This window comes from Hypomesus transpacificus, chromosome 4 (assembly GCF_021917145.1).
Source record: "Hypomesus transpacificus isolate Combined female chromosome 4, fHypTra1, whole genome shotgun sequence".
NCBI classification, from domain to species: domain Eukaryota; kingdom Metazoa; phylum Chordata; class Actinopteri; order Osmeriformes; family Osmeridae; genus Hypomesus; species Hypomesus transpacificus.
The window spans coordinates 767,048-884,183 of NC_061063.1; the positions used below are offsets into that span (position 1 = coordinate 767,048).

Sequence of the window (117,136 nt, forward strand, 5' to 3'; positions counted from 1 at the left end):
TACCACCACGTCTTGAGATGCGAGTTGCTGACCCAGCTCGCTGACGTCGAACTGCAAGCTAGCCAACATGTTTACGCAAATAAGGGTCGTCTAGAAATGAACTGTCGTCGGTAAAGCCAACTCTCTCAAATGTTAATATTTAGGGCGCAACTGGACCTCGCCCGCTATTAACTCAATACCACGCATTTGTTTATTACCAGAGAATGTCTAATATAGGCTCTGTTATTACCATCGACCTTGTTAGCAGTTGTAATGGATGTTCATGTTGTTGCGCAGCTTCTAAACATGCCTTTGCATACTAGTTCACGAGTTATCCTCCTGAACGTGTGTGTGAAATTCAAAGGCAACATGTTAACTTGTATAGGTAGGCGTAACTAAAGTAGGGCTATTGGGCTAATGTGACTTTACACTGCAGATCTTTTCCCTTGCATGAATGATTCAGACAAGATTGATCTTCTTTCCCAACTGATGCCCAAAATGCATATCCACTGTGCTGAACAGCGTGACGCACCGGTCTTCTGTTGGGAAGCCTGCTGTGGCTGCTGCTGATGTCCAGCAGATGGCAGGGTTTTGTCGTAGCCAGAGTCCGCTGTTCACATAGCTGTTGTTTGTTCTTCCGTGAGCATAACAGTCTTCAAATAGGCTACCACGAAAATACGAAATATTTCACCAACACATAATGTACATGTTAATGGCTGGTTGCTTCTCGGAAGATTAGCCTAACTGCGATTGTTTTCGATTGTTTTATCTTTCATTTCCAATTGGAGGGCCGTGTATCACGTGACAGCTACACCACGTTTTCGCGTTAGTTTTCAAAGACTACACGTTGATTAGAGCGATTTTCCTTTGCTGTTGATGTTTTTTTCTCCGTTTAGTTTCTGTACGGATTATGTAGCCTAGCTCATTAGTACAATCGTGAAGTCCTATATCAATATGACGTTCCTGAGAATGACTCCGGTCCCTCGAGGGGCGGTGCGGTATCGCTTCTCGGCCTTTTGGCTAAGATCAAGTGTAGTATCTGTTCTTATCAGTTTAATATCTGATACGTCCCCTACCCGGGGACCATATATTAAATTGATTTTTGGAACAGGGAGATGGAATAGGGGCTTGCTCCGTCCACTCCACGCATCGACCTGGTATTGCAGTACCTCCAGGAACGGTGCACTTCCCCTTCTGGGGAAAACAAAAGGTCTAATATAAAAGTTCATATACTGCAGTGGGTGTTAAAATCACGCTTAGTAGGCTAATACGTGTTTCTCGTAAGGTAGTCATGTCAAACCATCTCCGATTTGCTCACACTACAAACCCAGAGCCAAAGCGCCACTTCTGAAATGGGTTTTCCTTGAGTACGGAAGTCCAACCACTGTCTGGAAGGCTCTGTGGTTCTCTCATCTCCATTTGGGTTTATGTTCAGGCTTTGACTGGATATTTTGTGTGACTGGTTTGTTGGTACTGCGAGCTCTCTCCACCACAGCCAGGAAAACACGCACTGAGCTGGCTCCTCAAGTCAACCTGGCAGAAATACTAACGTTTCTGATGTCAGTTTAACCACAACGAATGAAACATGGATCTATAAACACTGACTGGAGTCAAGCTGTGATGTGTACCTCTGCAGTGATGCTGTTGTTTCAGCCTTTCATAAGCAGACAAAGTTCAGAATATGACACTCCCTTACGTTACTGGAAGGGGCCAACACAAATACAGTATTTACTGTACTGTTCAAAAGTCATAAGCCTCCAAGATTTTGTACGTTAATTTTGTCTTCACTTTGTCGGTAGCCAGTGAAGCCACCTCCCTGACATGAGTTTTTGCAGGTTGGGATGTTTGCGTTATTCATCCCCTTTACTTTCAGTTGAGCTGCAGGCTGCAGCCCCCCCCCCCCCCCCCCCCCCCCCACCTACCTGGCTAAAGTCTTGCAATTTAGTAATACCTAAACATGGGTCAGGCCCAACATCACCCCAGTGGTCTCTACGGATAAGAGAGCCCAAAAACAGAAGGGAAAAAAGAAGAAAGGATTATTTCGTTTCTTATCCCTGCTGACCTGTGTTGGAACCTGTACTAGATCAGTAACGCAGCACTCTGTTACTCATCCCTTCCTTGTATTTCCTCTCCTCTACAGCTCATTGGCGGCCAGGTGAGACAGTATCTGTCTCAGGAGTGTTCCAAGACAGACGTCAACGTCTCGTTTCTGGCTTACAAAAGGGTGAGAACTGCAACACTACGATAGGATAGATAGTACCTCCCACACTTGATCCCAGCAAGCTGATTCATCCCTTTAGGACTCTTAAATGTAAAAGGTGTGTGTGTGTGTGTGTGTGTGTGTCTCCTGTCCACCCAGCAAACTGATGTATCCATCACGGAAGCCAGCATGGTGGTGGGTCCAGATGGGATTCCGCGCACCACAGCCAGAACTTCCTGGGGGTCCAAAAACACCTCGATCCACTGGGACGAGTTCTTAGCTCCTTAGATTAGCTAATGGATAGTAAATAGTTCGATTTCACTCGCCTGTGACTAGTGTTGGGGAAAGTTACTCAAAAAAGTCATATAGTATTAGTTATTACTATGTATTAGTTATTATTAATTACTTATTATTGTTCAGTAAAAATAGTGTGATTAAGTTACATTATTACTTTCTGTACAAAGTAATATCATTACTTATTATAGTACTTTTACCATTATTTTTAGAAGCGAGTTGTGGAAATGGGTCACCATCTCTCTTATGGTTTAAAGTGGATTTTTCGCTAGCTTTCAGCTTTGTTTCTTTTCAGCTTTGTTTCTGTGGACACTGTCAAAAAGTTTGAAGTGCTGATTTTGGCACTTCAGTAGATAATATTTTGTTAGGACGCAGTTTTCATTTCACCTTACAGTTTTTTCCAGTATCTTCAATGAAAGCGAAATATGTGGATATTTCCACGCCAAAAACATAACACGTTCTGCGGCCATGATTGCTGTTGTGTTTGCCTGCAGCATGAATCAATGGCAGCCTTCCAAATAGACACATATTTGCAGCAAACACTTCATCAAAGCTAAGCACCAGTAAAGTTAAACAAGTATATCATTTATCGTATTTTTTGCCATAAAACACATCTTTATGTAATCAGTTTGACAGTTTGTTGTGTATCGAGGCGACCATCTGCAGGGGTCATAGTGAGACAAAGTTAGCTAGTTAACTAAATAGTTGGGTTGTTGTGTTAAACGCCAACACTTGCAGTTTGTGTCCATATCTTTCCTTTTCTTTAGCTTAAAGGCGATCCAAAGAAACATGGGAAGGTAAATGTGCAGACTTTTGCTGCGTCTCAAAGGTGTGAGTTCAAAAATAAACTAGAAACATAAAGACAAAAAACTCAGACATATTTCTGCCCTCCAAGTCACTGAGCATGTCACGTGACTGAAAACTATGAATTAGTTAATTTACTGCTGCTCAACAACGAAAACGGAGATTGCCAAAGTAACGGAAAGTCGCTAGATTTGTCGCTCGTGGCTAGATAAGATTTATTGTCGCTAGGGAAGGTAACACGCTACACCGCCTCTGTTGCTTTCTCTCACAAAAAGATTGACTTGCTTTTTACGGCACTCGTCACGCACAAAGAGATGGATGCAAAAAAGCTAAAATCTCAGTCTGAGCAGAAAACGTTTAATTATTAAATTTTTTGTTATCAAGAGAATTTAAGATTACTGTTCCTTGTTCAGATTATTCTTGCTCTGCCAACTGCGAAAGAGCCTTCAGTGCCCAAAATAGAATAAAAACAGATGTCCGCAGCAGTCTCACATCCTCACGCCTTTCAGACCTGATCTTCATTTCAACAGAAGGCCCAGAGCTTCATGATGAGCCATCATCAGCTGTGGAGATGTGGCTGAAGTCAAGTGGCAAGAGAAAGCCATTTGCTTATAAATGATAGATCAAATTCATATGCAACATAAAGAATAATTCAGAAAGATAATGTACTTTTTTTCAGTTGCATTGTTCATGCATTACATGTAAAAAGTTTGGCGAGTAAAGTAAAAAATGTACTAGCCAATGGCTACTCAAGCTTCATTGTGTCCGTAGAGGGTTGCTTTGTAATCTCACATATGGAGAGGGTACAATTTCAGAGGAAATTGAAAGGTGTGCTTGCATTGGTTGCAGATGGGTAATATACAGGCTGTGAATATCAACACCCTGTATTCTTCTACGCCATTCGACTGGTTAACTCCTGCGATTCCCACACAGCAGAAGTCTAGCAGGTAGCTAGCTCTACAATGTACAGGGGCTAAGTCTGAATCTAGGAGCAAAACAGAGCACAGCTGCCAGCTGTAGGTATATGCAAGTAGCAACGCTAGTGCTAAATAACTATTTAGCTGGTCGGCTCCATTAAGCAGTTACATAGGGGAGAGCGGGGGCGAAAGTAACACGGGACGAAAGTAACAAAGCGATTTTCTCTGAGCCCTGACTTCATTTGCATTCCAAGTTATGACAGCACCTTCAGCATTCAACCATTGATGGAACAGCCAAATTTCACGTGATGTCGTCATCGTTTGCCGCGGTTAGGTGCGGAAAGCACTTTTCGAGTGCGCAAAGTAAATGACTGAGGGGTCCTTTTTTGCTTATTACAAGTTGTGTTTCACGTTTCATGTGTCACAGATCAATCTACAGGTTATTTAATGCTGTAACACATTCTGAAGGTTGCCTTGTCAGAGTTTTTCCAGTATAAAAGTAAATCTGGTTTAAATGTCAGGAGTTCCTGTCGGGACGAAAGAACACTTGTTACTTTGGTCCCGCCGCTAATGCAGTATGTGATGAATTTCTGTTTGTGGAAAGCATTTATTAAAACATGTTTATGTCATATTATATCAACAGAATATGCTAAGAGTGAGGGTCAGAAAGACAGACAGAGGTCTGATTCATAAAAAAAATTATAATAAATATTTGATGCAACTGAAAAGTAAAATTTATACTGTTTTTGCAAAACTAATGGGCTACAGAAAACGTAAAATTACAGGTACACGGACCATTTTTTAGCTTTGTTAACTAGTTTTTGTAGTTAGTCAGTGTTATCATAATGCTGTGAGTCCAGGAAAACCCTAACCATCTCAATTCATTCTCCGTCCTTGCGTCCTTGTAAGACCATTCTCGCAAGGATGCTCGCAAGAACCTTCTTCAGAAGAATGTACTTGCGTCCTCAGTAGTGATGGGCTGCTCGGTACTAAGGTGTCGATACTGTCCCGACACATTCAACACTCACTGCATCGGAACAACGGCTGTTTATCAATCCGAAGAACGCTGAGAACGCAAGTACATTCTTTTGAAGAACCTTCTTGCAAGCGTCCTTAGAAGAATTGTCTTGCAAGGACGCAAGGACGGTGAATGAATTGAGATGGTTAGGGTTTTCCTGGACTCGCAGCATTATGATAACACTGACTAACTTCAAAGACTAGATAACAAAGCTAAAAAATGGTCCGTCTACCTGTAATTTTACGTTTTCTGTAGCCCTTGCTAACTTACAGTACCTAGGGTCTGCACTGCACTGAGATGCTAGCTAGGTTATCGACAAGTCGGAACAAATTTACAAATTAGCCGTTTCATCAATAAAATAAGAACATTTTCAGCGACTGAACTGCTTATTTCTCGTCACATTTTAATTCAGATGCTGATTTACACGTACCGTTTAGCTGAAATATGAAAAGTTAAAAATTACAGTTGGGAGGTTTGTCTGCCTCGCTTGACATCTTGCACTGACTTCTGGGAAATCAGAAGCGTTCTCTCTGGTCAAATCACCATCCGACGCATCCTCGATAAAAGGGGCGGATCAGGAACATTTCCGGGTATTTTTGGAGTTCTTGGTGACTTGTGTTCTTTGGATTGGAACCGTACTTGGGCAATAAAAGATTACGTCAAACGAGTTCGCAAGAACACAAGAACGGAAAAAAATGTGGATTTATAAACAGCCAGCATCTCTGTCCTGTCTGTGAATTCAAACACGCACGCACACACGCGCACCAGGTCTACGCAAGGAGCCAATGAGAAGAATCATGGAACATTTGTCTTAACCAATGACTGTAAAGAGTGGGGCTGCTTAAATAGCTAGCTAGCACAACATGCTAGCGGACAAACTTGTAGCACAATGGCGTGTAATGTTTTTGTCTCCTTGTGGGCCGGCCGCAAGCAATAAACTTTCTTTAACTTGTTCACCGACTGACTGTGTAATGCTTGATAGATTAATATTTCTGACACACCAATCCTAGATCCTGATCCTAGAATCGCCTCTGGTTGAGCATGAAGAAAATGTATCCCAAAACAGAATGTTTGTACATATATATACACACACAACATGTTATTGTGTATTTTTAACACTGTCATGCTTAAAATGAGTAGTTATTGTTAAGAAGTATATTAAAATAGAAGTATATTAAAATCTAAAACACTTCACCAGGGAGGGCGGTGCCCTAGTGCCCCCTATTGACCAGCCGCCACTATGTTCAATGGGAGTTGAAATAGACAGACTGAAATATTTGATACACACTGGAAGGCTTTTTCACAAACAAATTAGTTTTATTTATCAGGCATTTTGTGGAAGTTTTTCTCAAGCACATAGCAAAATAATGTTACAAAAGTTGCTTGGCCACATTTTGTAAAAAAAATGTACATTACATTTTTCATCTCTACCTGAGAGTGAAAAGGGTGGTTTACATATCGCTTTTCTATGAACAGTAATGTATCACAAATAAAAGCTCAAAATAAATACAAAAATATATACCTTCATATTCAGATATTGTTGCATGCATCTCTTATAAAGTAGACTATGGTAAGGTGCATTGTTTTGGGAAGGGTTAGACATTCCAATGCTTCCCTGCATGCAAGTAGCTGCTGTAGTTGCAACAGCAGTCATGACTAAATTAATACAAAGTAAGATGTAAAGAAACACCCAAATGATTCCCATTGGTTGTCTTACAATAACATAGAAGAATGTGGACTAATACTGTTTTCTGAGAGCTGTCCGATCACAGAAGGGTACTGGGCAACACATTGTCTATACAACCAATCAGGTTTAGTAGGAAAGGGTAACAGGTTATGTTGATGATGCTTTGGCCCGTCACCAGTCCAAGGGGATTATTACATCATTATTTCAGTTTCTCTCCGGGGTGTCTTGTATTGAATGAGCAACAGCAGAAATGTGCCAGAGCAAAACCCCAAATCCTCCTAAAACACAATTGTGGCTCAGGGAGAGTCCACACTGCAGGCAAAGCACAACAGGAAATCATAACCTTGGTACATGAGAATGTGTATTGGGGTGTAAAGGTGTAGCAAACTGAGGTCTCCAACATTATGATATTATGTTGTTTTTCATGACCTAGAGCCTATGTAGAGCTGTATGGTTACCAGACCAGCCTATTCATTAGGCCAGCTTTGACCTAGGTTGAATATACCATCATTTATGTAATATAATATATTGATCCTAACATATGACCTGAAACCAAGCCAAGACAGAGAAAAAACGATGACAGGCACTGACTTCACTGAGATATGAAATAGGGGCAGAGGAACTTTCCTAAGAGCAATTCTTTTTTTATTTTTTTTTATTTATGAATTTGGCTATGAAAGCATGGTTTTTTTACTGGCTACTACTTATTTCAGCGAGAAATGCTCAATGCATGCTGGTGCTCGACCCTTGTTACCTCATCTAGTGTTGGCCTCTGGTGCCTCTCTCTGGAGACTCCTGTGTAGCATAGAGCATGGTCCTGAGTTTGGCAGAACCCCCAGAGTTGGAACCTGAGCACGGGTGCAGTTCAACTACATGGTAGCATACTGAGAGGATGGGTAGAGCATTTGACTACTATCAAGAGGTCGTAGGTCCCTCTGCTGGATGAATACATAGTTGTTTTTAAATACAGAGCTGACGCTAGGGAGAAGAAGGGGAAGAATGGGGGATGAGGGAGAATAGGTTGAATAGGGGTGTGGAGGGAGGGAAGGGGGAGAAGAGAAGGGGAAGGTTGGGGCAGGGGGAAAGGAGGGCAGTGGAGGAGGGGGTCATCTGAGCAGGGTGGAGCACAGGCCCGCCTCCTCCACCCCCTTGTCCCCCCCCAGCATGTGGAGCTCCTCCAGGTCGAGAGGGTCGATCTGCAGGGGGTCATCCAAGCTGAATGGGTCGTCATCAAAGCCCAGGATGGGCAGGGTGTCTAGGTCGTTGTACACTGTAAAAAGATGGGGAGGGTAATGGAGAGAGATGGAAAATGTGGAAGATATATACCAGGGACGTGCACAGGCAATGGGTAAGGTTGCCCGGGCAACTGCCCATTTGCCCTCCTTGAGTCAAAATGCCCCTCCGAGGAAAATAAACAATAGTGAATTTAAACAGCTGCAGAAATTCATGTAGACCTAGATTTTAAAAATTGCCACCCGAAACATTTCATAAGGTGGCCTTATTCACTTCCAATCGATGGGCCGACTCAGTGCACGTCCCTGAGATACACAGTGCCCTAGGTGTTTACTGGACAGCAGGGCACACAATTAGCAGCATCCACTAGCCAAACACTGGTAACATATGCAAGAGGCTAGTACATTTTCTATACGCCACCCCAAATAACTATGATAATCTATAAAGTGGCTGGTGAAATGTGAACATTCGTTAGCCATTTGGCCGATGGACAAAAGAAAGTACATTTGGCACCATGCTGAATAGATGTATCCAGGTTTTATGTCATCATCTTTTCTTTTGGATAAATAAAGGGTCAAACTAGAAGTCTTGCTCGATGGGTCCTACCTGTCATGGGCATGTTCTGGAACTCTGTACTGCTGTGGTTCTGGAACTCTGTACTGCTGTGTTTCTGGAACTCTGTGCTGCTGTGGTTCTGGAACTCTGTGCTGCTGTGGTTCTGGTCCATCCCCGGCAGTTCTGACCAGGGAGGCTCCTTGCGTAGCTGGACCAACTGGAGGGAGAGATGGAGAAAGGAGAAAGAGTGTGAACTATAAAGAGGGAAGGGGAGACATATGTATAAGAGAGAGACTCAGAGAGGAAGGAGTTCCCACCTGCTGTGAGAGAGCTTCAGTCTGGCTGGGTGTCAGGTGGAGGCCCACGTAGCCTTTCTGGAGATGGTCCAGGGAGGAGGGACTCTGACAAAACAACAACACATCTGTTGACCACAGACAAGAACCTGGGACCAAACCAGACATGACACCTGAATCCCCGATCGTAAGCAGGCAGCATCTCACGATCCACACCAGACACACCCAGAAATAAGATCATTTTGTTAGGGTATGGGATCATGGTAAGAGTTGTGGTAGTGCAATATAAAGGGTCGTTCCGACCTCTAAATCTGATTGGTTGACAGCCGTGGTTCATTGACAATATACCATGGGTAAACCCTTTCATAGTTCAAGAGATATTACTGCACATCCACATGGATTATCAGTGCAACCACTGCACAACCCGTGGGTTACTTGGCAATGTACCACACCCTTTTGAAAGAAAGGGGTTCCTGATGGTGGTCTTACCTGGGAAGCAGCCTCCAGAGTCTGGGGTGGCCTCCTCTGCTGGCCCCAGCCCATCCCCGGGTTCTGTCTCCGGCTCAACTCTCCATTAGGAACCTTCTGCAGGTCGGTACCCTGGAATGGCAAGTATGGCCGCTGGTTACCCCACTGGTGCTGGTCACTGTGCTGCTGCTGGGGAAACTGGCCGCCATGTTGGATCTGCTGGGGCTGGAGACGCACACTCTGCGGCTGGGTTTGGTGGGGGTGAGGTTGTGGATGAGGCTGAGAGTGGGGCTGGGGATGGTGGGGGAGAGGCTGGGGGTGAGGGTGTGGGTGCTGGTTTGGGGTCGGATGGGGGTGCTGGAAATGTTGATATGAATGAGTGTGTGCTTGTTGATGTTGTTGTAGGTAAAGTCTTTGGTGATGTTGGCTGAGTTGCTGTTGACTTGACAGGTCCTGCCTGTCTGTCTGAATATGCGGGTACAGGTAAGGATACACCTGGGTCTGCCGTTGTTGATGTTCTTGGATATGTTGTTGGTTTTGTTGATGGTGGTGTTGTTGATCTTGTTGATGGTGTTGATAATAGTGTTTTTGTGACTGGATGTTTTGTTTCTGTGGGAGCTGATGTGGTTGTTGTGGACAGTGTCCTGGTCGGAGTTTGTCCTGGTGCTGTGCTTGTGGCTGGAGCTCCAGGCAAGTCTGCTGCAGCTGTGCCTCCGATACGGAGAGCTGCTGCTGGGGCAAGATGGGTCCCTGGGCTGGGGGGTGGGTGGGCTGGCTCCCCTGGTTCGTGTTCTGCTCCTTAGGTACATGGCCTCTGGTGTCCAGAAGAACTCCCTACCAAGAGAAATTGAGTTTTAAAGTTTTCCTAGATGGTATTGTGATGGTGGTACGACTGTGGTGGTATTATAGTATGTATCTCTAGGCGGTGATACCACTGTATTAACCTGCAAGGGTTTATCTTTAGCTTTATGTTGACTTATATCAAGGTGTGTTTAGATCATTGGGGAAATTATACCTCGGTGTTTTAAGATAAGTGTATATATATTTAGGTGTGTTACAATAAGTGTATTTATCTCTTGGTGTGTTGAGATAATAGTGTATCTCTTAGTTTGTTAGATATTAGTTTATTTATCTCTTGGTGTGTTGAGATAATAGTATTTTTATATCTCCATGTGTTGAAATAGTAGTTTTATCTCTGTTTGTGTTTAGTGAAAATAACTATGAATTATTAATGACATATTTCATAATAACCGTACCTGAGTTATGGAGGAGAGGGTCGGTGAGCCAACAGGAGAGAACTGCTTGGTCTGGTGCCACCGAGTCTCTCCACCAGGGGGCACCACCAATGGACTGAGAGGGGTCCGCCTCCTGGACACGGATTGGCCAGTAGGACGCGGGGAAGCGGACAGGGAGGAGGAGGAGCACGAACGAGACCCACCAATCCCACTGCTGTAGCTGCAGTGGCTGGCAGCCGATTGGATGGACTGTCCACTGAGGGAAGAGTTGCTGAGGAAGGACTGCAGGGATTGGTTGCTGGGCGAGGACTGGAGGGAGGGGTTGCTTAATGACAGGTGTAAGGAAGCAGAGTTTAGGGAGCATGGGAGGGAATGGCTGCTGAGAGATGATTGGATGTTGGGGTGACTGAGGGAGGAGGGGAGCAGAGGGTTGCTGATAGAACCCTGCAGAGACACACACAGACCTGGGGGAGGGAGGAGAGGATAGAAGAGAGAGAGAGGGAGGGAGGAGGAGAGGGACGGAGGGACGGAGATAAAAATAGTGATGAGAGAGGTAGAGACAGAGATAATCAAAGAGAGAGAGAGAGTGTAGGCAGTTGAGGGGAAAAGAGTGGAAGAGAAAAAGGGGGTGGAACAGAGAGAGTGTAAAAAAGAGAGTAAACACACATACCCTCTATAAATAATAACACATTTAATAAATCTATAACTTAATCAATTAAACAATTATTCAATCAACCAACGATTTGCTAAACCAATCAATGATGATCTCACCTGGCAGGTGGAACTGGTCATCCCGGGCCACCAGGTCTTTTAGGTCAGAGTTTGTCCCTGGTAGGTGTCCTGTGCTGCAGGCCATGCTGAGGGAGCCAGGGAGGCTGTCTGAGTCCAGGCTGGCGCCCCCTGGATGTGGGGAGGGCAGGTGCAGGCTGGAGAGGTCTGGCAGGGAGCCACTGGCACTGAGGGCAGCAGGAAGGTCCAGGAGAGAACCAAGCTGCTGGTCTGGGGAGGACAGGATTCTGGAGAGAGGAGGGGAGGAGAGGGCATGAAGGAGAGGGAAGAAAGTAACAGATAATCTTGCAGCAGAAAGGGAGCGAGAGGAGAGAAGGAGAGAAAGAGAGAGCGAGAGAGAGCTTCAGAGATGAACATTGTTTTCAGAGTAGCTGATCCTGGTAGAATAGATGACTTACTTGATACCAGGAAACTCACAGGCCTTGTTGTGTTCCACAGCCGACTAGGAAAACAGAACAGCTTTAAGACACTAATATACAAGGACGAGACAAGTAAACTGAAGAATACCCATATCAAACTGCAAATACTAACTTCAGTTGCAAGATTCAAACAATTAAATATATACACAGTACATATAATACAAAGGATGCCTTGCTTATTGTGGTGACCATCCCACAGTAAACATACCTTCCTGGAACTTTGTGACAGTTTCCCCTCTTCTAGAACATTCTCCTCTATGGGGGGCACTGGGTACGGAAACACTGCAAGGACAAGAGAGAGAGCGTCTTGACGTTCACACTTTACTAAAACTCCACTGGTTATTAAAGATAACTCCTGAGAGCTAAAGCCACTTAAAATTGCAAATTTTAAATTTTGAAACTACATTTAGATCCAACAGATCTATAACCTTGCTCCTGGAGAGGTTTACACTACAATCCCAGTTTATAACCCACAACTCAAACCCTAAATCTACCTAACCTTACTTACACATACAACCTAATTAATAGCATTGGGTGTGGTACAGTAAAAACCTAAAATCCTGTATCCGTGCCTTGTTTTACACCAACTTAATACAAAATGTAGATCTTAATGTTGTTTCAGATCTCAAGAGTGCTCGTCTTTGCCATCCATTTGACAGCTAGCATTTTATTTGTACAAAATGTTCAGTAGGGGTGATGTCTGACGAGACCGGGGGACATACTTCTGTGCCTGGTTCTCTGTGTGGGGCTCAACAGGTCTCCTGTGTGTGTGTTCCTCACGCTGGTGTGCAGAGCAGAGTCCGAGTTTGTCCTGTAGAGGAGAGGAGGTGGGGCGCAGGGGGACGACAGAAGGGAACGAGGAAGAGAGGAGGGAACAAGGCGATTGTGAGGAGAGGAGAAGAGGAGGAGAATGAGAGCAGGAGGGAAAGAGGGGAAAGACATTAGAGGACAGAGTACACAGTAAAGGTGATCCCTGTCCCACCTCAACACCCCAACCCAAACGCTACTTGCTTTGAACTGTCGCCTCTGACCTCACACTCTCTTGGGCTTGGAACATGTCTTGTTACATGTCTCACACATCCTTATGAAATAATCCTATAGGAGCTAAACATTCTTATCAACAATATAATATTATTATTCTTTGTTTTTCTACAGGCACACTCTTGCACTTTTGAGGTTCATGTTGTCTAATTGTAACTTGTTTAACTGCATGCGCTTTTGGTTCTTCCCATTGGCACTTATTTGGTTTTTCACAATGTATGCTTCATGTTTTGGCTACCCGCAATGTTTTTGGGGCTATCTCGTTGTTGTGATCAGTGACGTATGCAAGTTAAGCATGTTAAGCATGCATGTTAAAGCTCTCTCTTGGAAGTCGCTTTGGATAAAAGCGTCTGCTAAATGAATAAATCTATCTTTTTGTTTAATAACAGAAGATGTGTTTACCTGTTGAGTGCTGTCATGGAAGGCTGAATATGCTTGCTTGTGTCCATCTGGGTGCTTTCAGCCCAGCTCCTACAGGAAATATTAATAACTAGAGAGGGTGCAATTTCTGGGGACATTGTGAAGTGTGCTTGTGGCTGCCGCAGCTGGAGCAGCTTATTTAACTGTATCACCTCCAAAACATTTATTTAAATGAATATCAAATGTCTATAATCCTCAAATATTTGGATAAAGGCAAACGTTTTTATGGGGTGTACATACATTTTCATGTTACTAAAGGACAAACACATAATTGACATAACTGTATCTCAGTGGAGATTTAAGACTCTTTTCCCTAAATTTCATCTCAGCACTCCTTAAATAAGTTTTAGTGCTCTAACTTAAGAGTTTGCAAACCTGTCTGTTAGTGGCAGATGACAAACAATTACAGGTTCAAAGTGCTTTAAGCAGGTTTAATTTCCAGTGTTACCATGCACCTTTACGTTGGTAATCTGCCAGTAAAACCAGTAAGTAGCAAGTAGGTAGTTAATTTCATGGCGCAGATTAAGAACACAAGTCACATTCTCATTGGGGGCTGAGCCCCCCTAAAGGTCTGATCCTAGAATCACCCTAAGTCTAATTATTATTGATGAAGACTGCACAGATTGAAGATTATAGCCCATTCATATGTGGTTTCTTGTTTAAAATAGATTTTGCTGCCCACATAGCTAGCCATACCTGACAACAAAATACAGGGTGTTGATTATGTAGCTAATGTAGCTACATATGTAGTATTTTGCATTTGACTGTTTGTTCCGACTTCAGCTCGTCTTTTGCAGTTTTAGCTAGCTCCTAGAAGCTAACTAGCTGGCTGACTAAATCCGTGAAACCAAGAAAGCAAAAACTGTAGAAGGAGTTAAGGCTGGTATAATAATTAAATAATAAGAATATATATGAGATAACAATAGCAGACATCCCAACCTGCAAAAACTAATTTCAGGGAGATGGCTTCACCGGCTATTACCCCCCCCGCCCCCCCTTTCCTGGTAGCAAGCACACTAATAAAGTACTTATTTAGCAGACACACTTATCAAAAAGGACATACAGGGAGGATCTGAGCCTGTGAATTCTCTACCACAAGTACAGAGAAGCAGTGACAAATCACTGTCATGCTCTGTGTGTATTGGCTCTCTGGGCGTGTCAAATCACTTTGGATCCTTTTACAAGCAATGTCACAAAGGGTTTTTTAGAGGCCTACACTGGATGTGACGTACGCCTTTTCATTGATATAATAGAACAAAGCACCTTTCAGACATTTCTTCCTCCCCCCCTAGTTTCCTCCCCCCTTCTCCATCCTATGCCTTTCTTCTTCCCTCTCCTGCCTCCCTCCTGCCCCCTTCACACTCTTCCCTCACCCCTCTCCCCACTCTCCGCCTTCCTCCTCTCTAGTGCCTCCTTCCTCCTCCTCCTGTCTCAGACCGTCACCCAGCCTCGCAGTGGTCTCAGGATAATCGGACACACACACTTGCCCTTGCACCTATTGTTCCGACTGAATGTGTGATAACACCTTTTAAATGAAATATAAGGTTTATAATTCAGCATTATTATATATCATATCAAATACATCTTCAGCTTACCTTTTCCAGCAAGGCTCCGCAGGGGGAGACAGATGGACTGGCCTGTAGGGAGCACTGTCCATCTGGGCGAAGGGGAGTTAAGGCCAACCTGCAAACTGTCCTCTGGAGTTGTCATCCGTATTATTGGCATAAACCAATTCCTAGTAATCAGGTTTCTCAATGTTCTCACGCAACGTGCCCTACCTTCCCCAAGTCCCTAAGTGGATCAACCCTTAAGCTTTAGCTTAGCAGGCTAATTAGACAATGGAGCAGGGGGATTTGGGGTATATTTGTTTCTAGACAGGAAGCAGATTAGTAGTAAACACCATATGAAATCTCAATAGTTTAACCACTTTCTCTCTCTACAGAAGCAACCAGATACTCGAGCTACATTTACAGGCATGGTAAGGATACGTGTCGTCTGACAGATCGAACTGGAAAGCTCAGCTGTCCGTCACTCTGTCCTGGGTCTGCCATTGGACGGCGTCTCGTGGGGCATCCTGAGTCACGGCCACAGGAGGGCGGGCCCTGGAAGTGACAATATTACTATTATTATTATTATTGAAATCCAACACATAACATCCCTCACATTACATCAGCAGGGTTTCCCACAGCACTTTTCAGTTATGGCGGCCGCATAAGCAACACACGCCAGGATTAAATTGAAAATATCCCACCCCTCCAAAACACTAGCAACAGTGCGCTGCCTGACTACTGCCGGGATGTAGGCAGACAAACAAGTAGCCTGCCAAATCATTGCATTTGGTACAAATGTCATTGAATCAGTAGTGCCCATCCAGCGATAATGATTGTTGTGTTGATTACAGTCCCGCGATGCCCACAAATATTGTATTGATTTATGTTACTGCCAAATCTTTAGATGTATTGGTGGTTATTAAGTAGTGCTGTCAAACGATTAAAATATTTAATCGCGATTAATCGCATTAATGTCATAGTTAACTCGCGATTAATCACAATTAATTGCACATTTTTATCTATTCTAAATGTCCCTTGATTTATTTTTGTCCCATTCTTTTTTCAAATTTTAATGCGATTATCAACATGGAAAAGTGGTTCGGATTGCTTCTTGCAAATATTTTTTGTTATTGAAAACAACATTGCAATCGCCTGGCTTTGACGAGGGGGCGGAGAATTCGCATCATCTGTGTGCTTGGCCATCAAGTGGTATTTCAGACTGGACGTGCTGCGATGATAGCTCAGTTTACAACGACAAAACACACAGATCACTTTGGTCTTGTCAATGGAACCATTTGGCAACTTTTTAAAAGTAAACTTTCCATTCAGAACCTTATTGGCATCCATTTCGGTGTCTCGCGCTCGCCATCCACTCGAAACGTAACGTTAGCCTACTACCAGAGAATGTCTCATATCCGTAAACGGGCTCAGCTACTATGCTTTAGCCGGATCGCAAGCCAAACAAGTGTGTGGCGTGCCTGTTGTTTTGTTTCCGGTCTAGCTAGATCCGGTGTGGTGTTGTAGTTTTTCCAACTTCGGTAGTTGTTGCAACAGCATGTGAAAAAAAACTACAAAGTCTGCTAGGCCAAAAAGAGCGTTAATCGCGCGATAAAAAAATTGACGCCGTTAATTTGGGTTTGCGTTAACGCCGTTAATAACGCGTTAAACTGACAGCACTATTATTAAGGTGTGAAGTATTTCAGAAAATATGACAAAACGTGCTTTTCAACAACATTAACTACCCTGCCTTTAATACCATGCTGTACCAAAACAAAAGGGTGCTACCAAATAAGAAAGTTGGTGGCACCAGTGCTAGATCATTGAAACGTTAGTCTGGTATCCTGAGTAGTCTAATCTGGCAGCAGTAAACAGGCCTGTAGGCTTCACCCTGGCTCTCACCTGGAAGTCTGAGGGGTTCCTCCCGATCTGGTTGACGTTTGGCAGGGAGCCTCCGTAATACAGGCCCTGGCTTCGGGCCTGACGCGCCCTCTGCACCAAAACCTGCGATGAGAGTAGGAGGACGTGGGAGGATAAGTAGAAGGAGGAGAGAAGAGAAAAAAAGAAAGGTAAGAGAGAAGAAAAAGAAGGTGGAGGGGAGAAGAAGAGGGAGGTGAAGAACAAATACAGGAGAAGGAGTTAAGACAACAGTTTATATGTCTATGAGCCTAGTCAGGCCTAGTCTAAGTATGGGCCTGGTCTAGTTATGGTGCTGGTTATGGTTGGTCTGGGCCTAGTTATGCTAGTTATGGGTCTGGTCTGGGTGTGATGCAGGTCCTGGTCTAGGCATGGGACTGGGTTTGGCATGGGCCTGGTCTAGGTATGGGTCTGGAGTAGGATCTTTGTGTATTGGCAACACAGGACTTGGCCTGGGTACAGGAATTAGAATGCTACAATGAGCAAGTGAGTGGCCATGGCAAAGTGCCCAGAGAGAGGGAGAAAGAAAGAGAGTGAGAGAGAGAGAGAGAGAGAGAGAGAGAGAAAGAGAGAGAGAGAGGGAGTGACTAAAAGAAACAGAGAGGGAAGAGGACGGGACGGGACTAACCCTGCGTGTCCGATACAGCAAAGCGATTTGAGCTTAGATTTCCACTCATTTTCGATGAAGCTGGAGAAATCGCCTGCATGATGCATTGTGGGAAGGCGAGCAGAGTGAACAGAGCTGAAATATGTTCAACTTCATGTAAATGAGGAGTGTTTTTTGCGAGCGCGGCCAATTGGATTGTTTTCTTGTTTCTTGTAACGTAGCAACCTTTCATCATGGTAAACATTTCTAGCTTTCACAGTTTCAAGATGGAAGAGAAACTAATTGTCTGTGTGGCTGCACACCCACTCCTGTTCAATATGTCTCTGAACAAACAAAAAAAATATGATGCAGGGTCCCCAATGTTGTCAGTGCTCCTGGTGTTTATTTTGTACTTTTAAGTCATGTAATGTGACAATGTTATGTTCTGTGCTAACTAGCTAGTCTATGTGTACTTTACACACACTTGCTAGCCCTAAAAAGTTAGTGGCTGGCCATAATGTTGCAATATATTTGCAGAGATTTCAAGGAATATGCTAAAACGTTTCTTCATATGTCAACATGTATGTCTGACAAATATTTTGTTTGTTTATATGGGCTGTGGTTTTCTACCAAACTCCAGTTGAAATCCAGCTAATGCCCAGCACACACAGTACAAATCATCAATAAAATATGTTAGTCAAAACAATACTAGCTTGCCAGTGAATGTTACTGAAAAAACATCTGAAGTTCTAGCTGCTATCAGAAATACTAACTATTACAATTAATTAATACTAAAAATGTGCCTAGACCCTATCTGACCAAAGTCTGCATGCTTGGCCATGACACCGTTATACAACTACAGTGACCTTAGAGAACTACAACTCTGCATTCACACGCCCCTGAGCGTGGTGCATTGTAGGAAGGATCTCAGCATTAGGGAGAGAGAAGGGTTTAAGGAAGGAAAGAGGAAACTGAGGAAGAGAGAGAGAGGGAGACCCGTATGGTTCAGAAGCTAGTGTTATGACATGATCCTGCAAAGCCACAGTCAGCGGCCACCTCCTCTCGGCTATTTAAAGTGCTGCACAACCTTAGCTGGTTCCTCAGCATGACGGGCTGCATTCAACTAATTGAATTAGTGTTTCTCCTTGGGAACTGAAATCTAGTAAGATTCATATAACTGCAAGGATACAAACTCAATAACAGGTCAACATATATCTGGTCTACACAGACACACTCCATGAATATGTAAAGAAACCTGAAAACTCCAGTGCAGACTGGATTTGTCAGTATCGAGAGTTAGCATTAGCATAGTAGTGAAAGGTCTGACAGCAAACATGGTAGTGTGTGGAGTTCTTATATGTAAACTGGACCCTGGAACTTCCTTCCACTATCTACCAAAATCCCACTCTGCTGCTAAAATGGTTGGAATTTACTAGCTCACATACCTGAAGGGAGCATCAGCAATGCTCAGTGTCTTTAGTTCAGTTCAGATATTGTATGTTTCACCACCACTTTCAATAGCATAAAAGATGCTAACTACACTTAACCTTCCATTCTTGTGTGTCTGTTAGTCACAGATTTTGGTGCACAACAGGCTCCTCAGCTGAGTCTGGGTCTGACTGAGGCTCAACATATGGAAGCCCACAACCTCATAAAATAGACACCTTATTTTGTAATGATGAGATATTTTCTTGTAATTATGAGATATTTTCTTGTAATTATGAGATTAAATCTCATAATCTATAACAGGAAAAAACAATGGTGGACAATAATGGTACTATCACAATTAATCTGCTATTCCTTCTCAGTATGAGACACTGGGAAATATTGATGTAGGCTGCTTGATGTTACCAAAAGGTACACATTCTCCATGTACTTCTATGTAAATCTTCCGAGATCCATATGGAGGAACTAAAAATAAAATTGAATGGCCAGTGCTGTCAATACAGATGTGTTTAAAAGCACTCTTTGGGTCTTGGGTATATTTAATGACACAGCAGCATTTTGTACAGGAGAGTATAGCTCACAGTATAGTTACATGGAGAGGGAATAAGCATGACATGTCACAGCTCAATTTAGAGCTCTTTGCTCTCTGTGTGATACACTGTAGCATAATCCCAACAGTCTTCAAATATCACCAATCTCATAGCCTCACAAACCATTTAACCCTTCAACATCAGAATTAGACGAAAGAATAAAGTGTGCATATGAATACGATTTTATTGCATGGGATGTGGAAGTCAGGTGAAACTTTGTGCTGAGGTTTTCCCAGTTTATTACATTCATGAAGATTAATGATGCCCTGCTTTACAGAAGTAGTTTGAATTGGTTCTTCCTCAGATCACATTAACTAACTACTACACTAACAATAATCAATTTCATGATCATTTCCTCAACTTCAGCAAACGTGTAGCTTCTTTGACCTGTCTATTGCAGTATCCGCCAAATATGCCTCATAAAAATGTGTCATCAATTTAATGACCATATAAAAAGAAATCCCTGTTCATACCAGCTGTTGTGTTACATTTACATTTATGCATTTAGCAGACGCTTTTATCCAAAGCGACTTCCAAGAGAGAGCTTTACAAAAGAGCATAGGTCACTGATCATAACAACGAGGTAGTCCCAAACATTGCAAGCAGCCAAAACATGAAGCATACATTGTGGAAAACTAAACAAGTGCCATAAGGGAAGACCCATAAGAAAATACATTTTGCACCACTGTTACAAAATAAACAGTGGTATTGTTAAGTTTATTTTCATTGATTCTTATTTGATGAGACACATTTTGTTGCAGGATCAAAGTCATGTGAGGCTTTATTGACGACCACTGCAGATTCAGTTAAATATTTGTGCTTATTCCTAATATATTCAATATCGAATGTTGATTCAAATTTTTTTCCTATTAGGCATGAAACGCGCTTTCCTCTCCCATGTTTCTTGAACCATTTTGATGAGCGCTGCTTTCAACGGCCGACCCAGCGCAAGCGCCCCCACACACACCCCTCCCGAAAGCGTATTGACATTGGTGTTTAGTCAAGACAGCTATGCTATGGCTACCTTCCAATACCTCAGTCTCGAAATGTAGTATAAACAGTTAGCCGAATAACAGCCTTGAGGTGGCAAAGTATAGCACTAGTTCCACATTCAACAGGTGCTTTTGACAAGTACTAAACTTTGAAGAAAATAAGGCAAGCTGAGTTTGATAGGCAGAGTTGTATATTATTGAAGAAAACGACGACGAGAACGTACGTCAGCTCACCAGACAACTCAAAACGGTGCACGTCTTCATCGTATCGAATACCAAGGGTATGCAATCTAATAATTTAAAGTTGAACTGAACCCCGCGCCCTCCGTCACTTTCGAATGTTTTGACTGCTAGGTAGCCAACTTGTCTATCTCTCGCAGCCCCTAAAAGTAACGGAGGCCTGCCCTCTTGACTTACCCTAGTGGACGTGATGTCCATCATAACCTCTTGAAAAGCCGCGGTGTCCTCCGCTTGTCGCTGGGTGAGGAGCGCTATTTTCTCGCTAAACTTCCGCGGATTACAGGAACCATTCGATCCCGGCCCCTGTCCATGACCATAGCCCCCGTTTCCCGTACCTGACATGAACATTATCCTAACGAATGTTATAGCTCTGATAACTTCCCTAACTCTCCCTTGAGAACGAGCTAGCTGGCTAGCTGTTGGCAATTCGAGACGGGCCACCTTCTAAACGTCTTTACAGAAGCGCCCTGGGATATGTAGTTCTTCCGTAAAGAAATTCAAGTTGTAAACACCACAATCCGACTACAAAACCCATTCTCAACCATATTGATCGCTTTAAAAAATAAAAAATAAATTCTACAGCTAGTTGGATTGTTTGGCCACGCTTTTTTTTAATCATACTGAAAGGGATTTCTTTCGTGCTGTCTGAATAGACCGGCTTGAAAATAAAAGAGACAATTGTGTTTTTGACACCCATTTTACATCAATCAGAGTGGTTCATAGTGTTAAGTGGAGCTCGTTGTGACAGCTTTCTCTCTGTCCATTAAAAAATCACCCATCTGAATCAAGTAGTAGGGCACCTGCTGACCTACTAGTAGTTTAGAAATTTGGAATTACTCGATTTGTCTAATGATATGCTAAGCCGTGTGTGTTAATAATGAGCCACCCTGGACCAAGCAGAAGGGCAGTAGTTTACAATCGCCCCTTTCATATAGGGATCCCAGAGGCATATAAAAACCGGTTCTCATTCCCAATTCGTCAAATAACAACGCTTTGTCACGGTCGATCTATGATTTATTAAATATGATTTCCTTATTCCATCTCAATTTGCAGATCCAGGCTATTTTTTACCTTCCTATCCAATCTTACTCCCAGACATGGGTGTGTGAGAGAGAGAGAGAGAGAGAGAGAGAGAGAGAGAGAGAGAGAGAGAGAGAGAGAGAGAGAAAGAGAGAGAGAGAGAGAGAGAAAGAGAGATTATTTCATGGAGTCTAGCAATAGCAACTTGCATGAATGTGAATATAAGCGGACTACAAATATAGCGCATGTTTGTGGTGTAAACGCTCTGGTGGAGCTCTGGGAATTGTAATTCTGTCTGTTCAAATTCATTTTATACTTTATTTGTCCTAAAGTAGAACCAGATTTGCTAAAGCTAAAGAATTTATCCTCTTTGGAAGATGGCCGGCGCTGTGTTGTTGGGGTTTCCCCTGGGTGCTCATCCTGCTCTGGGACATATTTTCTGCATTCTGCTACTTGCTTTTACAAGGTCCTTCCTCTCCTGGTCACGCAGCCAACGTAACTTGAACTTGGGTAGGGTTGCAGCAGCTAGTAGAGCATCATTATCCTCAAGAACACGTGCAAATCTGGTTTTGATTGCCTGAAATACATGACACAAAAGACATAACAAGAGTATTAAAACAAGTCTTAAAAACAAGTGTATTATACACATATTTGGCATATAGCATAAATCTGACTACATAGCCGTCACTACTAAATTGACCTGCACTTACATTACATTTACATGTATGCATTTAACAGACGCTTTTATCCAAAGCGAATTCCAAGAGAGAGCTTTACAAAAGAGCATAGGTCACTGATCATAACAACGAGGTAGTCCCAAACATTGCAAGCAGCCAAAACATGAAGCATACATTGTGAAAAAACTAAACAAGTGCCAAAGGGAAGACCCATAAGAGCATGCAGTTATAGAGGTTACAAATTAAAACAACATGAACCACAAAAAGTGCAGGACTGTACCTGTAGAAGAACAATGAACAGTAAAATATTTCACAGCGAGTACAAGACTTAACTTCGTTACAACTAACCTACAAGAGCAACAAGTCACTCAATAAGAGTCACTGTGATCCTGGAGGAAACTAACATCAGGTCCAGCCAAGCATTCCTAAGTGCCGTTGTACTCCCAGAACAAGTGTGTCTTGAGCCTTTTCTTGAAGGTGGGGAGACAGTCAGTGTCCCTGATGGAGGTGGGGAGCTGGTTCCACCATTGGGGGGCCAGGCAGGAGAAGAGCTTGTGTTGGGACCGGGCGGTCTTGAGCGGTGGGACCACCAGGCAGTTGTCTGAAGAAGACCGTAGGTGGCGGATGGGGGTGTAAAGTTGCAGGAGAGACTTGATGTACTCGGGTGCAGTCCCGTTCACTGCTCAGAAGGTCAGTACCAGGGTCTTGAATCTGAATCTGCACTTATAAATACTTATAAATACTTCACCCTTATAAATACTTCACACAAATAAATGCACTTGAGCTATTGATTGGATACATATAAATGCAAAATAAAATAGCAGCTCTTACCTGAACAATTGCCTCTGGTAGGCCATCAAGGATTGCAAGGTGTTTTTTTAAATCCAGAGTCTTGTGCTGGGGGCACACCACAGGATAATCGGGCCGATTTCGGCCCTTCCGACAATCCTAGGTAACATGTCCCGATTATCTTGATGGTTCCGCAGATTATTATATCAGATGTTCCCTTGGTGTGAGGTGTGTTAAGAGTGACCACACACTGTAGGAGCAAAACGGCCAAATCCTCATGTTTGTGGTCTCTCACAGTTTGAAAATCTTATACGATTTTTAAAAATCGTATAGTGTGTCCCCAGCATTAGACATCAACGTCTCCAGAGTGGGCAAGAGTGTTCCGTAAAAACTATTGTCCTCGCCTTGCAGAATGTCAAGAGCCACAGTAAGTGGCTTCATCACAAGACAATACTCTTTAAGGACCTGATGTTCCCTTTCACTGATGCATTTCATCTGAAGTTGGGAGGATATTATCTGCCTTCCCTCGAAGATCTGCACACCTCGAGGTCCCTGAGGCGAGCGAGGAAGATTGTGGCTGACCCCTCCCACCCTGGACACTCCCTTTTTCGGATACTCCCCTCTGCCAGAAGGCTGCGGTCCATCAAGACCAAAACCTCTCGCCACAAGAACAGTTACTTCACATCCGCTGTTGGCCACTTTAACAAGGCCAAGGACTCACACTGACTTTAAATCACAAGCTGCAAAATGACACCCCGCACATTGCAATTTGCACTATTGTATCGTTCTCTTGCACTATCTGTATATTTTAGGTTAGATTGTAAATTATGGCTACTTATATTTTATTTTTTATTTTGTATTCCCCTTAGTATTAGCTAGACCCTCCTTAGTATTAGCTAGACTTTGCTCCTTTTGTATAGTTAGTCCACATATTTAAGTTTCAATATTCCTATATGTTTAATGTATGCACCTCCCTGCCAAAGTAAATTCCTTGTTTGCGCAAACACTCATGGCGAATAAAATCCCTTCTGATTCTTCTGATTCTGAACATGGTCACAGTGGGATGGAACCACAGTCACCGGCACCACGTCAGTTTCCTGAAAAGAAACAAAAGATAATACATCCATCATTGTTTTATTTCAGACATTTAAGTTCAGCACAGCTCATCCATTTTCAGATAAAGGCATTATTAATTACTTGTGACATTATAACAAGCTACATCTCATGAACATCTTGTTGGCCATTTTCGACTTTGTGGTCCATCCAGAAATCTTATATTTGAAGAGACAATTTGGTATGCACTTTATCTTGGCTACATATTTTTATTGCATTGACTTACTGTGTAATAAAATCAACATACCCAGTTTTAAATGTCTGGTATACCAGTGTATACAACCTTTCAGACAGTGGTTTATCCCAACAACGGTTGTAATCTTCTGCCACGGGTTGAGGAAAGTTTCGTCTTTCCTTGGATCGTGGCAAAGGCATTCTGTCCAGTTAAGAATAAACTGTAAATTGACTTGCATGGCTATTCAAATAAAAGATTAATAAAGATAGTAAAATAACAAATACATTAAAACAAAAGTCGCGAAAATGCTCACTCTATAATATAAATTATTGTGTCGTTTGTCATGGTGATGCGTTCTCATTAATCACAGCCACAGGTGTGAAAAGGCGGTGGTCTATTACTGTAAATAAACTATTATAAATTATATATAATTTCACACAGACGTTGATTGTTGTCAAATGTCTCTCAGGGAAAATAAGGACTTCAAGTTATGTTCTATGTTCTATATTATTAGCCTATGCATACGATTGTTTATCATCACCCATACACTTCATTAACTTCTCACATGAACAAATATTATGTATACTTCACTCCCAATTTAGAGAACTGTGCACTGGTAAATATGACGCGCCATCAGCTGACCAACAAGGAAGCCGTCACGTGATTTACCTTCAACTTCCCAGACAAAACAAATATGGCTTCGGTTACGACAGCATACACTTTTATGCATTGTGTGTTGTTTTTGCTTTTAACAGTTCGTTTTTCCTCGTGTTTTATGAACTGGGGTGATGGCTACCGACGGAAGGTGAGATTATAAACCAAGCTCCTTGAAAAAATTATAGAGAAAGGCACTTGATCAAGCTTTGCTGACTTAACTTCCTTGTGCTAGCCGTCTCAATAGCTGACGCCACCGGAATGTTATATAAATTCCTATACATCATTTGATTGTCCCCGTCCAGTTTGAGTCACTTACTAAAACAATTATATCGTATTTAATGACCTAACAGCTGCAGTGCTGGGGAAGTAACTTTAGGTGGTTTTTGTCCATGTATTGGATACAACCGGTTCATGTGAAGTTAGGATCAAGGGAGTTGTCTACACTACAGAATGAATCTATCAATAGTCTAGATAGTACTCTCTTATACAAGAACACAAGTAGATCTAAACATTGCATTTAAGAATAAATCTCTGAGATGCTACAGTAGGTGTTGTAGCCTACAGCTCACTGCTCGTGTGGCTCTCATATATGAACGGAGATGAGACAGACGTCTGGGCTAACGTGAAGGGTAGTCAACATGTATTCGACCATCAAACACTTAACAGTCAGATCTCTAGCCTGCTGTGCATAGACTGTAATGACACTAAAACAATGTTGCTCATTGCTTTACTTCAGCTTTCTGAGTGAAGCGTGCTCCCCCTGTTTATTTAACCATGAACAAGTATCAGTAAGCTACTAGCAGAGAAAGTCCATACATTGCATTTGTTTATTCTATCTATATAGATTTCTAGTGGATTCTCAACGTATTGGAGCACGCATTGGTGCTGGTGACTGTGCCTCTTAGGCCGCAAGGTGAACCACGAAAAGTATTTTAGTAAATGATTCCCGCTCCACCGTCTGGCATCTACACAATCTTTATCTCCTCTTGAATGATCACCTGTCGAACCGTGCCACCAAAAGCCTATTACGCTCTGAACAAACTAGTTGTGCTTAGAACATAGACGCATCGACAATCGACTGGAACAGGGTTCACCTTACGGCCCATCTCTATCACTGGATTCTCATAGGTGTCTCTGGAGTTGAACCCAGGTCTCGGTCCCTCGCTCACTCCGCCCCCTGGTGTTGGCCTGGTGCACGCGCGGGCCGAGGGTGTCAACGACACGCTGCACTACCTCTTCTGCAGCCAGGGAGCGCCGGCCTTGCTTCTGGTGCACACCAACTCTTCGTCCTCCACTCTGGAGGTGGACTGGCGTGCCTTCCTGGCTCGCAATACCTCCGGCAGCCTGAGGGTGGAGCCACAGAACAGCATCCTCTACAGTAACGCTGTCGTCTTTACCAGGGTGAGGTGTTATTACGACTGTTGAGTGTGTCAAAGAGTTTTGAACCACTCTCTTCACTAACCCGTCCACTCACTTCTAACCCCTCACTTCTAACCCCTCCGCTCACTTCTAACCCGTCCCCTCACTTCTAACTTCTAACTCCTCACTTCTAACTCCTCACTTCTCCAACCCCTCCCCTCACTTCCAACTCCTCACTTCTCTAACCCCTCCCCTCACTTCTAACCCCTCCCCTCACTTCTCTAACCCCTCCCCTCACTTCTAACCCCTCCCCTCACTTCTCTAACCCCTCCCCTCACTTCTAACCCCTCCCCTCACTTCTCTAACCCCTCCCCTCACTTCTAACCCCTCCCCTGTGTGCCACCCAGCTATGGGAGTACGACGATGTGAACGACACAGCGGACCCCTCCAAAGTGCCCCCCTCCAGCTTCCTGGCCCCCTACGAGCTGCAGACGTTCACCTGGGCTGACCTCAACGCCACGCTGGACCCTGTTTCCCACACTGCACTGCTGTGCGGAGGCGACGGCGGGGACAGCTTCTCCAATGGCTCCCTCTGTCTGAAGGTGAATGTAACCGCAGCCTTCATTGTCCCGTGGCACAGTGTTGCACGAGTCTTCGTCGTTGTTAAGGTCACCGCCATAATATCCTATGTGCAATGGAATATGCAGAATATGAGTCTGAGAACTCTCCATTGGGCTGTGACTATGGGGCGTGTTTCAACCGAACTCTAAAACAAATGCCTCTTCGCTCAATTGGATAGACCTACAACCAATCAGAGCAACGTAATATGTTGTTTGTTGAAAACGAATTCAACCTAAGCGCTCTTTCGTGACGTTGTTGATTACGTTACTGTTGATCCTCTGTCCATCATCATATAAAGCCCGCCCTGGCAATTTCATTGGTCCGACCAGCTCCTGGTCTTATATAGTTTGTCCCCAATACGAGCCCCTCCAGACCCAACTTCCCGACCAATTTTTTGTGTGGGCGGGGCTAAGTTGGGCTGGCAGCCAACTGCGCTATGAGCTTCAAGAAGCCACTTTGGATTATTAGCATAGAATACTGAGGAAAGTGGAAATCGTAGTCTTTAAAGCCTGTAGCACTGTTATTAACACTTTACGTGAAGGTAACATTAACTACCACGTAACCACAAAGCAACACCCATAGTAACAACATAGCAGGGCGAAGCAGATGTCAACAACGATCTTGTTATGATAACTCAACCTTTAAGAGCCCCTTTACAACCCTTTAGCCCCATACTCTGCCTTCTTACACTTTTGTAATAACCTATACCTCTTAGACTTATTAGTACTATATAATATTCTACCCAATTCAATTACATAATTCCTATGAACCTCTAATGTTTTTAATATAGATATACATATAGTTACTTCAGTTACATGGTAGTTAATGTAACCTCATTGTCACATACTAGATAAAGTGTCGCCAGACTGTTTTGGCTCATGAAGCCTCTCTTCTTCCTGTTAGTTCTCAGCCTTCGAGGCGGCGGGGCGTGAGCAGGGTTGGCCCAGCCTCCTACACAACGCAAACTCCTCCCAGATCAGTGTGCGGCTCGACGGGGTCAAGCCACGATCCAATGGGTCCAGGTTTTCCCTGGAGCTGCAGTCGGTGGGCGGAGCCTATCCCATGAGCAGAGTGGACGTGCTTCGCTCCATCGATGACGAGTACACCCCGTCTATATTCAAGGTGACTGTCTGTCTGTCTATCTGTGCCTGTCTGACCCTCTACTGTCTGTCTGCCTGCCTGCCTGTCTGTCCGTCTGTCCCACCATTGTCCTAATTCCTCAGCCTGCTGGTTGTTGACGTTTCTCCCTCCTCCAAGGTGTCTCAGTGGGTGTCGTCTCCCCCCAACTCCTCGTCCTCTGGGCTAGGCTACGCCCAGTGGAAGCCCGTAGCCTATCGGAAAGCTAAGCCCGTATTTGAGGACGCCACCCCTTGCCACCACTCCCTCCCAGATCCCCTGGCCCGGCTCCCACCCTCTGGCCTGGTCCTGGCCTTCTACACGGAGGGCTCCCACTCCCCCACCACCGGCCTCAACATCTCCTTCAGTATTACTGGAGACCCCTACTATAACACCACCAACTACCTCAGCTGGTAGGGACTCCTGCCGTACACACACACACCAGGTCCCCTTGTAACTGTATAAAAGGTATTTTTCTTCATAAAGCGACTTTGTTTCTCTTATCTACCCCTCTCACTCCTGGCTCCCTCCCTTCTCCTCCCGTTCCCCCTCTTCCTCCTTTTCTCTATCCTCACTCTGATGAACTCTCCTGCTCTCTGTATACACCCCTTTGTGTCCCCCCTCTTCGTCTTCTCCATCTTTCTCTCTCCTTCTATCTCCTTCTCTCTCTCCCTTCCATCTCTTTCTTCCCCCTCTCCATCTCCTTCCCTTTCTCTCCCATTTCTCTCTCCCCCCCTCTCCATCTCCCTCCCCTCTCCATCTCCCTCCTCTCCATCTCCCTCCCTCCTCTCCAGGACCGTTCTGGTGGGTCTGGGTTCTGCTCCCATGGATTCCTTCTCTACTTTGGTTCTGACCATCATGGCGGTGGGCTTGGGTAGTCCTCTGCTGATTATCCTGCTGGGCGGAGTCTGGGTCTGCGTACGCGGGAAAGCCACACCCACGCCTGCGGCCTATGAACCAATCAACTGAGGCCAAACGGCAGAATGGATTTACATTGCCCCGCCTTCGACCGTTGGCAGACCACTGAGAAGAGGCTCTCTGGTTTCAGGCAGATGTCGCTAAGACTGAACCTTTTTTTCTAAATTGCACTGATGGACATGCAGAATCAACGACTTAGGTGGAGCATTAGACGGATGCACTTCCCAGAATCCCTCAGTTGAATCATCAGATTTGTTTGTTTACACTGTTTGTCTCTACACAAGAAAGACTTTGACCAACGCCGAACATTCCAGTTAGTGATGTTTTATTAGGGTATTTATCGAACGTACTTTTTGCCAGAGACAGCATTTTTTAAAAGCAAGCAGGGCTGTGTCACTGGTCTCTCATTGCAGATGATAAGACTCGCAAGGATAGAGAACAGGTGAATGATCTGAAATATAGTAGAGACCTCAGAGAAACAGAGGAGAGGGAAGGTAGGGAGAGGAGGGGAGGTGGGGTAGGGGGAAGAGGGGGATGGGGAGGGGTAGGGGGAAGAGGGGGAGGGGGAGAGGGAGGGGAGGGGGGGAGGTAGGGGAGGGGGGGAGGGGAGCGGGAAAGGAGAAGAGGAGAAGGGAACCTCAGGGAAAACCGAGGAGAGGCAACTTCTTATCGTTCCGATGCTACTCATGGGTACATTGTCACAAGTGTAAACACAGCAAGTGTAACAAGAACGGCGATAGAGATGATCAAATCATTGAGAATTCTCCTGACTGCATTACAATATCCTGCTGGCTCAGGCCAACTCAAGGTGACGTAATGACTTTCGTTCTACAGCAGATCTGACGGCTGCTGTTTTCTGCTTAGTGTTTATCCCACAGGGGTGGAAGACAGGAGTATGAATGACAGGAAGGGTCAAGGAGACCTAGAGGAGGATGGTCAAACTGTAATGCTTTTGCACTCTGGTTTAAGTTTGGAAATTAATTCATAGGGACTTTCTCTTTGCTATGCAGGGCTGTTTTAAGGGGATTTGTTAAGTATTTGATCACTGTGGCGATTGAAGATCGTCTTGTTATTAATAATGAAATGGAACAAATGATTAAAGAACGTTTTCTGTTGTAGGGTGCTATGGTGAATTCTTTCATCTCACATCTACTCATGCACAAGCACACACACACACACAAGCACACACACACACTGCCTGATCTTTTCAGCTCTACCGAGACCTCAATGACGAGTATCTTAAAGGATCAGAGCATCATCCCTCTTTCTGTACACCATCCAGCCCCCCCCCCCAGCACACACACACATGTACATTCACACATAGACACACGTACATGCGTCCACACACATACAAACACACACATGCCTGTTATGTATTAAGAACATCTGTCTAGTGCAGATAGTTTGTTTACACACACATTATCGCTCGCTTAAATCAACTCGAAATGCCCTCTAATGACATGAGTGTTACAAAGGTAGATAGTGTGGGCTCACTGGGCATGAGTAACTCAAAGGGCCTAGGTTCGATTCCCAGGTGAACGATGGGATTTAGTTTGTTAATTGATTGCAGAACAGGATAGCATTAATAGAACAGAGGCAGTAGAAAACGCACACACCCACATCAACACAGCATCCAGTCAGTGCACTGAGGGAGTGGGCTGAGCAGTGTGGTGGAAAGCTCCTCAGTGTTGGGATGAAAACAAACCAGCATTTGCATCTTCATTCCACAGACGACATCATGAAGCAATATAGAATTCGTAAAGTTATCTATTAAATAATAATTCTGATAAATAAAACACTGATAAATTATATATGGATATAACATACTTTACACACCTGTAATAGTGTTTTTATATTATTTCATGTTTTTATACCGAACATGAAGAATAACCAGATTGAACCTGCATACTTAAATATTAATGGGTTCATTCATTACAAATGATTTGATGCTTTGCCCGAGGTTAAAGATAAAGAAGTGTATATTGTGATCATAACAATGTTTATTAGCTCTGCATGAGCTTGGCAACTAATCAAAACCTCAGGAATGTTTCATCAGTATGTAACCTACATGCATCTTGACTTTGTGAGGGCACAACTTCAAAAGAAGCAGAGGAAACAGCCTGCTGCCTCTGATCGTGACTGTCTGGTGACCTGATGAAATCACCCTGTGAGCAGGAAGAGAAACAGGGAGTACCAGCTGGCGTCTGTTATCTAGTGATGTCGCTCGATACCTGCACATCCACAGAATCTACAAACGCAGAATGTAATCACTGCTGGATTTAAGACTGTCAGTAGATACCCTTGGTAGATGATGACATTATTCCTCTGGAAGGTCTGTGAACCAGCTGAGACTGTACGGATCTCCCTCCTTGCCTGAGCTTGTGCGAAACTCAATCCCACCTCAAAACACTTGATGACTTGTTTCTTGTAAGTATTCAGAACCGACTCTAGGGAACTAGGGAAGCAGATGGACTTCATCATTTATAAGTTTTGATTTAATTACAGTTAATAAATGAAATGATAAACGTGCACACGTATCCAAAAAATCAATACATGTTTCTTGCATATCCTCTCCCCTTTTCTCCCTGTCCCTCTAATACTGTCATCGTCTGTCAAGCATAGCAGAAATGGTGTGTAAAATGATGTCCAGAAAGTTAAACTGTGTTTTTCTACAGTAGCTCTCTCTCCACTCAAGGATCCAGATGTTCAGCCAATCAGACAGATCCTGGTTCCAGGACGCCTCTCTGTGATTAAACTTCACTGTGATCAGAAGCTGGTTGGCCCCTATTGGTTCTGATCACTCCAGCTCTGTATGGAGGAAGGTGGAAGGTTTGGAAGGTGTGTGTGTGTCTTCACCCACAGGGGGCGCCATAACCATTTAACTGCCTCGTTCTGTCTCTGTCTCCGTAGTCTGGAGGAAGAAAGGAGATGAAGATGGCCTCGACAGCTCACCTCACAGGACCGCCGTGATGGGAGTCAGATGGCTGAGCGGTTAAGGAATCGGGCTAGTAATCAGAAGGTCGCTGGTTCGATTCCCGCATGTGCAAAAGCACGTCGCGTCCTTGGGCAAGGCACCCTACTTGCCTCGGGGTAATGTCCCTGTACTTACTGTAAGTCGCTCTGGATAAGAGCGTCTGCTAAATGACTAAAATGTAAATGATGGCACAAACGTTTTGGGAGAAGATGACAGTCGGGGCTGTGATGTTTTGTCTGGGATGAGTACAGCTCTGTGATAGAGCACTTACAACAGATCATGAAGGCCCCAGGTTCAAACCCCCTTTTGTATGTTTCTTTGGGTAAACGCTTCTGCTAAAGTCAAATGTTTTTTTTAAATGACAATAGAGTGGTTGTGCTCCTGGCAGGAGCAGAGCTGAATGAAGAGGAGATGAGTGAACCCTGGTGCTCTGATGCCTTGGATACCAGCGGCAGTCTTATCTCTTCTCTGCACGCCTACGCACCGTAGTCAACAGTTTCCTGAGGACAGAAGGTTAGCCTCCTGACTCCTGATCATTTCCATCACAAAAACATATTTCAAGGGACAGAAACATGAAAACACGGTTTGTCTTCTGTTTTAAATTTATGCATCAAACTTTATTAACAAACTAGCATGACTTGGCTATTTCTGAGGTGGTTCACATTGTGACATCGTTGGAAAGCCCCATGATGTCTTCTTAATTGGACAAAAGAATGAATAACAGAGGGCGGGTAGGATTGCAAAAGTACAAGCGCTAAACTATCGTGGACATAATTGAACGGGTGGGTCAGAGGAGGTCAAAATGAACATATCCTTATGTCTGTAGCTAGGCTAAACACTGCAATAAACCTACACTCCAGTGACCTAGATAACGCCTTTAAGGACACAACAAGACTTATACATTAGCGCCGTGTGAGTCCGTTTTTCTAACACCCGGTTTCATCTCTGCATTCGGGCGGTGAAATGTTGAATATTTCATCAGTTCCATGAAATACACGATATGGAGACATCTGGTTGTACCTAAGACAACTCTTGTGACAGAGCAAATACACATGCTGCAGCCTCCAGCTGTGGAACACACGCACGCCTGCATGCATGTACACACACATGCGCATACAAAGACACGCCTCCACGCACACACGTGCACATATATACATTATATGCACACACACACACACATACACTTTCACCCCACTGTTGCCCCTTCCCATCCTAGTGAAGCAGCCAATCAGAGTGCAAGGGCATGTCCAAGCCTTATATGGAGTCCCAGGTTGAGATGGCCTCTGATCACTCAGACTAAAGAGCAACATTTGCCTTCTGTTGTGCGACACAGTGAATTTCTGTCTCATCTCTCGCTCTCTGTTGCCCATTTTATCTGTGTACATCTCTCTCTCACATACACATACACACATGCACACATACTGTTCCTCCATCTTCACCTTCTCTAGCATCTCTCTCTCCCTCCTTCTCTCCCCTCTCTCTGTATCCCTCCCCCTTCTCTCCCATCTCCCATCCCTCTCTCTCTTTTTTCCCATTCCCTCCCATCTCTCTGTTTCTTTCTCCCTGCCTTCCCCCTTCTCCCCCATCTTTCTCTCTATTTATCTGTCTCTCCCTTCCTCTCCTCCCCCATCTCTCATTCCCATTCTTCCTCCATCCCTTCCGCTCTTTCCAAACTCCAAATTGCCCCAAATTATCGCCTGTTAAAAGATTCTACATGTCACAAAGGGACCAAGCCAAACAGCTGTGCCCCCCCCCCCACCACCCCAACCCCCACCTTAATTAAATCCCCTAGAGGCCCCCCACCCTTCTATTAAAACCCCCTATCCCCTCACCCCCCAGACTCCCCCCAGAGTCCTCTCCCCCCCGGGATCTTCCATAGACTTATCCCTTCCCCTCCCCCCTCCCTCACCCAATCATGGCCCCAGACCCCACCTGGTCTCTGTAACCTTCCAATAGGACCCTTCCGAATGCATCACGCACCAATCAATCACAGATTAGGGCCCCTGTCATTGGCCAGCACAAGTTAGATTACCGCCCCAGATGAAACTGCCTGTCCTGGCCATCATCCTGGCCTCTAATTTGACATTTTATTCCATCAGCAGACTCTTTTATCCGAAACGGTATAAAAATAGTGCATGAAGAAGTCACAGCATAAAAATGGAGGATCAGAACTGCATATTTGGTATTTTGGGGTTTGGAGCCGAGGCACAGTCCCTGCATGTTCCTCCCATGGCACGTTCAAGAAGGAAAAGCCCTCAGACACTTCAGCTCCTATGATGGAACATTATAATGACCGTCCACGCCACGCCAAGCTCATGCATACTGCATGAGGAGACGGAGGGGTGTGCGGAGTCTAGGAGGTGGGAGCCCTCCATATGGTGATGAAGAGTCAGCAGATGTAACTCCTCTGCCAGCCTGTTTCCCCTCTCATCATTAGACCTGTGTTGAAGACGAGCACAGATGACTGAAAACCCTGAATCTACAGGGCTGTGTTCATCCATATGTATTTATCGTGGAGCACTGGGAACACACACAGATTCAGGGTGAGCACCGGGGGCTAGTCGATGGTATTTTTAAGATGTCAGCCCTGTTTTTAATCCAGTTGCGATGAGTTGGGTTTGGGGGGGGGGGGGTAGCTAGTGTGGCATTATGGGTAGTGATCTGTCTCTTTAACTGTGGGTGTTTAGCTTACGCCCCAGAGCACCTACCCAGAACACACCTGGGCCCTCCAGAGTAGTGGTACGGGAACAGGTCTACTGCTCCTCAGTGATCTCCACAATAACACGTGACCGTGTATTCGTTTAGCGTGAACGAATTGCGTGTTCTTTTGGCACAAATGAAAGTACAAGAAGGGGGTTTTGAACCTGAGAACTCTTGATCTACAGTCAAAAGCTCCTGCCACTGAGCTATACCAATAGCTCAACCTATACCTCGAATAATAACAGAATAACCCTGTACAGTTGGAGGACGGGGCAGGGATGTTGTGTAGAGGCGGCTCACAGTGAGGAGGCTGGGAAGACGCGTGGTGATGAAGGTGTCATGGTAGCTAGGTGTACATGTGTTTGAATCCCACCTTCAGTCTATTCTATTCTTTATGTTCTATTCGATTCCATTCTACTTCCCTTTACTGATCCTGTGGGGAATTCAAGTGTTCTTGTAACAAAGGGAAAGCCGCAATTGTACAGATACGAAGCAGCAATACAATGAAGAATATAACAAAATACATGTTTTATACACACAGATAAATCTTGCCCTGCTCTGCCTTCCTGTCCTGATCTGCCCTGCTCTGCCCTGCCCTGCCCTGCCCTGCCCTGCCCTGCCCTGCCCTGCCCTGCCCTGCCCTCTCCTCCTGTTCTGCCCTGCCCTGTCTTGCTGTTGCTGCGAGGCAGGTGGAGGAGCACCCAGCCCTGGCTCCCCCTCCCCCCCCCTCCCCCGGGGGCCAGACCCCACCAGATAGCATGCTGTCCTATCACCACAGTCCCACACTGCTGCTCATCAAATATGCAGGCCCCCAGTGTCCCTAAAAGCCTTTGGTTGTCATGTTATTTTTATAAGCGAGCATGTGCGCTGTGCGTTCATCTGAGATAGAACGATACATTAGCTGCTGAGATGCGAAGCTCTTCCACTGTGGCAGTGAACGGCTTCTCTCTCTGTGTGTGTGTGGGTGCGTGTGGTCATTTGCGTGTGTCGGAGTGTGTGTGTGCGTGAGGTCATGTGCGTGTGTCGGAGTGTATGTGTGCCATTGTGTGCGTGTGTATGAATGTGTGTGAGTGTGAGCGTGCGGTCGTGTGCGTGTGTGTATGAGCTCAAGGTTTGTCATCATGTAGGGGTAATAAACCAGGATGTATTTTTAGTTGCTGTTGCTATACCTTCTCCTTCTACTCCCCCTCTTCCTCATTCTCCCTCACTTCCTCTTCGTTGCCACAGAGATGATCAAACTCCGTGTCCACCAACACTCTCTCCTTGTTCCTCTCTCCTCCTCCCCTCCCCTGCTCCCTTCTCTTCCGAGGAAAGAGTAGCAACTCGTGTTCTCTCCTCCTGCGGCAGATTCACATCGCTGGCTGCTGTTGTCGTTCTGGGACGTGGTGTGGTTCCCCATATCCCGGCGGATCACGTCATCGGTGTCTTGACGGCACCACTCTACCGGAACGACCAGACAAGCCTGAACACGACCGTACGAGATGGTGGGAGAGCGCACCGTACTCCAGCTGTCAGCTTCCATCCGTCTGGGCCGGGTACAGCTCAGCTGTAGAGCACTTGACTGCATCTCAAGACGTTCTCAGTTCAAACTCTCTACATTGCTTTGGATGAAAGGGTTTACTAAAAGATAAAGGATTACGTTCTGTTGCGTTGCATCTGAGGGGATGTGGTGCAGAAGTACAGAGCATACCGTCCAAGTATAGCACAGGGCTCTCAAGTCCCATGCTTTGGCGTGAGACTCCAGCATTTCAACCATTTAGTGCACTCTCACGTACACCTTGTACTTCTCAAGCTGAGAAGTAAGGGGTAACTTGTCCCGCTATAATGAATGAATGGACAAGGAGCAGGCGTGCAGGAAGTTTTCTGCTGAGTTCATAGCTGTCTCAAGTTATACCCACGCCCCCACCCCCCACCCCCGTGGTCTCCCGGAATCTTTGTACCCAAACGATGACAGGTATGGTAATCTCACGCCAAATGTTTGATAAAACGTAAGAGGCCTGCTAGCAGTATACAGTAGTCCAACTATATTTGGAGTACAGTCAGTGTACAGTTCAAGTATACCAGCAGTACAGAGTGTATAGTCCAAGTATACTATCAGTACAGAGTAAATAGTTCAAGTTTACTATCAGCACATAGTAAATAGTCCAAGTATAGCAGTACAGAGTATATAGTTACAGCTCCAGAGCCAGTTTCTACCAGGCTGGTGACTCACAATAGAACAGCCCCTCCCCCCCACCAACCTCTCATCTCTCCTCCTCCCCCTCCACACTCTCAGTCTCTCTTCCCTCTGTCCCTACTCATCCTTTCCTCCTCCCCCCTCTCATCCTCTCCTCATCCCCCTCTCATCCACTCTGCCTTCCCTCTCATCCTCCCCCTCTTCCCTTCCCCCAGTCCTCCTCCCCCTCTACCCTTTCATCCTCTCCTCCAACCTCTCTACCCCCTCATCTCCCCCCTCATTCATTCCTCTCCAGTTCTCCCCCTCCTCCTCCCCCGCTCTACCAGAGAAACAACCAGTTGATGGGAATCGTTCCTCACGCTTGTGTGTGTATTCCCTGCACCTCTTTCATCTCCTGACCTCCTCTGTGAGGCGGGGCCCATCAGGCGTCTCTGCCTCCATGCTAATCAGATACTTCCGGAAGGTTTCAGCCCGAGTCTGTCACCGTTTAAAACGCGGCGCTCTGCCTTGCTTCCTTGTTCTCCTTCATCCATAATTAAATCTGAACACTGGATTCCATCCTAACGGGTGATGCGATCAAAAATGTAAAAACCCCTCCCCCGAGGAAACCCAAAATGCCACGTTAACAAGGAAAGACAAAGGATGCCAGCTTTCTTTTTCAGTGTAAAGGATTTATTTCACAGTTATGCATACATTAGTCATTTTCCACCATTGTTGTTCGTCGACCCAGTAGTGCTGGCTAGCTGGGAACAGTGTCTCTGTCACGCCGGTCTTTGGCTCCGGTCTCGAGGAGGTCTCAGTGCCTGGAGGTCTGGTCTGCCCTCCACACAGACATGTCCAGCGTCTCAGGTTAGCAGTGCTCTCTAAAGGCATACCGTGGCAGAATATTGCTTCTGAGGATAAACACTCATCCAGTCAAGCTTACAGGTATCCCACAGCGGGAATTTGATTTGTGTGTCTACGTGTGTGTGGGTGTGTGCGTGTGTGTATACAGTGTGTGCGTATATGGGGGTGTGTGTGTATGTGTGTATATGTGTTCATGTTTGTGCGTGTGTATGGATGTGTGTCTGTATGTGTGTATGGGTGTGTGTGAGGTGATCTCAGTGCTTCTGACTGCTCTGTCCTACATGAGACGCTCACCGCATGTTAATTTCGACTCACTGACCTATGAATCACTGTTTGGTCGCTGGCCAATGGAAGCTGGAAACTCGGTCATGTGACAAACCCAGGACATGATACTGAGTGTGAACATTGATTTCTGTTCTATTTCGGTAGGGAGGAGCGATGGGCATGGAAACAAAACGCAGAGAATGTGAACATGGAACATCAGCTATGGATATAAGTAGTGCAGTCAGGGAAGGTCTGATACCCATTTGCCTTCCCTGATTGGTTAACTAAACCAGGAAGTTTGTAAACAACATGTTCTCATTGGGCGTTGCTTCAAGTAAAGGGCTCTGGGGTTCATCTGCCAGATTCAACGAAGGTTTGAAGAAGGTGATTCGCGAAGACAGATAGCCCTCTCTGATCTTGCAGGTGGTTGTTTCGTTGCTACTCAGCCAGACAAGACATGGACATCTTCCAGGTGTGAACAGCGTGAGAGTCCTCAACTGCACTCTTCCCTCTGGGACTTCTCCTCCTCTCTCTTCCGTCACACACTTCCTTCATGTCTAAACAAGCCCCATTGCTGTTCTCTCTCTAAAAATATCTCCCATGTTTGGTGTGTTTCCAGCAACAAGGCATTTTCACATGAGAGCCGACCTACATATCAGACGGATAGAACAATGTTAATACATGTGTGGCATCATCGTCCCCAGGCAGAGTGTGTGCGTGTGTGTCATAGGAGCACCTCAGCTTCGGACTGAATCACGCACACACACGCAACACATCCCAATTCTTCCAAGATCCTACATCCATACACCCACACACACACACGCACGCGCGCACACACACACAAGCTCCATCCTGTACTGAGGACAGCCTGTTCCCACAGCCCCTCCCCCACCCCGAGTGGGCTTCTGAGAGGCAGCAACAAAGAACAGGACCAGCCTGAGCTCCACGCAGCGTGTTTCAGCCAGCCGGGCTCCAACTTCCCTTGGCCCTCTCCCTCTCCTCCCTCCAGCTCCCTTCTCACGTCTCCCCTTCTCCCCTCACACCTCTCCTCCTCCTTCTCCCCTCCTTCCCCTGGTCATCGTCTCCTCTCGTCCTCTTCTTCGCTCCCCCTCCCCCTCTCCTCCTCCTCCTCCTCCCCCTCACTCCTCGGATCCTCTCGTCCCACACGGTCGTCGGCTCATCCTCTCCTCCCCCTCGCCCCTCTCATCCTCTCCTCTACGCTCTCATCCTCTGATCCTCCCTCTCATCCTCTCATCACACTTTATGCCCATCCGGCATAACAGACTGTCCGTGTTCAGACTGTCTGGGCAGGGACTGTTCGAAGGGGGCCAGATCACTCAAGACCTTTTGTGTTTGAACATTTATAGCAAATAACGCCAGACAAAATATTGTAGAAGTGACATATATATATATAAAGAGAATGTGCAGAAGCCCCATCATGCCTCTCTAGTGCGTTTTCACAACAGGAAGAACTAGCAATATTTCGCCCGATCGCAGTCTTTGTTTTGGCGACGCAAAAATCACGGAGTGTCCTCCTCCTCCTCGTCCCGTGACGGCGGGGGGGGGCGTGTCCTTGGCGTCCGCCTCTCCGGAGGTCCGCCTCCGTCGCCGTCGAAGCGTCTGCGTCTGCAGCTCCTTCACCTCCTCCAGCACCTCCTGCGCCTCCTTCCAGGAGCTCACCGCCTCCTCCAGGAGCCGCTCCGCCTCCGCCCGCCGACGCTCCACCTCGTACGTCTCGCCCCCGGGGGGAGGGGCCTTGCAGGCCAGCGAATCGACACGCTTTGCATGAGGCGAGTCACAGCCCTTCAGAGAGGGAGAGTCCTGAGCTCTCGGGGAGTCTTTACCGGCCGCCCCCAGGGGCTCCTTGCCCTTTGGAAGCGAGTTGGAGTCGTTGCTGCGCGGCGAGTCAGAGCCCATGAGGCAGGGCGAGTCAGTTCCTTTCAGACCGGGGGAGTCTTCGCTCCTGCGGGCCGAGGAGTCTGAGACTTCACCCGCCTGAGGAGAGTCAGGAGCCTTCTGGACGGAGTCTGCCTCTCCGGGAAGAGACGAGTCAAAGCTGCCAAGTCTGGGTGAGTCAGAGCCTGTCAGGCGTGGCGAGTCGCTACCTTTCAGAACGGGCGATTCGCCGCCCTTGGAGTGGGGCGAGTCAGTGGCTTTAGAGCGCGACCTCTTCCCCTTGACCCGCGGCGAGTCTTTCCCCCGGAGCCTGGGCGAGTCTTTACCCCTCAGCCGGGGGGAGTCGCTGCTCCGGCTGCGGGGGGAGGACCCCGAGGAGCGGGAGCGCGGTGAGTCGGAGCCGCGGAGGTGGTGGAGCCGGGGCGAGTCAATACCCTTCAGGTAGGCTGAGTCGCCGCCGCCCCGGGCGCGCTGAAGCTCCTGCAGCCTCATCTCCTCCAGAAGCTCCTGGGCGCGCTGCATCTTCTGGGCGATGAGGCTCTGGAGCTGGCCCACGGGGGGGCCCTCGGCCTGGGCCGCCGGGCCCGCCTGGACCCCCTCCTCCCTGGGATGGGGCCGCAGGTCGGACCTGGAGCGGACCGGCCTGGAGGAGAGAACCTCGTCCATGGAGGCGCAGCGGCTCCTGCCCTGGATGCTCATTCTCTTCCCAGGCTGGGGGGTGCGGGACTGGGCCTGGGGCTGTGGGCGAGCTTGGGGATGAGCCTGGGCCTGGTTCTGGGGATGGCCATCCAGGTGGTTGGTGCCGTGCCTTCCCCAGGAGAGCTCACTCCCGCGAGGCAGGCTGCCTGTCTTGATACGAGGTTCCCTGGAGGTCACGCGCAGCTTGGAGACGTCCGTTCCCGCTCTCTGACGCCCCTTGGTCCGATGCCAGTCCTGGTCGACCCGGTAGCCCCGCCCCCAGAACCCTGCTTCGATGTCTTCCTGGTAGAAGCCGTCTTCCTCGTGGACCAGGTCAAGGGTCAGCATGCCGTCAGAGGAAGTGGAGGCCTGGGGAGGAAGCGGACAGGCTACAGTTACAGAGGCAGTCCGTTTTTTTAACCGTTTGTGTGGGATTCATGTGGGCTGCAGTACCCACCACGGCCAGCAGGTGTCCCCTGGTGGGCAGACGACGCCCGTGAGGGATCTTGGCCCGGTCTCGGGTCGGATGGACCAGGACACTCTCCTCCTGGATGATTACCTAGGAGACAGGCATGGAGACTGTCAATAGTCACCTGGGAGACACCAAATATGGGTGAATGACAACCTGGGAGACAGATTGATAAAGGAGGACAGACGATTGGACAATGGATGGATATGTGGATGACTGGATGGATGACTAGATGGATGGCTGGCTGGATAGATCCCACACATATAAACACCACTGTGTTTCTCTGGCAGAGAGAGTGCCTTTCTCCCCCCCATCTCTGCCCCCTGGAGATCTGCCCCTGATCATGCAGTAGGTCCTGGGGGGAGGAAGGCGTCACCTTGCAACGGAGGTGAGCTTGGTAAACAGGTGGGCGTCGCTGGCAGGGGCGGGGTAACAAGTGGGACTGTTGTTTTCCCAGTGGATGGTGGTTCACCCAGGAAACATTTTGATCTACTATAGACACCTCCAGGGCATGCAGTTCCCTCCAAGCACAGTGCTGTGTGTACACACACGCAAACACACATATGCTCACACACGCATACACACGCACGCACGCATGCACACACACACACACACACACTAAAACGCACACAAAAGGCTGCTTTCATCTCTGTCTGCCAGTTTTAAGAGAAAGTGCTCAGGGACAGTGTTGAGTCTGGGGGGGGGGGGGGGGGGGGCACGGTTCCTCAAAGTAAATGAGATGAAGGGAATGGAAGAAGAAAGAGCAAGGAGAGCTGTGGAGCTTGGAGAGAGAAAGAGAGAGAGAGAGAGAGAGAGAGAGAGAGAGAGAGAGAGAGAGAGAGAGAGAGAGAGAGAGAGAGAGAGAGAGAGAGAGAGGGGGGGGGGGGGGAGAGAGATAGAGAGGGAGGGAGAAAGAGAGGGGAAAAGAGAGATAGAGAAGGAGGGAGAGATACAGATGGATAATGAAAGAGATCCCAAAGAGAAAGATAGCTTGAAAGAGAATAAGACAGAGACATGGAGAGAGAGAGACAAAGAGAGAGACAGAGAGAGAGACAGAGAGACCTACCTCATCCAGGATGCGGTTCTTGGCTTTGACGATGGCAAGGTTGAGGGCGTTGACCCAAGACTCCTTCTCCTCAGGACTCACAGCCAGAAACATCAGGTTAGGAGCCTGAGGAGGAGAGGAGAGAGAGCGGGTTAGAGTGGGAGACGAGGAGAGGAGACGGAGGAAGGATGAGTCAGAAAAGCGAGGAGAAGAGGAGAGGAGGGAGGGGCCGTGTGAGAGGAGAGGAGAAGGAGAGCGCAAGCGCGTAAGAGGTGGAGAGGAGGAGGGAGAAAGAGGTGTGGAGAGGGGAGGTGTGAGGGGTAGAGAGATGTGGCGGGAGGAAAGTGGAGGAAAGGAAGGGAGAGGAAGGGTGTTAGAGGTGGAGAGGAGGAGAGAAGGAGGAGTGTAGAGAGGGGAGGTGTGAGAGGCAGAGAGATGTGGTGGGAGGAAAGTGGAGGAAAGGAGGGGAGAGGGAGGGTGTTAAAGGTGAAGAGGAGGTGGTGGAGGAGGAGGAGGAGGAGGAGGAGGAGGAGAGAGGAAAGGAAAGAGAGGGATGAGGATGTCGAAGAGGGAGAGGAGTAAAGAACTTGATCAGGCCTAAATCACACAGAAGACCTGGATAAAAACCTTGACAAGGCACTGGGCTTAAGTTGGTTCTTATCCTGAGCAGAGGGGCTAAATCTCTAAGCTTCTAGAAAAGACGTCTCAGGCATCATTAAGGCTGGTTTTGAGAGCTCGAATTCAGACCCAATCCAATTAACCTCAGCTCCTCCACTGGTCTGTATGAGACACACCTCCTCTCATCTCACACACCCAATGATAAGAGACCATCCACACTCTGACAAGCAGGAAGTGCAGCAGGTGGTGAGGCTGATGGGAGCTGAAGAGGGTCAAACCCAGCGGGGGGCCGGGGGCTGGGGGTCGGGGGTCGGGGGCCGGGGGCCGGGGAGGAGGAGAATTTCGGTTGACAGAAGTTGTGCTGATGAGCTAATCAGATTCTCTGGATTACTCATACTAGGGAGGAATCCCACAATCGCTGTCTGGTTGTGGTGCGGGTGTGTGTGTGTATTCACACATTCATATACCATTTTAATGGTACAAAAACAAAAGCCTGTAAACACACCAACTAGAGAAGAAGAGAGAAGGAAACCATGGCAACGAGGAGCTGTGTGTTTGTGTGTGTGTGTATGTGTGGCACATAAGATAATGGCTGGCCTCCCATCCCTGAGCAGCAGGCCTCACCATGTCCCCAGGCTGTCCTGCCTCCCCTGCCCAGCCCGGCCTCCCCTCCCTGGGCAGCAGGTCTCACCGTGTTCCGAGGCTGACGGCAGCGTAGCAGGGTGAAGCGGCTGTGGTTCTTCTTGCTGCGGCTCTTGGCCTTCCTCAGCTCCTCTGAGCGCTCATAGTCCGCCAGGTCGATTACCTCCTGCACCTTACGCTCATCCTTCACCTGCACGCACACACACACACAGACACATACATACACCCATACACACACACACACACAGACATACGCATACACACACATACACACCCGCACATGCATACACACATTCGCTCACACACACACACATGCATACACACACATACACACACAAACACACACCCAGGAGTGAGATGGTGTGTGTAACCAGGTTATATAAAAGGCAGAGAACGTTCGTGATGAAGGCCGACATGGGGCAGCTGGAGCCGCGTCAATACAGTACAAGCAGGCAAATTACTCCTGTCAATTTGTAGTTAAACCTTCACCATCTGCCGTCACAGAGACACACTTGCTTGCGTACGACACACACACTCGCACACAAACACACTCTGGCACACACACACACACAGTCCATGATGCACTACAGCAGGAGGCTTGCAGTTTAACCCCAGGGACAAGACTAATTACCTCTAGTCACCCAGGGGCCTTCTTCCCTACACACACACACACACACACACACTCACTCAGATTCTCTCTCTCTCTCTTTCGCACACATCCACCCACTCTGTCTCTCACACACAGAATATGCTCAACCAACCAGATAGCAGCTCAAATAATACACACAGACAGATGTGCATGCATGTGTCTGTATAAGTGTGTCCGTGTTTGTGTCTATGTATGTGTGTTTGTGTGTGTGTCTGTTTGTGTGTCTATATCTGTGAGTGTGTGTGTGTGTCTGTGTGTGTTTGTGTGTGTCTATGTGTGTCTCAGTGTGTATGTTTGTGTGTGTCCGTGTGTGTTTGTGTGAGTCTATGTATGTCTCTGTGTGTATGTTTGTGTGTGTTTCTGTGTGTGTGTGTCTCTGTGTGTATGTTTGTGTGTGTGTGTGTGTGTGTGTGTGTGTGTGTGTGTGTGTGTGAGACCCTCCCCAGCCTCCTCTCAGCCCTCTCCAGAGACCCAGACCAGAGCGTCTCATTTAAAGGCAGATCAATTCTAATCAGCGACACCCGGGTCATACACATCGACCCCACCTCACCCTGACAGACAGCAGCTAACGTGTATGTGCAAGTGTGCGTGCGTGTGTCTGTGTGGTGTGTGAGGGTGTATGGGGTGTGTGTGTGTTGAAGGGCGAGGTCAGGGTTCAGGACTCCCACCGGGACACATTAGTGTCTGTACACACCACAGAGGGAGCTTGGGGTCATGGTTGATGTGAGCGGCTGGGTTTCGTGTCGCTGTTTTGTTTGGTGTGTGTCCGTGTTTGAGTTTGTGTGTATGTGCCAGTGTGTGTGTGTGTTTGTGTGTTTGTCTGTGTTTGTATGAGTGTGTGTGTGTGTGTCTGCTATCATACTTTCAGCCTCGGCACAGTAACAGAGTACTACTACGGCATCATAGGCTGCTTTGAGAGTGTGTGTGTGTGTGTGTATGTGTGGAGATATCTTTGATCACAGTAGGGTACTGTGCTGCTTCTCTCTCTGTAGTGTCAGGACAGCAGCTCTTTGATGCCAAACACACACACACACGTACACACACACACACACACGTACACACACACACACACACGTACACACAAGCACACACACAGACACACACACACACACAGGCACAGGCACACACACACACGTACTCACACACAAAACTCTAATATGGAGCAAAAGAAGCCCTGAGGATTCATTCTGAAGACAACCATCCCATCAATATTTCACTTCCTGACTGCTATATGGAAAAACGGTGTTAGGTCTGTGTGTGTGCGTGTGTGTATGTGATTTCAAGTCAAATCCCTCATCACTGAAAATAACCTAGCATCACATCCCTGAAATGCAAAGATACTTTAATTGATACATACGCGTATACACACTCTCAAACACACGCACACACACACACTCTCAAACAAACACACACACAAACGCTCTCAAACACACACACATATACACACAGTGATGAGGGAGAGCCCTGGAGCGCTAACCGATTGGTCCTACTCCAGAGTAGGGTGTGTGAGTGTGTTAGGGTGTGTGTGTGAGTGTGTTAGGGTGTGTGTGTGTGTGTGTGTGTGTTTGTGTGTGTGTGTGTGTGTGTGTGCGAATGTGCAGCAGTAACACCCTGTAATCAAGGCTACAGGCTTTGGTCTGCTATATAAACCAGGTTAGCATTAAAGTAACGGAAATGGATTAGGAGCTTCCTCACACAGGAAAATGTTGTGCTGTTTACAGCTATGTGTGTGTGTGTGTGTGTGACTACAGACCCTGCTGTTCCTCAATCAGAACAGCCTCTACATAATTATATCAGTACAGTATCTATACAGTGTATAGGCCAAACTAGAGTGCCGTGACCTCAGCAGTCATAAACACTGAGCTTAGTCAATCATAACCTCTGCCTCCTTTCCCCCGGCAACACAACCTTGCCCTCCAATCACAACAGCCCTCCGTTGAACCCATTACGCTGTCTGACATGAACCAATCATAAATCATTCTATATGTTTGTTCAACCAATTCCCAAGCTCTTGAGTTGGTGTCCAGGTTGAAGTTCACTTTGATCTCCTGAGGTCATCCGTTCTAAGAATAACTCCCCTCTCCACCTCTATGTCCACCACTCCATCCGTCCATCTATTCACTGCCATCACTCCATTCAGGCATCCATCTCTCACTCGGTCTCTCCTTCATCCTCTCTGCCTCCATCCCCCAACCCTTCTGCACCTCCATCTCTCTATATATAAACACAATGTTGAGATCTCATCCATAATTCACACAGATCACTGGTGTCTGAAGAGAGGAACCACTTACAGCCCCGGTCCGGCCCTCCCCGGCCAGCCCACCAATCAAAGGCCAGCAGGCCAGGGAACAGCAAGTGCTCTCATTAAAGTTGCATGAGATGAGCATTCTCTCGTCCAATCAGAGGTCAGTATGCGATGACAGCCGAGGTGTTCCTCCAGGGTGTTATCTCCAGGACAGGAACAGATACACACATGCAGGCACACCCTACACATCCCCCACCCTTCCCCAATACACACACACACACTTCTCTAGCAGAGGCGGACAGAAGCTCTCCAGTCATCTCTCACTCTGATGCCGAAAACTCTGCAGCTCTGTTGAAACACAACGTTCCGGACTACCCCCACACAGCCTCCTCCATGCACAGAGCTTCCTGCAACACAAACGCATCCCCCCCCCGCCCCCGACATACACACTACTACACACACCGTACCGCTCAGAGCTGTGAACTCCCAGGGCAGGACACTGGTGCCTCGGTGTTCTGACTGGAGGTTGAGAGGACTAGTAGTATTTGAGGACTGTGAGAGGGAGAGAGGGGCTGTGTGTGTGTGTGTGTGTGTGCGTGTAGATGCCACCAGCTGTCCAGGGTTGTGAACTCCCTCGTCTGTGCCACCAAACGACAGCGTCTGAGAAACAACAGCAGCAGGATTTCAAAGCGACGACCCTCGACAACGGACTCTGAATCCCACCCTGAAGAACGCCTCCAGAATGAAGTTGCACAGTGACTTAGGAACATCCAACGACCAGTTAAAAGGGCACCTGTCAATCGATTGTAAATCTGTGGTGAATCTCCTCAGAGAAGCTACTTCACAGGAGGACGGAGGGATCGTCCGTGGAGTCGATGTGCTCCCTTCTGTTCTGAGAGCAGCTCCTCCTCTCTTCATCCCACTCGGGGAAGAAGTCATCCTCTCCTTCTCTCTGCTCCCCCTCTCCTTCTCTGTTCCCCCTCTCCTTCTCTCTGCTCCCCCTCTCCTTCTCTCCGCTCCCCCTATCCTTCTCTCTGTTCCCCCTCTCCTTCTCTCTGCTCCCCCTCTCCTTCTCTCTGCTCCCTCTCCTTCTCTCTGCTCCCCCTCTCCTTCTCTCTGCTCCCTCTCCTTCTCTCTGCTCCCCCTCTCCTTCTCTCCACTCCCCCTCTCCTTCTCTCTGCTCCCCCTCTCCTTCTCTCTGCTCCCCCTCTCCTTCTCTCTGCTCCCCCTCTCCTTCTCTCCGCTCCCCCTCTCCTTCTCTCTGCTCCCCCTCTCCCCCTCTCCGCTCCCCCTCTCCCCCTCTCCTTCTCTCTGCTCCCACTCTCCTTCTCTCTGTTCCCCCTCTCCGCTCCCCCTCTCCTTCTCTCTGCTCCCCCTCTCCTTCTCTCTGTTCCCCCTCTCCTTCTCTCTGTTCCCCCTCTCCTTCTCTCCTTCTCTCTGCTCCCCCTCTCCCCCTCTCCTTCTCTCTGCTCCCCCTCTCCCCCTCTCCTTCTCTCTGCTCCCCCTCTCCCCCTCTCCTTCTCTCTGCTCCCCCTCTCCCCCTCTCCTTCTCTCTGCTCCCCCTCTCCCCCTCTCCTTCTCTCTCCTTCCCCTCTCCTTCTCTCCGCTCCCCCTGTTTTCCCTCCTCTCTCTGCCCCTCCGGCCCAATTCAGCTACTAGTCCACAAAGTTCACATCTGAATGATAACAAACCATGGGCACTAACACACCCACACCCACAGATGCACACACCCCCACACACACTAGACGCACACATGCACGCCTCTCACACAGACACACACACACAATTACACAAACAGGAATGCTGTGATGTCCTTCGTAACTAAGCAAGGTGACTGTGTCTTTACCTCTCACATGGACACACACACAGCAACACACGCGCACACTGACAACACGTACACAAACACACAATCATACAGATATGTCCACACACACGTGGATACACACCCTTTAACACATGTTCACACACAAATGAATACACGTGCACACACACACATTTTCTCGGGCTTTGTTTTGCGTGAGGGGATGGAGGGCAGCACAGCGAGAGACACAGCTGTGTCACCGACACTTGTTTTAATGCCTGACGCGTGCTGCCTGCTCAGCCTGCAGGCTGAGGGCAGAGGGAGGGAGAGGATCAGGGCCGCACAGTAGCACAAATCAAGGCTACATCATCCCGAATCTGGGCTGGCGTGCAGCTGGAGCCCACAGAAGATCATCGTGTTCCTCTGATTATCCATCTCTTCTGCATGTCTCTCTCTCTCCCTACTTCTCCTTCCTCTCTCTCTCTCTCTCTCTCTCTCTCTCTCTCTCTCTCTCCTTCCTTCTCTCTCCCCGGTGTCTCCCTGTACACTGAACTGCAATGCTAACAGGTGTCAGTGATCTCCTCTCCTACTCAGCTGCTCTCCTCCACTCTCCTCCGCTCACACCCTCCATCCCTCCCAATCCCTGACCTGAACATAAGCTATCATCCTCTTTTGTCTTTCATCACAGAGAGAGGGAGAGAGGGAGGGAGAGAGGGAGAGAGGGAGGGAGAGAGGGAGAGAGAAGGAGAGAGAGAGAGCGAAAGGGAGAGAGGGGGGGTGGGAGAAAGAGGGAGGGAGGGAGGGAGGGAGGGAGGGAGGGAGGGAGGGAGGGAGAAGGGGTGGGAGAGAGGGATGAAGGGAGACACACTGATCAAGGTGAACCTCCAGCCCAAATCTGTCCTCTTAGGGGCTTAACTCAGAGACCGTCATCATACAGCCTCCAGTCTCATTATGTGGGCATCTGTCTACTGGACTCAGGTTACGGCGGGAGCGTGTGTTTGTGTGTTGTGCATGCCTGTTCCTCCTCTACCTCCCTCTCTCCTCACAGCTACAGTAGCAGAGCATCAGCATCTTCCTATGGCCCGTTCAGCTCTCACATCTCGTCAGGGTCTTAGGACTCAGGCAGTCACGCGAGCCCTGCTCCTTGGGGAGGACACAGCTAAGGCCCACATGAAACATTCAGAGGTCGTGATGCTAACTCCGGCGATCACTGAGCTAGGCTGACGGGGACAAAAGGAATGTGTGTCCCTTTTGTGCAACCGTGCGAGAGTTTGTTTTGAACAAAGTTTACTTAAGGATTTCTCAGCGACTCACCTCCCATTCCCTCATTCAACGCTCAACACACGTTTGACAGTTTGGACCCATTAGTTGAAGTTGGAGCATGTGTTGTGATGAGGTCTGTGTGTGTGTGTGTGTGTGTGTGTGTGTGTGTGTGTGTGTGTGTGTGTGTGTGTGTGTGTGTGTGTGTGTGTGTGTGCGCGCGCGCGCGCGCGCGAGTATACCTCTTTTTCAGAGATGTACAGATGGTCTCCTCTCAGTATCACGAAACGGTTTTTCCAGATTTCCCTGAAAATTCCTTTGCCACAGAACTTGCGAATCCAACCGACTTTATCTGTCTGGGAGGACAGCTGGCTGACATCTTGGGGGCCCTGCATGATCAAAGTGGAGTTAAGCCGTTAAAACCTAGTTTGTCTTGCGTAACATGTTTGTGATAGTTCTGGGGGGAAAACAGCGCTTTTTTGAAAAGCTCTTGTCCCTTTGGCTCGCGACATATGGCCTTTTTCGCGTCTTTAAACAAAAAGGTGCGCCCTTCTGTGCGTAAAATTACAATCTTAGTTTCTGGGTGTGGCGAATACAATATTATTTCAATCGCATGCTTTTTTTCACAGTGTGTATTTTTCCACAAAGACAATAGATAATGTACAGTGCGAGAACGGAGGGGTAAGGTGTCATCCGCGTCATCATGGCACAAAAGGATACTGATGCTACAGATTTAATATGGCATGAGTATGGTGGTGCCCAAACACCATTGTCTAATCATTAAGTGCTATAGGCTGGGCTATAATGTACGCATCACCTCCGATTCACTGCCTACCGCTGGCCCCAGTCCGCAATAGCCGACTACACTGGTGCCAAACGCGTTCGCTCGAATCCGAGCATCAGGTTCGAATTGCCTTTCGAGATGTAGGCTGCTTTTAAAAATAAAAAACAAAACACACGATAAGCGACGTGCAAAAGTAACATTGATACCTTACCCGTTTGGCCAAAGTGCTCTTCTTCATTTTGCCTAAATCACTTTTGTAGATTATCGATTGTTGAGTTCCTACAGTTACAATTATATTTTCCGAAGGGGAGACAGTTTTTCTGTAGCATGAACAGAATTTGCGCGTTTTATGGAGTATCCGTCACCACCTATATGTATCGGTAAAATATTTATAAAATTCAGCTGACAGGCTCAATGTTTCCGCTGTCTGTTACGCCGTGGCATCCTCTCTCCTCCTCGCTTAAACTGAAAGCTCACGGTGGCGCGCGGAGAGGGTATTCCTGTTACGGTGCTCGAGAGCTCCATCTACACGGCAGAAGCGGTGTGACCTCGAGAAAGCGAAGCGCTCAGACGTCAGCTAAGCCAGGGTCATCTAGGTCACTAAACTGAGGACAATAACGCACAAATCTTTCTGAAGGCGAAACAATCCACATATCATTTACCATAATTATTTCCAACATGGCTGACTATATGACCATGACCTATGGGGTAGCCTAGTTATTCAGCAGTGAGTAGGCAAACGTTTTTAGCTTGATTAACCAGCAAAGAACAGTCCGCTGATGTCAGTTTAGTGTGCGGTTTTGCTGTGTTTGATTGTCTGTTTGTTTTGCGCTGTTGTCTGGTCTAGCGTTGTATTTTAGGGCTGGTAAGATCATGTTGTTGAGTATTTTGGGGGCAAGAGGAGATGAGTCACCATGTTTGATGTGAGCTCCAGAGAAAGACATAACTGTGGTCTAGGCCCTCATCACAGGATTAAACCTATGATCTCCACCTCTCCTCCCCTTTCCTCCATTCTCCTCTCTGCCGTTCTCCCCTCTCCTCTCCCTGCCCTTACCTCTCATTCTCTCCATACCTCTCTTCCTCTCCCTACCTCTCATTCTCTCCGTACCTCAACCTCCTCTCCTTACCTCTCCTCCTCTCTTCTCCACCCACCCACCCCTCCCCCACCATTACAGAAACCAACTCAACTCACAGCAGCCCGGTCCGCTCTGCTCTCATCACGCTCACCTTGGTCAGACAGTCACAAATTGGCCCAATTATCCTTCCTCTCCATGCCCTCTCCATCCAGGGTTCACCTGGAGGTCAGGGGCTTACAGCCCCCGGTCCCAAGGCCCCTCTCATGTTGCTCTGAATGAAACAGATCAAGCCCTCGCTGGCTCTTAGGCCAGGGACAAGGTAGGGCCAGGGCCAGGTCAGGCCCGAGGCAGGGCCTGACTGGAGAAGCGTCTGGCCCAGGACCAGAGAAACTTCAGGCGTTGTGTAAGAGCTAAGCATCAACCACGCATCCAAGCTTCCTCCTCCAGATTTCTCCAGACTGTGGCTTTGAGACAAGTTTCTGGCAACGCTGTCCTGTGTTTGTGTGTGTGTGACGGAGAGGGTAGGATTAAGTCTGCTGCTCTGAATGGACAGTGGGGGAGGGGAGGGAGGGGGGCCAGCATAGCTGTGGGCTTTCTGGCTGGCACCGCATGAAAGGGGGAAGAAGGTCCTGGCACGGTACCAACCATGCTAAACATCAGCTGCCACAGCTTTGATGTGTGTGCGTGTGTGTGTGGGAGGGGGGGTCATCTACAGGAGTCCATGTTGGGCCCTGACATTGTCAAACGCTGAGCCGTTCTGTGATACTGTTAATACTCCCAACGTATAGATCAACCATAATCTGCTGACCCAGAACGAAAGACGTAGAGAGGCAGGTGGAGGCAGAGGTAGACAGATAGAAATGGACAGATCGAGGTCAGATGGTAAAGGTGGAGAGGTCGAGTAAGAGGTGGGTAGAGATGGGGAGGAAGAGTGGGGGTAGAGAGACAGAGGTAGAGATGGACAAAGGGAGAGATAGAAAAGTAGAGGTGGAGAGATAGAAGGGGAGAGGAAGGAATTAGAGAGGTGGAGGTAGAGATGGACAGACGGGGGGAATGAGGCACCTTTCTGAAGGACGTTCAGAGAGCGATGGCTTAGCATAATAAAAGTGGCGAGATAGTAAGAGGATTAAGTTATCATTATTGATCTAAAAGAGAGGAGGGGGGGGAGGGGGGATGGATAGAGGGAAGGAGAGGGTACTGTGTATAATGGGTAATATAATTACAGCATGAATGAATGACAGAAATTAATTCAATAAACAAGACAAGGCAACACGGCACTTAACATTTGCGGATGCTCACTATTCCATTTAATATTCACAGTTGCAGGTGTTTTAAGTCAGTAGGTGTTGGAGAGACAATAACAAGGCAAGAACTGTACAGGAAAAAAAAGATACATTATCCACACCGACATCGCTAAACCTTTAGAGCTCTGCTTACCCAGGCTGGGAGGAAGTCAATCACATCGCATTTAAAACCGAATGGTCAACTCCCATAGTTAAAGTCGAGCACATGTATTTGAATGCTGTTCTGTTAGATTGATATAAATACACTTGAGAAGCTTCAACAGTGTTCTTTTCTATATGACATTTAAATGGAAGCTTCCTTAACTCAGTTAATTGACAGTGAGCTGACGTCAACCAGGCTTCTAAGGAACAGGACTTATCCTTCCGGTCCAGAGAAGAGATTCAAACCCTAACAAGACAAACACACACAGCACACACACAAACAGCACGCACACACACACACACACAGGCGGCACTGTCAACCTCTTAAACACACAATCTGAGTAACCTTGTTACCCTGGTCTCTTATGGGGGGGGGGGGGTCACATGTTGTTTACGAGGGCTGCAAGTCATGAGGACCTGATTCCAACATGTCTCTGGGGTGGGGTGGGGGGGGGGGGGGGGGGGGGTGCAGCAGATGGAGACTGAAACAGAGAACTGGAATGTGTTTATATGTGTATCGAGTGTGAGGGTGTCTATTGGTGTGTGTATACCTGTGTGAGTGTGTTTACAAATGTGTGGGTGTATACGTGTGTGTGAGTGTATGTTAGTGTGTGTGTGTTAAGGTTCAGCGTCTGCTGGGATGACGCCCCGCCCCCTGCACCCTCTCGCTGCCATGCCCAGCCCCCGCCGCTGATGTCACTTCCTCTAAAAAACTGTGGAAGAGAGAGAGGAGGGAGAAAACCGGATTTATGTTAGCGGTGCATGTATGTATGTGTGTGTTTGTGTGTGTATGTATGTAATTCAGAGTGTAGTTCCAAAAGTACAAAAGACAAAATGGGCATTGAACCTACAACCCTGAAGGGGGAGGGAGGGGCACCAAGGGTGGAGACCAGGTCTAGTGTTTGGACCGGGTCTAGGGGCTGGGACTGAAACTTGAACACTAACAAGTCACCTGAAGAACAAGTTCTCATGTCGATGTGTCGTACCCAGCAGACCCCACCGCCAGCCTCCGGAGCACACCGCCCTTATCTGGGTTCCAGGACCAGCAGGGCGGCCCTGACGCCCTGGTTATCCACCTCAAGATAACCCGGGTCACCTCCCCTCCTATCTCCCCGGACCCCTCCTGACCCCCGCCCTCCCCCTCGTGTTACGTCAGGACGAGGGGTGAGGTGACGCCGCCGCACCACTGTGAGGCTGCCTGGAGGTGCAGTTCTGTGGATTCTGACGCTAACGGGCCTGGCAGCTGAGATGCGATTACTCTGCACTGGGAAAATCGCAGGATCTGCGAGAACGATTGCGTACGGTAGTAATGTATAAATAGCAGACGCAGGTGGAGATGTTGATTTAGATGCTGAGGGTCGGTGAATAGAGAGGGCGAGAGACAGAGAGGGAGGGAGAGAGATGGTGCTGGGAGTAGGACTAGGCTGGGACTGGACTAGGTTTGGGCTGGGACAGGTTGGACCGGGACTAGGGGCTAGGGCTCACCATAGTGTGTGTGTTTTGTGTTGGGTTGGGAGCACTTCAACTGTCACAACAAGCTGCTGACTGGGGGGGTTTGATGGCTGAGCGGTTAGGGAGTCGGGCTATTAATCAGAAGGTTGTTGGTTCAATTCCCGGCCGTGCCAAATGACGTTGTGTCCTTGGGCAAGGCACTTCACCCTACTTGCCTCGGGGGGAATGTCCCTGTACTTAAGTCGTCACGGGTGAGGTCATGACTACTATGACATAACTCCTCGCCCTCCCCCCTCCCTCCCCAGTGCTGACCTCTTGGTGTTGTGTATGGTGGTGCCCCCCAGCACCACTCGGACCCCGGGCATGGTGCGGTTCAGGTTGTAGACGGTCAGAGCCTCCTCGTACGTGGCTCCCCCGATGACGAACACCAGGATGTCCTGGGGCCTGGGGGTGCAGGAGGACAGGGTCAGGTGTGTGTTTGTGTGTGCGGGTGTACAGTGCAGCCTGAAAGTATTTCCACATGCTGGTATGTTACAGCTGTATTCCCAAATGGATTCGATATGTTCGTTGTGTCACCTGTCCCGGAGGGCGCTGGGGCCCAGGTAGGGGAACTGACTGTCCTTCAGACGTCCTTTAATCAGCTGGTCCAGAGTGTCATGGAGGAGGGGCTGGTGCTGAGTGTACACGTTTTCTACTCCCTGGAGGGAGGGAGGGAGGGAGGGAGGGAGGGAGGGAGGGAGGGAGGGAGGGAGGGAGGGAGGGAGGGAGGGAGAAAAAACAAAGAGAGAGAGAGAGTGGTTTGGTCAGGACGTGGGAAGTCTCAGTGGACTCTTCGTGTTGCCATGGTGACATGAGGAAGTCATGTACCTTGAGCCCTTTGAAGAACTGTTTGGTGATGGCCACGGCGTCCGTGGGCGTGATGAGGTCACTTCCTCTGACCCGCTTCCCGCCATACTCCACCATGGACTGCACCATCTGACACACACACACACACACACACACAGGTCATCATTGGTCATTATATTATCCTATTCTCTACTGTGCCATGCTGTACTGTACTGTACTGTCTTGTGCTCTACTATAATGTATTATACTATCCTAAACTGTAGTATACTAACCCCTCCCGCCCGGCCTACCCTGCGGTGTCTCTCCGACACACCCTTCCTGTTGAGCTCGTCCAGTAGCCCCGGCAGCACGCTGCTGCTGTGCTTCTCGTAGCGCAGCGCGTACAGCATCACCAAGCGCACCGCATCCAGCTCGCTGACTCGGGGGTTCTGCAGCAGCCGACGGATATTCTGAGGACAGGAAGGAACACGGAGAACCCGACGGCCTGTTACCCGGACAGATCATGGGTTCTCAAAAGGGTTCTACGAGACGTGTCTCGGTGGTTCTGAAGTCGTTAGGTGTTAGAACGGGGAACGGATCGTTTGTGATAGGTGTGTTTTCCTGTACAGGCAGAAGCACTGGGGGGTTGACCTGTTGCATGCTGGGAGGGCTCTGGCAGGATTGGGGTCAGGGTTACGGGTTGGGCAGGGTCAGGGCTATAGTCTGGGTCGAGGTCAGGGGTCAGGGCTGACCTGCTGGGCGCTGGAGTGGTCGTTCTGGGTGGCCAGCTCCTGCTCCACCTCAGACACCTCCATCAGGTGTCTCTCACTGACCAGCCGGGACAGCTCGCCCACCACCGTCACATGCTTGGACACCGTGCCCGACATCTTCTTAAACTGGGGGTAGTTGTCCACAAACGCCTGCACGCGCACACACACACACACACATCGATGAACAGCTGCCTTCACGTCACGTGGGCCGTATTACAAGAACGCTCGAGACTTAAAAAGAGGAGATCTTCTTCAACTGGGGGAGTAGTTGTCCACAAAAGTCTATGCATGCACACACACACACTCATAAACGTCGACAAGAAAACGTGAAACTTTCAAAGAGGACAGAGAAAGCTGGTGAAAAAGAGCAGGGAACAGACAGAGGAACTGACACCAACATGTCAACATGCTTACACGGGGAAGTCGTGAGCACAAACAGGCGGTCGGGGAAACGTCTTGTACGGGTGGGGTACCTTCATGTCAGAGATGGACTCCAGCCTCTGCTGGTCTTTTGGCTTCTTCTTCTGGAAGTCCTCCATCAGGTTCTTAATGTTGGTGCCGATCTCCCCGAAGTTCAGGTACAGGTTCTGACGAGGGAACGGAGGGCGAGGGAGAGAAAGAGAGAGAGAGAGAGAGAGAGGGAGAGAGAGAGAGAGAGAGAGAGAGGGAAAAAGAGAGAGGGAGAGGGAGGAAAAACAGGATCAGTTTATTCAGGGGACAGGGGAGGGTGAGGTGAGGTGAGGTGAGCTCATTCCGTTCCAGATAAGCAGCTTAAGCCATTGTTCATAACACCACACATCTGGACGGGTCATTCCAGCTTCCCTACGCGCTGCACACAGCCTGGAATCACGACCACGACCGCCACCAAACTGATGTCTATCTATGCACGTTAAGGTTAGGGTTAGGCTAACCCTAACCCTACAATCATTCAATGAAGCTAGCATCACCCAGAAGCAGCTCTTCATAGTCATTTCCCTCTGGGTCCATACCCATGTCTTCAAACCCAGTGACCTGGTAGCCCTACGAACCAGCATCAAACTGGCTCCAACCCCGTGACCCACACAGGACTGCCTCCTGCATGCTGGAACTGCAAGCTGGAGGAAAACTCTCGCCCACTCCACCCCCTTCCAAAAACCAACCAGATTCAACACACTGTCAATAAAGTTGATTTGAGTATGGTAACCCAGGCGTTGGGACTCACGTTGGCGTAGAACTCGTCGTTCTCCGCGGAGAGCACCACCTCCTTCAGGTCCTTGCTGATGCCGGGGACGCGCGAGAGGTCGATGCGGTTGTTGTTGAGGCCCAGGAGTTCGTGGACCATGGCCTGGTACGTCCACTAGAGGGAGACACAAACACACCAGCGCGTTGTGGGATTCAACAGGGGGGTGACCACTGGTCTCTCTCACCTGGCTCCGCAGGGGGATGAAAACCCTGTCTTTCATGTGGTTCAACAGGGGGGTGATAACCTGTCTATCTCACCTGGTTCAACAGGGGGGTGATAACCTGTCTATCTCACCTGGTTCAGCAGGGGGGTGATAACCTGTCTCTCTCACCTGGTTCAGCAGGGGGGTGAAAACCTGTCTATCTCACCTGGTTCAGCAGAGGGGTGATAACGTGTCTGTCTCACCTGGTTCAGCAGGGGGGTGATAGCCTGTCTATCTCACCTGGTTCAGCAGGGGGGTGATAACCTGTCTATCTCACCTGGTTCAGCAGGGGGGGTGATAACCTGTCTATCTCACTTAGTTTAGCAGGGGGGTGATAACGTGTCTATCTCACCTGGTTCAGCAGGGGGGTGATAACCTGTCTATCTCACCTGGTTCAGCAGGGGGGTGATAACCTGTCTATCTCACTTAGTTTAGCAGGGGGGTGGTAACGTGTCTATCTCACCTGGTTCAGCAGGGGGGTGATAACATGTCTATCTCACCTGGTTCAGCAGGGGGGTGATAACCTGTCTATCTCACCTGGTTCAGGAGGGGGGTGATAACCTGTCTATCTCACCTGGTTCAGCAGGGGGGTGATAACCTGTCTATCTCACCTGGTTCAGCAGGGGGGTGATGGCGTCGTCGTTGCGGTCCAGGATGAGCAGGAGGGGAGGGACCTCCGTCTTCCGGAAGTCAAACAGCTCGTACTCCTTAGTGATGATTTGCTGGGGAGAGGAAGAGGAGAGGAGGAGAGGATGAGTAGGGAAGGTGATGAGAGGAAGAGGGCATGAGGAGATGAGCGGGGAGAGGAAGGGAGGACAGGAAGAGGGGATGAGTGTGAAGAAGTGTGTGTGTGTGATCTGTAGGCATATTAACAGCTGTGTTGTGTGTGTTCCCCTCACCTTGACGCTCTCCCCCAGCCTCTTGGCCATGTCTGAGGACAGCTGGTAGCGGATCATGGGACACTTCTTCAGGGCCAGCAGCACTGAGGTCAGACCCTGGGTGGTCCGGGCCAGGAGGGAGGGCTCCCAGCTGCGGCCCTGCACCACACACACACACACACACACAAGAAACAAAAATAAGATAATAATATCGGCAACATTCCATATAAAGTCTGGTTCTAACAAGCACCAGTGGTGGTCCTGGTATGTGCTCTCTTACCCTGGCCACGCCATTTAGGTTGAGGGAGAACAGGTGAGGGTTCACAGCTATGAAGTCCCCATAGAACTCCTGCGTTGACACACACACATGAGGGGGGGGGGGGGGGGGGGAGGAAATCACACGTCATCTCACAGACACTATTCACTTCAACTTCTGAACACATCTACTAACTCATGACAACATGATATCTCTCACATGAATGAACACCGTCCTCAGTTCCACTCAACACTTTATCCATCTATCACCCTCTCCCCTCACCCCTCGGTCAGTCAGCCTGTTATCTGTGGGTTAGATGTCAGAGTCTGCAGCCTCACCTGCACCTCCGCCACCACTTCCTGTTCGTCAGCCTCGGCCAGGGCCTTGATCTCACTCTTACTGATCACGTTGCTGAAGTCTGCAGGCGTGGAGGGAGGAGCAGCAGATAACCGAGAGACAGACCAAAGCAATGGATAAGTAGGAGCCAGGTCCACAATCTTGCCGTTGATATTAACTTTGCAGATATGATGAACTATAATGTGTCCTTACAGATGAAGTAGACGCTGTACTTGGGCCTGCGAAGCTCCTGGATCAGATTTTCTACATTCTCCTGTAGGAAAGAAGAGAAATGGCGCTCCAGCAATAAACATTTGTCAAAGAACCTTTGAAAGGGAGAAGGAGAGAAAGACAGATGGAGGTAAGAGAGAATTGATGGGAAGACAGAGTGAAATAAAGTACTGCACCTTCGTTGGCCGGAGGAAACAAATAGCCTTTAGGTGCTTCATGTTATCTCGGTTTTGAGAATCGATCCTTTCAAACAGGTAGACCTCCTTCTGTAGGATCTCTGATTGTGTGTACACCACACTGACGATACTGGTCTGAAACACATGTAAACATTATCGTAGGTCAAAGTAGAGCAGAATAGAATGCTTTTCTACAACGTCATCATTTACACAGAAAGGTAGACAGAAAGGTAGAGGGCTAGCTCGCTAACTACATCACGCTAAATTAGCTTCTCTCATTTGTAAGCTAGCTTTCTTGAACTTACCGTCTCTTTATCCATCAACAACACTTTCATCCCCGGCCCGCTGTTCTCTATCATCTTCGAGATGTACTGCTTCACTGCAAGAGTCACGTTCATCTTGGCGGCGATGTAATCAAACAGCTATCTAAAGCGAATATAACAACCAAAGACTCGATCAAAAACAACGTCTTAATGTCAGGGGTCTTGATGCCCCTTGGTGCGACAGTTCCAACGCGTTTAATTTGTTGTCATGTCTGAATGTCGCTGTTGTTGACAAAACGTAAAGTGAGAATCAGCTGAAAGCCACGCAATGAACTCATTTCCGGGTGCTCCTCCGATCGAATCAAAGCTGATCTCCAGTCAGTAGATATGATCACACAGCTTACAATGTACGTTGAGTTGCTGGACATTTGCTCGCATTTCCCTGATTCGGGATCAGCAAAGGACATCCGTCTGCACAACATCCCACAATGCATAGCCATCTATGGCACTAAGAAGACGCCATTTTGGTAAGGGCAAATTTCAGACAAAAGCACTCAACAACTTTATCACATTTATTACACATCCACATACATGGTTAAAATATATTAAAATCCAGAACAACACGTTGTAAGGTTATACATTACTACTTTAATCTCAAAGAATTCCAATGTACATGTACCTGTACTTGTTACAAATGGCAAATACATTTGAAACTTGAACTGGATCTTTGTTATAAATTATAACAACCTGTGTCATAGGAAGAACAACCATTAAGTATCAGAAACTCCTCTCAATTATTCACAACAATGACCATATAGGAAAAATAGTTCTCTAAGAAAATAAAGAGTATTGTATAAAATATGGCATTGTGAGATGGGCAGATGAGCTGAGGAGTGTCTGATTGATGTGTGTCTGATTGTGTGTGTGTGTGTGTGTCAGACATCCTCCAGAAAGCCCACCATCTTGGCACTGACGTCCCACAGCCTCAGAGCAGTGAGGTCATCCCTCCCTTCAGGAGCTGGCTCTTTCACCCTGCAGTCACTGAAACAGAGAGACACAAGTTTTCTCTCTCTCTCTCTCTCTCTCTCTCTCTCTCTCTCTCTCTCTCTCTCTCTCCCTCTCTCTCTCTCTCCCTCTCTCTCTCTCTCTCTCTCTCTCTCTCTCTCTCTCTCTCTCTCTCTCTCTCACACACACGCACACACATTCACAAATCACCTAAAGTAGCAGCCGGTCTTGTTCTCCAGGCCCTGGGTGACGGCACAGTAGATAGAGGTCTGGGCTCCCTGCCAGGGGGTCTTCATCAGCAGGAGGGCCGGGGCGGAGAGCAGGGCGCTCAGCAGGGGGAACCGGGTCTGGACGTAGCGGCCTAGCTCCGTACGGATGACCCCTGGGTGGAGGGCGAAGGACGTCACTCCCCTGCCTGAGGGATAGAGGGAGGGAGGTGAAGGGGAAATGAAGGGATGGAGGGATGAGGGGGAGTGAAGAAAGGTAGCCACTGTAATCATTTTGGCCAAAATATAAACATTGAAAACACACAGGACAAAGAAACATGAAGCTACAATCAGAGGCACACCGGCGGAGCATGGCTAGGAGGAAGAGGAGGACAAGGATGTGAAACGGTGACCCCTGACCTTGGTTTCTCCGTGCCAGCTCTCTTGAGAAGAGCAGGTTGGCTAGCTTGCTCTGTCTGTAGCTGACCAGAGAGTCGTACGGTGTCTTCTCAAAGTTGATGTCGTCCAAGTGAATTTTACCTGTCCGTGGTTAGGGGAGGCAAAAGACAACAAAAAGATTGTCACTCAGGTACGTCACTAACACTTTATTTTTCTTAATACCAATTTGGTTTCACAGGACTCTCTACACATAATTTAAGACTATTGCTTACAGCAGCAGTTCTGGATCTGTACGCAATTGACTGTACGTCATTGTTGAGGGTCACTCAGCCAACACTATCTAATTGGATTGACCAATGGCTGATGAAAGGTAGTTACCGCCTTGATGCGCAATGCTGGAAACGTTAACAACACGGCTGGGGGCGGAGCTTCTCAGCATATTCAGGAGCAGATTGGTCAGGAGGAAATGGCCCAGGTGATTGACAGCCAACTGGGTCTCACAGCCATCCTCCGTCAAGCTCTTGGGACACATCATCACACCTGAGGAGACAGGAAACAGGAACCCTGGACGTTCTCACTGCGGCTCCATGCCTCAGCATCTCACACCTGGGCATCTGTCTGCTACAAAGATTGGGCTACTCTTCAACCCATTTACCATGTTCATATTTTCCAAGGTCTAGGAGGTCTGAAACAACTTGAATATCCATAGGTAGATAGAGTATGTGTCTTCGGAAAGTGATTAGTTAAGACAGAGACACTCAAAACATAAACAGCTGTATAGTAGACCCGTCCTTACAGACCCAGTTTGTCTCTCTCCTACCAGCGTTATTAATGAGAATGTCCAGCCGCGTCTCCGAGGCGATGAACTCCCTGGCGAACCGCCGCACGGAGAGCAGGGAGGACAGGTCAAGATGGCGGACCACCACGTTGGTGTTTCCTGTCGACTGGCGGATCTCCACGGCCGCCATCTCTGCCCTGGTCATGTCCCGGCACGCCAAGATTACACGTGCACCTGAGGGTCACATGTCACAGCGCAGGTTAGCCCATAAGCAACGTGGACACAGCATAACAAAACACCCCGCGAGGTAAACATGACACCACGCAACGCAACGTAAAAACCAAATAAGCATAAACAAGGTCTCTGAAATACACGGTCGTTGTGAATCTTTGCATCCAACCCTTCTTTCTCACACCTTTAAATCCTCCTATTCCTCTTAAACCCAAACCCTCAAACAACCTCCACAAGTCTTCATCCCAGATCCCCCCACAGCCACCCTCATCTCTTCACACAGGTGTTCCTGTGACACCTTGCCGTACCTCTGTTTGCCATGTCTCTGGCCGTCTCCTTGCCGATGCCGGTGTTGGCGCCCGTGATGACCACGGTCCTGCCATGCAGCTTGACACGACTGCGACAGACTCCGCCAGCAATCCACCTGCGCAGCAGCACCATGCCTGGAGGGTAAACAACAACAACAACGTTTAGACAGAGTAACACTTCCTCTTCGGGGTGACCTCTGACCGGTCACTTCCTGTTACAGAGGATGGGTCAGACAGTCAGCAGCAGATTAGACAATGACACTGATCTAGCTCAAGCCTGATGCTTTGCTCTAAAGGTTCTCTGGGCAGGAATACTTCCTGACACTTATTTACCTCGTCTTTGTTTTTGTAAACAAGGTTTACATGGCAAATGCAAACATTTAAAAAAAGAGAATGGAGTGAGAGAGAGAGAGTGAGAGAGAAAGAGAAAGAGAGAGAGGGAGAGAGAGAGAGAGAGAGAGAGAGAGAGAGATAGAGAGAGGGAGAGGGAGGAAAAGAGAGAAGATTTAAAAGAAGAGGGAGACTGCGAGGCAGCAAATAGACAATGAAAGAGTACAGAGTTGAGCACTAGTAGGCCGTAGAGTAGAGTAGAGTATTAATAAAAAAAAGAGTAGGGCTCAGGTCAGGTCAGCGTGGGTTAAACCAAGGCTGTTGGTCTGACACGATCCATGTCTTCACAGACGGACTGCATCCATTTGGGTGGAAGTTCACAAACAACCATCTAACCTGATTATCTTCACTAATCTCAACAAAATGTGAGATTTTAAATCCTGGATTAAGATTGTTCAAGTCTGTCTTCGAGCCCCTAATACTCCCCCTGGGTCTAGTTGATCGATCCTGAGTGAAAAAGATATAAACATTTGTGCAGTTGATCCAGACTCTGACAATCCTCGAATCAAACATCACCACATGAGAGTACACAACACAGAGAACACGAAACACCTAGAGAAGCATGAAAACACCCTGAAAACACTTGATCCCAAGCAAGAGGATGAAGTACCTACATTTCTGGTTTTGAATCTACCTGAATAAATCTTTCCATAAAACTTTAAACGGACCAAGGCTTCTTCTTTATGCATTTTATTAGAACGACTTGGGGACATCTGCAAATTCCAAGATAAATTACAGTCAACTTATATAATCATGAACAAACTACAGGGTGTGTGTTTTCCCCTCCTGACTTTGGCTCCCTACTGGCTCTGTCTCCTCCACCGCTTCTCCATCTCACAGGGACAGCTCACCCTAACTTTGTGACCGTGTGCACCTGTAACTTTCCCCAGCTTCACTTTCTCTGACTCATTATCCACATACTGTGCCTACTGTCTCTGTTATACTGCACACACCCACATTATTTACAGTGATTTGCACATAAGGACCCACTTTATTTTTTACATGTGTTATCATTGAGCTTCCTTCAATAAATCTGTTTCTGTCAATTCAATACAGCAAAGCACTACAAAGTCCACATTCCCCTTCTTAGAGGACTCACTGATGGTGGTGACGGTTGTCACGGCGCCATACTTGACGAGGGGATTGGTCTTCAGCTCCTGCCACATCCTGTCTGTTGGGGGCAAGGTATGTCCTGGGGGGAGACACCTGACCACCAGACCAGACAACCTCAGATAATCAGGCTGTCTCCTCTGTGCCTACTCCCTCCAACTGTAGCTTTGCTATGTTAACATGGGGGGAATAGCAGCACCGAGCATAAGAATAGGACTAAGGATTTTAGCAAAGGGGAGGTTTAAAGTCTTAGGCAGATTAAACCCGCCTTGCGCTCGCCTGACCAATCAATGGTGCTTTATTAGGCTACAACATCCTGGTTACAACTGAGGGGTCTAGAGTAGAGTAGAGAGCAGTGCAATGAAGCATGAGATAGATAGAATGTTGCTTTTTACTTAGGGCTGCCAATGCTAAAGATTAGTGCCAAATTTCTCTTGTTCACTGGTAAAGATCAACTACAGATCAAGCACCAATTACAGTGATGCTTCTGATGAATCTGCTGTATTGATTGAATCATTTTCATATCCTGATATAACATTTTGGTGTGCGGTTATTGCTTGCTTGTATGGATACAGTCTGGTCTCGGCAAATGTATGGTCCACTTGAGTGAGCTCTCTGCTTGATACTTCCTTCCACGTCACGTGTCTGTTAAACTAAATTACCATTAATGGCGGTATAATACCGACTTTACGAACCTGCAGACTTGATGTTGCTTTAATGCCTTTCTCTTCTTGTTTATTTATCACACAGGCATAGACTTTAGGAACGTCCATGGAGACTGCTTGCCATATATTCTTATACGACACTGGGTATAACACATGTTAACACTCATGTGATGACTGGAGAGAACAAGTATAACTTCTTGAAACATACCATATAGCAGCAAAAAATGTTAAAGCATTCGGGAAGGGAGTGTTGTGTTTAACATGATGGAAAGAGATCAACAAGCAACACATTTTTTTTTGAGACATGCTAACATTAGCCATCTAACTAGCTACTTTCAGGGGACGCCCCGAACCCAACAGGAACTGCTGGGTTAGCTTGCACGCTAAAATTGTGGCAAAGCATGTTTTCTGTTCCGTGAGAATACACAATCTAAAATTAATAAATCATTTGGTAAAATGTTTTAAATAGGACATGTAGTTAGCTGGCTAGCATTCTAGCAACTTGCTGCAGCAGTTTTTCTCCCATTCATTGAATACGTTCACACTTAGGATTGTGGGCAAGGAGTTGATAGTGATTGGTTTGCTGGTGGCCAGCTAGCTAACTGCTTGTTCAACTTCAGACTAGCTAGCCTGGCGATCGTCTCTGTTTCATTCCAACTAAAACATTGCGAAGAGAACGACGTATTTTTTCAAGGTTTGTTTTCCAGTCGCCTTTCTATTTTGTATTGCTGATTAACCTTAGACTTCTTCATTCACATCTAGTTAGTTAGCTAGCTAGCTAGTTTTTGCATCGATTTATGTTAATTAGCAGAGGTGGTTCGGTGACATTGCGCGTCAGTGTTAGATCTCACTTTTTCCTAGCTCGTTGTATGCACTGGTAATAGTAGAAATGGCTTTGATCCCATTATTTGTGTCAGAAGTATCATCCATTGATCCAGAGCCATAGGCTAGCTATAAAGAAAACCAGTCATGTGATGTCTCAGATTAATGCACGAACTGTGTTAACATTAAGTGTTAAATAGTGCAACAACTTAGCTATTCAGCAGACGCTCTTATCCAAAAAAACAGACACATCACGGATAGAAAGTAGCCTACAGCAGGAAATCGGACGTGCATAGTTCTAACAGTATTTTCTTTATTAGTCAAGGAAATGTCTGTTATGTAGCGCAAAATCTAGGTACCAGGTTCCTAATGAGCTAGACTAGTAGCTAACTAGCACAGCCAAGCCTACTGTTATCCGGCTCATGTTTTTCACTTTCTACATTTGTATGTCCCTTTTTAAGGGTGAGCAGAGGCTGGAAACAGACCATAGCTCGAGCTTCTGTTAGTACTGTCCATCATTAGAAAAAGTGATTCGCTACTTTCAGTTTGTCTCATGCACGACTCTATCACTGGACATATATGTGGTCTATGACCGAGAATGCTTGGTGGAAAGTAACGTGAAATAAGTGTTTTCAAGGCGTTATTTAAGAAATATAAATTACTGCTAGCTTCGCCTGTCAGGATAAAGATGGTTACTCCGCCCAGAGTTAGAGATCGCAACCAACCAGAACTTGAGGATAGAGTGGAAGTGACGCTAGTATTTTCTTTCGCCCTGAGAGAGCGAGGCAAGCTGGAAAAGTGGAAAACGGTTGTGTTGCAGGCAACGTTAGCCAGCTAGCTTGTTGCCTCTCACAAATAACTGTTTTTCAAAACATTGCAAACAACCTTAACAAATGAATGCACATTCATTCGCATGTCTTTTATATCAATAACCTCAGCAAACACGTAAGCAAGGTAAGCGAGTTCTTGATTTGTTTCCGCTGACATTGTTAGCCTGAATTCTGCCAGTTGTGAAACTCACTAAGGTCCTAGCTAGCTGGGCTAGCAAGTTAGCATTGTTAGCTAGCGAGCTAAATGCTAATCGCATGGTGTGCTGCGAGAATGGAGGCGGGCTCCAGCTGCAGGAAGCATGCATGCACAAGCCACAGTTAACACCGTAAATTCTGACCAGGATATTGTGTTCTCTGGCAGCATTTTTAGCAGGAAAGGAGTTAGCCATGTAAGATTGAAAAATGATATTGACAGTTTTGCATTAACATTATATCCACCCGGAAAATGTATTACTTTATATAAACAAAGCTAACTCAGCCTACCACTGTATACACTCTCGCTCCTCCTACTCCTACACAGACGCAAACAAATGGATTCAAAACAAACGAAAAAAGTGATATTTAACAGTTATTACGAATACAAAATAATACTTTGGGGGTTTACAACACACTTAATAACGTATACATTCCCCCCTTGAAATAAATGACTGACAATATGATTTTCAGATTTTCAGAAGTCAGCGGTCTAACTTAGCCCCATTTGACTGTAGCAGCAGCAGTGATGATTGCAGTAACCCTGATGATGTCATCAAATTTACACTGTTCTCCACACTAACTTTATGTCTCCCATCCTCTGTGGCATTGACCAGTGGGCGCAGAGCAAGATGGCCGACTCTGAACTACACATGGAGTGTGAAGAGGGGGACCTGGCGCCATGGCAACATGCCACAGATGAGGAAGGCGAGGAGCTGGGGATGAAGATGGGAGGAAGTGAAAGGCCGGGTGAGGGAGGGATTGATTGGTTTTGTTGTTGTTTGTTGATGTCTGATTGTTGTTGTGTGTCAACTGTCAGGGAGCTGTGTTTTTGTATTCTTTAGGGTAGTTTGCAAATGTTATGTTTGCTACAGGGTTAAATGGATGCGCAGTCTCTGAATTCAACATCATGTCTTAACACACTGTAACCCCCCCCAGCCCCAGCCCCAAACCCGGAGGAGCAGACCATTATCCTGACCCTGGTCCCAGTCTCTCCATCAGCCCAGCCCCTGGTCCAGGCCTCGACCCACGGCTCACCAGGGTCCATGCTGACATCCAGACCCTCCCCGTTCCTGCCCCAGACCTCCTTGTCTCCCCTGGTCCTGACTCCCGTCTCCTCATCCACCCAGCTGACCCAGCTGACCAATGTCCCCCTGATCAACAGCCCTCCCTCTGGCCAGCCAATCATCCTCAGCACCCAGGTAACCCTTGGCCCCGCATGGCCTCCTGAATGGCCTGTTCTCGCTGCTGTTGCATGCAGGCATCGTCACACTCTAGGATTCACCTGCTTGTAAATGTGCGTGTCGTTACAGTCGCTCCAGGCAGCGTCCACGGGCCAGAACAACCAACTGGGATTGATCCTGAACGGCCAACCAATCACATTTCTTCCGGGTGGTAAGTTAGACACGACACTGCGATCCCATTGGCTCACACCTACTCTGTGGTGATTGAACACCGTAAAACATCCTTCCTCCATTCCTACGAGAAATGCATGTCCTGTTTCCAAGTACTGGCGACAGCTTGAGCCCGTTTGAAGATTGCTCCTCCGCCACCTCCTCTCTTCCAGGGCAGGGGGCAAAGCTGCTAGGCCAGCCCAGTGGCATGGTGAGGTCGTTGGGCAGCATCGGGGCCATGAAGGGGCTCAGCACGGTTCAGATCCCCATCACCCTCACGTACCAGAGCTCGTCGGGCTACCAGACCCTCAGCAGGGTGGCGTCGGGAGGCATCAGCCTGCCCTCCACCACCCCGGCCCTCCACAGCACCACCCCCATCATCACGGGTAACGCTTCTTTCTTACACCATCTAGAGCAGGGGTAGGCAACCCTGGCCTTTGGGGGGGCCACTGTCCTGCATGTTTTAGTTGTTTCCCTGCTCCAGCACACCTGTTTCAAATTAATGGGCTGTTATCAAGCTCTGTGGAAGCCTCAAGGACCAGGGTTGCCTACCCCTGATTTGGAGGGAGACCAGAGAGGGAGAGGGAAAGGGGGAAAGAAAGGCTCGAGTGAGATGATGAAAGAGGGAGGGCAGGGTTGCTAACTTTCATTTCCTTTCACCTTTCTGACAAAAATGGCAATTTCGGATCTAAAACAGGTCATTTGTGCAATTCGTATATAGATCCGATTACTTTTTGAAATGCGGTTTGTGGGGATCTGGGTTTGCGAGGACAGCAAAGGAACTGAAATGAGAACCTTCTGAGTTGTCAACAACACAACAAGCTTTCCAACCTTACCTGGCTCATACTAGTGCCCATTGATGGCGTTCTGCACTATCGCTTAGGGAAGCTGTTGTATTGTTTTGATTTGGCGAACGCTAGCCCTCACAATTTGGGGCTGTTTGTTTATATACTAATATGACCATTTTGCCGAAAGCTTACAACATAATTTGAGCTTGTTAGCCAAAGTACCAACTTAACGTTAACCATAACACTTGATGGTTCAATTTTTTGGGGGCTAAGATAGACTTGTCATAACTACGACGTAATCAAAAAATGTTGGGGGATTTGTTTTGGAACTTTAAACTAATTCATGAGACAACTCTGTTCATGTTGAGCTTAAATGGACCTACTTTTATCCCGTGTCATAGTGAAATGGAGGGCCCTTTACAGTTGCCTAACGTTGTCACATAAAAAGGAGGCAAATGCCAAGCTCACTAAAAACGACAGAAGCTGAATTGAATTGACTGTGGGTCAGTTGTTCTTTTAGTGGTAGTGATTGTGCAATACATTTCTAAATGTCATTTCTAAGCGCTGTCTTTTAATTGACCAAACAAAAGTTGCAACAGCTGTAAAGAGCAAAAAACGATTATGGTTCATTCATGTTCACTAGCTCACTAGCTACACACACATACACAGACAAACAGACACTAAGGTATGTCAATTGATTGTTTATGATAAGGTTCCATGTCAGAATGAGATCATTTGGGCAGAGCAAGGGACTGCTGGTGAAGGCAAGCACATTAATAATATGTGACTTACCAGTAATGTGTCTTGCTGGTAGTAAGCACACTAATTAACCTGGTTTCTTTAGATTTTTCTCCAAGGAGACTGTTATTCAAGCATTATTATTAAATATATAGGCCCTATCGTGATTATTATCAACATCGAAACAGCAAAAAGAAAAACAGCATATCATACATTATTTGGGGTCTTATCGCCCAGCCACAGCCTGAACTGATGTCCCCCTGGCTACTTTTGGTGCAGAAATGTTTACATCAATTCTAGGTTGAGTTTTGTGAGTTTTCTTACCGTAGTCCTGAATATGAAATAGTTAAAATCCACATTTTAAAGCTTCAAAAAAAAAAAATTCCCAGGCATTATTTACACTACATTTATGCATTTGCAGACGCTTTCATCCAAAGCGACTTCCAAGAGAGAGCTTTACAAAAGAGCATAGGTCACTGATCACTAGAAGCATGGAATTAATTAGCTGGTCTCTCAATGCAATTGACACCATCTGCTCGAAGAGAAGCTCGGGTTCGGGGGAACTAAACTGTCCTGACGGGACGTTTGCAGCTGGCTACACGATGGACGCGTGGAACAATTGGCGTGTCGTGTGTCTAGCGGCGCTTTCCGTGGAGGACGTTGAAGACATCATATTCCGAACCGTGATTACAGGCTTTCTGCTGTTTGGAATAGGCGCTGGCTTTGTTTATCGGGAAAATCAAGGAAACGGCTGCGGCCCTCAAAAGCCCCGTTAGGCTGCCTGACCTGATTGATGCGTTGGGCAGAGCTGTTGGAGCTCTGACTGTGAACTGACAACGCAGTATGGATTACAACGGGGATAAGTTTGCGGCTCTGCAAAGGAAGATGGAGGAGTTGGAGACCTTCCTGAAGGGTGGACGTGAAAATGGAGTCGCGGCTACTTGTCAAAACAACTGCCCCAATCTTATCTACTTTCGGCCCCGTAACCAGCACAGGCCTTGGCCAAGGCCGTTTCTGGAAAACAACTCCCCTGGAGAGTGCCGAGGCGAGACTATCTTGCTTCCCCTCCCCACCGACATCTGTGGTTTGGTCTCTGCCCGGGTCATGACCAAGGATGTCTCCTTGCCAACACAATCTGCATAGGGAGAATCAGACTGTGGGCTAGGTGGAGGGTGCCAACCCAGACCTACTCACACATTAACTTTCACCTACTACAGATACCACCACCCCCCCACCCCCATCCAACGCCTTCGCCTGCTTGTTTCCCCAGGGTGGCTGGCGGGTCTGTGTCCAGCGCCTACCATGGCTTCAGGTCCAGATGCTGCTTGTCTACCCCCCCCCCCCCCCCCCCCCCCCCCCCCTCCCCGTTGCAAGTCGTGTATTTTTGTACATGTTGTTGGGCTTATGTGCTGAGGTTTTTGCCTGTTCCCACACTGTACTAGCCTGGCTGCTAGCCCAACTTCTCCCCGCCCAACTACAGACAACTACAGAAAACGAGAATCGGGACGGACCAATGAAATTGCCAGGGCGGGCTTTATACGATGATGGACAGATGATCAACAGTAACGTAATCAACAACGTCACGAAAGAGCGCTTGGGTTGAATTTGTTTTCAACAAACAACATATTACGTTGCTCTGATTGGTTGTAGGTCTATCCAATTGAGCGAAGAGGCATTTGTTTTACGAGTTCAGTTGAAACACTCCCCGTAGTCACAGCCCAACGGAGAGTTTTCAGTCTCATATTCTGACTAGAATTATGAGTATGACAACGTCAGGCTAACACTGTACTCCTCTAGGAGCACTGTCTGGGGGTGGCCTTTTTCTCTCCTCCTCTCTCCTCATGTTATGCTGTAACTTTTCTAGTTGGTGCCGAAAATGGCTGCCTAGGTAGGCTCTCCTGCCAAAGTAAATTCCTTGTCTGTGCAAACTTTCATGGCGAATAAACACCAATTCTAATTCTGATCATAACAACGAGGTAGCCCCAAACATTGCAAGCAGCCAAAACATGAAGCATTCATTGTGAAAAACCAAATAAGTGCCAAAGGGAAGAACCATATAAGAGCATGCAGTTAAAAAAGTTACAATTAAACAACACGAAACCCAAAAAGTGCAAGAGTGTACCTGTAGAAGAACAATCAACAGTAACATATTTCACAGCGAGTACAAAAAAAGTTTTAATCCGTTATAACTAGCCAACAAGAGCAACAAGTCTCTCAATAAGAGTCATTGTGAACCTGGAGGAAACTATCATCAGGTCCAACCAGGCTATCATCCCTCCTTTTTTCCCTGGAGGGAGGTGGGGTGGGGGGGGGGGGGGGGTGAATAGAGAGCTGAAAAGAGGCTCTCATCTCCATTCAGTTCAAGTTCGTTTCGGGTTTGTTTGTTTCGTTGACACGCACGTCCCTCTCCCCCCTCTCTCCTGTGTGCGAGCAGAGGTCGTCTCAGTTGGCGCCTCAAATCCAGCCGCTGCCAAGACGTCCTCCATGCCAGCCTACGGCCCAGCACAGCCCCCACTGCAGGCCTCCTCCTCCAGGTCCCCCTCCTCCAGGTCCCCCCAGGCCAGCACCAGACCCATCACCTCCCCCCGGCCCCTGAAAGGTCTGTACCCCCAGCAGCAGACACCAGGACGTGCTGCACGTGTAGCCGGTGGAGGTCGCTTCAACTCACCTGCGCCCACGCCTGTAACACATGCATGCTTGGGAAAGTGGGGTTGGATATAGATGTGTGGGCGTGTGTGCCTGTGATTGTATGGGTGTTTTTTTTGTATGCGTCTGTGTTAGGGGTGCAAAGGAACACGTATTTGTATTGAACCACTTCGTATGATTTGACTTTTTGGCTGTATCGAAAACGCACCAAATCGTGACTCCACTGTATCTTACAAGGCCGCACCCTTCAGAACCGTCTCCCTTAGTGTGTGTTTGTGTATCTGTTATCTGTACCCATCCGTGTGTGTGTGTGTGCATGTTCATGCTGTGACCATGGTTACCCTCCCCCAGGACTCATGGGCCCTGCCAAGCCCAAGCTGTGTCAGCGCTGCGGCGTCCACTACAAGATTGTCAACGCTCTCAGGGGCTTCCTGTGTGTAAGTACTCACTGCATCGTCTAGCCCACCCCAGCATAGGAAACCATAGCAAATTATAATAGCATGCCACGGCATAGCGTAATTTTCATCAGAATGGGATTAAACTGTGTACCGGTTTCACCATAATCCATGTTAAAAGCCCCGACGGTTAGGATTACCGTTGCAGTTTTTGATGATCATGAAAGGCGTGTTTTGAAAAACTCTCGTTAAGTGCTAACCAGCATCAACCGAAATGAGCAGCGGTCTCGCTCGGCACGCAACCTGGGTTTGAGCCGCCGGTGGATCTTCTCTTCTTATAGCTTGCTGGCAACAGTGGCTCTTGTTTGCCATGTTAACTCTCGCTAGCCACCCCGACTAGGCTAGAGAGATAGAGAGATGGATCATGTATGAGAAATCAACACATACAAATGTGTGAACAAGGCTCAAAAGTTTTGAGGGGGGGTGTTACAAGAGTGCTGAGGGATTTCAGAGTGTGGATCGGTACTGTCCAGCACATGATCCCAATCCCGCCAGAATACCGACAACCATGATCATTTTCATTTCCTCTCTACCATCAAACTTATCCATGCGAAAGCAAACTGAGGGACTATTTGGCGGACTATTTATTCAACCCCCTCTGTGTTTGTCTCTCTCTCTCTGTCTCTCTGTCTCTCTCTCTCGCTCTCTCTCTTTCTCTCTCTCTCATCATCTCTGCCTCTATCATCATCTCTGCCTCTCTCATCATCTCTGCCTCTCTCATCATCTCTCTCTCTCTCTCTCTCTCTCTCTCTCATCATTTCTGTCTCTCTCATCCTCTCTCTCTCATCATCTCTCTCTCTCTCTCTCTCTCTCTCTCTCTCTCTCTCTCTCTCTCTCTCTCTCTCTCATCATCTCTGCCTCTCTCATCTCTCTCTCTCTCTCTCTCTCTCTCTCTCTCTCTCTCTCTCTCTCTCTCTCTCTCTCTCTCTCTCTCTCATCATCTCTGCCTCTCTCATCATCTCTCTCTCTCTCTCTCTCTCTCTCTCTCTCTCTCTCTCATCATCTCTGTCTCTCTCATCCTCTCTCTCTCATCATCTCTCTCTCTCTCTCCCTCCAGAGGTGCAGTGACGAGATTGCCCGGAGCCTCAAAAAACTCAACTCGCCCAAATCCTACAAGCCGACCAAGTGTAAAAAATCGGCCTCCAAGCGGGCCCGCTCCTCCTCCAGGGACTCGTCCTCCTCCTCCGACGCCTCCAGCGCCTCCAGACCAACGAAGAAGAAGAAGAAGAAGAAGAAGAAGGGCGTCCAGAGGGAGCCCGCCTCCAAACAGAGGCGGACTGCCGTCCAGACGGCCCTCTCGTCCCCGGGGGAGCCGCCCAAGAAGAGGGGCAGGGGGCGGCCGAGGAAGGGGGAGAGCCTGGGGTCCAGGGGGAGGGGGGAGGAGGGTGCCGTGCGGCCGGTGTACGGCCACGCCGGCACGCCCATCCTGGAGGCGGGGGCTCTGGGAAAGCTGATCATCCTGGTGGAGGACTTCTACTACGGCACGGACCGGACCTGTCGGCTCGCTGAGCAGCCGGAGAGGCAGCCCGGCTGGTTCAAGTGTATCCACTGTGACAAGAGCTTCCTTAACAATATCAAGTGGGTGTGGTCAGGGCCCGAGGGTTTGCTTCCTCGCGGGACAGTTCGATCTGATAAATGTCATTTTCATGCAGCCGCTAGCTGTTTGTAACGATTGTAAAATATTTGACAAACACAAAAATTCACTTTTTGGGGAAACTTTCGGAACAATTCCACAATATTAAGTGTTATTGTCTCGTTCCATTTCCCTCCTCTACCTCTATCTCTCCTCTCACTCTTCTCCCTTTTCACCTCTTGTCTCTCTTTTTTCTCCCTATCTTCCCTACCTCCCCTCTCTCCTCCTCCCTTCCTCTCTCTCCCAGGTTGATGGCCCACATGAGGAGACATGTAGAGCTGAGTCAGCAGCACGATGACGTCGCCGCCAACACTTCCTGTCAGCACTGCTTCCGTCACTTCCCCACCCCGTACCGGCTCCAGGGACACCTGGAGTCTGTCCACGGACATTACCAGAGCACCAGTGCGTAGGATGATACACGCGCGTGCACACACACATTAACTATGTCACCCCCAGTTGGAATGAGGAAAAATCCTTCATGCTAAAATTCCTCTCTGCTTCTCTGTTTCTCTGTTCCTCTGTTCTCTCTCTCTCCCTCTCCCTCTCTCCCTCTCTCTCTCTCTCTCCCTTTCCTTCTCTCTCTTCCGTGTGTGTGCGCAGGTAAGTGTAAGATCTGTGAGTGGGCGTTTGCCAGTGAGCCCGTCTTCCTTCAACACATGAAGAACTTCCACAGACCTGGAGAGATGCCCTACGTATGCCAGGTGAGCTCTGCTCCAATTCACCACGGTAACACATACCATGGCAACTAACACCATGGTAACACATACCACGGCAACTAACACCATGGTAAAACACACCGTGGCAAAACACCATGGCAACATATCTCTCTCTCTCTCTCTCCGTCCCTCTCCAGGTGTGTAGGTTCCGCTCGTCCTTCTACTCAGAGGTGATGGATCACTTCCAGGAGGCCCACAGCGACACGTCCCACCTGCAGTGTCCATACTGCCTCCGAGTGTTCCGCAGCGCAGCCAACTACCAGCACCACTACAGCAGGCACCAGGTAACACACCTCACCACTACAGCAGGCACCAGGTAACACACCTCACCACTACAGCAGGCACCAGGTAACACACCTCACCACTACAACAGGCACCAGGTAACACACCTCACCACTACAGCAGGCACCAGGTAACACACCTCACCACTACAACAGGCACCAGGTAACACACCTCACCACTACAGCAGGCACCAGGTAACACACCTCACCACTACAACAGGCACCAGGTAACACACCTCACCACTACAGCAGGCACCAGGTAACACACCTCACCACTATAGCAGGCACCAGGTAACACACCTCACCACTACAGCAGGCACCAGGTAACACACCTCACCACTACAACAGGCACCAGGTAACACACCTCACCACTACAGCAGGCACCAGGTAACACACCTCACCACTACAACAGGCACCAGGTAACACACCTCACCACTACAGCAGGCACCAGGTAACACACCTCACCACTACAGCAGGCACCAGGTAACACACCTCACCACTATAGCAGGCACCAGGTAACACACCTCACCACTACAACAGGCACCAGGTAACACACCTCACCACTACAGCAGGCACCAGGTAACACACCTCACCACTATAGCAGGCACCAGGTAACACACCTCACCACTATAGCAGGCACCAGGTAACACACCTCGCTTCTCTCTCCTCCTCTCTCCACCTCTCCTCTCCTCCCGTAGAAGAAGACGGTGTTCAGCTGCGATAGCTGCCGCCTCCACTTCCTGTTTGCTAAGGAGCGAGCGGAACACAAGGCCCAGGACCACAGGACCCACGTCAAACCCAGACAGCTGGAGGGCCTCAAGCCTGGCACCAAGGTGACGAGAGAGCGCTTGTGTGTGTGTGTGTGTGTGTGTGCGTTAGGCTGTGTGTCTTGTCTGATGTGCATCGTGTCTCTTTCCTTTCAAACCTATTGACCCTTGTCTTCTCTCCTTCGATCCTCTCTCCTTTATCACTTTCTACTCTCTTTCTTTTTTTGGTGTGCCCCTCATCCTCCTTTCTCCTCTCTGCATCGTTCCCCTGTCTCTTTCCTTGTCTCTCCTCTTTTTCTTTTCCTCTCTCCCTGTCACCCCCCCACCCCACCCCTCCCCCCTCCAGGTGACCATCAGGACTTATGCAGCTGCGGACGCCACGCACGAGGTCCATGGGTCCCTGGACCACCCCCCTGCCTCCCCCCAGGTGATCGAGGTGCCCCCTGGGCCGCAGACCTCCAAGTCCCCCCAGAGGAAGCCCCCAGAGAGCCAGGTGGAGCTCCTCGTGGGCTTCCAGAAGCGCAGGTAACCCCATCGCCCTCTTCAGAAAGAGGTTTTATTTTTTTAACATGGTTTTGGAGGTATTTAAACTCTTGACTCCTCCCTCCCTCCCCTCTCTTTCTCCCCTTCTCTCTCCCCTCCCCCCTCCTGCTGTCCTCCAGTCCCGTCTCTGAGAGGCAGAACTGTGTGGAGTGTGCCTTCTCCATCCCCGACTTTGCCAACCACTTCCCCACCTACGTGTGCTGCTCCCTCTGTCGCTTCCGCACATGCTGCTCCCGCTCCTACGCCAATCACATGATCAGGTAAGCCCCGCCCCCAGGACAAACCGCCCCCTTCCCCTGTTCACTTGAACTGTGTCGCTGCTGCGGGGAGAATATTGCTCAGATAGATCATAGATAAAAATACAAATAATAATGATATCATTCAAATCAAATGATTATCATGTAGAAGGATGATGATGATTATGATGATGAATCATAGTAAGTTGATGTTCCTGTCTTGTGAGATACTGATGCTGCTGTTTGTCTGCAGTAACCATGTGACCCGTAAGACCACCACCAAGTATGAGACCTTGTACACTTCCTACCCCAGGTAAACAGGCTCCTCCCACCCGACTCCCCTCTCCCAGCATAGGCTCTGTGTCTCCCCCCTGTCTCACCTGGACGTGTGTGTGTGTGTGTGGGCGTTTGTGTACGTGGGCATTCGCATGTGCGTCTCTGTGTGTAACTTTCTGTGTGTGTGTGTGGGCTGCCTTCCAGGGAGAGCAAGATGAGGTGCACGTCGTGTGGTTACTCCTCCACCATCGGAGACATGATGGCCAACCACCTGACTGACCACCCTGAACACCTGGTCTGCAGCTTCAACGGTACACACACACACACACACACACCTGGATATAACACCAGCCAACACACACACACACACCTGGATATAACACCAGCCAACACACACACACACCTGGATATAACACCAGCCAACACACACACACCTGGATATAACAGCAGACTATTCTTTAGAGAGAGGAAGAGAGAAGCAGAGAGAGACAACAAGAGAGAGACAGCAAGAGAGAGACGGCAAGAGAGAGACGGCAAGAGAGAGACAGCAAGAGAGAGACGGCAAGAGAGAGACAGCAAGAGAGAGACAGCTAAAGAGATGAAGAGATAAACAGCCAGACAGAAAGAGAGAGAGGGAGAGACAGAGAGATAGGGTGTGTGTAATGCTGATGTTTCCTGTGTTCCAGATGGACCTGATTTGATATACGACCCATACCCAGCCCCTTCAAGGTACAGAACACCTTCACTGTAGTGTACACAATAACACACTTTAAATATAAAAACACAATTGTAATATTCTATTTAAATAACTTCAACTTAACACGTTTGAACAAACTTCCTAAATCGGTTTAGTTAGGTATGAATTTGTTATTTCCTATCTTTTGAGGCTTTTCACAAACCATAACTCAAAACAATACAACAATAATAATATATCCTTATTTGTAAAGCATTTTTCAAAACACAGTTACAAAGTGCTTTACATGGCAACATTTTACATACATTCAGGATAATAACATACATACAAAATTAAAATACATTAGACCTGATAAAACAGTAACAAAAAATACAATTAATAAATACCACTTCATGGCCAAGCATACAGCTGATGCAAATTCTCCGCCCCCTCGTCAAAGCCAGGCGATTGCAATGTTGTTTTCTATTAAAAAACACATTTGCACCAAGCAATCCGATCCACTTTTCCATGTTGATAAGAGCATTATATGAGAACAAATAATGGGACAAAAAGAAATCAAGGGACATTTAGAATAGATAAAAATGTGAGATTAATTGCGATTAATCGCGAGTTAACTATGACATTAATGCAATTAATCGTGAGATAACTATGACATTAATGCGATTAAATATTTTAATCGTTTGACAGCACTAATATATATATATATATATATATATATATATGTGTAAGATAAGATGATATACCCTGTTAAAATAAGTGAAACTAAAGTGCTGTGCCGCCCCGTCGTAGCGTTCCCTCCTCCCCGGTGTCTGGCTCCTTCATCCCCCTCCACCTCTCCAGCAGCACTCAGGTCTCCATCAAGGCCCTGCTGCCCTCGTCCCGGCCGCCCACGCCCGCCCCCTCGCCCCCCGCCTTCACCATCAGGCTGCTGGGCTCAATGGCCTCCATCAGGGACGGCGTGAGGGAGGGGCACCCGGAGGGCCAGGAGCCGGGGAAGGAGCTCCCTCCGCAGGGGAAGAAGGCTCTTCTGGAGGCGGTGGCCAGGTACCGGTCCTCCGCCGCCTCCTCCGTGTCCTCCTCCTCCTCGGCGCCGCTCCACAAGCCCCTGACGGTGCGCCAGCTGAGCATCGTCCTGTACGCGCTCTGCAACGGCCTCCCCCAGGCCTCCCTGCGCTACGGGGCGCGGCCCTACGCAATCCGGGCCTGGGCCCAGCACCAGGACCGCCTGAGGCTGCTGAAGGAGTGGCGCTGGTGCTCGGACCGCATCGCCGAGTGGGTCCTGAGCCGGCGCGAGCAGCAGCTGCCCGTCAACGAGGACAACCTCCTGCAGACGGCCACCGACGCGCTGGAGGAGGCCCGCGACATCGCCGACTTCTACGAGTGGGCGGTGGAGTTCATGCTGCGCCACAACCTGGGCCTGCAGGCGTCGCTGGCGTCGGCCGTCAAGCCGCCGCTGCCGCGGAACGTGTTCGAGAGCACGCGCATCTTCACGCGCTTCGTGGCCAAGCAGGTGCGCGCCCAGGGCCACAAGCCGGGCGACATGGCCGCGCTGGACGAGCTGGCGCTGTTCGTGGACGGCGGGCTGCTGGCCGAGGGCAGCCCCGCCGCCCTGCAGATGTTCGGGGAGGGCGAGGCGTCCCTGGACGTGCTGCTGGCCGCCTGCGCCGACGGCACCCTGCTGAGCCCCGTGGTGTTCCTCCGGGGCGAGCTGCCCGCCGCCCACGAGACCGTCCCCGGGTCGGTGCTGGTGGAGGCGCGGGCCGAGGGCTTCAGCGACGCCCAGCGGCTGCAGCTGTGGCTGTCCAGGGTGTGGGGGCGGCAGGAGCGGACGAGCAAGGCGCTGCTGGTCATGGACACCCACCGGGGACACCTGGCCAACGACTTCCTGGCGGCCCTCAGCCGGACCGCCACCGTCCCCGCCGTCATCCCCATCGGCTGCTCCTCCCGCCTGCAGCCGCTGGAGGTGTGCGTGGGGCCCGTGCTCCGCGAGTTCCTGCAGGCGCGCTGGCGCCACCTGGTGGCCGGGGGCGGCGGCGCGGGCCTGGGGCTGGGGGGCCTGGCGGTGAAGGTGGCCGGCTGGCTGGGGGAGCTGGTCGCCTGCCTGGGGGAGAGGCCCCGGATCCTGGCGCGCTCGTTCAACATCGTGTGCACGCCGCCGCTGGAGGAGGTGGAGGACGAGGCGGCCGACATCAGCCGGGTCCTCACGGAGGTTCTCATTGGCTCCCTGGAGGAGGAGCAACTGGGCGAAGAGGAGAAGGAGGATGAAGAGGACGAGAAGGAGGAGGAGGGTGAGGAGGAGGACGAAGAAGATGAGGAGGAAGAGGAGAACAGCTCAGCCGGTGATCCAGTGCGAGTAAAAGTGGAGGACAGGGGGAGGGACGAGTCGGCGCAGGAGAAACGGGAAGAGACGGCCGGTGAGGAGGGGGGGAGAGAGGCGGCGGGGAGGGCCCAGGGTGAGAGCCCCTCCCTCCAGGGAGACCTGCAGGCCATCAGGCAGGTGTTTGAGAGAGACAGTGACCTGGAGTCCTTCCACGGCTTCGAGGAGAAGGAGGTCACTCCGTACATGAAGACGCGCTCCTCTGCTTCTCTCCAGAAGAACAAACCCTAGTGGGACCCCTGCGTCCAATACACACTAGTCTGTATGCTATACTGACCGTACAGTACCAATATACTGTAGTGGTACCAGACCACTGGTTAAATAAAGAAAAACCCATCAACACTACTTCAGATACTAAACCCAGTGCTTTGAGACCATGTGACTACAGACTTAAGTCCTCATTGGGGGCCCCCGCATCTCCATGACGACGACCCCAAACTCACCCAGCTCTCGTGAGAGCATGATGCTAGCAGTCTCCTTGACGACAGGCCACTTAACAATAACTTTATCATGTGTGTAATTCTTTTTTTTTGTATGATGAACAGCTGTGTGAATGTTGTTTCCTGCACTGTGTTGGAATCCTGTAGGAATGTTAAAATAAAGTATGTACATGTGACGTTACTATGGAAACCTTCCTTTCTCTGTAGCTGGTCAGCCAGACAGTGTCTCTCCCCTCCAGGAGACACGTTTCACTGGCCTTACTGAATGTTACTGAATGTTAATCCCACCTGGGCCAAGACAGACTCCAGATTATGTTTTCCATCATGCCTTTTGCTGAGCCTATAAATCTGCATGTTCACTACCAAACCATGCTTAGAGTACAATCTCCACTGCCGTCCCAAGTTGAAAAGTTTGGTTTGATTCATCAGTATACATTGTGAATCCAATCATAGTAATTCTGATTTTGTTGTATCCTTCCTTACTGCTTTGTATATACTGTCGTCTTTTGTATTCTGTTGGTGTAAATAAAGATTCTAGGCTGCTGTCCTGCCTGTGTTCTTAGTGGTAGCAGCTGTGGGGATATCACTGCATGAAGGGCTTCCATGGGCATACAATATGTATGCTTACAATAGGCCCTAGGCCACAAACATGAATGAATATAAAACAGGTTGTTGGTGTCATCGGGTGCATTAAGAGTGAATCAGCTCCAGCAGTGTAGAGGTACTTCAGTCTGTCACTCTCCCCAGCTTTTTCAGACCAGGATTGAACAAGTTAAATACACAAAATCAAAACCCACTGCATTTCCTTTTTTTGTAAGAATCGAGTCAAAAACGATACGATTTAACATTTATTTGTCATTTTACAAAAGAGGGAAAGTGGAGAAAAATAACTAAATGGGACATATAGCAGTGTTTTCAAAGCGGTAACGTTTCAGAATGTAATGGAACAGACTAAATATGTGTGGCTGCTGGTATAGTACTGAAGCACTGTCTTCACTCAAAACCACTGCAAGAGAAGAGAAGATAGCGTTGGGTTAGAATAGATCTGACAGTATTCAAAGACAAAAGTGCTATATTGGTCACACGCACTAAGTAGCATAGCGTCATCAGGACAGTACAATTCTTGTGACCGGCCACGCAACATTACACAGCATTGAACAGAAAAGCTACAGCGCTTCAGTATGAATTGGAAATTGAAAATCATTTGGATTGTTGCTTCTGTACAGTACGAGTCACAGCCTGTGGCAAAGCGTCCTACGTATGCCTTAACGAGGATGTCTTTGTAACCGTGCGGCTGTGTGAGTCACGACCTACCTGACCATGTTGGCGATGTCCCAGTTTGTCTCTGAGGAGAGAGGACCTTCGATTGTCACTCCGTCTTCTGTTACTATGGCGATCTCGTGCTGAAATAACGTTACAAACACAACCGTTAATAACCACACCTGCTCAGGAACCTAGTGTGTGTGGGGGGGGGGGGGGAGGGAGGGGGGGGGGGGATGGGGGTTAGGGAAGCCTTGGGAACCAGAACATCTGTTGAGTCACTGTCTCCCAGTGCAGCAGTTCAGGGCAGGAGGAGGAGGGTATAGGAGGAAGGCCTGGTGCCCGATAGGAGAGCTGTACCCTGTTGTAAGAGCGGGCGTCGCGGTAGTACAGCACTTTGAGGCAGCGCTCCACCAGGGCTCTGGCCTCCTGCTTCGTGATCTCCACCTTGTTCTCCACCACCTCCCTCATCAGGGGCTGCAGGGACACACACACACACATGACGTCACATGCACTGTTGTATGAAGCCTTTCCAAGGAAAACTTGTTTCGCTGTACTGTACTGTTATTGTTACACTGTAGCTGAGATATCACTGTGCCCTGTAGCCGAGATGTACTTCTGGCACCCTTTATCCACTTCTAATCCTTCATTTCCTGCCGTCCTTTCCTTAATGACCGTTGTGTCGCTTTGGATAAAGGGGGCTGCTAAGTGAATGTGATGGAAGTGTGAGTGACGTGTCGCTGCATCCGTCTCAGAGGGCAGCATCTCCTCCCTGTCCGCCGGCCTCCTCACCTGCGCTAGGTACGCCCCGAAGCCCGTCGCCACCGTGGGCGCCTCGTAGGCCACGCCCAGTTTGTCCACGTAACCCAGGAAGCTGGAGGAAAACGTTGTTTTGAGACGGCAAAACAGCAGACTCACGAAGCAAGCTATCTTAGAGTTTGCTAGCTAACTGATAAAATAGCTTTGAAAATGCACACAGACTCTATGGGCCAGGTCCCAGGCCTGTTATCGGTTTTTCTTCAGGTGAATTGCTTCACCTGGGCATAACCAGCACTAAAGCTGAGTAGGAAGGTAATAATAAGTGACTAGAGATCCAGGATAGCCCACCTCTCTCCGTTGTAGAAACCACCGATGACCACAGTGTTCCAGAGGGGGTTCATCTTGCTGCGCCGGTTGTACATGACCCTCGTCAGCCAGGAGTGGACAGCTTTGGGGCTGTAGCTGTGGCCATCTCCCAACAGCTCCTCATCAATCCTGGAACACAAACCACACACGACCGGGTCACTGGAGCTCCACAGGGCAGTGGGTGGACCACGCTGATGGGACTGTACCAGTTATGTGTAGCTGCTTTTACCATCTCCAGTCACTTTACTGAACCCATTCATGTTGAATGACTGCTCTTCACCTCTCGATTAATCTCAAACAGCTCTTTATCATCTCCCCTCCCTTTCCTGTGCTATCCACACCCCGCCACCCCCGATCGCCAAGACTTACACCATCTGCTCGATGATCTGCTTCATGTACTGGTAGTCGGCGTAGTCCCCTGAAGCGCCAAGGATGGTGTTGTCGTTCACCTTCATCAGACGGGAAATGTTACGGAACCGCGCCAGAGAACCGTAGGACCCCAGCATGTCGGCCGCGATGATGACGCCACCTGTGAATTTGACGCCCAGTACTGACGTACCCGTCACCATGGGGTTCCTGGAGTAAGATGGACCAAAGGGAGGAGTAGAGGCGTAAAGATGGATAATTTAGTTCATATTGTTAAATGACTGATCTTTTAGCACAGGGACAGCATAGTGATATAGCTGTACTTACATTTTTTAAATCCTTATAAAACATGTATTAAATGTGTATGACATAAACATCTTAACGAAACGACTGTATCCTGTATCCTTCAACGATTATAAACACGAAGGAAGGAATCTTAGTTGACAATTGGTTTGAGCTAACTAGCTGGCTAGCGAAGCTAGTGGGCCGGTAGCTAACTGTATATAGTTTGCAGACTAGTCATGTATTCAACGGATTTTATATTTTTACAAGCTTCGACCAACAGAAGTTGGTTTGAATGCTGAGCGACCAATTAAAGACCAACTACGATAAATAACTTCGCTATTCATCAAAGTAGCTAGCTAATAAGCTACTTTGGTGCTAGCGATCAGCCACCATGATGATACAGCAATGCAGTGCATTGAGGAAACTGAAAGTGCGGACCAATTTGTTAGGCAGAATCTGATTTAAAAAAACGTATAAAAGTCAATAAAAGAGTTTACATACAGTGTGTGTCTTATAGGACCGCATCCTGGGATCTGACTGTTGCCAGGAAATGAATAAAATTGTCCAGGTTTTGGTCCATTCTCCCAGAAATTTAGCTTTACACCGTTGGGGTCCATGTTTGCTGTTGCCGAATGAGGCGGAACTGACGACACAACATTTTGTGTATCTACGTTGCCAGGTTCACGTCTTGTTTCTCTGCTCTGTCATGACTTTGTGGTTGGAGACATAATGGTTAAATAGAACATAGTGTTGTGATAAAATACATAGGAAAATATTTTTGCAGTATATGAGGTGGAATTGTATCATTGCCTTGCAAAAGTCCTATACAACAAACCCTAAATATGAAGTGAAAACAAAAATCGGGGATTTTAAACACTGGCAACCTAAAAATATATATTCCAAATGTGTTATCCAATCAGATTTTTGTCCCTAGGTAGATTTCATCAGACGATTCATAAGCTCAGTTACTGGGCAGACCGAGAAAACGCATCCAATTACAAAATTCTTAAGCAAGAAAATAAAGCTTTTCAACCAATTGAATTTCAGTTGATTTTAGTATCCATGTAGAGATGGAACAATTACCCAATTGGAATAGACGTTTGCTTTGTAGTCAGGCAGACATGACATAGTTGTCCAATCACAAAAAAATCTGAAAGGGGATTTTTGCAGTAGCTTTGGCTCAGGTACTTTCTTTTTCTTTCACAAAATAAATACTCGAATGTGTTTTAACATATATGTTATATAATAATACAACCTGTTTAACTACTGCACATACACTGTATTTTAAAGTTTGAATTCTGTCAAAAGTCATGTTTTTAAAGGTGTTTCATTGCTTGCTACCGTTAGCTTAGCACTACTAGCTAGCTTGGACAGCAATTTGTATAGCCTGCTAGCGAGAGCGAATTACTATGCAAGCTAACGTAGCTACAACGCTAGACAGCTGTTTCTGTACACCAAAACGAAATGTATTGCTGGCTATCTGCATGTGTTATTTGCCTGTCGTATGCAGCTATATGAGTTGTAACTGTAATAGCTCACGCATGTCTGCATGCACATTCTTGAATAACTAGGTGGCTAGCTAGCTCTGTATGTGACACTGACAGCCAGCGTGAGGCTAGCTAGCAGACCATGTAGTGGTGTGGGCAAATCCATAAGAGCGGGAAGAGACCGCGCACGGCCACTGTATGAATGAGCAAATCGGTTTAAAGGCTACACATGATGAAAATAAGCTTAAGTTAACACTGAGAAATTAACTGTCATCGATATGAGAGCGAAGCCAATCGCTCTATGTATGGGCGATGTGACAGGTGCGGGTTGTGACCAACATCATGCCTCCCCTACTCGTAGTAATGCGGCTGGCGCTAGTGACAGCCGCGTGAGAAGGCTTGACAGAGACAGTCATGGCTAAAAACAGTCAATGCGCCATTCCTAATTTCCATGTGTACAAAAGCTTTTCAATCATAGTTCTATTAAGGGAAACGCTGAGTGCTCAGTCGCTTACCCCGTCCCCTACATTTATAACCATGCAGACAAGGCATGCTGGTATTTTTAGTTTTACTCCCGTTTTTTTTATTTTTGTCCGAACCTAGAGTGCGGCACCGTAGTGGGAGTGTCTCTGAAGCAGTTGTTAGAGCATTATTTCACCTTGCTGGATTGCACTTGGGTTATCTTTAACCCAAAATCTTTATCTTTATCTTTTCTTAAATATGGGGTAGATAATGCATGTTATTGCTATTATAAACATTATGAGATTTACGTTCACTATTTCCCTTCGAATAAATTAAATTGACCTGCTACTCTACCAACTCATGAAGTCTTTTTATGTAATGTGACCTCAATAATTATAACGCATTCAATGACTTTTTAAACAATAACAAAATAACTCTTCAATAAGACCGAGTATTCATTTTAGCAACTGAGGATGTGACAACACAACCAAATAGTCTCACTGGAGATAAGGTGACTGTCTAGTGAGAAAAGATCTGCTCCCTTTTGACAAAGACTTATGTCTGAAAGCCTCGAGTTTTTATAGATTGTCCATGAAACGGCATTATGCAGTTCTCATGTATCCTGTCTCTACAGAGTAGTGACACTGAGCAGGACTGATGTTGAGAGCCTCTGTTTGGTCGCTGATGTGGTCGAGAAGAGCACCATCACTGCTGGGGTGTCATAGAAAACGAATGGTGATGGACTAACACAACTTAGACAGCAGAAGTGTCATTGTGCGGATGACACGGCATAGTCAAGATGAGAAGCCGCCGGCTTCTGCTTTCACTCTGTGCGACGGAAAAACACGAGCACAAGACTGTCTTTGGTGTGATTAACTCTGCATAAGGAGGTGGTACGTTCTCTCTGAACACATACAGATGATGTTGTCGTGAGGTAGATTCAGGGGTGGTGGCCGGAGACGAGGCTGTCGAGAACTGTTCATTGTGATCACGAGTGTCGCTATCAAAACAGCCGTCCAGTTCCAGCCTCCCACAGACCAGAGTCAGAGGGTTTGACTCTTGTCACATGGTACGGATCAAAAAGACCCATTGAGCTGCGCCTTAGAGTTATGCTTTGGAATAGGCCATAGCTCTCCGCCTAAGCATGTACACTGTTCGAGGACTCTTGTCTTCGGCTCACCTTTCTTGAGCTATACCTGGGCGGGGGGTGTCCTTTCCACCACAGGGATTTGACGGAATGAGGTCAAAGCAGGATGTGATGTCACCCGGCTGTGCTGTTGGTATTTCCCAGAGGCCTCGGGGAGCGGTTTGCCGCCGCTGTGTGAGCCAACCATGACGGAGGAGAGGCTGAAGGCGGACCCCTCCAGGAGGGAGGGGCTGGAGGCGGTGGAGGGCGACACGGAGCCCAGCAGGATGGTGCAGAAGCTGGGGAGCAACGTGTCGTAAGTTCCACCGCCGTCACCGGGGCCGCGATCCTCCCTTTCGTCGCCGTCGTCGATGCGATCGGCCTCTTTCGACACGCCGGGGTTTTGTTTCTGCGTGTGGTGGAAGGACTCTTGCGTGTGATTGGTGTGTTGGGTCCAAGTCTCGTGTGTGATTGGTCGGTCATGTCGAACTCGTGTGTGTGATTGGTCTGTTATGTCTAACTCAAGAGTGATTGGTCTGTTGGTTCTAACTCTTGCGTGTGATTGGATGGTCGTGTCTGATGCCAGTGTGTGCTATTGGTCGGTCGTGCTTAACTCAAGTGTGATTGGTCTTCCAGGAAGAGCGTCCAGGTTAAAGTGGAAAGCATCCTGGTAAGCAGCCCACTACTCAGAAAAAGAGTTTGTATTTCAAAGTATTTATGAGCATTTAGAAGTAGTCATTAGTATTTCAAAGTCCTTATTTCAAGGCCCTTCACCTGATATAGTGATGGTTAAAGTCTCTGCTGTCTCGCTTCCTTGCCCCGCGCAGAAAGAGGTGCAGCATTTCTCCGACAGCGACAAGCTGTACCTCTACCTGCAGCTGCCCTCGGGACCCAGCGCTGGGGAGAAGAGGTGAGCTGGCCTGACACTGGAATATCGGTCTATGGCAGCTCCACCAGGCTGCCTGTCCCTGTGTCCCTGTCTGTGTCCCTGTGTCTGTCTGTGTCCCTGTGTCCCTGTGTCTGTCTGTCTGTGTGTCTGTCTGTGTCCCTGTGTCTGTCTGTGTCCCTGTGTCCCTGTGTCTGTCTGTGTCCCTGTGTCCCTGTGTCTGTCTGTGTCCCTGTGTCTGTCTGTGTCCCTGTGTCTGTCTGTGTCCCTGTGTCTGTCTGTGTCCCTGTGTCCCTGTGTCTGTCTGTGTCCCTGTGTCCCTGTGTCTGTCTGTGTCCCTGTGTCCCTGTGTCTGTCTGTGTCCCTGTGTTCCTGTGTCTGTCTGTGTCCCTGTGTCCCTGTGTCCCTGTGTCCCTGTGTCCCTGTGTCTGTCCGTGGGGAGACTTTGCTCTCCTCCGTCTCTCTCGCCCCCTCTCATGTCCCTCCCTGTGCAGCAGTAGCAGTGGCGGAGGAGGAGGACCAGGAGGAGACTCCAGCTCCTTCAACACGGCCGACCAGCTGCACACCTGTAACTGGATCCGCAGTCACCTGGAGGAGCACGCCGACACCTGCCTGCCCAAGCAGGACGTCTACGAGACGTACAAGTAGGCTCCCCTCCTCCAGAGACTGGGACTGGGTCAGAGACGGGGTCAGGGACTGGGTCTTGGGTCCGGGACTGCGTCAGGGGTCAGGGGCTAGGTCAGAGACTGGGTCAGGGGTCAGGGACTGGGACTGGGGTCAGGGACTGGGTCTTGGGTCAGCGACTAGGGGTCAGTGGTGAGGAAACCTGACTGCACCTTTCTTCACACTCCTCCCTCCTCTCCTCCCACAGAAGATACTGTGACAACCTGCAGCACAGGCCCCTGAGTGCTGCTAACTTTGGGAAGATCATCCGAGACATCTTCCCCAACATCAAGGCTCGCAGGCTGGGAGGGCGGGGCCAGTCCAAATATCCTGCTGCTGGACGGCGGTCTCCACCGCTGACCTCACACACACACACACACACACACACACACACACACACACACACACACATGGTAACACTTGATGACTGTAAGGTTGGATGGAGAGAGATGCATTTGGTGTTCAGATAAATCTCTTAAAATGAGGTCTAGTGCATGTATACATTTTTGTTTTGTTAGTAGCTCAGCATGTTTGTCAACGTGTTTGGAATTGTTGAAAAGTCGTGTGACGGACTCTTCCTTAACGGGTAGTTACGTATTGTTATAGTGGAATTCGCAGGAAGACTGTGCTGAACATGCCTCTACTACCAAGCCTGGACCTCAAAAACGACCCGGTACGAGTTACACACTAATACACTACACAAAGATACACTACACCTCAGTATACTACACTACACTAAGACATACCACACTACACTATACTACACAAAGATACACTACACCTCAGTATTCTACACTATACTACACTACACAAAGATACACTACACCTCAGTATACTACACTACACTAAGACATACCACACTACAATATACTACACAAAGAGACACTAAACCTCAGTATTCTACACTATACTACACTACACAAAGATACACTACACTTCAGTTTATTACACAAGACTATATTACACTACACAAAGATACACTAAGATACACTACACTCAGGGTTCTTGCAGGTGCCAGTAAGTCAAATTTAAGACTTTTTTAAGACATTTTAAGACCATAAAGATTGAAATTTAAGACCTACACAACGCATTACCAAAAAATATTCAAATCAAAGAAATTCTGAAAAAATATCCCCCAGACAGAACTACACACCGAACTAACGTTCTGAGGGCAGCCTTCTGCTGGTTTTGTTTGTAGCAAAGACTCTAGAGCGCCGCTTTGTTTTTGCGACTTTGTAATAACTTTCTGCAGCCAGCGTTTCTGTAAACGAACGAGGGTAAAAGCTTTTTTAGACCTGTCTAAATTAAAATCTAGCAGTTTTTAAGACGTTTTAAGGCTTTCAATTTAAAGTTCAGAATTTTAGAGTTTTTAAGACCCCGCGGGAACCCTGCTACACTGCAATATACTACTCTACACTGCACTAAATAGATAGATACAGTGAGCTACACTGCGCTACAGTGATTCCAGATAAGTGAAGGTCCTCCCCTCTCCTCTGTCCTCTCTCCCCTCCTCCAGTCGGAGCTGACCGAGCTGGTGCAGACGTACAAACAGGAAGTGACGGAGGCGGCGTGTGAGCTGATCTGTGACTGGGCTCAGAAGATCCTGAAGCGCTCCTTCGACACGGTGGTGGAGATCGCCCGCTTCCTGGTGCAGGAGCACATCGTCAACCCTCGCTGCAGCCAGGCCGAGCTTGTCACCTCCGCCGCCCTGGCAGGTAGGCCCTGACCTGCCCCTCCTGCCCCCCCTGTTCTGCCCCTCCTGCCCGCCCCTCCTGACCTGCCCCCCCTGTTCTGCCCCTCCTGCCCGCCCCTCCTGACCTGCCCCCCCTGTTCTGCCCCTCCTGCCCTGCCCCTCCTGCCCTGCCCCTCCTGACCTGCCCCCCCTGTTCTGCCCCTCCTGACCTGCCCCTGTCCCCTCACAGACCGTTCTAGTGTGTTCTGCAACGTTAGCCACTTAGCTCTCGCCCATGGCTAATCAGGCAGAGAGGAAAACTAGCTGGCCTAGCAAACTAAACGTAGCTGTCGCTGTAATAGCTGTAGATGTAGCTTGTAGATGTAGCTGTGCAATTATATAGATAGTTCCTGCTTTTGAAGTCTGTGTTCTTATATATGATGGAATAAGTGGTTATTGTCGTTGAAAGTGGTTGTGGTGCTGTGGCATGAGTTGCCTGGAAGCCGTAGGGAGAGAATGGCCAGGTTCATTGACGCCTCCCTAGTAACAGTATGCTGTCCTGACAGGAGGCCCGGCCAAGCCTGCCAAGGTGGTGAAGAAAAACTCCTCCCAGTCCAAGGGGGGAGGGGCCGACCTGGAGGGCAGTGCCTCGGAACTGAAGGTACAACCTGTGTGTGAGTGTGTGTGTGTACCTGTGTACTGTATACTGTGTGTACCTGTGTACTGTATACTGTGTGTACCTGTGTACTGTATACTGTGTGTACATATGTACTGTATACTGTGTGTACCTGTGTACTGTATACTGTGTGTACATATGTACTGTATACTGTGTGTACCTGTGTACTGTATACCTGTGTGTACCTGTGTACTGTGTACCTGTGTGTACCTGTGTGTACTGTGTACCTGTGTGTACCTGTGTACTGTACTGTGTGTACATATGTACTGTATACTGTGTGTACCTGTGTACTGTATACCTGTGTGTACCTGTGTACTGTGTACCTGTGTGTACCTGTGTACTGTACTGTGTGTACATATGTACTGTATACTGTGTGTACCTGTGTACTGTACTGTGTGTACCTGTGTACTGTATACTGTGTGTACCTGTGTACTGTATACCTGTGTGTACCTGTGTGTACCTGTGTACTGTATACTGTGTGTACCTGTGTACTGTATACTGTGTGTACCTGTGTACTGTTATACCTGTGTGTACCTGTGTACTGTATACTGTGTGTACCTGTGTACTGTTATACCTGTGTGTACCTGTGTACTGTATACTGTGTGTATCTGTGTACTGTATACTGTGTGTACCTGTGTACTGTTATACCTGTGTGTACCTGTGTACTGTATACTGTGTGTATCTGTGTACTGTATACTGTGTGTACCTGTGTACTGTATACCTGTGTGTACCTGTGTGTACCTGTGTACTGTATACTGTGTGTACCTGTGTACTGTGTACCTGTGTGTACCTGTGTGTACTGTATACTGTGTGTACATGTGTACTGTATACTGTGTGCACTTGTGTTGTGTATTGTATACCTGTGTGTTTATAAGTTGCTGTGGTTCATTGATGCATGTAATCTGTTTCCTCCCCAGAGGGAGAAGGAAGGCGGAGAGCAGTCGTCGCCGGGGAAACCGCCGCCTAGCGACAAGCCGGCCTATAAGGGGCAGGAGCTGGTTCGTCCCGGGGGTCGCGACCTCCAGGTGGAGGCTCTGATGAAGAGCTACCCCAAGCTCCTCCCCCGGAGCTCCGTCCCCGACAAGACCCAGCTCTCTGTGCGCTCCTCGCCCCCCTCGCTCGCGCCCAAGGACTCCGGGGTCAAGGTCATCGCCATGGCCACCCTGCCCCAACAGCAAGGCGGGGCCCTCCCCCTCATGATCCTCCCCCAGAGCGTCAGCCTAGCGTACGACAGGGAGTCGGCCAAAGCCCCGCCCCCTCCTGTCACTGGTGCGCCCGCTGCCGTCACCTCCGTGGTGCAGCGCGCGCGCGCGGCACCCAAGCGGGCGGCGGAGACGCTTGCGGCCGCGTGCGCCACCTCGGGCCTCGGGGGGGGCCCTCCCAAACGCAAGAGAGGCCGTCCCAGGAAGGCCCGACCGGAGGACGCCCTTCCCCCTCCTCCTCCGCCTCCTCCCCTTCCCGCCGTCACCCAGACCTCCATCATCACGGGAGGCGTGATCCAGAAGGCCTGCTCCTCCTCCGCCTCCTCCCAGCTGCTGGAGTTTGTGATCCAGGAGCAGCAGGGGCTGGTAGGGGAGGGGGCCGTCCAGGGGCCCCGGGGGGTGGTGGTGCAGTGCCAGGCCGGACAGGAGGGGGCGCCCAGGCCCGTTCTGCTCCTGCAGAGCCCAGTGGGACAGGCGGGTTGGGAGGTCGGGGGCAGGACTATGGTGGAGGTGATCCAGAGGAATCCGCGACTGCAAGTGCTGGAGGACCGGAGCGAGATGGAGATCACCCTGACCCCCGTCGACCCCCACTCTGACCTCCAGCTGACTGGACAGGCCCCGGGGGGGGCGGAGGAACAGTCAGCCCAGGACAGCACACCGACAGGGGGGCCCTAGCCCTAGCCCTTACCCTGGTCCCCCTGCACAAACTCTCCTCATCCTAATCCCATCACTCACCCACAGACTGTTAGAGCCCCCCTCCTCCCGCCCCCTACTCCACTCATCACTCCACAGTCCTAACTCCTCCCCCCCCATTTGTTGTTTGGTGGAAATCCTAGACTGGCGCCGCAGAGAGCCAATCGGGATAGATGAAGCCAAACCGCCACTAACCTTCCATTGGCCGCCCATGCACTTGACAATGGAAAAGGGCAGTTTGTTAACCCTTTTCTGCGACTCTTAAACTGCATGTTTGTCTTTGTAACTGTGAGTGACGCAAGAAAGGTGACTCTGAGCCCCTCAGATAAGCGTGCTGTTCCAAATCAACGCCTAAACCCTACATCCTAGGCACTAAACCCTGCATCCTAGGCACTAAACCCTGCATCCTAGTCATGGGACGCTAACCATCCTTGCTGTGGTGTGAGGTGGGGCCTTTATGACTCCAACCTTCCCGATTCGACCTTCCTATTGGCCACCAGTGCTGGAGAGGGCGGGTCCGAGGGGTTTGGTTTGGAACGAGGCCTGCTCCTGTGGGTTCTGGACGATCCAGGAGGAGTATTACGGGTTTGGAACCAGTCCGGGTTCCCAGTTTTTCCCTCCCCCCCCTCCCCCTTCAACAGGAAGGATTTTCAATCTTTTTCTACCCTGGTAGTTCTGTCGGTGTCGGTGCTTTGTGATGTCAGAGGGAGAGAGAGAAAAAGGAAAGTCATGTGACTTTCCACTGATGTGGCTGGCTGCAATCTAGCGCATGCTCTTCAATCCGAGAAGCCAGCCAATCAGAACTGGGCCTGCCTGCCACAGTGTTCTTAATAGCGTGTGAATGGATTGTGGGATAACACCCTCACCCTCTTGGTTGGGAACCCCCATCACCCGAACCTCAACCCCCCCCCCCCCCCGACTCCGTCCCCAAACCTCACCCTTGAGCTCGACCCCCTTAACCTCATCCGCCAACTCCATCCCCAAACCTCACCCCTCACCCCACCCGTCAAATCTCAGTCTTAACCCCCACCCCCCTCACCTGAACCCCCAACTCCATCCACTAACCTCAACCCCCACTGCTCAGATCTTAACCCCCAACTCCATCCTTAACCCTAAACCCAACCCCCCTGCCAAGCTTTTACACCAGAATACAGAGTAGTGAGACCCATGCAAGCACTTATATGGACATGATGACATCAGCACTTCCTGCTCATGGCAGACTAAACAGATACACAAAATAGCAGGGTAGTAGTATACTAGAATGAATATACAGTATCTTAAGTATCTCAATGAACCTGCAAATGGTACATCAGCTTGTTCAGAGAGGTCCCCCTCTCAGGCCAAAGCATCCAAGCACAAACCGCCATGCCTAGTGTGGAGCCGAGAGGGCAGCAGAGAGACAGGCAGCGGGTGCCCAATCCCCCAGCCTGTCCCCGTGGTGGATCAGCCGCTGACAAAGGTGAAGTGGGCCTGTTCGCCCACGAAGGCCGCCTCGTAACCAGGACAAAGAGCTGCTCCTGCGGCCATCTCCGATGGCGTCTCCTCCCCTTCCGCACCTCCTTCGCACACCGTGTTGGTGGACCAGCTGTGCACAGCTGCCTTCTGACGACCCCCCCCCCCCAGCCCTTCTGAGCCAGGGCTCTGTGTCTGTGGTGCTAAAACTGAGTTACGGCGTTCTGGTGCCCCGGTGATGATCAATTTCGTGTGGTTGAGGGACAGGGACCCCCCCCCCCCCGTTCCCCTTGTTTATCGTAGAGACAGCATATCAGTCGATGAGTTGAAAGCCCCAAAAGATTGCTCTCTGTGTGGGTTTTTATTTGTTATGTTTCTTCATTGCTTCCGTCCCTTTCGACAACAGATTCTGTGATTTCTACAGACAAAAAACTAATCCAGCCAACCTCAACCCCCCCCCCACCCCCCGCCCCCCCCCCCCCCCCCCCCCTTTTTATAAGAAAAAAAAGAAAGAGAAAGAATACAGTTTGGACTGAAAATGACAAGAAAAGTTGCACTGAAGGAAGAGAATTGGGAGGTGTCGGAGCTGGATGTGAAGTGATACTCGGCGGTTGGGGCGAAGTGGCGATGACTGACAGAATGGGACGCTGTGGTGATGTTTCAGACCATATTGGGAAGCCGTTCAGGGTGGCTGTACACGTTGATCAAACTGGAGTCCAATTCGACTTAATTCTAACATTGAGAGTTTTAGCACTATTTAAAAAAGAAGAAGAGTTTATGAACACATATGGTGGTTGCTATATCCTATGAACTGTAAGCCAACACTGGGCCCGGCTCTAGTGCACTATCTTCTGATAGAGGCTGCCTGGGTATCCAGTGTTGAGAAAACCAGTCGGTACACACACACACACTCGCACACAGCAGTGTGTATCTAGTCTAACCTGTATCTGTGGAGATACTGTATCATCCACTTTACCCTCTCTGGACTATGAGCCCCTGGCGGTGCTGTCATTGTGTGTGTGTACTTGTATGTGTGTGTGCACAGCTAACTCAATAACCAGGGGGCCAAAATGGCAGGTGCCAACACTAAACCCTCAGAACCGAGTTGGTAACCTCTGCTCTGGTGACATGTCATAGGACACATCTCAACACTATGAAGAGGTCTCCTCTCTCCTCTACTCCCTCCTTGTCTCCTTTCCTTCTCTACTACCCTTCAACCGGCAACCTTGATTTAGGAAGCTTGAGATAAGTGATAGCGGTTGTCACCCGCGCGCCTGCATCGCATTGACGCGGATGGAGCAGCAGAGATGAGGAAACAACTTCAGACGATTGAGATCCACTACTTTGGAGTTTGTAGTGTTACTGCTAGTGCCTGTGAGTGCGTGCGCGAGTGTTTGAGAGGGGAACTTTCACTGTGGAGCCGCCGTGCTCAAAAAAAGAAACGGGTCGGAGAATCAAAGATAACGATCAGGAACCGGGTAGTCGAGGCTTGGCCGTTATCTGCGGTCTAAACGCAGTCAGCGGTCAAGTCCCTGCGGTAGCTCAACAGATGGGCACTCTGTGCTATGGCCTAGAAAGCCGTACAGAGTGAAGCAGTCCAATAGCTTTTGCTTTGCAATTTGTTTTTAGGTTTATACAGATAAAACGTTTTTGTTGTTAACGTTTTTTTTTTTTTTACATGAAAAAAGTGTGTGTCAATTGTGTTTGCTTTTTTTGTCGAATGAGTCTTTGATCTCATGCGTTGTACAGGTCATTTTGAATGCAGTTTTGAGTGTCGGTTTCTTATTGATGTAGGCCTATTTGGGTTTGAATGACACATCTAGTTCCTGAGATTGTTCATGCATGGGCTTGTGTGACTGTTCTATTGCTCTGAGGTCCTTTTCACCAGGTGAAGAAAAAGCATAATATAAGCCACGACAAAAACGGATTTGACAATGTTTTCAGTTATTTTGCTTTGTTTTTATATGATTATAACCTCCCCTCGCTTGTGTTTTGCACTTTATATTTACTTTTTAAAAATCAAGCTTGTTAAGAATTGGTGTGAACAAGAAAAAGAAACAAAACTGAATATTTGATTTGATCATTAATTGGAGGACAGCACCTTATATGTTATTCCTTTACACGTGTGACTTGTTTGACATTGTTTCTATGCGTGTTTTTGTATTTCATCCCCGAGTTTTGTGACTTTACATCTATGCTTCCTTTAAAAACAGATAAATTAAAAGATGCCAACCACTAATGTGAATATATTTTCCTATGCTGACTGTATTAAATGTTGCCGAAGGAAAATGAAAGCATATTAATAATTACTGTTGATTTAATCATTCAAAACGGCCTACTCCAATAATCGCTTTCATTCATCCATTTCAGTGTGTTTTTATTACCACAGGATGGCGTAGCACTCTGCATTTGGTCAAAGAACGTGCGTAGGGCCTACATTAGGACCTATAATAATTGTAAATCAACCCTAAAGCTGAGCAGAATTATCTCATTTAGGACCACGTGGCTTGCAGTTACCTTTACTTGAATTTAATTTAGCCTATGGGTATAGCCTACAGCAGAATTTGTCTAGTGCTCTTACAAATTCCGTATACATTGTGATTATAACCAAGAAAGCGTTACAATCGACTGTATGGTTTTAATCCAATAGCCCATGTATGTAGTCTACCGGTTTTTTGGGGGCTTATGTGGGCACACGACAGCGGGGGATCAAGGAAGCGCATCATTCCTCGGCCTTGTGCCAAAGGATGGTGTAAACTCGCCCACACACATACTGCTGGCGTCACCGGTCCTTTAAAAATCTAATGAGGCGGAGCGTTCAGCAGAGGGGCATTCTAATTCAGATTTCCGCAGCAACATCAGGCTTGGGTTGATATTCGAGTCAGGGATCTACAGAGTTATCCCGTGTGGAAATAAAATCCCATGGATATATCGAGACCCTGAAATCGGACCCTTTATTAAAAAGGTAAGACGTCTGTACACATTGGTAGAATGTTTTAAGGTGGAGTATTTTCTTTTGCTGATACCGATTTGTCAACGGAAAGGATTTGTTTCCAGCCTGGAATGTTTCCCTTTCAGCGGGTGCGCCGCCGCATCCAGTGCTTGAGCAGCTGCGGATTTGCTGAGAAAGTAGCTAGCTAGTTTTAGTAACCAGCGCAGTGTAAACCCGGTTTAGATACTAATGATCACGATATTTATTTTACAGGCGTAAATTGTATGTTATATCCATGGCTTTTTTAGGACGGAGCGTTGATGTTTTTAGTTTTATTTTGACGGATAAAAAGCAAACATCTATTTAGCCTAGCAAGCTAGCTGGGAGGTGGCCAGCTCGCGTTCAGCTGTCTTTCAACAAGACCGATTCCAGCAAAACAAATAGCCGAGCCTACAAACAGAATTCACCTTTGCCCCAGAAAACTTCAAGCAAATGTCTATACTGGAGATTGGGACCCTGATTGGATATATTTAGGTTGCCGATTTTATTTTCCCTGGTTTTAACTAACCTAGCTGTCTCTAAACGGTTGTTAGTCATTTTTTACTGAGAGTCGACTAGAGCTAGGAAATTATAGGTAATTGTGTAATGTAATGTAACCAGGTGCATCTAGCAACCAGCCCACCTTCGCACTTGCAAACCGAAGGAGTGCGGAAATGTCTGGGCAGTGGTATGAGTTTTGCCACAGAGACGCCCGGTAGCCCGCAGCTACCAAGAGCCGGTGTTGACCGAGAGTTACCTTTCCAGCCCGCACAAGACATTGTTTTGGACTACACGTGTCGGTGTGTCAAATGCAAATGGGGCATACTTTAAAGACACGTCAATGGGTGGTTTGACCGTGGAAACTCTTCGGCCGCCTTTAAACTAATTACTTTTTCTATGGAATAAATTGAGGAGGATCGGCTGTAGCTGTACCATATTCAATTCCCTGTATCAGACGAACAGTGATGCACTTAGTACTTTCCATTGTCATCCAATCTTGTCGCGGTTAGGTTTCAGAGGACGGTCAACTTTGGCCTCACCGACTCGTATTTCCCAGTGCCAATGGCACTGCAGGTCATACTGAAGGCCCAAGTAGGCATACCTATTTACCTTTTTACAAACCACCATCACACCACTTTTCTAATGGACACGGCAACTTCACCTTTTAGCCACCGAGTAGATGACAGCTTCAGCGAATTCGTTGTAGGCTGACATCCGTCACCCCATCGCTCTCCTAACACAAGAACACAGAGAAGTTGTTCACCCTGGATAACAGCGTCTGCTAAATGACAAAAAAAACGAACTAAGCTTTGACTTCCAGCCTCGCTAACTAGAACGTAAAAAACACTGTGTACAAACGCATAGGCTAGCACTAGCAGTGATTTATAAAGTATAAGATTGTTGTTTTCTTAACTTCCAAGTTGTCATGGTGGTTATTGCAAGCACGGTACACAATTTCAACACCTCTTCCCTCTGACACAAAGAAAAGGGAAGTGTTACTCAGTGGTTATAGAACTGAACAGTTCTCTATTCACCGCACCGATACTAATCTCACCAGGGTTGTGATTACATGATGAGATGAACGTGGAGAGGAGGTGTGGAACAGAACAGGGGTCGGTGAGTGAGAATCGGTGTGCCTACTCAAGGCGGGTGTGTCTGTTGTCACATTTCACGTCTTTCATCACTGACATAAAACGTCCACACGTTTCTCTCCGGTAACACCATATTAGTCATCTCCCTCCCCACTCCTCTCCTCACGGTGGGTGTCGAGCACAGAGGGGTGTCCCCGATGGTGATGTCATCATGCGTGAATCCCGATCAGATGAACAGCCAGATCGTTTCAACTCCCCCACCTCTCTCTCGCTCTCTTGCTCTAGCTTTCTTTGTCTCTGAACATCAAACCTCACAGATTTAACTGAGCCGAAGTGTGTCCCTGTGCGTGTTCGCGCGCCTCTGGGTACGCGTGCACGGACGTGTGTGTGGCATTGGTGAGCCTCATCATACGTAAGCGTGAAATGGGTAACCAACAGTGCAAAGTTTCCATCTCCTCACATGGAACAACAACAAGCAGCAGCAGCAGCATGGTTATTGACTGGGAATCTTGGGGTTAGCTCCATTCATCTGTAAACGCCTCACAGAGGTCAAAGGTGACGTTCCACCCAGATAACACAGACATCAACAACTCCCTCTCACTGTTTCGTTCTGTCGTGTTGGGTTCTGTTCTATACCGTGTCTGGCTGTCTGGAGTTATTCCTTTTATTACGTAGTCAGACAGACCACAGGGCCGTTTGTGACTGGAGCCAGACATCTTTTGACAGGCCCCATGTCCCAGAGCAGCTGTAAGACATCGCTAAGTGTGCCTGTGTTTGTGCAAGGGACACTTTATTTTCGGTCTCATCCGAGGTTCACACCAGCCATAATGTTCTTTCGAGTTTAACCGTTTCCACGGCAGCCAGGGGGCACAGGGGTCGAGGTGCTGGAGAGCAGATGGCCTTCACTGCCAGGCCTCTGATTGGCCTGTCTGGGTCAGATGGTGCTTTTTGTGATTGGAGTGTGAGATTTGTTACACTTGATCTAATTAGCTACGGGGCAGTGTCACACTTCTCCACGTCTGTGGCCAACCACAGCATTGATCACGTTCCGCGGGACTGCGATTGGTTCAGCTCATGGGCGGCCCAGTCGACTTGTGCGTGAGTGGATAGAATTCATGGTGCATGGATCATGTATTTGATATTTTTGATGCAAGGCAATGCCAACAACAATTTCCCATCCTGGATAGACAATAAAGTTGGGTTCTATTCTGTGTCCTTGGTCCCTCGCTGTCGAGGTGTGGCGGATTCATCATCATGTGTGTAGGATTCTGGAGCCGGCTGTGTGTGTGTGTAGGATTCTGGACTCGGCACTGTGGAGGAATTTCCTGCCAACTGGAGCAGCTGTGAGGAGAGGAAGGAGAGAGAAAAGGAGAGGAGATGTGAGAGAGAAGGAGTGAAGGGGAGGAAAGGAGTCAGGGGGGGAAAGGAGTCAGGGAGAGGGAGGGAGGGGTGATAGGAGGGAAGAAGGGAGGACAGGAGAGGGAGAGAGGGAGGGGAGGAGGATAGACAGCCTAGTAGACACCCACGCCTCTGGCCCCCAGACCTCACATCTGGAAGCCATCTCTCCTGCCCCCCCCCCACACACACACACACACACACACACTCCTACCCACACCACACTCCCACACTCCACCCTGGCCCTGAAGGGGCACCCTAGGGGCCAGGAGGGGCGGCGTGGGACCCATGACCTCACCCTCACCTGTGTTTCATTATCAGCCTCTGAGGTCTCATCTGGGTGTGGCTGCAGATGGCTGGAGGGGGCTGGTGGAGCAGACGTGGCCCAGCATGAAGAGCTGATCTCTGGGTGCAGACTCCACTCCGGTCCTGGTGGGACTGGGGCTGGGTGGTGCTATAAGGCCTCACTCTGGTGGGACTGGGGCTCCGTTGGCTCTGCTGCCCAGCCTGGAGCTCTGATGTCAGGGTACAGACCCAGCTGATGGTCCTGGGAGATGGAGTCATGCTGGTCACTGTGAAGACTCACTCAGAGCTGTTTGCTGTTTCCTCGACTCCAGACAACACTCTATTGGCTGAATGACTCATCAAAAAGGAGTCGTCTATAAAGACGGATTCATCCTGAAGAAAAACTTGTTTGTGAGGATGATTCTTCTTGAGGAATGAGTCTCCTATAAATTGAATCTTCAGGAATAATGACTCTCTTGTTTTGTGTGAAGAATGGGTCTCCTCTTGGGACCATTGTTGTGTATGACTCAGACAGAAGCGGCTTGATTCAAAAGCTTTGTCCTCTGGCCATACATCCATCATAAATAGATATGTAGGTACGGTGACCATGGAAACCTGATAGGGGGGTGGGGCCAGGGAAGCGGTGGGGCTACCTGATAGGCCTGTCGGTAGACTGTTCTGTTCCCTGCTTTCTTCCCTTTTCAGTGTGATTTGATTGTGAAACGCTTCTTTGTGTGGAGATTAGGCTTGTTCCTATGGCAATGAAGTGGTGGTGAATACAATAGGTGTGTTTGTCTGGAAGTAAAGAGGAGACAGTATGTTGTAATGATGCAATATCAGAGCACTACTGTTGCATCTCTCCTCCCTGTCTCCATCAACAAGGCCAAGAGCTCACAATGACTCTAATGACTTCATGTCTTAAAACTTTTTACTTTTGCACTACATTCAATTCCTGTAATATTTGTATTTTATATTGTATTTTATATTGCAATTTGTCAACTTATATTTTATTTTATACCCACTTTTATTATATTTTAGTGTATTCCACTTATTACTGCTAGTTCAGTATAGTTAGACCACATATTTAAATGTAAGATTCCTATATGTTTATTGTATGCACCTTCCTGCCAAAGCAAATTCCTTGTCAGTGCAAACTTTCATGGCAAATAAATCTGATTCTGATCTCTCTCCTATCTACCTGTCTGGCTCTCTCTTATGGAGTTAGATTAGTTTCATAATTCAAACAAACAAACGCAACACGATTCAAACAAATTTAACACGATCCAAACAAACGTAACACGAATCATACAAACCTTACACGATTCAAACAAACAAACATAACACGATTCAAACAAACGTAACACGATTTTCAAATGTATTTCGTGATTCACAATTGTAACGCGATTCACAAATAAATGACCCTATTACATTCGTTTGCAACCTGACAAACACAAGTTACAAATCCCTGCATTCGTTGGTGTGAATCCTTGCATTCGTTCGTGTGGATTTTTGGAACTTTCCTGACGCGCTTTGATCCACAAATGCATTTTTTCTAAAAGATATTCTCAGCAGCCTATCAGATCGTCTCTTCCAATTTTAGCCAATCACCGGGCTCTGCGTTAGCCTAGCAAACACGGAAAATGACTAAACATGAATCCTGCCATTCTCAACAATATTTAATCAGGTATGATCATCGGTTTAATAAGATTAACAAGCAATATTTCACCTACATGCTACCAGACGACATTGCTCATGATCTGAAGGAGACGATGTCCGTCATTATGGCAGGTTGTTGAAGTCCACATAGACACGTTAATGTGATTGGCTAAAATTGGAAGAGACGATCTGATAGGCTGCTGAGGATATCTTTTAGAAAAAATGCATTTGTGGATCAAAGCGCGTCAGGAAAGTTCCAAAAATCCACACGAACGAATGCAAGGATTCACACCAACGAATGCAGGGATTTGTAACTTGTGTTTGTCAGGTTGCAAACGAATGTAATAGGGTCATTTATTTGTGAATCGCGTTACAATTGTGAATCACGAAATACATTTGAAAATCGTGTTACGTTTGTTTGAATCGTGTTATGTTTGTTTGTTTGAATCGTGTTATGTTTGTATGAATCGTGTTACGTTTGTTTGGATCGTGTTAAATTTGTTTGAATCGTGTTGCGTTTGTTTGTTTGAATTATGAAACTAATCTAACTCCATACTCTCTATCTGTCTCTCTCGTCTATCTGTCTCTCTCGTCTATCTGTCTCACTCTCCTCTGACACTGACAGTGTGATAAGACAATATATTATACCCACACTCAGAGACACTACTCTGCTGAAGTATTCATAAGGGATACACACACACAGATACACAAGACACGACACACACACACACACATTCCAGCCCTGTAGCTAACAGCAAGTGTGTGGGGGGGGAAACCTGTTGAGCCACATGTATGCAAACCCAGACAAGACCCAGTGTTCTCCACCTCCTCATGACAGACGGCCTGGCTGGACTCTCTCTCTCTCTCTCTCTCTCTCTCTCTCTGTCTCTCTCTCTCTCTCTCTCTCTCTCTCTCTCTCTCTCTCTCTCTCTCTCTCTCTCTCTCTCTCTCTCTCTCTCTCTCTCTCTCTCTCTGTGGAGCCCCGGAGCACTGAGGCACACGTGCTGGAGTCAGACACTGAGCATGTGTTTTAGATCATGTCATCATCATGATATTATGTACTGTTTAAATATTACGTTTTTTTTTTTATATTGTATTGATGTGGTACACCCCTTCACCCAGAGAAACTTTAGAAAGTGTGTGCAGTTGAAGGCTTGGTTGAGGGTATTTTAGTGCATGTAATATCGTAATAATAGAGTTTTTAACCTAGGTCAAACACAGGAGCAGGTTTAAGCAATGCGAGCAACTCATATTTGCATCTTCTTCCAGTTCCTCTTCTCAATCTGGACAGAATCACCCGGAAGGCAAGCGTGTCGATGTAAGGAAAATTCCCAGAATTTGTGAAATATCGATGCTCCATTTATCTTTTTCTTTGTTTTCCACTAAGGGATTCAGAAAGGAGATTCCCTGTTGTCTGTGTGTAATTTATTTATTTTTGTTTTTGTCGCCCACCGGTTGTCATGGTGAGACTTGCCTAACTGCAGTGTTTTATTTTCTCCTCGATACCGATCTCTCTTCGATGCTTCTAGGAAACGCTCTCTCCTTGAACATCTAGATAAGGCTAGCGAGCAGGCACATGAAAGTCCTAACATTCGGAAGTACCAAGCCGGTAAACCTCAAGGTGTTTATGCTAGGCTGGTCCCATGGTCTCACCGTCAGACACATCCAGTCCTGAGGGATACTTTGTGTTCAAACAGACTCGAAACAAAGTTAGATCAAATTCAGAGGATATGTCTCCACTTCCTGTTTAAAGGTCCACACAGGAAGTCTCTCCGAATCTTAAAGGCCATGTACTGAGTAGTGGACAGCGGGCTATCGAACATTTCTCGATTCCTGTTTCCGACGGGTGACTACAAATGAAAAGTAGCCTCTTAACTCTGGCACAGTTACAGCAATGTGTATTCATGTGCGCTGTCCCTGTTAAATAAATGTATTATGTGTATGTACTGCTTTAGCAGATGCTTTTATCCAGAGAGAGACATTCAGGACCTGTTTTTTTGTACATGACATGATATTGTAAACCCTGCCAGGCCAATACAGTGCCTCAGTCTGTTAAAATACTGCCTCTGTTCTTTCCTTTCCCTGATCCTGAAATGAAAGCATTGGTGACAGCCTCACGGAAGAGCATGTTCCTGTTGTCATGTTGTTAGATTAGAGATCACCTTCTTGTGGAAGGGTGGATAAGAGTAGGGGAAGGACGCTAATGATTGTAAATGTAAGCTGAAGTTCTACTTGTGTAATGTGGTTACATGTTTAATTATTGTGTGTGTGTGTGGGCTGTGAGTTAATTATTTCTGTAACTCCACTGTTGCTTTGGCAATATGACCATTTGTTCTTTCATGCCACTGAAGCCCATTTGAATTGAACTGAGTTAATTCTAGTATTAAAATGGCCCAGGGTTTCTGTCATCTCAGTGTTAAAACATTCATCCTGCAGTGGTGTTGAGCCCAGGTTGATTTGAGTGGTTATGTAACACTCTTATTTCCCCAGCCTCTACCCTCTTGAGCCAACCCCAGCCTCGCTCCCAGCCTCAGTCCCAGTCTGAGTTTGAGAATGTAATTGCGTGCTCATTATACGACGTCGCTGTCTCTTCACCTTTTTTACTCATTGTCTCCCTCCCCCCCTCCCCCCAGGTGTGCAGAGTCATGGCTGACCTGGAGGTGTACCTGTCTCCCTCCCAGATGGAGGCCCTTCACCTGAGCCCCACCCTCTCCTCCACCTCCTCCACCACCTTCTCCTGCCCCTCCTCGCCCGGCTCCTCCTCCACCTCCTCCGCCTGCTCCGACTGCTCCTGCGACTGCCCCGGCCGGGGGGACCGGGACCTGCCCTCCCAGCTGCAGCGCGGCCGGCCCCGCTCCTCCAGCCCCAGCGCCAGCCCTCGCTCCTCCAGCCCCAGCAGCAGCAGCAGCGGAGGGGGCAGCAGCATCAGCAGCGAGGGCCCGAGGGGTGGCAGCCCCCCGCTGGACGCCATCTCCGAAGACGCCCTGGAGCTCGACCTGGCCAGCGACGTCGAGGTCGGGGACACGGCGGAAAAGCTTGCCGGTACGGAGTTGAAGGTCGTCGACCCGGAGGTGGCTCTGAAGGTCGTCGACGCGGAAGTGACTCTGAAGGTCGTCGAGCCGGAAGTGGCTCTGAAGTTTGTCGACCCGGAAGTGGCTCTGAAGATCATTGACCCGGAAGTGGCTCTGAAGGTCATCGACCCGGAAGTGTCTCTGAAGGTCATCGACCCGGAAGTGGCTCTGAAAGCGTGCCAGCAAGTGCTCCAAAAGGTCAAGCTCCTGAAGGGCGAGGTGGACGCGGGGTCAGAGGTCTTGGACAGGTGCAGCCCTCAGCGACGCCCGCTCAACGGGGGCGGGGCCTACCTGGAGCCCTGCGATACCTCCTCCATCAAGGAGGAAGACGAGGAAGAGGAGGAGGAGGAGGAGGGGGAAGGGGGGCGGCACCCGACACCGCGCTGCGTCGACGTGACCCCTCCGCCCGCCCCGCCTCCGGGCCTCTCCCCCTCCCCCTCCTCCTCGTCCAAACAATCCTGGCTCCTCCGCCTGTTCGAGTCCAAGCTCTTCGACGTCTCCATGGCGATCTCCTACCTGTACAAGTCCAAGGAGCCCGGCGTGCAGGCCTACATCGGCAACCGCCTCTTCAGTTTCCCCGACGACCACGTGGACTTCCACCTGCCCCAGCTGCTCAACATGTACGTCCACATGGACGAGGAGGTGAGCGAGGCCATCCGGCCGTACGTGGTCCACCGCTGCCGGGCCAGCATCTCCTTCTCCCTGCAGACGGCCTGGCTCCTGGGGGCCTACTCCTCCGACATGCACATCTCCACCCAGCGCCACTCGCGAGGCACGCGCCTGCGCAAGCTCATCCTCTCCGACGAGCTCAAGCCCCAGGGAGGGGCGGCTCAGGGTGCCGCGGGAGCCCAGCCAGGGGCTTCCAGTCCTGGGCTGAGGGACTGCGGTAGGCCCCATCACCACCACCACCACCATCATCATCACGCGTCGCCCCCCAGCCCGGCCTCCCCCGCCCTGGGCTGCCCCGGTCCGGCCGAGGCCTCTCTGTCGCCCTCCAGGAGGACCCACCAGAGGTCGAAGTCGGACGCCACGGCGACCGTCTCCCTCGGGGGCAGTCTGAGGAGAACTGGAAGCAACCCCAAGGTGGAGACGGGACACGATGAGGTGAGCGCCGTGTGTGTGTGTGTGTGTGCGCGCGCGCGCACGTAAGAAACTGTGACTTTCAGTATGACAGCGAAAGAGACTGTCTGACTGGATGATGGTGTACATGTTAGGTACTGCTCTACACCCCTGTTAGCATCGCTCCCCTGCTAGCATGTTAGCATGTTAGCATCGCTCCCATGCTAGTCATCAGCCTGCTGGCTCTGTCGTGAACACATCAGACATGCGTCTTTCCGGACCACGCGTCTGCAGTGAAGGGCGGACTCATAAAACGTTTACGATCTGCCTCTGGATTGTGCTTGTTCAGCTCGAAGGTTATCATTAACACGTGTGGCCCTCGCTGGCGACTTTTCAAGCGTAATCTAGCGACTTCCCGGCCACACAGTCTTCAGTGAGGACTTTCCACAGCCATGTCGACAGTGGTGGAAAAAGAGGACTGTTCTGTATCAAGATCCATTCTGGATCCTCCTCCCTACACGGTGTAGACAAGGAGGATTCAAGCTTTCTGTTTCTCTCTCTCTCTGTATCTCTCCATCTCTTTCCCTCTCTCTCTCTCTCGCTCCCTCCATTTTTTCCCTTTCTCCTCTCGAGTAGTTGTAACTAAAGATGGAGGAGTGGTGGGGCGTGGCAGCATCTGTTTCTCTCCTCCTCCTCCCCTCTCCCTCTTTGTTGTGTTGTCCTCTGGCTGACTGACAGCCGGCCTCCCCCCTCTCCTGCTCTGGCCAGACGACCCCGCCAGAGCTACAGCTGGCGGTGCAGGCAGGGGGGAGGGGGGCGGGCGGGGCTTTGGAGGGAAGGGGAGGGGTCTTGTCCACCACAACAGACACAGCTGCAGGCTGACTGGGTGGAATAAGGTGTGTGTGTGTGTGTGTGTGTGTTTGTTTGGAGGATTTCAGGCTTCTGTGGTGAATCACATGAAAGTCCTGCTGCTCGTCTCTGGATCTGGGCCATGCTGGGAGTGTGGTTTCCCCATGATCGCCTTCTGAAAGAGCACTGAAGGAATGTGTGTGTGTGTGTGTGTGTGTGTCTGTGTGCGTGTTCCTCTCCCTCTTTGTCTGAGGGAACTCTTGCAGCTCTCTCATCCACCCAGAGGGAAGCGTTCCATCTCCTGGGAGTAGAGTAGTAACCAAACAAAGATGTAGGCTCTCTCTCTCCCCCCCCCCTCTCCTTCTTGATCTCTCTCTCTCTGTCTCTCTCTCTGTGGCTGTTTTTCTTCCCCTGTCTCTCTTCCAGTCTATCCCTCTGTGTATCTTTCTCTGCCTCTCCCTTTTTCCCACCTCCCTGGTCAGGTCCAGTTGGCCGAGCGTTCTGCTGCGCTGGGTGTTTTCTTCCCTTTCTCTGTTTATCTCGAACTTTCTCTCTCAATGTCTTTTTCTCTCGCTGTCTCTCTCTCTCAATGTTTTTTCTCTCTCGCTGTCTCTCTCTCTCTGTCTTAAACTACAGTCTGATAATACTACCTGCCTCCTCTGCTTCCCGCATCATAACTCTCTCCTCCACCCCTCCCCTGTCTCTCGCTCACTCTATCCCTCCCCCTAGCCTGCACCAAAACTCTCTCTTCTCCTCTCCTCTCTCCCACTCCCCAGCCTGCACCAAAACTCCCCTCCACTCTGCTCTCCCCTCCCTCTCTGTCTTTGTATCCAGCCTGCACCAAATAGCTCCTCTGCTGTAGTTACCACGCTGAAGGTTGGAGACCTAAGTGTGTGTGTGTTGGAGGCCTGTAAGTGTTTTGTAAACTTGAGTGTGTGTGTGGGTTAGTGCAGCAGGGCTGAGTGTGTGTTGCAAAACAGCTCTCTGTTTAGCCGTCAGTAGCCAACAAGTCTCTCTCTCCCCCCACTCCACTCTCCCTCCCTCCCTCCCTAAAGAGCAGGGAATTAAACAGGACTTACGTGCTGGTGTGTGTCCAGCTGTGACTCAGTGACCAGATGGTAATGTGTGAGCAGGGTTACAGGGTGCTTGGCTGGTCTCCTGGTCAGCTCCCCTGGTGTCCCTGCCTGCCTGCCTGCCTGCCTGCCTGCCTGCCTGCCTGCCTGCCTGCCTGCCTGCCTGCCTGCCTGCCTGCCTGCCTGCCTGCCTGCCTGCCTGCCTGCCTGCCTGCCTGCCAGGGTCGGTGACTGTCGGTGTTGGTACTCTGTCATTGTCTGCTGGGGTCTGTCAGTTACTCTGTCAGTGCCTGTTGTCAATGCCAGTTACTCTGACAACCGTCGCCAAGTGAAAAGCAGTCCAGATGTTAGACTTTGAGTGTTGTCTCGGGGCAGGTGAGGCACGGGGATAATCAGTGCGGCTGGGATTATCAGCTGATAAAACCCTTATCGGCTGAACAGGACAGTTGACGTGTCACTGTTGTCACGGGAACCGCTCCCTCCTGCCCCGGGGGAAAACTTCAGAAGGCGAAGGTGTGTCTCATGTACTGCTGGAGCGGAGGACACTGTGTGTATGTATGTTTGAGTTTGTGTGCGTGTGCGTGTGAGTGTGTGTGTGTGTATCTGTGTTCTTCTCGGTGCAGTCTAACCTGAACACACGCATTTTGTAACATTCTCTCTGCCACGTAGCAGCCCACAGTAGAGATGCTAGTACACATTAGGAACCTGAACCCCAGTAGAGATGCTAGTACCCATTAGGAACCTTAACCCCAGTAGAGATGCTAGTACACATTAAGAACCTTAACCCCAGTAGAGATGCTAGTACACATTAGGAACCCTAACCCCAGTAGAGATGCTAGTACACGTTAAGAACCTTAACCCCAGTAGAGATGCTAGTACACATTCGGAACCCTAACCCCAGTAAAGATGCTAGTACACATTAGGAACCCTAACCCCAGTAGAGATGCTAGTACATATTAAGAACCTTAACCCCAGTAGAGATGCTAGTACACATTAGGAACCCTCACCCCACACTGCCACGGGCAGGTAGGATAATGTGAACATTAATAATTTGAAGAAGAATATAGATGACATGGAGAACGAGGGAACCAAGCATTTTGGTGCAGAGAACTTTTGTCAATGCGCATACGACGATGCACTTGAATACTTAAGACGTGAAAACGCCATGTCAATCTCTCTCTGTGAATCTATGAAGCCTACTGTATCTATCTATCTTCTGCTCTTGGTTGGTTAATGGCTCCGTCTCCCTGCTGATGTTGGTGAAGGAGATGGTTCTCTTGTAAGCAGAGTTTATCCCTGGTTCAGGTAGCTTTGAATATGAAACCAGATAAGGCCTGGATCTGCACGGGTCACTTCCTGTTGGAGGTCAGTCATTTGACTGCAGAAGAAGAAGGCACGGGAAATGGTTTGGTCCGCTAGGAATACTAACAGGAAATGCAAATGGGTCACAACTAGTGGGAGGAGGTCGGATGTCCCTTTGTTTTGTGACCCAGCAGCCAAGAGCCACTGAGCCTATTTAGGATGTATATTGTTTTGTAACTGCCAATTTGGAGCTTTGGAAAAGATTCGAAACTGGTGATCTTTTCCAAATATGTCCGCCTGACAGCGTTGCGAGCTGCCAATCGTTCTAGAGAGAGCGCCTCGTCTCGGCTGTTGTGTAACCTCCCGAACACGCAGAATGTGAAGGCTGGAGATGAATATGCAGTCGTCGTCAACAACACCGGGAATATTTCCCTCTCAAATCCCCCGTCGATCCTTGAAGCCAGACTGAGACTCTTCTGCTGTCTGACCTACTTCCAGCAGCTTCTCTGGCTCCTGTGGAGGCTGGAGCAGTGACTAACCCTCTCCACAGACAGGTCCAAGAGGGTCTCGTGCGACGGCCGCTGGGCCGTCGCCGCCGCAACGCTGCCCCCTTGCTGACAGCACGCAGCACTGCAGGTGGAAAGCACCGCTCGCGCCTCCGCTGTCGCGAGCTTGCTCGGCGTGCGTTTTGGATGCGGCCTGACGTTGTGGTGCTTCTGCCCTCCCCCCCCCCCCCCCCCCCCCCTCCAGCCGGACCGTCTCCGGCCCCAGAGGGAGTTCGTCAAGTCCCTGATGGGCATCGGCAAGCGCCTGGCCACGCTGCCCACCAAGGAGCAGAAGACCCAGCGTCTGATCTCGGAGCTGTCGCTGCTCAACCACAAGTTGCCCTCCCGCGTCTGGCTGCCCACCGCCGCCTTCGACCACCACGTGGTGCGCGTGCCGCACACCCAGGCCGTGGTGCTCAACTCTAAAGACAAGGTGGGGGGAGGACACGCGCACACACGCACACACCCAGGAACGGAGACGGTTAGACGGTCATTAACCCCCAACCCCCCTCCTCCCCCCCCCAGGCTCCCTACATCATCTACGTGGAGGTCCTGGCGTGCGACAGCTTCGAGACGTCCTGCGTCCCCGCCCGCATCCCCGAGGCCCGCATCCGGACCGCCCGCTCGGCCGAGAACCTTCCGGAGTGCGCCGGGAGCGGCGGCGTCGGCGGGATCACGGCGGAGCAGCGCGCGTCCAGCTTCTCCACCGTGCCCAACTACGACAACGACGAGGAGGCATGGGCGCTGGACGACATGGACGAGCTGCAGGTGGGCCTGGAGGGCGGTGGGGCGGCCGGCGCCAGCGACACCGTCTCCCAGTTCTCCATGGACAGCCTCACCAGCCTGGAGAGCAAGGAGCCCGTGTTCATCGCTGCTGGGGATATCAGGTGGGGGAGCCTGGGTGGGGGAGCACGCACGCACACACACACAGACGCGCGCGCAAGGATTGCTTTCTCCCTCTTTCTCGCCGTCTGTCTCGCTGTCCTTCACTCCCTCGCTCACACAGTCTCATTCTTTCTCTCTCTCTCTCCCTTTCACTCAGTCATTCACTCACTTCTTTCTTTCTCTCTCTCTCTCCTTCTCTCTCTTCCTGCACATGGCTCAGCTCGTTCCAGTAGTGTGTGTGTGTGGAAGTCACATGACCGTCCTGTGTTCTAGGCGCCGCCTGTCGGAGAACCTGGCCCACACCCCCACCACGTTCCGCCGTGACCCGGAGGACCCCTCGGCCGTGGCGCTGAAGGAACCCTGGCAGGAGAAAGTCAGGTAGGTCACGCGACCAGGCCCCGGTCAGGTGACCGGGCCAGGTGACCAGGCTACCCGCCCCCCCTCTCGTGTCTTAAGAGGAGTTTCGTCGCTGGTCGTCCTCTAATCATGCTCTCTCCCCCCCCCCCCCAGTCGTATCAGGGAGGGCTCCCCCTATGGCCACCTCCCTTCGTGGCGGCTGCTGTCGGTCATAGTGAAGTGTGGAGACGACTTGAGGCAAGAGCTGCTGGCCTTCCAGGTGCTCAGCCAGCTACAGGTAGGCCCCACTGCTCTACGCTCACTGTACGCTCACTCTACTGTCACTGTACGCTCACTCAGTCACTGTACGCTCACTCTGTCACTACGCTCACTCTACTGTCACTGTACGCTCACTGTACGCTCACTCTGTCACTGTACGCTCACTGTACTGTCACTGTACGCTCACTCTACTGTCACTGTACGCTCACTCTGTCACTGTACGCTCACTCTACTGTCACTGTACGCTCACTGTACGCTCACTCTGTCACTGTACGCTCACTGTACTGTCACTGTACGCTCACTCTACTGTCACTGTACGCTCACTCTGTCACTGTACGCTCACTCTACTGTCACTGTACGCTCACTGTACGCTCACTCTGTCACTGTACGCTCACTGTACTGTCACTGTACGCTCACTCTACTGTCACTGTACGCTCACTCTGTCACTGTACGCTCACTCTACTGTCACTGTACGCTCACTGTACGCTCACTCTGTCACTGTACGCTCACTGTACTGTCACTGTACGCTCACTCTACTGTCACTGTACGCTCACTCTGTCACTGTACGCTCACTCTACTGTCACTGTACGCTCACTGTACTGTGCTCTCAGGTTGTCAGGATCTGTTCTTGTGCTTGGGAGATTCTACTCTTGTGTTGCCTTGTTTTTGTTCTACTGCCCCAAAATATTCCTTTTTAAAAAATTTTTTTTTTTACTTCTCTGCTTTCCTCTTCTATAATGATCTACTCCCTCCCTCTCTCTTCTCCTCCTCCCCTCCTCCCCTCCCTCCCTCTCTCTTCTCCTCCTGCCCTCCCCCCCTCCCTCTCTCTTCTCCTTCTCCCTCCCCTCCTCCTTCCCTCCCTCCAGTCTATCTGGCAGCAGGAGAGGGTGCCCCTGTGGATCAAGCCCTACAAGATCCTGGTGATGTCATCAGACAGCGGCATGATTGAACCCGTGCTGAACGCTGTGTCCTTGCATCAGGTCAGCTGACAGAACACACACACACACACACACTGACTCACACAGCTGATCTCTATGAGTGGTTAGAGCATGTGACTATAATCAAGACTATAAGCGGGTTCAAATCCCCTCCTGTATGTTGCTCCGGATAAAAGTGTGAATACATTGTTGGCATGACATTAATAGCGGGACTGTAGCGTTTCTCTCAATGAAGGCGTTGACGACACGCTTGTTATTGTTGCTGTGCGGTGCGTTCCCTCAGGTGAGGAAGCAGAGCCAGCTGTCCCTGCTGGACTACTTCCTGCAGGAGCACGGCAGCTACACCACCGAGAACTTCCTGTCCGCCCAGAGGAACTTTGTCCAGAGCTGCGCGGGCTACAGCCTCATCTGCTACCTGCTGCAGGTCAAAGACAGGTCAGCCCCTCATCCCCCCCCCCCCCCGCTCATCCCCCCCGTGTTGCGCTCCGTCTCTCCCCCCCCCCCCGCTCGTCCCTCGCTTTCACCCTCCTCCCGCGATCTCTCTTGTTTCCTCTTTTCTGGGATCCCTGTGCTCCGCCTCTCCTCCCTCTCCCTCGCTCGTCTCTGACCTTCGTCCCTCTCCTCTCGTCCGCAGGCACAACGGGAACATCCTGCTGGACTCGGAGGGGCACATCATCCACATCGACTTTGGCTTCATCCTCTCCAGCTCTCCTCGGAACCTGGGCTTCGAGACCTCCGCCTTCAAGCTCACCAGCGAGTTTGTGGACGTGAGTGGGATGTCAGGGACCTCCTGTCGGAACCAGACTATCTATACATGAACCAGGCTATCTATAAGTGAACCAGGCTATCTATACATGAACCAGGCTATCTATGAGTGAACCAGGCTATCTATACATGAACCAGGCTATCTATGAGTGAACCAGACTATCTATGAGTGAACCAGACTATCTATACATGAACCAGGCTATCTATAAGTGAACCAGGCTATCTATACATGAACCAGGCTATCTATACATGAACCAGGCTATCTATAAGTGAACCAGGCTATCTATACATGAATCAGGCTATATTTATGTGAACCAGGCTATCTATAAGTGAACCAGGCTATCTATACATGAACCAGGCTATCTATGAGTGAACCAGGCTATCTATGAGTGAATCAAGCTATATTTATGTGAACCAGGCTATCTATGAGTGAACCAGGCTATCTATGAGTGAACCAGGCTATCTATGCATGAACCAGGCTATCTTTCGTTACTCTCCGTCTCCCGCAACCCCGTGTCTAATTCTCTTGTTCATTTTCCACCTCCTCTGCACCCCTTCCTCACGTGACCCCGCTCCTCCCTCTCCTCCTCCCCCCTGCCCCCCAGGTGATGGGGGGTCTCGATGGAGACATGTTCCTCTACTACAAGATGCTGATGCTGCAGGGCCTCATCGCTGCCAGGAAGCACATGGAGAAGGTGCTCCAGATCGTGGAGATCATGCAGCAAGGTAAGCCTCTCTCCTCCTGTCCTCCCTCCTCTCCTCGCCTCTACACGACTCTCTTCCTCCTCCTTTCCTCGCCCATCCTCCCTTCCTCCCGCTCCCTCCTCCTCAGCCCTCGACTGACGTACACAACTTCCCTGTCCTTCTACGGACGTTGTTGTTCGGTGTATTTATAGAATGCTGTTTTTCTCTCTCTCTCTCTGTCTCTCTCTCTCTCTCACCCCCCCCCCCCCAGGTTCCCACCTGCCGTGTTTCCACGGCTCCAGCACCATCCGCCAGCTGAAGGAGCGTTTCCACATGTCCCTGACGGAGGAGCAGCTGCAGGTGCTGGTGGAGCAGATGGTGGACGGCTCCATGCGCTCCATCACCACCAAGCTGTACGACGGCTTCCAGTACTTCACCAACGGCATCATGTGAACACACAGACACACACACAGGCGGAGGACAGAAACACACACGTACACACGCTGACAGTAGATGGAAAGGACAGCACACACACACACACACACACACAGAGGAAAAACATGTTTACACACACGCATGCAGGCGTACTCGCGGGTGGAGATGCATGGCTTGCCTCAACAGCATACTTGAAGTCATGCATACACACCCTCACACTACACACCCTGTCTGGAAACTGCGTGTGAGCCCTCCTTCCAGAACCCTATCTTCTCCTCCTCCTCCTCCTCAATGCACCTTATGAGAAAGTTCCGGAGGGATAAACAGGGGTTTGGAAACCTCCTGCTGTGAGTGGAGGTATGAAATTGAATATGGGGAGGGGCAACATGTGAATGGGAGGACTCAAGAGAATGTGGGAGGAGCCGAAAGGGGCGCAGCGAATGACCAATGACTGTCATTGGAACTCCTGTGCAACGGTAGCAGGATGGAGACTCCATGAGTTGCACATGCCTAACCAGCTGTACTTGTAAACTTTGTTCCTTGAGAACAGAGACGGGCTCTCAGGAGCCTGGGGGAAAGGCTACTGTGTAGAGTCTGTGGAAGCACAACGTTGAACCGTATCAAGGTTCTCAAAAAGAACGTTTTCTTTCTTTGCTCTCAGAGAATGCGTTTGGCGTTTGCGTTTGACTAAGAGCATCCTGGGAGAGAGAGAGAGAATGTAAGAAAAGAGACTGTAAACCATCTAATGCGTGATTGTTTATCTATCTTGGTGGCCTAATTCTGTTTCACCAAGGATCAGGTTTAGGCAGTCCAGGTTTTTCGAGTAAACTGGAAGTTTTATGTGAACTAAGACCAACTAACAGCCAAACGTTTGTGTTTTTGCTTTCTAATTTTCAAACCTTCAACGTTGAACCAAAATGACTACCTGTGGTAAAATGACAAACCCGTTGCAACAGATTTATGCAAAAACTCATATTGATGTTCCACTAACGTAAGTCTGTAACCCTTTACTAAGTGTGTATATTAATGCATTATTATAATTATGCTTATTAATGTTATTACAACAAGCATATGTTTCGTTGATGTGATTTTACATATTTAACTAACGCTCGACAACAACACCCGCCAGCTGGGTGGCGAATGGATTGTAACTCCAGCGAAACCGGGAGAGAAAGCTGTCTTGGAGCGGACGATTTGTACTTAACGGGAGATGGGATGTTCTCTCACCGTGAGAATCTCTCGGCCTGAAATACCATTCTTCGTATTCAAAAACAGAATGAACTCAGCCCCTGGATATGTGAATGTTTTATATGATACTCTACTAAACGCGTTTTCTTTTGATGTATTTTTGTTCTTTTTCGTCAGTCTCCGACACCATTGTGTATATTCAGTATTGGCTGTTTCTGACACTGGCTGCCTGGGTTTTAACTGTCAATCAAGTAGCGGCAGATGCCACTGAGTGGCAGATAAACCGACGGAGCTTGGAACCACTAATGACGGGCAGGAAGTGTGTGCTCGTTCCTGCGCTAGTTAGTTAGCTTAGTTATTTAGTGAAGTCGATAGGTGTTCCTGTGAGCAAACTGATGCCTTGAGTCGTACTGAAGGTACAACTGTTTATCAATGCAAATGTTCCCGCGACAACGAGGGCGTGCCGGTCATGTTCCCAGGAAGTGCTTTATTAAGGAAGTTTGATCTCTTCTGACCTTTTTAAAAGACATGTCCGTAGTGGGATCCATGAAATGACCTTGACCTTTGACCCCAATTTCCCAAAACGGTCAACCATCGCTGACCCCAATCCTGATTCTAAAAACCTAATCTAGCCCACCACACACGCACACACAAAGTATGAGGCTCACATGTATGGGCACAGACTGGAAAGGAAGCTCTGACCCTAGTGGTCACTGGTCACATCCGAGCAAGTAAGGTCACATGGTCAGGCCATCTCAAGGGTCCCAACTCGATGACATCATGTTCACTTCTTCCATGGCCTTTCCTGTCATTCCAAAACGGAATTTAGAATCTATCCATGGTTCTGTAATTCACATTTGAAACTATTCCATGTGAGTTACTCCTGAAGTGCATTTATCTTTTTCACACCCCACCCTCTGATTCTCTGCCTCTCATTGGTGAGGGTGTTCTGGCACAACCAACATCGTTGTCCATGTATGGTCACATCTTGGACACCAGATACAGGTCGAATGAGTATATGTCCCTTTTAAAAGGGGAAGATATATTATTTTGTACCATTTAAACAACAATCCTTTGCACTTCTGTCATGGAGGAACTTGCCTGATGTTGTTTTAGGGACCATCCAACCTTCAGGCTACAGAGACACCCTGTACCAGAACCAGACTAACGCATGACTCATTCAATAAACTTGACATTTGTTTTGTTTTTTTAATAAAGTTGTGGCTCTTTTTTTATACCTCCGAATCCAAATGTCTTACTAGTGGTGGTCAATTGTAACTTCTAGGAACACATTCTGAATGAGCCTTTATGGACTTTGAATGGAGAAATTGTGGAGGGCAGACGAGTATCACGAAGACACAGACCTCCAGCTCAGAGCACAGCCTGTCTGTCATGAACCCACGACATCAAGCAAAGCTGTACTTCGCGAAGACACACACACATCCCAAAAAGACTCCAGATCCCAGGATAGTTTCGATTTTCCTTTACTGACGTGGCGACATCATAACATTAAATACATACAAAGCAAAAATAGGTGGCGGCAATTAAGACTTGGCGATAAGTGGGTGTGGTCTAGTGTTGCTGTAAGCCCCTCCCCCTCCCCTAAAGCCCCTCCCCTAAAGCTACTAATAAGGCCCAGCTGCCTTCCTCCTCAAGTGTGCACTTGTCCACTTTCTGTTGAATAGTGCAGCATTGCGGTTTGCATCCTTCCTGTGCTGGGCGTGTACACTTTACAGTGTACCAGATCTGCTATTCACTTCACTTGACAGTAAAGGTCCACAATTGCATCTTTATAACTGCTACAATCCTTCAACAACGACAATAATCACAAACACCCACAACAGAGCCTAGTGACTGAGCTAGCTGTCCTTTATGACACTTCAAAAAACACCTCCCAGATCTCCGCTCTCCCTTGCATATTTACTAGGTGGCTGAGCGCTGCGCTCCCTCTGCTCGCCACGTGGGGGCGACAGATCACCTTCCAGGACCCAACAGCCCTTCAGTATGTACCCCCCCCCCCCCCCCCCCCCCCCTTAAGCATTATCAAAGTACTCTAGCATATCGATGCACTTTAGCATATTAAAATCCACTTGCAGATCATCTTTATGTGTTAAAGTACTTTTACCCCCCCCTCCCCCCCCCCGGTAATTTAGATGTGTTAAAGCACTTTAGCAGGGCACTGGGTGCATCCCTCAGGTGGTGGCGGAGGTGGGGAGGTAGGAGTGGGGGTTGGTGGGGGGGCAGGAATGTTGACATAGT

General features: G+C 48.7%; 9 protein-coding genes and 1 non-coding gene across 12 annotated transcripts; 5 read left to right on the top strand and 5 right to left on the bottom strand.

Moving 5' to 3' along the window:
• Positions 1 to 979: 979 nt before the first annotated feature.
• On the top strand, positions 980 to 1,170 carry LOC124467635. The gene has a single exon (XR_006956102.1). It is a non-coding gene; the product is annotated as a U2 spliceosomal RNA (small nuclear RNA).
• A 5,337-nt stretch (positions 1,171 to 6,507) lies between these two features.
• LOC124467256 (CREB-regulated transcription coactivator 2-like) lies at positions 6,508 to 22,468 on the bottom strand. 2 transcript variants are annotated; one of them, XM_047019468.1, is made up of 14 exons: positions 20,848 to 22,468; positions 16,802 to 16,903; positions 15,341 to 15,454; positions 14,948 to 15,009; positions 13,335 to 13,403; positions 12,614 to 12,702; positions 12,100 to 12,173; positions 11,871 to 11,914; positions 11,455 to 11,699; positions 10,705 to 11,147; positions 9,470 to 10,282; positions 9,005 to 9,088; positions 8,739 to 8,904; positions 6,508 to 8,169 (listed from the first exon to the last, which is right to left on the bottom strand). In XM_047019468.1, the coding sequence occupies exons 1-14, from the start codon at positions 21,016 to 21,018 to the stop codon at positions 8,006 to 8,008; spliced, it is 2,640 nt and encodes an 879-aa protein (XP_046875424.1). In that variant the 5' UTR covers positions 21,019 to 22,468; the 3' UTR covers positions 6,508 to 8,005. The 2 variants fall into 2 exon arrangements, with proteins under 2 accessions (XP_046875424.1, XP_046875425.1); XM_047019469.1 differs by lacking the exon at positions 13,335 to 13,403.
• A 2,642-nt stretch (positions 22,469 to 25,110) lies between these two features.
• Positions 25,111 to 29,345, top strand: LOC124467069 (glycosylated lysosomal membrane protein). Its single transcript, XM_047019169.1, has 6 exons — positions 25,111 to 25,249; positions 26,230 to 26,502; positions 26,868 to 27,062; positions 27,985 to 28,203; positions 28,339 to 28,610; positions 28,992 to 29,345. The coding sequence occupies exons 1-6, from the start codon at positions 25,139 to 25,141 to the stop codon at positions 29,164 to 29,166; spliced, it is 1,245 nt and encodes a 414-aa protein (XP_046875125.1). The 5' UTR covers positions 25,111 to 25,138; the 3' UTR covers positions 29,167 to 29,345.
• Positions 29,346 to 39,263: 9,918 nt separating this feature from the next.
• On the bottom strand, positions 39,264 to 50,609 carry plekho1a (pleckstrin homology domain containing, family O member 1a). The gene is made up of 6 exons (XM_047019449.1): positions 50,374 to 50,609; positions 49,621 to 49,767; positions 43,473 to 43,613; positions 42,185 to 42,289; positions 41,107 to 41,208; positions 39,264 to 41,018 (listed from the first exon to the last, which is right to left on the bottom strand). The coding sequence occupies exons 1-6, from the start codon at positions 50,398 to 50,400 to the stop codon at positions 39,522 to 39,524; spliced, it is 2,019 nt and encodes a 672-aa protein (XP_046875405.1). The 5' UTR covers positions 50,401 to 50,609; the 3' UTR covers positions 39,264 to 39,521.
• Positions 50,610 to 52,516: 1,907 nt separating this feature from the next.
• vps45 (vacuolar protein sorting 45 homolog) lies at positions 52,517 to 59,681 on the bottom strand. The gene is made up of 15 exons (XM_047019812.1): positions 59,337 to 59,681; positions 59,032 to 59,166; positions 58,838 to 58,898; positions 58,627 to 58,706; positions 58,313 to 58,381; positions 58,054 to 58,191; positions 57,766 to 57,876; positions 56,932 to 57,066; positions 56,204 to 56,317; positions 55,713 to 55,880; positions 55,272 to 55,430; positions 55,003 to 55,110; positions 54,712 to 54,833; positions 54,448 to 54,579; positions 52,517 to 53,396 (listed from the first exon to the last, which is right to left on the bottom strand). Exons 1-15 carry the CDS (start codon positions 59,427 to 59,429, stop codon positions 53,309 to 53,311), a joined length of 1,713 nt encoding a protein of 570 aa, XP_046875768.1. The 5' UTR covers positions 59,430 to 59,681; the 3' UTR covers positions 52,517 to 53,308.
• A 366-nt stretch (positions 59,682 to 60,047) lies between these two features.
• zgc:153441 (retinol-DH_like_SDR_c domain-containing protein) lies at positions 60,048 to 64,495 on the bottom strand. The gene is made up of 8 exons (XM_047019748.1): positions 64,417 to 64,495; positions 63,711 to 63,817; positions 62,222 to 62,356; positions 61,725 to 61,916; positions 61,283 to 61,444; positions 60,926 to 61,045; positions 60,510 to 60,714; positions 60,048 to 60,335 (listed from the first exon to the last, which is right to left on the bottom strand). Exons 2-8 carry the CDS (start codon positions 63,775 to 63,777, stop codon positions 60,230 to 60,232), a joined length of 987 nt encoding a protein of 328 aa, XP_046875704.1. The 5' UTR covers positions 63,778 to 63,817; positions 64,417 to 64,495; the 3' UTR covers positions 60,048 to 60,229.
• Positions 64,496 to 65,946: 1,451 nt separating this feature from the next.
• Positions 65,947 to 80,759, top strand: pogza (pogo transposable element derived with ZNF domain a). Of its 2 annotated transcripts, none has more exons than XM_047019746.1 (18): positions 65,947 to 66,162; positions 66,848 to 66,980; positions 67,164 to 67,432; positions 67,544 to 67,625; positions 67,798 to 68,010; positions 71,585 to 71,749; positions 72,148 to 72,233; positions 73,309 to 73,829; positions 74,132 to 74,286; positions 74,485 to 74,585; positions 74,738 to 74,884; positions 75,580 to 75,714; positions 75,995 to 76,173; positions 76,311 to 76,451; positions 76,681 to 76,740; positions 76,908 to 77,014; positions 77,390 to 77,432; positions 78,187 to 80,759. In XM_047019746.1, exons 1-18 carry the CDS (start codon positions 66,106 to 66,108, stop codon positions 80,003 to 80,005), a joined length of 4,413 nt encoding a protein of 1,470 aa, XP_046875702.1. In that variant the 5' UTR covers positions 65,947 to 66,105; the 3' UTR covers positions 80,006 to 80,759. The 2 variants fall into 2 exon arrangements, with proteins under 2 accessions (XP_046875702.1, XP_046875703.1); XM_047019747.1 differs by having other exon boundaries at positions 67,170 to 67,432.
• Positions 80,760 to 81,049: 290 nt separating this feature from the next.
• Positions 81,050 to 83,901, bottom strand: psmb4 (proteasome 20S subunit beta 4). Its single transcript, XM_047019281.1, has 7 exons — positions 83,752 to 83,901; positions 82,969 to 83,175; positions 82,582 to 82,728; positions 82,267 to 82,348; positions 81,835 to 81,951; positions 81,529 to 81,617; positions 81,050 to 81,220 (listed from the first exon to the last, which is right to left on the bottom strand). Exons 1-7 carry the CDS (start codon positions 83,865 to 83,867, stop codon positions 81,208 to 81,210), a joined length of 771 nt encoding a protein of 256 aa, XP_046875237.1. The 5' UTR covers positions 83,868 to 83,901; the 3' UTR covers positions 81,050 to 81,207.
• A 485-nt stretch (positions 83,902 to 84,386) lies between these two features.
• On the top strand, positions 84,387 to 95,808 carry rfx5 (regulatory factor X, 5). Its single transcript, XM_047019649.1, has 10 exons — positions 84,387 to 84,434; positions 86,491 to 86,641; positions 86,962 to 86,995; positions 87,153 to 87,235; positions 87,706 to 87,855; positions 88,083 to 88,199; positions 88,469 to 88,547; positions 89,391 to 89,589; positions 90,113 to 90,207; positions 91,140 to 95,808. The coding sequence occupies exons 2-10, from the start codon at positions 86,532 to 86,534 to the stop codon at positions 92,097 to 92,099; spliced, it is 1,827 nt and encodes a 608-aa protein (XP_046875605.1). The 5' UTR covers positions 84,387 to 84,434; positions 86,491 to 86,531; the 3' UTR covers positions 92,100 to 95,808.
• Positions 95,809 to 96,361: 553 nt separating this feature from the next.
• Positions 96,362 to 115,491, top strand: LOC124467573 (phosphatidylinositol 4-kinase beta-like). The gene is made up of 11 exons (XM_047019892.1): positions 96,362 to 96,534; positions 104,102 to 105,643; positions 109,573 to 109,800; positions 109,893 to 110,254; positions 110,526 to 110,630; positions 110,763 to 110,886; positions 111,734 to 111,847; positions 112,089 to 112,240; positions 112,440 to 112,572; positions 113,176 to 113,296; positions 113,526 to 115,491. Exons 2-11 carry the CDS (start codon positions 104,114 to 104,116, stop codon positions 113,705 to 113,707), a joined length of 3,051 nt encoding a protein of 1,016 aa, XP_046875848.1. The 5' UTR covers positions 96,362 to 96,534; positions 104,102 to 104,113; the 3' UTR covers positions 113,708 to 115,491.
• Positions 115,492 to 117,136: the final 1,645 nt, after the last annotated feature.

Bases quoted from the DNA above. Each gene is read 5' to 3' on its own strand.
- LOC124467256 (XM_047019468.1), bottom strand. From the start codon at position 21,018: ATGTTCATGTCAGGTACGGGAAACGGGGGCTATGGTCATGGACAGGGG. The intron at 13,404-14,947 runs GTAAGCTGAAGA...TATTTCCTGTAG, and splicing joins GCGGAGCCTTGCTGGAAAAG to GAGCTGGGCTGAAAGCACCC. The intron at 11,700-11,870 runs GTAAGTCATCTA...TCCTCTCTCCAG, and splicing joins TGTGAGTTTCCTGGTATCAA to AATCCTGTCCTCCCCAGACC.
- LOC124467069 (XM_047019169.1), top strand. From the start codon at position 25,139: ATGGCTTCGGTTACGACAGCATACACTTTTATGCATTGTGTGTTGTTT. The intron at 27,063-27,984 runs GTGAATGTAACC...TCTTCCTGTTAG, and splicing joins ATGGCTCCCTCTGTCTGAAG to TTCTCAGCCTTCGAGGCGGC. The intron at 28,611-28,991 runs GTAGGGACTCCT...CCTCCTCTCCAG, and splicing joins ACCACCAACTACCTCAGCTG to GACCGTTCTGGTGGGTCTGG.
- plekho1a (XM_047019449.1), bottom strand. From the start codon at position 50,400: ATGAAGAAGAGCACTTTGGCCAAACGG. The intron at 43,614-49,620 runs GTATACTCGCGC...GTGTGCGTGCAG, and splicing joins TGTACATCTCTGAAAAAGAG to GTGAAGGATGAGCGTAAGGT. The intron at 41,209-42,184 runs GTAGGTCTCTCT...CCTGTCTCCTAG, and splicing joins AGAACCGCATCCTGGATGAG to GTAATCATCCAGGAGGAGAG.
- vps45 (XM_047019812.1), bottom strand. From the start codon at position 59,429: ATGAACGTGACTCTTGCAGTGAAGCAGTACATCTCGAAGATGATAGAG. The intron at 58,192-58,312 runs GTAAGAGAGCAC...TGTGTGGTGCAG, and splicing joins ACCTAAATGGCGTGGCCAGG to GGCCGCAGCTGGGAGCCCTC. The intron at 54,834-55,002 runs GTACATGACTTC...CCCTCCCTCCAG, and splicing joins AGTTCTTCAAAGGGCTCAAG to GGAGTAGAAAACGTGTACAC.
- zgc:153441 (XM_047019748.1), bottom strand. From the start codon at position 63,777: ATGTGGCAGGAGCTGAAGACCAATCCCCTCGTCAAGTATGGCGCCGTG. The intron at 62,357-63,710 runs GTGAGTCCTCTA...TTTACCCTCCAG, and splicing joins GACAACCGTCACCACCATCA to GCATGGTGCTGCTGCGCAGG. The intron at 61,917-62,221 runs GTACGGCAAGGT...TGTGACCCTCAG, and splicing joins CAGAGACATGGCAAACAGAG to GTGCACGTGTAATCTTGGCG.
- pogza (XM_047019746.1), top strand. From the start codon at position 66,106: ATGCACATTCATTCGCATGTCTTTTATATCAATAACCTCAGCAAACAC. The intron at 73,830-74,131 runs GTGGGTGTGGTC...TCTCTCTCCCAG, and splicing joins AGCTTCCTTAACAATATCAA to GTTGATGGCCCACATGAGGA. The intron at 77,015-77,389 runs GTACACACACAC...CCTGTGTTCCAG, and splicing joins CCTGGTCTGCAGCTTCAACG to ATGGACCTGATTTGATATAC.
- psmb4 (XM_047019281.1), bottom strand. From the start codon at position 83,867: ATGGACCCCAACGGTGTAAAGCTAAATTTCTGGGAGAATGGACCAAAA. The intron at 82,349-82,581 runs GTGGGCTATCCT...GTTTTCCTCCAG, and splicing joins GGTTTCTACAACGGAGAGAG to CTTCCTGGGTTACGTGGACA. The intron at 81,952-82,266 runs GTGAGGAGGCCG...GTGTCCCTGCAG, and splicing joins TCGGGGCGTACCTAGCGCAG to CCCCTGATGAGGGAGGTGGT.
- rfx5 (XM_047019649.1), top strand. From the start codon at position 86,532: ATGACGGAGGAGAGGCTGAAGGCGGACCCCTCCAGGAGGGAGGGGCTG. The intron at 87,856-88,082 runs GTAGGCTCCCCT...CTCCTCCCACAG, and splicing joins GACGTCTACGAGACGTACAA to AAGATACTGTGACAACCTGC. The intron at 90,208-91,139 runs GTACAACCTGTG...TTTCCTCCCCAG, and splicing joins GCAGTGCCTCGGAACTGAAG to AGGGAGAAGGAAGGCGGAGA.
- LOC124467573 (XM_047019892.1), top strand. From the start codon at position 104,114: ATGGCTGACCTGGAGGTGTACCTGTCTCCCTCCCAGATGGAGGCCCTT. The intron at 111,848-112,088 runs GTCAGCTGACAG...GCGTTCCCTCAG, and splicing joins ACGCTGTGTCCTTGCATCAG to GTGAGGAAGCAGAGCCAGCT. The intron at 112,241-112,439 runs GTCAGCCCCTCA...TCTCGTCCGCAG, and splicing joins CTGCTGCAGGTCAAAGACAG to GCACAACGGGAACATCCTGC.